General features: G+C 41.5%; 3 protein-coding genes across 5 annotated transcripts; 2 read left to right on the forward strand and 1 right to left on the reverse strand.

Moving 5' to 3' along the window:
• Positions 1–13,928: 13,928 nt before the first annotated feature.
• Positions 13,929–57,674, reverse strand: Wdhd1 (WD repeat and HMG-box DNA binding protein 1). Of its 2 annotated transcripts, none has more exons than XM_027386542.2 (25): positions 57,383–57,674; positions 53,928–54,039; positions 52,334–52,485; positions 51,472–51,583; positions 51,256–51,306; positions 50,264–50,359; positions 47,467–47,559; positions 45,762–45,868; positions 44,980–45,121; positions 38,243–38,453; positions 37,109–37,290; positions 33,392–33,576; positions 32,048–32,289; positions 29,075–29,212; positions 27,096–27,252; positions 22,530–22,644; positions 21,805–21,936; positions 19,412–19,629; positions 19,193–19,308; positions 18,718–18,771; positions 17,221–17,264; positions 16,759–16,929; positions 16,472–16,599; positions 15,347–15,485; positions 13,929–14,780 (listed from the first exon to the last, which is right to left on the reverse strand). In XM_027386542.2, the coding sequence occupies exons 1-25, from the start codon at positions 57,457–57,459 to the stop codon at positions 14,589–14,591; spliced, it is 3,366 nt and encodes a 1,121-aa protein (XP_027242343.1). In that variant the 5' UTR covers positions 57,460–57,674; the 3' UTR covers positions 13,929–14,588. The 2 variants fall into 2 exon arrangements, with proteins under 2 accessions (XP_027242343.1, XP_027242342.1); XM_027386541.2 differs by having other exon boundaries at positions 19,193–19,314; positions 57,383–57,672.
• Positions 57,675–57,944: 270 nt separating this feature from the next.
• Positions 57,945–72,050, forward strand: Socs4 (suppressor of cytokine signaling 4). Its single transcript, XM_027386543.2, has 2 exons — positions 57,945–58,083; positions 68,586–72,050. Exon 2 carries the CDS (start codon positions 68,679–68,681, stop codon positions 69,984–69,986), a length of 1,308 nt encoding a protein of 435 aa, XP_027242344.1. The 5' UTR covers positions 57,945–58,083; positions 68,586–68,678; the 3' UTR covers positions 69,987–72,050.
• A 15,095-nt stretch (positions 72,051–87,145) lies between these two features.
• Mapk1ip1l (mitogen-activated protein kinase 1 interacting protein 1 like) lies at positions 87,146–109,651 on the forward strand. 2 transcript variants are annotated; one of them, XM_027386544.2, is made up of 4 exons: positions 87,146–87,296; positions 95,901–95,922; positions 97,211–97,903; positions 100,966–102,914. In XM_027386544.2, the coding sequence occupies exons 2-4, from the start codon at positions 95,905–95,907 to the stop codon at positions 101,248–101,250; spliced, it is 996 nt and encodes a 331-aa protein (XP_027242345.1). In that variant the 5' UTR covers positions 87,146–87,296; positions 95,901–95,904; the 3' UTR covers positions 101,251–102,914. The 2 variants fall into 2 exon arrangements, with proteins under 2 accessions (XP_027242345.1, XP_027242346.1); XM_027386545.2 differs by lacking the exon at positions 100,966–102,914 and adding an exon at positions 105,274–109,651 and having other exon boundaries at positions 87,149–87,296.
• The last annotated feature ends 34,528 nt before the right edge of the window (positions 109,652–144,179 follow it).

Raw genomic sequence — 144,179 nt, forward strand, 5'->3', positions numbered from 1 at the left:
GAAAAAAAGAAAAAAAAGAAAGAACAGTGTTATGAGAAAGAACATACTTCTGTAAAAATTACCATGCTAGCCGGGCATTGGTGGCGTATGCCTTTAATCCCAGCACTCGGGAGGCAGAGGCAGGCGGATCTCTGAGAGTTTGAGGCCAGCCTGGTCTCCAGAGAGAGTGCCAGGATAGGCTCCAAAATTACACAAAGAAACCCTGTCTGGAAAAAAAAATTACCAAGCTATACAATAACTAAGGGCTGAAAACAAAACAAACAAACAGAAGAGAAACATCTCTCTGAGAAAAATGAATCCTACTCTATTAGAACACGAAACTGTGTTGAGGGGGAAAAGCCCAGTTTTGTGTTAAAGATGACAGTGTTTCTCAAGCAGGCATATGAAGCCTGGGACAGAGCCACAGACTGACATAACCTGAGAATGGCTTAGGAAAGCTGAAAAATGATTTTCAAATGGAACAGAATTTGTGAAAGATTTCAACTGTAATCAAGTTGATGAAATTATTTACAGATTTTTCCCACTGGAATTTGATCCCCTGTGCTTAAATGGCAGTGTTCACCAAGGAGCCCTGATCTGCTCTATATAGGAACTTGTGAGTTTCCTTTTAGTCCATTTGTCTGAAAAACAAAGAGCCTGTCTTTCTTGTGCTTGTGTCTAAAGTGTGTGTGTGTGTATGTGTTTGGAAAGATGGCCCAGCCATTAAAAGCACTGGCTGCTCTTCCAGAGGACCCTGGTTCAATTCCTTGTACCCACCAGGCTATTGACAACCATCTATAACTCCAGTCCCAGGGATCCAATTCCCCCTTCTGGCCTCTGAAGGTACTACATGCACGTGTTGCACTGACACACAAAACTAGCAAAATGCCCATACATATAAAATAAAAATAAAGGTCAAAAAAATTTTTTAAAGATACAAGTCTTTGTAAAGATACAACCACAATATACAATTTCCTAAAGGAAGGGAGGGAGGGAGGGAGGGAAGGAGGGAGGGAGAGAAGGAGGGAACTGCAGCTATAAGATACATACACATTTATATAGCTATTTTATAAATTGTAGTGTCAACTTTTTAAACCCTTTTTGTTTTGTTTTGAGACAGGGTCTTATTTTATAGTTCTGGCTGTCCTGGAACTCACTCTGTAGATCAGACTGGCCTCAGACTCATAGACACCCAGCAATGTCAACATTTTCAAATGTTATCTATTCAAAAGTGGTGGGGAGCTGGGTGGTGGTGGCACATGCCTTTAATCCCAGCACTAGGGAAGCAGAGGCAGCCAGATCTCTGTGAGTTCGAGGCCAGCCTGGTCTATAAAGCTACACAGAGAAGCCCTGTCTCAAAAAAATTTTAAAAAAGAAAAATGGTGGCGAGTCTTGTCCTTAGGGTGTGTACTTTAAAGTCCAGTTGCCTTTTCCCTAACTGGACTGCATTTGTTTTCACAGTCGTAAGATGCTAGGCTTGTACAAAAGCCCTGTCTCAACCACACATAACGTTGACGTAAATTAGGAACTCATGTTAATTAAAAAAAAAAAAAAAGAACTTACGTAAGATCAAAACAATGTGACAGTGAAATGATTAGCAAAACATGAGTTACAATCATTTAGACACTCAAGACCAATATTCCTCACAACTAACCACTTGGCATGAGGCTGTAGCTGTGAAACTGGAAGAAAATGGATTATTGTGAGTACTTTAGCAACCAAGAGGTCATGGTGCAGTAGTCCTAGCAGGAGATAGGGACAGGAGGTTCAGCTTCATGGTGAGTGAGAGGCCAGCCTAGGTGACAAGAGACTGTGCCTCTCAAAACAAGAAACAAGCAAACAAACACATGGCTACAGACACAGGTAGAAGTGTCTTGTCAGGTTAATTACAGGGCATGATGACACACAAAGGATTCTCAGTTGGTTTGGCTGCCTATTTCCCTCATCTGCTACCTTTTTTCCCTTTAGGGAAGAACTGACAACTTGAGGGAATCAGTTCTCTTTCGGCTGTGGATGTGGGGGTCAGAGTGCATTCAAAGCACTTTTACCCACGGAGCCATCTCACTGGCCCTGTTTTATTACTGTTGGTTTGGGTGGGTTTTTTTAGGCAATCATTCTTGTTGTGTAAACAAGCTGCCAATCCTCCTAGTTTCATTGTTCTGAGTACTGGAATTCCCAGTATGCACCACAATGGCTGTTTGAAGCTATGTTCCCTATCTGCCATAATAGTCTAGTCATGTGTGGTGTGTGCATGTTGTAACAGATGTGAAGAGCAGACAAAAAGAAACAGAAACAGCTGGCTAGTAACATTACCATGATGCAGGGACACCTTCACTGATGGTTTCAACAACTATTTCTCCCCTAAAGACTACTCTCCCACCTATTTCACTTCATCTTTACCATCTTTCCAGGCTTCCCGGGGCAGAAAACATTTGACCCTCAAACATACATAGTGTGGTGCGTGGCTGGCAGTAGGAACTGTGACCTGAAATTCTCTATAGACAAGCCGTGTCTATATAAATGCTCTCACGAAGGGCTTGACTTCGACTAGACTATCACAACTGGAAAGAGATGGAATGTTATAGGTCAGAAGCCTAAATTAACTCAGGCAATTTTAGGTCCCTTAACAACCATTTATTTTTATTTTTACAATTGATCTAAAGGTCTCATAACCAATAGATCAGTTTCTTGGAACATATCATTAATTTTCAGAGACCTCTAGCCTCCACAAACTAAAGGTATAAATATAACAATATCTAACACCTATAGAAGAGATTCTTCTCCCTTGCTGTAACATGCTTGCCTGATGCTTTCACCAAGGTAGTTGATCTGTGGTTTGCTTTGAGGTGGGGCGTATAATTCAGGGCAAATCTGAATCCATCTTCCTCTACCATTGTCACTCCTGCTTAATTCAAAACAAACTATGAATTAATCAACTGATTTTTATTTAGTTTTTGACACAGGATGTCACTGTGTAATTTTGACTGGTCTGAAACTCACTAAGTAAACCAGACTAGCCTCAAACTCAGAAATGTACTTGCCTCTCCCTCCTGAGAGCTGTTATTAAAGATGTGTGCCACCAAGTCTGCCCTCCCTGCAAAAAACAGAAAGTTATTTTTGAGAAAGCAGGGTAAACCGTAGAGGATGGAGTTAACTCCATCCTAAGAAAAAGCCACCTTGAGAAATTCCCTGCATGACACAAGGCTAACTCAGCTCCAGCCAAGGAGCCAGAAACAGTTCCAAGAAAAAAAAAAAACACAAATTGTGTGGGCCCTGGTCCAAAATGTCAAAACAATGACTAATTCTGTTAAACAACATCTACTCACCACTGATGTCCTTATGGGCAACTGTTAGTAACAACTTTGAAATTCCCCGAGACCCCAGTCAATGAATCCAAAGGTCACCTACTCTTACTCAATACTGAAACGCCAATGCATGGATCACCCTGCTTTCAGTTTTTCCCTTTATAAACCCCTTGTAATTGAGGCCAAGCACCCTTTTCCTGCAGCTGTTGCACCAGTTTGCTGGACAGGGTCCCTGCCTAGGCTTGTAGCTTAACAATAAACCTTGTGTATCTGCATCGGTGAGTCTGCTCCTTGGTTATCTCGTACTGGGCATAACAATTTTATGTTAGTTGTCGATGCCTCTATTTTTTAATACACTACTGGCTTGCCTGGAGCCATATTTTTTAAAGATTTGTTTATTTATTATGTATTCAGTGTTCTACATGCATGTACGGCTGCACACCAGAAGAGAGCACCAGGTCTCATTATAGATGGTTGTGACCCACCATGTGGTTGGTGGAAATTGAACTCAGGACCTATGGATGGGCAGCCAGTGCTCTTAAACAATGAGTCATCTCTCCAGACCCCTGATGCCACTATTGAAATATTCATAGTTTCTTTATCTGAGGGCTGGAGAGGTGACTCAGTGTTAGGAGTATACATTGCTACTCTTTCAGAAGACCCAAATTGAAAATACCCAGAATCCACATTGCATGGCTCACAACAGTCTGCTACTCCAGTTCCAGAGCATCCAATGCAAAGCCTCTGGCCTCTGCATGAGTGTGTGTGTGTGTGTGTGTGTGTGTGTGTGTGTGTGTGTGTGTTTTATTTAAAAAATAAAATAAATCTTTTTTGTAAAGACAGGTCTTTCTTTGAAGACTTGGCTATCTTGGAACTCTCTCTCTCTGTAAACCAGGTTGGCCTTGAACTCTGAGATCTGCCTACTTCTGCCTCCCAAGTGTTGAGGTTAAGGGTGTGCACCACCACCACCTGGCTTAAGTAAAAAAAAAAGATTTATTTACTTTGTGTGTATGAGTATTATGTGCACCACATTAATACCTGGTGTCCATGGAGTTCACAAAAGCAGTCCCCTGAAGCTTGAGCTGTGGCTGGTTAAAAAAAATAATCTTGCCGGGCGTTGGTGGCAAATGCCTTTAATCCCAGCACTCGGGAGGCAGAGGCAGGTGGATCTCATGAGTTCAAGACCAGTCTGGTCTACAAGAGCTAGTTCCAGGACAGCCTCCAAAGCCACAGAGAAACTCTGTCTTGAAAAAAAATAATCTTTTAAAAATAATCTTTTTTTTAAAAGAAGAGAAAATGGAAAAGGGAAAGTGTCTACATTTTCATAGCTGTAACCATTTCATCACTGCTAGGATCCATTCTCCACAGGGCCAGTACTGTGATCCTGAGTTGTTCTGGAGAGTGTTTCCCAGGTGTCTTAGTGACTGTTCTATTGCTATGAAGAGACCCCAAGACCAAGGCAACTCTTACAAAGAAAACATTTATTTGGGGGCTTGCTTACATTTTCAGAGGGTTAGTCCATGATCATCATGGTGGAAGTGTTGGAGCAGTAGCTGAGAGCTTTATATCCTGATCCACAGGCAGCAGAGAGAGACAGAGACACCGACAGACAGGCAGGCAGGCAGGAACATATGCACGCATATATGCATGCGAGTGCGCTCAAGAGCGCACACACACACACACACACACACACACAGAGAGAGAGAGAGAGAGAGAGAGAGAGAGAGAGAGAGAGAGAGAGACTGGGTCTGATGATGTGGGCTTTTGAAACCTCAAAGCCCACTTCCCAGTGATACTCATACTCCAACAAGGCCACACCTCCTAATCCTTCCCAAACTGTTCCATTAACTGGGGACCAAGTCTTCAAACATGAGCCTACGGGGGCCACTGTCATTCAAACCACCACACCGGGTGAATTGTTCATCATCAAAGAAAGTGAGGATAGGAAATCAAACAGGGCAGAAACCTGGAGCAGGAGCTGATTCAGAGGCCATGGAGGGGAGCTGCTTACTGGCTTGCTCCTCATTTTTTCTTCCCTTCCTGCCTTCATTCTTTTCCTTCCTTCCTTCCTCCCTCCTTCCCTTCCTCTGTTCCTCCCTCCCTCCCTCCCTTCCTTCCTTCCTCCCCCCCCCAAAAAAAAAAAACAGGGTTTCTCAGTGTAGCAACCCTGACTGTCCTGGAACTCTCTCTGTAGACCACCTGGCCTTGAACTCAGAGATCCACCTGCCTCTGCCACCCAAGTACTGGGTTTAAAGTGTGCACCACCATGACCAGCTCAACCTGTTTCCTTATAGAACCCAGGACCACCAGTCCAGGGAAATCACCACCCACAAATGGGCTGGGCACTCCCCCAGCAGTCACTAATCAAGAAAATGCCTACAGGCTTTCTGCAGCCCCACCTTATGGAGGCATTTTCTTAATTGAGGCTCCCTCCTCTCAGATGACTCCAGATTCTGTCAAGTTGACAGAAAACTAGCCTTGGTCAAATCCTCATAGTTTTTCAAATTCCCCATACAAACTGGGCATTTGGCACCCTGGTACCCTGGCAAGATGCTTCACCTCAGCTCACTGCCTCCTGTTCAATGCTGTAAGCAGACAGCAACCCCAGGAGTGGCAGAATGTGCAACTCTGGTCCTCCCTACAAAAATATGCTTGTCTTTAACATAGAAGCCTTCCATCTGCTGCCAAACATAAGACAGGGTGGCTCACCGAAATTCTAGATTTTTTTTAAAACTAAAATCAGGAAACCCTGAATCTGTTCTCTACAGAGCAGACTGGCTGCAGCTTTGTGGCCTCCATGGCTCCAGACCCCACCCCTCCACCTCCCCATCCCCCACCACCTCCTCTCAGCCTGAGGTCCCTCTCAGGTTCCAGGAGCAGATCCTGCTTTCGCCCAGCTGACCAGAACAATTTTGGTGGTGTCACCTGCAAGAAGTTAGCAATGTAGGCTCTCATGCCCTACCCTAGACTGGCTCAGCTCCAATCTGCACTTTTGCACCAACACTGGCAACCATTCCAGGCTGCTAGCCTCCCCAGGCCTTGCTCACTGACCTCTTTTTTGTTTGTTTGTTTGTTTATTGAATTCTAGACATGGACATCTTACCACTCCTCCCTGCTTTACACTTCATCATTAATTCTGCGGGTTTACTTTTAAATCTGTATTTGTTTCCCATTGCTTAATGAAACTCCTAGAAGGGCCAAAGGAAAAGTTGTGTGTAGGCAGCAGCTCAGCAAGAGATTCATTTTCAGAGTCAAGTCTTAAACACTGGAGTAATCAACAGTTCTTTTTTTTTTTTTTTTTTTTTTCCGAGACAGGGATTCTCTGTGGCTTTGGAGGCTGTCCTGGAACTAGCTCTTGTAGACCAGGCTGGTCTCGAACTCACAGAGATCCGCCTGCCTCTGCCTCCCGAGTGCTGGGATTAAAGGCATGCGCCGCCACCACCCCGCTAACTTTTTTTTTTTTCTTTTGGTGATCAACAGTTCTTATACTTGTTTGTTGGCTTTGGTTGGTTGGTTTTTTGAGACAGGGTCTTTACATAGCCCTGGCTGTCTGGGAATTCACTATGTAGACCAGGCTGGCCTCATCGAACTCACAGAGATCCACTTGCCTTCTGAGTGTTGGGATTAAAGATGTGTGCCACCACTGCCCACTTCTAATTCTGAGGGTTTTGTCTGCTTGCTTCTTTGTTGTTTGCAGTGATCCTCTAAGTGCAGACGTGAAAACCATGACAGATGTTTCTGAAGCTAACGGAACAGATCCTCATGCCAGCATTTCTTGGTCCCTTTGGTTGGTTGCTCAACTCTTGGAAAGTCCGGACAGACATGCTGCTGCCTCTGAGCCCGAGGACCACCATCCTACCAGAAACAATGCCATCGACAACGCAAATGAGAAGATCTAGTAAGGCAGAGGAGCAAACTGTGTATTTGTGTTATTCTGGCTGGATCTATTTTTAGCATTGCAACTTCACTGTACATTTGTCTCAGTCAGTCATCCAAGAATTTGTGGAAATGAATGTCAATGTTATGAAAGTTTCACAGATGGCTTTAACCAAAGCTGATGGAAAAATGAACAACCTCTGATCTTTTCAGTACTCAGGGGTCCTACGTTCTCTCTCACTTAAAATAGAATCAATGTGTTCAGTAAGATGTTATCCCAGGTAATTTTTTTTCCTGCTAGAAACTGGCTATCTACTAAAATCGGTGTAAGTCAGTGGTTCTCATAGCTAGATGCACAATAGAACCCCTGGAAAACTGCCTCCATTCAGAGATCTGATTCCATTTGTGGGAGGCTGGTGCTCTCCAAGGCTGAGTGTTAATGGCTTGAACCACGTAGACACCCCAAGCCTAGAAGTGGTGGTGTAAGCATGGCTTGGGCACTCAGTATGTTGTCAAAGATTCCACCTCTTAGCAAATTTGTCCATTCTCAGACTTGCCAGTGTCTCCACTCTCGCTCAGATGACTGCTGTAATTCAAGGGATAAAAAAAAAATCAAATACAATGAAGAAAGTGAAATCAAAATCACTTCTCTGTTAGTCAGCAAAATGGCTCAGTGGTAAAGGTGCTCACTGCTAAGCTCTATGACCTGAGTTTGATCTCCATATGGTAGCAAGGAGACAACCAGTGTTGTCTTTCCTAAACACGCCCCATGCCACATATAAACACACACACACACACACACACACACACACACACACACACGTGCACACACACACAAGAATAAATAAACTAATTAATGTAGGGACAGGAGAGGTGGTTCAGCAGTTGAGAGCACTTGTTGCTCTTGTAGAGGACCTGGGTTCAGTTCCCATCATCCTCACGGTGGCTCACAACCATTCCAATGACCTCTTCTGATCTCTGAGGACACCAAACATTCAAGTGGTGCACATAGATACAAGCAGGCAAAACACTCATACAAATAAAATAAATCTATGAAAATTAAAAATTGTGGTTGTTTTTTTTTTTTGAGCTTCTCTTTGTAACAGTTTTGGCTGCCCTAGAACCTGCTTTGTAGTCCAGCTGGCCTTGAACTCACAGAGATCCACAAGCCTCTGCCTCCCAAGTGCTGGGACTAAAGGCATAGTTTGTTGTTGTTGTTTAAAGAATCTAACTTTTCTTCCCTAGGCTAAAAGTGCCACATTAGGGCTCCTTAACACCAGATGTGGGACATGCCCAGCTATTCTCCCCTACCAGCCTTCCTCAGCATTAATCTTGCACAACTATAGCACAATATCAAAAGCAAGAAAGGAACAGTTACAAACCATTGAACTTCCATTTTACCAGTGTAGACTCATTTGTCTGTGTAGGGTTGCAATTCTGCAACATGTGCAGCCTCTTGAAGCCACCCTCATGATCAAAATAACTCAACTCTGCGATTGCTGTGGTTTGAAGGGGATGTTACTCGTGTGTCAGTGTGTGAGCTGATGGTACTACTTTGTGGTTTTAAAAAAGTATTGCTTAGATTTATTTATAGGTATGAATGTTTTGCCTGCATGTAGGTACACGCATCATATTTGTGCCTCATGTCCTTTGGAAATGAAGTTCCAGCTGGTTGTAAGTTGTCATATGGGTGCTGGAAACCCAACTAGGGTCCTCTGAGAGGACAATAATTAGTCTAAACTGCTGAGCCACCTCTCCAGCCCCTATTTGGTGATGGGTTTTGGGAGGTGAGGTCTAGGTGGAAGACAGGAGCCACTAGGGACTTGACCTTGGGGCTGTATCTTATCCCATGGTCCTCTCTGCTTCCTGTTCACAAATGTTCATCATGACTGATATTTCTGTCCAAGTACGTGGGGCAAAGAAAGTTTGAATTGAGCCCTTGGAAACCATGAGCAAAATAAATCTTTTCTCTAAGTAGCTTTGGTTATTTGGGTCCATGCTACTCAATAGAAACTAACACAGCATCGTCACAGGGTCCCTCTTGTCGCTCCTTCACCACATCCTTCTTCTCAACTTAACTCTTTAACCATTAAGTTCTCTATCTCTGTGCCTGTGTTATTTCTATATTTGCATCCATGTAAACATAAGACACATGTGCAGATACCCACAGTATCCAGGAGATATGGGGTATGGGGTCTCCTCAAGATGGAGTTACAGGCAATACAGGCAGTTGTGAGTTGCCCTACATGAACTCAAGACCTCTGAGAGAGCAGTAAGGGTTCTTAACTACTGAGTCATCTCTGTTGGGCCCTCTGTTCTTTCTTTCTTTCTTTCTTTCTTTCTTTCTTTCTTTCTTTCTTTTTTGAGACAGGTTTTCTCTGTCCTGAAACTCTCTTTGAAGACCAGGCTGGCCTCTTCCACCAGGCCCTGTGTTATTTCTTGATTGTTATATTGTAGTATATCCTTTGAGACTGGATTTTCACACAATGAAATATTCTTGTGGTTAATATATCAACTGTGAAGAGTTTTGTTGTAGTTGCACAATATCCTATTGCATGTAAATACCATCATCTGTTCAGTCACCTAGTGAGTGAGTGATGTTTGGATAGTGCCCTAATTTGCTGTTACTGTGATAAAACACTGGCTAGAAGCAACTTGGTGGAGGAATGGGTCTGTGTGGCTTACAGGTTACTGTCTACCACGAGGAGAAGCCAAGGGAGGAACTCATGGCAGAAAACTGGAAGCAGGAACTGAAGCAAAGACCATAGAGAAAAGCTACTTAATGGTCTCCTTCTCTGATTTGCTCAGAGTTACTTTTCTTATATAGCTGTGGTTTGAATGAGAATGGCTCCCATAGGCTCATATGATTGAATATTTGGTCCCAAGTTGATGGAACTGTTTGGAAAGGATTAGGGGGTGTGTCTTTACTGGAGGAGGTGTGTCACTGGGGGTGGTCTTTGAACTTTCCAAAGACTCCCAGTTAGCTCTTTCTGCCTAGTGCTTGTGGATCAAGATGTAAGCTCTCAACCACTGCCCCAGCACCACGCTTGCCTGCCCGCTTTCATGATGCTCAAGGATTCTAATTCTCTGAAACTGTAAGCCCCTAATAAACTGGTTCCTCCATTAAGTTGCTTTGGTCATGGTGTCTCTTTATAGCAACAGAAAAGTAACTAACACAATAGCCAAGACTCACCTGCCTAGGGATGGCACTGCAGACAGTGAGCTGGGCCCTACTATATCAACAAGCAGGAAAATGTTCCACAGATATGTCCACAGGTCAATATGGGGTAGTAATCAATTCACAATTGAGGTACCCTCATCTCAAGTGACTAGTTGTGTCAAGAAACATGGGTAGTTTACAGGTTTGGGGCTATTACAATTTACAAATTAAAATTCATTTCTCTGGGAAAAATACAGAAGATGGTGTTACATGGCAACTCATTTTAATGAGGTTCTTTATCGTTTTATATTTGTTTGTGTTTTGACACAAAGTCTCATGGAGCCCAGGCTGTCCTCAAAATTGCTATGTAGCCAAGTGCTGGATTATAGGTGTGCACCACACCTGTTTTTATGTGGTGCTGGCTATTGAACCCAGGGCTTTGTCCATGCTAGGCATACACTCTACCAACACCCCCAGTTGTTTGTTTTTGAGACAAGGTCTCATATAGGCCAATCTAGTTTCAGACTGCAATGTAGCTAAGGCTAACCTACCTAGAACTTCTGCTCTTGTGTCTACCTTCCAAATGCTGGTGGTTTTGTTGTTGTTTGTTTGTTTTTGTTTTTTTGACATAGGGTTTCTCTGTGGCTTTGGAGGCTGTCCTGGAACTGGCTGTTATAGACCAGGCTGGTCTCGAACTCACAGAGATCCCACTGCCTCTGCCTCCCAAGTGTTGGAATTAAAGGCATGCACCACCATCACCCAGTCTGGTGTACTAATTTTGAAAGAAACTGCCAGACTGTACTATAGACTGAGTGAAGTTTTATATTCCTACTACCAAAATGTGCACAATTAGTTTTCCTGCATCTTCAGTAGTATCTCTTGTAACCAGTATTTTTCATTTTGGCTACTCTAACAGACATGTAGTGATACCTTATTGTAATTTTAATTTGTATCCTGTTACTGAAGTTTTTCTCACTGTACATTTACTGTCTGTGCATTTTGTTCATTTGCTCGTTGGATTGTATATTTGTGGGTTTTGTTTTCCAATGTAGAGTTTGAAGGTTTTTTTGTTTTGTTTTGTTTTTTGTTTTTGTCTAAGTACACCCAGCTACAATTTTTTTTTTGATGATAAGTAGGTATTTATTATGGAAGCACGTACACAGATAAGAGTAAATAACCGCCTCGGTCTTCCTGCTCCAGAAGATGTAGTCTCTGTCCTTCCAGTGCTGTCTGCAACCCAAGAGAGCTCAAGCCATCCCCTCTTCTACCTTATCATGGGTCATGTCTGCACCTAGTTCCAGGTCAATCAGCGGCGGCGGAATGGAAGCCCCAGCTACAATTTTTATCAGTTACTGTAACATTTTGTTTTAGAGGGAAATGTCATAGAGTCCCTATCTTACTGTGCCACATTAATATCCTCCCTTTAGAAAAACTATCAGTTTTCAAGTCAGCTGCCTTCAGAGGAACACTCTTTGAAGGTGACCATTTACAACCCTGGGGAAAACATTTTTGTTTGTTTGTTTGATAGTTTTCAAGAGGGTCTTTCTACATATCCCTGGCTGGTAACTATATAGACCAGGCTAGCCTTGAACTCACAGAGATCCACCTACCTCTGCCTCCCGAGATCAAAATCTGGGATCAAAAATGTGTGCCACCACTGCATAGCTGGTCATTGTCTAACTGGGAAGAAAGTGTCTTCCAACTATAGTAAACAGTCTGTCTTTCAACCACCAGTATACAGCATATAATAGATTTAAATATACTAAGGTAAGAAAGGTTGTTTAACAAACACAAAGCCCTACCTCTGAAATCACCTTCTTCCATACACCGGAAGGTTGGTAATGATACATAGTAAGTATAAAAGAGATGGGGATGAATCTACTGTAAAGAATTGGTTCATGTGCGTATTGGTTGCAGCACAGGTGTGAAATCCTGAGTCCACAGGGCAGGTCTTCCAGTAGAGTGGGCTGGAAATAGTGGACCTGAGATGATGATGTCCAATTGTAATTCCTTCTTCCTCAGTGACCTAACAAGCCCCTTCCCATTTTCTAGAATAGTCTCCCTTACTTACTGCAGTCTCTTAATTCTTGACTTTAAACATGCTCCATAAAGTACCTTCACAACAGATTGTGCCATTTGCTGCTAATACTTTCCTTTTCACCCAGAGATCATTTATTTATATTTTTCCTTTTCTATTTTTGTCATTCTCACCAGAGATTTTCTAAATTACTGGTTTTGCTGGCTGTTTTATACTGTTGTTTACTTTCTGTCTATGTTTTTTCACAGAAGAATATCAACACAAATTAGGGAGAATTACATGGGCCACACCTTCTGCCTTCTGTGGCACAAAGACACACTTTGAATTCTAGGCTTGTGTTGTTTTAAAATGGCTAGGGTTTTTCTTTTTTGTCATTTCCTATATGGAACATGAATTTACACTAAACACTGTATGAAGGCTAGTTAGTTTCTTACTGCAGGATCATATATACCTAAGAATAGAGTTCCCCTGAAGCTAAAGAGACGGCTTAGCAGTTAAGAGCACTGACTGCTCTTCCAGAGGATCCAGGTTTAATTCCCAGCACCCACATGGTAGCTCACGATTGTCTGTAACTCCTGTTCCAGGGGATCCAACGCCCTCATACAGACATACCTGCAGGCAAAACACCAATGTACATAAAATAGAAATAATAAAAAAGAACAGATTCCCCCAATTATGTTTGAGATCAAGTTGTTCACAAAGTTTGTGTGGGGGAGAGGGAGGCAGAGGACCGGGAAAACAGCAGTTTGGATTTGATTTTTGTCTTGTTCTTGTTTCTCTGTGGGTTTTTGTTTGAGACAGTATCTTAGAATGTAGCACTGGCATTTTTTTTTTTTTTTTTTTTTTGAGATAGGGTCTCACTATATAGCCCTGAATGGCCTCAAACTGATCCCCCAGGCTCCTTGTCCTTTCAACCTATGAACTATCCCTAGTTGTGAGCCACCCCACTTACTACTGCATCCACACTTTGGGATGTGTTTGGTTTTTATTCATCTCTGCTTACAATAGACAAATGTGGGGCTGAAGAGATAGCTGTGAGTACAACACTCATTACTCATTACACAGTCCCTGGAACCCACAAGAAGCTGAGCACCAAATATACATCTGCAATTCCAAGGCTCCCACAGTGAGATGAGAGGTAGAGATAAGAGAATCCCCAGAAGCACATGGGCCATTGTAGACAACAAAGAGACCCCGCTTCAAACAAAGTGGAGGCTAGGACTGATACCTAAGGTGTGGCATATTAACCTGCACTCATACACCAAACACACACACACACACACACACACACACACACACACACACACACACACCACCCCCCCAGATGCACAAAATAATTAAACTGTGGCTGCTGAAAAGAGCAGTTAGACACTTCCCTTTCCTCTAACTAGTCTTATCAAGCTTTTGAAGACTCACTCAGCAGAACCCTGCTGCTGCTGATAAGGACAAGCATGGATGCTCACACAGCCACAATCTCTAAGTAAGGCCTTTAGCCTTTCTCGACCCCACAAATGATGCGGCAGAATATGGGACATGGAAATTCAATGTTAATACTGCATCAAGACAAATGTACAAATAACAAAGTTTTATTTATTTAAAAGACCCGGTCTGTACAAACATAACAGGAAGCCATAGATATTTTGTATGTTCCCAGACATACAAAATATCTCATTTACAAAATTATTTACACATTGGTGCCCATATTAAAAGCCACAGTCCTTAGATCAAGTTGACAAGAAAGTAATCAATAATAACTCACTCGGGAAGCCAACGACCATGGCACTTCTACTATGAAACATAAACAGAAGGAGGAGGAAACCTTAGAAGGTAAAGAGGTCTTAAGATTGAGACTTCTAATGATTTTTAAAGAAACAGTAAAAACGGAACCCCTGGGGACATGATGGTGTCCCTGGTAGTAACTACAATCATGACACTTCTATCTGGGGAAGGCAAGTCATCTGCACAGACAGCTCTTACGTTGTGTTTCTGATGCAGCAAATTGCTACTTTACTTTCCTGGCTTTTGTGGCAATAAGGATGGACCACAGGGCCTTGTGCATGCTAGGCAAGCCCTCCACCACCGAGCTGCACCCCTGCCCACTACACTGTCTCTATACTGCCCACTATACTGTCACAGGAGTATAGTAATACCCTCTCTGAAGACTAAAACAAGTCTAGGGTTAACCAAAGGCTGGAGCCAAGTTTCAATATTTTCTGACCCTCCCCTTCCTTTATTCTTGCTTAAATGCGAAAGCCGACAGTTTCTGATTGGTGGAAAGAGCTGATGTTTTTTGTTTTTTAGACAGATCCATATTCTCCTTTGCTGCTTCTTCCTGGTTTTCTGCCTCACACACCTCATGTTTTCGCTTCTTCACTTCAGGTGTATCACTGGCAATCTCTCCCTTGGCCTTGTTGGTCCATGCCTTTGTAAAACAGTGGGGTAAAGAGATTTTTATGCACGAAGGAAAAAATATGATAAAAATGGTCTACTTACTTCCATGGGTAATGTTTTTGTACACAAAACAGTAATTAGCACTTGAGTTTTTAAGTTTATCGTTAAAGGTTCTAATTGTTGACATATTTAGATTTCTTTTCTTTGAAAGGAAATATTTGCAAACTAATTGTCTGAGCAAGGGATGGATATCCGTAACATTTAAGCAGCATTGAAAACTCAATAGCAAAACCCCAAACAATCAAGTTAAAAATACACAATAGATTCTAAGCAGATATTCTTTTGTTTTCAGTTCATAACTAAAATGTCCTTTTGAGGGAGTAGTTTACACAGGTAGAGTACACATTTACACAGGTAGAGTAACCATAGTACTCAGTAACAACCACAGGTCTACTTGTCAAAATTCATCCACATCTAATTTCCTCTTCACTGAGACTTTTTGATGTATTTAATTTTCCAACTAAAACGGCATTTTTATAAGAACTTTTTAAACCTGGGAAATCCACTGAGATCTCATTTCGGCACAGCAATCCTTACCTTCCTTTCTTCAGCGGACAATACTCTAAATCGAACCATCCCTTCTTTTATTATGTCTGCTTCATCTGAAAAGTCAGGATTGTCAGACAAAATATGACTTCTATTTTCTTCCAGCCACATCTGGAACCCAGTCTTCGGCCTAAAGTAATAATTATGTGAAAAAAAACTAAGTGTCACATGGCCTTTGAAATTAGTAACTAACCATTAGCCTTTCAAGACTCATATGAAGTAAGGGAGATACAACTATACTAGTTAATAATATCCATATTACTTTCAAAAGCCTGCACACTGCAAGATCAGTGAGCTGGAGAATCCTCTGCAGGATCAATTCAGAAGGATCACTTTCCTTTACATCTGTCAGTGCAGAAACACAAACTCTGCATTTTCAGTTCTTGTGTGTTTATAGGTTCAAGACCTCCAACTTCTCTGAGCCCATCTGGCCTGAGAATTCCCCCAGCTGTCATTCACAGGCTCGCCATTTAGCAAAGCAGCTATCTGAACAAAATCTGCTGACTTCTCAGCCCTTACACCACCTCACCCCACTGACCACTGACCTGGGTTCTTCCTGCACCATCATTAGGGAGAGCATGGGACAAAGCACATTTGTAAATTTGATGGGATTCTATTATACCTTCTGCACAAACTGTTAAGGTCATCAGAAGATTTAATGGAAATACTTAAGTTTCTCAGCACTTGCTGCCACACATCCTAAACGCTTTATGTGTATTACCTAATAGAAAAACCCTATGATATGGAAATAATTAATATCTCAATGGATTAACCAGGCAACTGAGGCTCAGATAGATCACAGAGTAAGTAGGACTGCACAGTTAAGCAGTTTGACACCGGAATCCCCATGTTTAGTCCACCCGCTAGCTGTACAGCCTCTCGATATGCTGAACTGAATAAATCCTAACTGATTAGCCTGAATGACAAAGGTATTTACAATTAAAATGCTATTTTTAATTAATTAATTTTGAAACACAGTCTCACTATTAGCTCTGGCTGTCCTGGAACTCACTTTGTAGACCTGACTGGCCTCTGCCTCCCAAATGCTAGGATTAAAGGGATAAGTCACCATACCTGGCTGGGACACTGCATCTTCAAACTTCTCTACATACTGACCTTTGGTTTTCAGAGTTTTGAAGGCACATAGCTGGAGTTTCAGGTGATGGATTTTTAGGATTTTCTTTTACTTCCTCAGTCTTATCAGCCTGTGAAGTTCTTTTCTGGAAATAGGATGCTGCAGATGCCTATGCAAACAAACAGATGTGTGAGTCTGGGCAAACATACACATTTAAGAGGGGATTCTGGGGCTGATCCTGGCCTGAATACACTCCCTAGCCACACTGTGGTAAACCACTGGCACCTCATCTACCCATGCAGAGTGCACAAGGCCACCAAAGCAGTACCTGCTTAGACTTTGGCTTGGGGACAAGAGGCTTTATGACCGGGGATTTTTCATTATTTGCTGCTCGATTAAGAGGGGTGGACTTCCTGGATGATTTGTTCATATTGTCTAAAATATTAGTTGAGCGTGTGGAACTCATCGATACAGCTGGTTCTTTGGAATTGACTAGCACCTGAAGAGAAAAGAGCACACTGTATGAAGAAGAAAACAACCCTGCTGTAGCATCCTTTTTGGAAATGAATTCATGGAAATACAACCTAAATTGAGACTGAAGCATATTCTCTCAAATACCACACCCCACAGACAAACATGAGCACTGAGTACTCAGAGCGAAGGAGGAACGCTTAGATGGGAACGACTGCAGTCATCTGCCTATAGTCCCCCACCCCCGCCCCCAGTCTAAGGAGGCCATCTGGAGATACCTTTAAATGATATTATCCAAACAGAAAACATCATTGGTTACCTTGAAGGGGTTTACCCGTCCTTGGCTGCTAGAGAAGACTGCACCTATTAACAAGGAGAAAACTCTCAATAGTGTTTTTTGTTTTTTTTTTAAGATAACTTCTGAGTTTCACAATACTAAATAGAATATTTTAATTTGTATTATGAGAACAAAGGTACTTAGTAACTTTTTTTTGTTGTTGGAGATAAGAGTCTCACTAAGTCAGCGTGACTGGCCTCAAACTTATAGCGTTCCCCTCCTGCTTCTCTAGTGCTAGTATTAAAGGTGAGCACTGCCACGTGACTTTAATACAATTAACAAATACAGATGACCTCTTTCCTTCTTCCAAGACAAAGCAATATTAGATGGGAACTATTTCAATTTGCTGCTGAGAAACATACTGTGACCATGCAACATGGTGCTAAGGTTAGTAATCCCTTGAATGTGGACACCCACGCCCACCTATCAAGGAAACAACCTAGTGATGCCTCTTTCCGCATCTTCTGACATTTTCCCCCTTTCATTTGCCTCTCTCAAAAACAAAACAAAGCAAACTCTTTACACTTCCAACTACCATCCTCTCTTACAACTCCTACCAAATTTTTCAAAAGCCACTGACATTACTACAATCACTTCCTCCTTGCCCATACATCTCTCTATACAATGGTATAGTCCAGCCCACCTACACCACAGCTAAAACCCCTAACCAAATGTGATGGTTATTCTCTGCTCCTTTATTTGACCTCTCAATGGTTTTTCATATACTGGATTCTTCCTTCAATATTTTCTCCTCTCTGGACCAGTGGCTCTCTCCCTCTCTCTACTGTATTAGATGTTTAAATGCTGGAAATTCCCTCAACTGAGGCTGTTTCTTCTTGCTTTACAATACATAATACATGCTCACCTGTGCATATAAACTGCTCTACTTATGCCAATGGTTTCAGATTTATTTCAAGAGTTTTTGAAGCAAATGCCTAACTATGTGACCTACTTAGCTAATGGTAACACATCAGCTTCCCCTATAAACCTGTTTGCTTTTCTCTAGTGTTTCTGATGCTATCCTGTTCTTCACTATGAACCATCTTCCACCTTAGGAACACTCACTACTCTATCCCAAGCCAAACTATTCGGTCTCACTTGGACTGCTCCAGTAGTCTTATGTCTATCCCTCCTCAGTATTATGTGTGATGGTTATGTTCTGCTTAGAACCTACGGCAGCCTCCCAGGGACCTTAAAATGAAGATTTCGATTCTCAATAGTCTAAAAACATCTTCAACATTTGCCTGCTGCCTATCCCTCCAAGGTCCTACCAAACTGCTCTTTTTGCCTCAGACAGCCGTCTGCAGTCTTCACACATACTGTTTCCTCTGCCCCTGCGCCTGTCCACTGCTCCCCTGCTGGCTAATTCATCTCTAGTGTCTGCTGTCAGAACTCCATGAGGACATCCTCTGGTACCTATCCTCTTCTGACTGGATTACAGCCATTGTTATATGCTTCAAGCTTACATTTATTTCTCACCTGATTTAAGAGCTGGCATATCAGGGGAATTTGCACTTTGGAATAAGTTCTGCCCTATAATTAAAACAACACAATGGGTAAGTGAGGAAAATGAAGTCTTCCTTGATATTCAACACCTAGACAGCAGAGATACCTTGAAAAAGTATGGGAATTCAATTTCCCTCAGCCAACCAAAATGGGAAAAGCAATGCCCACGATAGCTCTCTCTCTCTCTCTCTCTCTCTCTCTCTCTCTCTTTTTCTTTTCCTTCCTTCCTTTCTCTCTTTCTCTCTCCCCCCATCCATCCATCCATCCACCTAATTTATCATTGTTGGGGGGATGGCACTTTGTGCACACGGAGATCAGAGGACAACTTTGTAGAGTCGGCTCTCTACTTCTTGGTGTGCTCTGGAGGTGGCACTCAGGTTGCCAGCATGGCATGGCAAGTGCTATCACTGGGCTTCCTTATCTTTCAGTACTTGAAAACGTGTCTCACCGTGGTTGTGTGGCTCTGGTTGTTCTTTTTCTTCTTGAACAGTCTCTTCTCTGTCCTCAGTGTCTTCTTCAATTTGACTTCTGGCCCGTGGCTGACTCCATTCTGTAGTGGTATGACTGTAACTGATGGATAATAGTATTATTCCATAAGGAACAAATGCAAGGCCAATTTCATATTCAGGACAGTAAAGTAAAATTCAAATAGCTGTTGTTCTTTTACCCAGCATTCAGTTTTATTCTGAAATCCTCTTCTTTCTCTTCTTCTGTCTGGGCTTCTGCCAATTCAGCTGCCTTTTCTGCAGCGAGGTCACTAAGTTTTTGAGCCAATATTAATTTCCGAGAGCGAGAAGCATATTTAATGGCTAAGTTCACAGCATTCTGAGTCATTAGATTGGCAAGTTCCACACAGCGAAATTCTCGCTCCAGTTTACAAGAAAGCTAATCAAGGGGGGAAATCAAAATCAAATCATGGTAAGTCAAACTTAAAAAAACAAAAAAGTCTCTGGGTGAACTATCTCACTGCTTCTAAAATGCACATTTTTACATGACAAAACTGAAAAGTATCTTATATTAATGGTGGGTTGGCTTGACTGGCAGTATTTCTTAGTGGCCTAAATACATCAAATAGTGGTACATTTACAAATAGTAGCTTAGATTCAGTGAGACATGACATATTTCAGATGTTAACTACATGAACAGACAACTGTTCAAAATTGAAATGCATTCTCCTAAATTTTTTTCCAGCTACCACCGAATCACAATAGGGCAGGGAATTTTAAAAAGTGAATTAAAACAACAACTAGTTATTACTTTGTTCAGAACTGACAAAACAAATGCCACAAAGGGAATTTGGATGGGAGAAGTAAACATCCTTAAAATTTCATGTCTGTCTATGATCTTCAACTACCAGAATTAGCTAGACAACTTTGTAAATAAACATTGCACAACTTTTTTATGCCTACCATATAAAAAGAAGGGTGTTCTGGGGCAAGAGGGATGGCTCAGTGGTGCAAATGAAGGGCTCCAGTAGGCAAACATGGCTCTGTCAGGCCTTGCCCTTTCTTTCCCCTTCCCTCCTCATAGCTAAACCACAGATTATGTTCCTAAAGCTAGCCACCAAGGTCTACTCCCTTATTTGGCCACTTCCTCCTCCTGAGGCTGACTACACCAAGGTCCAGCTATCAAAATACTGAAGTCCAGAAATCAAAAGCCCCCTTTTGGCTACCCTAATTAACATGCCCAATCAGAACAAACCAACACATCCTAACACTGTTTCCCCTTTTCTCTTTATAAACTGCCATTTGACTATGGGTCACAACTGTTCTTCTATCCAGAGGCAGTCCTCTGGATAGGACAAGTATCCCTTCTCCCTCATCCTGTCTCCTGTCTTTGTCGCTTATTCCTTGCCCTTTGACCCTTTTGGGCAAATAAATCTCCTAGGTGATGAGAACTTGGCCTTGTAGTGTCCTGTGTTGATTCCAGTCCTTTCAAATGCTCTTAAAGAGGGCTTGGGTTATATTCCTGACACCCACAGGGGCCCCTAACTCTCTGGAACTCTAGAGAACTTAATACCATCTTCTGGCCTTTGTGACCATCAGGTACTCACATGGTACACATACACACATACAGGCAAATATACTCATACACATAAGTAAAAACAAATATTAGAAAGGAGGAAGAGGAGGAAGAACAACATTCTTTTACTACGTCTTAGGGAATACTGGTTCTTCTTTTAGGTTTGAATTCTGAAAACTCGGCACATGGCAACTCAAAATGTGTCCTGTCACTGAAGGAACCAGGGCACTGAGAACTCAGGGTGCAGGAGCATTTTGTGAGTTACACACCTGACCTATGAGCATGAAGCTCTACATATTCACCTGAGCCTCCTTGGACTGCTGGTATGGTAAGTCCAGAGTAGCACTTCTAATCAAGGTGGAACTCTGACTCAAGAGGGCAGTGGCTAGAATGAACTAATGGTCACTCCCCTCAAAAGGTCAACAGTGGAAAAGATATGGATGGGATCACATTCCTTAAAAAAAAAAAAAAAAAAAAAAAAAAAGGCAAACAAACATGAATCGAGGACAACAAACCTTAAGAGACCCTGCCAAAAATAAAGTAGTGAAGAACCCAAGACACCAAACCTGGCCACTGGTGAGGACAAAAGGCTCGGAAACCCAAACGCCAAGGACATCTTAAAATTGTCCAACCCTAGAACAGTCTACACCTAATTTTATGGTGTAGACAAGCAGGAGTCACAACAATGGCTCTCAGACATGCAAGTCACCTAGAGTACCTACTGGAGCACAGCACCAGGAAGGCCAACTCTAACTACAGGGAAATATTTCAAATATTTTAACTGTGTCATCAAGTGGGAGAAACTTGAAGGGAAAAGGTACAATCTATGAATCCTAGATGATAGAATTTAGCATTTATTTACAGATCTTTTAAGAAATTCCACCTAGAGCTATTGGCTCCCTCAGTCTGAAGCCAGACTGGTCTATAGAGCAAGTTCCAGGACAGCCAGGGCTATATAGAGAGACCCCATTTTAAAGAAAAAAGATTTCAACCTAAGAAAATAATTAAACACTAATTTTTTCAGCACATTTTACTCACCGCAAGCATTTTCATCAAAAGTTCTTGCTGCTCTTTTACTGCCTGATTTTTAATGTTCTCCTCATAATCATAACCATTTTTAGCCAAGTAATCAAGGTAGTTGTGAAACAGGACCGAATGCCAAAATTGTTCCTGCAAAAATGGATCAAAGTTCATAAAACTAACATCCCCTTAGCACCCCACAAGTATGAGGTACATCTGAAGATACCAGCTTTAAAATATTTTCTGAAACCCTTTCATAGAAGCTTATTTTACAACTCTCAATGTGATATTATAGTTTAGCTTTATGTTCTAGTCTTTGAAAAAAGGTGTCTATGTGTATATGTGAATATTTTTATCTCCTATATTAGGCCTCAGAGAACTCGCTAAACTATTCTGTAGATGACTTATTTCCTAACTAGAATAACTAACTGCAAGGTTTCAAATGTCTTTTACGACAGCGGGGCTAGGTCTAGAGTAGGATGAGTTCACAGTCAGAGGGCAGCAGGTTTACCTGACCCTAGCAGGGCGGGTCCATCCCTGGTAAGGCCCTCCCAGTCATTAGTAGTGAGCCTTGGAAGCTGTGACAGCAACCACATCAGGTGGCCTTGGGATCACAAGCAGTGCCCTACTGCATTATTTAATCACAGTGTAGTATTACTCAACACTGGCCACTGTGATGACGTAAAACCTTCTGTGTCACAGGTACTTACTATCAAATTCAGAGTATTAAGACATCCACATACCTCCATTTGGCCTTTCTCTGTCGAAGTCTGACAATAAGGAAGCTTAAAGGATAGTATGGCCACGGCAGGACGTGGAAGGGTGGGAGGGAACCGAGAACCTTTACAAGGGATGCACCTGTCCATGAAAAAAGTCCCACCTTAAATACTTTGTATAGTGTCATAAAAACCACTAAAATAAAAAATCTTCACGACTTAGGAACTATGAAGAGTAATACGACTCTGACAGGCATGTGAGTTTCAAATGTGTTATAACCAATCCTAGTATTAAATGCCCACCAGAGAAACTAAGAAGCAGCCATACTTACAAATGCTGCTCATTCACATGGTATATGCCTCCTTGTCACAAGATTCGAACCTCTCCTTTATTGTGTAACAATACAATAAAAACACAAATATTAGCTGGGCAGTGGTGACACACGCCTTTAATCCTAGCATTCAGGAGTCAGGCAGGCGGACCTTTGAGTTCGAGGCCAGCCTGATCCACAAATCGAGTTCCAGGACAGCCAGACCTGCAACATTGAGAAACCCTGTCTCAAAAACAAAAACTAAATAAAGAAAAAAAAAAATCCACAAATGTGGTTTTAAAGTTCTAGTTATTTTACAGCATACACTCTTATTTTCTTTTTTCTCTTTTATGGTTTTATAGAGACCATGACACAGAGCATGAGGCAGGAGCATGCTGCTAACATACATGCCACTAACATGCAGAAAGAACATTCTATCAGCAAAGGACCAGTCTTTTGTTTAACCTTTCCCAACTCAAATACTTTATTGATTTTACCATAAAGAAAAAACATACGATTAGGATTTTATCAAAAGTCACTTTCTAAGCCATTGTACATCACAGTAGGACACTAATCATATTTTTTTATTTTTTAGCTTTAAAGGTTTGAACTAAAGACTTTTTCCTCATGGAGAAATTGAGGCAGAGTGTGAGGGTTCCAATACATTTTAGTTGCTAGTTTAGTAGAATTTGTCTATTATGAACATGTTTCTTTAAACCACGTTTAAATTATTTGGAATAAGAAAGTGAAAAGGTGAGCCATGTTCTAAGGAGACAAAGCCATTTCAATTGCCTTTCAAACTGATCACAGAATCTGTTGTTATTATATTAAAGGAAGAATTGAAAAAATGTCAAGCTGTAGAACCCTGAGGCCAGTGTGCAGATTAAACTTCTGCAGTAGCCAAGCTTCACTTCATCTTCTGAATTGTGGCCAGACTCTATTCTGTGCTTCAGGGGTCTTTGTTCACACCTCCTTTAAAGCACACGCTCAATAACATGATTGTACAAGCCTACCTCTTCTGGGCAGCACTTTATTTGTGTAGTATATAGTATATGGGCCAGTACTATAACAAATGTTTGTTAAATGAACAAATGAATCTCTGCCAACAAGATGGCTTGGTGGGTAAAAGTGTTTGTTGATAAGATTCATGGCCTGAGTTCTGTGCCCTTAGAAACCAAGGGGGAAGGAGATAAAACACTCCCACAAACTGTCCTCTTACCTGTTTGTGTGCCACACAGCATTCACACACATACAATAAAAAAGAAAAACAAATTTACTTTCAGGTTCATTAAAGAATTGTTTTTTAAAAGCAAAAGAGCAGGCTGGGCGGTGGTGGTGCATGCCTTTAATCCTAGCACTTGGAGACTGAGGCAGTCGGATCTCTGTGAGTTCAAGGCAGTCTGGTGTACAAAGTGAGTTCCAGGGCAGTTAGAACTATACAGTGACAACTACACTGTCTCAAAGGGGAAAAAATTACTAATTTTTATCAGCTAACATTCAATGGACACTCATTTGGTGACATGGACTGTTTCATGTACACTGTACTTATAAAATCATTTTATCTTTCCAGCAATTCTGAGATGGGCACTTTCTGTCCAGGCATTGAGGAAAAGGCACAAAGTCTAAACAGTATGACCTGGCTACTTAGCAGGCAGCATGACTCAGAGACTGAGCTGTGGACCTGGACACCACACTGCCTTTCCAGAGTGAGAAAGCCCAAGCTATCTTTACCACAAACACCAAGAGCAAACCAAAGTCTTGGGAAGTTTTAATGAACTTTCCTGTTAGCGAGGGTGGGTAAGTTTCATTAAACACAGCAGCAGACTACTGAAGAAAGTTGTAGGGTTTCTTCCCTGGTCTTCAGTTATCTCTCGCTACACAAAGGAAAACAATCATCTCTAAATGAGTGTAAACAGACAGGCAGGCATGGTGGCACACAGCTATCCTCTCATCACTTGGGAGACTGAGGCATGAAGATCATGAGTTTGAAGCCAGTCAGGCTCAAATCCTTAAGAAGCTCTCAAAAAAAGAAGAAGAGAAGGGGGAGGAGGAAGAGAGAAGGAGGAAGCAGCAGCAGCAACGACTGAGTAGCAGTTTCCGACCTCTGAACAAAAGTATCTTTGTTTTATTAGAATAAAACCAAGGAAAGTATGAAAATACCCTCTCCTAGTGCACAAAACTAAATACAATTTCATTTCCTTCTTTCCTTTCTGCTTTTGAGCCACAGTCACGATACATAGCCTAAGCTGGCCCTGAAGTCCCAATTCTCCTCCAATCCACGACACCTGGTAGAAATACATTTTTCACAAGCAGTCTTTTAATTGCTGGGATTAAACACATGTACCGCTGCCACCACCTGGCTTAACTGTTTGTTTTTTAAAGATGCATTTATTTTGTAAGTAAGAGTATTATAAGCACCACATTCATACCCAGTGCCCATGGAGTTCAGAAGAGGGGTCCCCTGGAACTGGAGTTATGGATGGTTGTGAGCCACCATATGAGTGAGTGGTGGGAATTGAATCCAGGTTCTCTGTAAGAGCAACAAGTGCTCTCAATTTCGGGTCCCCTGTCTCCCCCTTCCCCCCCCTGTAAGTAGACTTCTTAGCATGTCAGTGTTTCAAATGTGTGTAAGGCTATCCTAAATATGGTAGCACAGATCTGCAATTCTAGCACCCAGGGCAGTGAAAGTCAGGAGTTCAAGGCTATTTGTGATTACATGGTGAATTGAGCCCAGTTTGGGCTACATGAGATTCAATTTCAAGAAAACCAAAATAATTTCTAAATTAAAAATTTTTATTCTTAATTAGAAATATACCTGAATGTGGATTTGGGCAAGTATGTAAAGTGTTCAAGGAGGCTAGAAGACTGTATTGGATCCCCTGGAGCTAGAATTACAGTTGTGAACAGCACATCTTTAATCTTAGCACTTCAGAGGCAAAACAGGTGGCTCTCTGGGTTCTAGGCCAGCCTGGTCTACATATTAGACACTGCCTCAAATAATAGATGAAACATCAACAACAAAATGAGTCATCTTAACTTTAGCAAGCACTAGAGGAGCTACCAAAAATTATGGATTCAAACCATAACCTTCTATTAAGACGTAATATGAGTTCTTTAATATTTCTAGAAATGGAAATAACAAGAAATTCCTGAGGACAACCATACATCCTAACACCAATTAAAAAGTTAACTACTGTAGTCTCAAAAACAAAACAAAACAAAACAAAACAAAACACAGGGTCTCATTATGTAACCCTGGCTGACCTGTAACTTGCTTTAAAGACCAAATTGACCTCAAACTTGGAGATCCAGCAGCTTCTGCCTCCTGAGTGCTATGCCACCATGCCCAGATTTTTCTTTAAAATATAAAAATAGTGTTTTTCCCTGTACTGAGGATGAAACTCAGGGCCTCCAGCATGTTAAACAAGCATTACCACTAAGTCATATCCCCAGCCAACTAAAATAATTTATAATACTAAATATTATCAACAATGGGATTCTGCAAATTCTAGGCAAACATGGAAAATAAGCATTAAAACCTTTATGGTGTTCTATTGAATTCATTTGCATTGTCTAAAAAGACTATTTTCTCTTCTCAAATCCCCATAGGAGACTACTACCTCCCCAAACACTCCTGCTCTTGTTTCTCAGTCTGCCTGGAGATGCCAGGAACAGACTACAGGGATTCCTGTTATCTTATCCTATCTCTAGAGATACCCCTATGCTGGATTTTTTTTTTTTTTTTTGGTTTTTCGAGACAGGATTTCTCTGTGTAGCTTTGGAGCCTATCCTGGCACTTGTTCTGGAGACTAGGCTGGACTTGAACTCACAAAGATCCTCCTGCCTCTTCCTCCCGAGTGCTGGGATTAAAGATGTGCGCCACCAATGCCCGGCCGTGCTGGATGTTTTTATAAATGGAATCAAATAATATATAGTCCTTTAGGATCTAATTTCTTTTACTTAGCATAATATTTTCAATGTTCATTTACATTATAAGTATGTATCAGTAATTTACAACTTTCTACAGCTCAATAATACAGATAGACCACATTTTAATTTCTCCATCAGTTGGCAGAAGATGAAAAGCAAATAAATATACTTATGGAGTCTCAACAAAGAGGAAGTTGGAGCCAAGCATAACGGTACAAATGTAAATTCCAACACTCAGGAGAGCATGATGGAGGACTGTTGGAGTTAGAGGCCAGACTCAGTGGTGCAGCAAGATCCTGTCTCAACCTCTCCCCCTACATCAATCAACTGTCTACACTTTGCGATGGCTCACCTTAGCTGCTGGGGATTTTCATGGACACCAACCACCCAGTAGTGATCAGATTTTCCCTTGCAGTGTTCTCTTATGTTACATACAGGAGTCCATGTATTCCCAAGCCCTCTGTTAAGCATTCGAACACAGCCTTCAGAATCCACATAACAGGGAGTACCTAAATAACCAATGACAAAGAAATCACTTGAAAATACAGCTGTGTACAATTTAATAAACCTTCAGAAACACATACTAAGGATTCCACTTTTATTTCAAAAGCAAAAGGTAGGGGGAAGATAATTCAGGGTTGCTTTCTGGAAAATTTCATTACCACACAGACCCAACTGAAGAAGTAAAAAAAAAATCCCAAATCTGACTAAAATTTATTTTAAAAAACAAAAACAACAAAACAGTTTCAGTGAAAACTATGCCCTCTGCTGGAATATAGCAGTAATTATTTTAAAGTCAATTCAACTTTTTAAAAAGTTTAAACATCTATCTTAAGTCTTCTGGTTAAGAAAGATGATACAATGACCAGCACTTCCTCTAAGGTAATGCTTTGGTACTGTTTTTATGCCTCTTTTCTTCAATGGTCTTATTACTGTTCTCTCAAAAGCTCCCAGGCAAGCAATTCTTAGGAAAATAGTGAACACCACTGTTGCCCACCTACTGTTCCTCCTCAGAAGGTATGAATTACCCCTTTTGTTATCTGCTACCATTTTCCACTGGTGCTAGACCTGGTTGGCACTTGAAAAAAGAAAAAGCTATAGAAAGGGAGGCTACTCACAGCAGTATTATTCAGGCATAAATAACCAACAACATTCCAACAGAAATGGCTGACATGTTAAAAGATGAACTAAGGTTTTCAAGTAAACCAAGCAGTCAATGAAGGACATACATCCCTAGTAAGCTATATTTAAGCCCTCAAGAGAGTTAGCAGATGCACAAATAAGGCACTGTTCAAAGTGCCTATCATAAATCACTGTAAGCAGGTCAGTAATAAGACAGTCCAAGAGAAAGAGCAAGTGATTCACAAATGTAACTTTTAATCCTACTGCAGTACTTTTTTTGCACATTTAATTCCAGTTTACACAATCTAATTGGGCCTTTTAATTTTTTTTCTTTCTTTTGCCATTTTTTTTTAAATTGAGCTATACATTTTTTCCCCACTCCCCTCTCCCCTTCTGCCTTCCCTCCTGTCCCCCATGCTCCCAATTTACTCAGGTGGATCTTGTCTTTTTCCCCTTCCATGTATGTCTCTCTTAGGGTCCTCTTTGTTACCTAGGTTCGCTGGGGTTTATTGTAGTACTTTTAAACAAGAAATTCTAGCATTTAATCCAATATGGCCAAAATATTATGACTTAACATATATGTAGTCAATGTAAATGAATTTCTGAAATTTTTTTTTAATATTCCTTTTTTACTTATGAATGGCATATCTCAATTCAGACTGGCCACATTTCAAGTGTTCAAGAGCCACACATAGATGAAACACAATCTTAGAAACTCCTTAACTTATGTATAGAATTTACTAGAAAAGACATAATTCTATCGAAGATCTGTATTTTCTATTTGTTATATAACAAATAAATACTAGAAAAATATTGTTTTCCAGAGCTGGAGAAATGGCTGAGTGGTTAAAAGCACTTGCTACTCTTACAGAGGACTACAGTTTGGTTCCCAGAACACACAAAGGTGGCTCACAATCACCTATAACTATAGCTCCAGGGACCTCAATGTCCTCTTCTGGGCTCCATGGGCATGAACATATACATAATTAAATTAAAACAATAATACAAATATAACTTCCTTCGTAGGTCTCTCACCAGGATTCTCACAAGGGTAACAGTCACTATTCTGCATAACAACTGAAGTTTCCATGTCACGCTAAAATGTAAAAATGTAAACATAAGCACTATTTTTAAATAAATTAAGACTAAAATAATACAATTATTTTCTTCTTGAAATGTCTTTATTATAAAGAAAGAAAATTATATTACCTTCAGCAGAAAACCCCAGCCATGTAAGGTAGGATTTCCTTGTAAGAGGAAGAGGGTCGCCATGCAAAACTTGTTTTTTCTTTTGCCCCAACTCTAGCAATTGAACTCCAAGGCACTGATCTCCATCAAACCCTGTACCTAGAAAAATGCACATATGTATCAGGCACCAGAGGCTATTCAGTACTTTATCATAGTAACAGGAAAAGAAGCTAAAACAGGGTCATTCAAAAATGGCTGGCCTCAACTCACAGAGATCCATCTGCCTCTGCCTCCTGAGATCCGGGATTAAAGGTGTGTACCACCACTGCTGGCTTCATTCACCATTTTTTTTTCTTCATACAAATATTTTACAGTTTTATTTTTAAATCATTTACACATATGCATACAAAGGAAAATAAATTTCAGGATGGAACCTTGGGATCATGGCAGTTTAAAAAAAAACACATCTCTGATCATTAGCTCCTGAAGATAAGCCAAGAGGCTTAGCAGTCAGTTGTGGGGACGTGTGTGTCTCCCCACACAGAGGACAGTGAAGAAGAATCCAGCTGCTCCCTCAGCGTCCCCTAATCTTCACCTTATGGAGATAATATGGGGGGAGGGGTATTCACCGTTTTTTTATGAGACTAAAATAACAAGTTTTTATAACCAAGCATCCCTTGACACAGCCCAATCCAAAGATACTTATTTGAGGAATGATGGTAAAAAAAATACCTTTGTTTCCAATAATTAAAGAATAGAAAACTTCCCATGTACAATAGACACACTGCTCATAATATATACATTTTAGGCAAGGTGCTTCAGGTGGTGTTCTCTGGTGCCCAGGGGTGGGATGGCACACACAGTTCCAAGTGTACATATGGTGCATTCAGAGCCCAGTGAAGTCACACCAACAAACACAAGCCTTGTCCAACCCCAGAAACTCATTGCACACTTCACTCTCAACTGATTTATGATTGCATCTAGAAGCCTTTTACCACTGCTAAACTTTTTTGTGTATGTCATTCTGTTATATAACCTCATGTGGGCTCATATTTAAAAAATGGATGCAGTGACACAGGAGCGGGAAAGGTCCTATGACAAACATAAGAATAAAGAGTTCATGGGACATAGTGGCCAGCATGACCACAACATGGCCTGAAAGACAACAGAAGGCATGAGGCTGAAGAAACAGATGAAGTTCAGATCATGCAGGACCAATAAAACACCTTGTGTGGCAAGTAGTTTGGTTGCTATTATAAAAATGAAAGGAAGTTAGAGAAATTTAATCAGAAAAGGGAGGTGATCTATGCTTTTAAAAGATCATCCAAGCAGCTATGCAGCAAACAGACTGTAGCACACAAGCGTTAAGAGCTTAAAGACTTGTGGAGACCAGCGATACAGTATGACATATAGCTGGGGTGTTAGTTTATGAAATGACATGAGGCAGACTTGGAATGAGCTACTCCACAGAACAAAACACATTCTGACCATACTGAAGGAGTTTTTGTGACTTGTAGTTGTGTGGCTTGAGCATTTGTTAATATGAACTGTTAATAGACTAATTACTGAAGTGACCAAACTGTTCAAGCAGAAAGTTCGGAAGAAAAAACAAAAATGTTAAGGTTTCACTTATATGGCCAAGATGAGTTCTAAAGGCCAGTTAAAACACAGCACATGAATTCTCAAATGAGCAACTGAATTTGGAAGTCCAGAGACAAGGTATGAGACAGGGCTAATATACCAATTTAGAAGACAGGGTCGCACATATTTAAAACCATATTTTAACATCCCCTAAAGTAGTTTCTCAAAATGTTTTGGGGGTAGCTTTTTGTTTGTTTGGAGACAGGGTCTCTGTGTGTATATATACACAGACATGCACTTCTGATTGATCTAGAACTCTTATGTAGACCAGGATGGCCTTGAAAGTAGGAAATCTATCTGCCTCTACCTCCCAGGTGCTGGGATTAAAGGTTTACACCACCACACCTGGCTTTCAAAATGACAGGAGTCATGGTATCAATTTGGAGTTCCAAATAACTTTTAAAAGGTGAAATCAAAGGGTAAATATTGTTCACGAAACCTTCATTTCAGTTACACTTGCAGATAGATACAAAATGGAGAATCTGTTTATTTTTCGAGACTGGGTCTCTGTGAAGCCTTGGCAGTCCTAGAACTAACGCTCTCTGAAGACCAGAATGGCCTCGAACTCAGAGAGGAGCTACCTGCCTCTGCCTCCCAAGTGCTAGGATTAAAGGCGTGCAACACGCCTGGAGAGAATCTATTTTTTATTGCAGGTACGATGTCAACAGACTGCAAGGTTCTGACTTTAGAGAGGACCATGGAAGATGAAGTTAACTATGGCAAAAAGTCAGCACAACAGGAGGAGCCAAAAGGAGAAAGAGGGGTCAGTGAAGAGAGGAGTTAGAAAAGGATGTCACAGGAGCCAGAAAGACAGTATTTTCACCAGAGTGTTTAAAACAAAACAAACTAAGAACCTTAATCACTAATCTCAATGAGGTCTCTGTTAACACAGGGGCAGGGAAGGGAATAAAGACAAAAATCAAGGAAAAGGAGGGTCCAACTTCTGAAAAGCCACACTCACTGTTGTTTTGGTCCTTCACACTAGCAGTTATAGGTTATTTTTGAGGTATTTATACTGAACAACATTGCTGCCAAAAGATAAACTTTATACATGTAAAAACCAGATTTTACCTTGGAATTCCCTCTGTAACAATAGTCTATAAATGAAGCATCCTCACTTTCCTTGCTTAGTGATACAGCAGCATTTTCTAAATTGTAAGACTATAGTGATGAAAATACTAAGTAAATATTAAAGGAGGTATACAATCCGAAACAAAAGGACATCATAACAACAAAAAAGCTCAAGTAGGGGCTGGAGAGATGGCTCAGCCGTTAGGGCTCACAACCAAAGAAGTTCAAGTAGTTCCCATTTTACTCAAGGTATAGTATTATATAAGACAGGGAAAAACCTACCTCTATGGTAAACAATGCAAAGCTGTTCTCCGTGTCCCGTCATTGACACCACTGGTCCAGGAAGGGAGAAGACTTCTTTCTGAACACCTCCAATAGTAAACAAGCGGAGGAGCAGGGCAGTGGTCGCAGCAGCAGCCCATCCTTGACCTAGACAAATGGCTTCAATATCTTCATTCTGAGGCATATCCACTATCCACTCTTTGCTTGAATCCCATGAACTGAAGTGCAGGCAATGAAGCTTGCTAAAATAAATTAAAAAACAAGAAAAACTGAATTTTTATATGTGATTTTTTTTCCCTCTGAGACAGGATTTCATGATTATTTCTTTAAAATCAATTGTAGTGATAAAATAGAAAATAAACTTTGGCATCATGATTAGTTATATATGAAAATATCGCATATAGCTGTATGTCTTTAATCCCAGCTCTCAGGAGGGAGAGGCAGGTGGATCTCTGTGAGTCCAAAGCCAGCCTGGTCTACAGAGCTAGTTCCAAACCCCTCCACCCCTAAAAAGAAAAAGCAATCAGATATCATCAGTAAAACTATTAACACTGCTAAAAGTTGATGCTTTTCCAGCCTTTTCTCCATGCATTTGGAATGCAGGTAGCATCTGAATTTGGTATCAGAAGAAATACTGACTCTGACTACTAATTTTAAAATGAAAAGGAAATATACAGAGCTGTGGTATATGTCTAAGGAGAACAAAAGGATATCTGCATACCCATCAAACCATGTAAACTATCCACTAAGAAAAAAAAAACTTGGTAAATGTTATATTTGGATGTAAAAACTCATTTTTCAAAGAAAGATTTCAAATCTAATCTATGGCAAAACAAACAAACAAAAATACTGAGGCCAGGAGTTATCCAAGACTAGGACTGACTTAATTATAAGAAATACGAAATTTTTTTCAGATAATACAAAAGTATTCACTCACAGTATATACAAATCTGTCAATTCATCAACCTGAAGTATGATTACTTATATATAAATTATACCACAATAAACTAAATTTTAAAAAGAGGGTTCATATAAAAATGTCAAGAATACATATCATATTATTAATTCTGGGGGAATTCTAAAGGGAATTTTCAAGGGAATGAAAGAATCTTTCATTTTGAATGTTCTATGAATGCTACAGTAATAACAGTAACAACATAAAATATAATCTCATCTCTATTGCATTATAAATTAAATCCTATCATTTTCATATGCAGAAGATGCAGTGAGGAGACAACTAGAGCAAAACATATTCTGAGCTGTACTGGCATTTACACCCAATTCTAGTTCCTGGGAGATACAATTTAACCAACTGTTCAATGATGCCAGATTCCTGCTAAGTACCTTGCTAATTCATCAGTGCTTTCACACGCCAACAAAACAGCTTCATGGGAAAGAGTTCCCATTGTGTAATTGAAAGTGTTAGATAGGTGCGTTGCATGATGTATGGAGGTGTCGTGGAACTCCACATCTATGGCGCTGTCTTGATCATCATTATAGCAGCGAATAATCCCAACAGAGTTCCACACCTACAAGTATGTAAGATCAAGTAAGAAAAACAGAAACTCCCAATATTATATACTACAAGAGCACTGACAACACTGTAACTCAATCTGTACCTAGAGTTACCATATTTTATCTAATTCAGCAGTTTCAGAATGCTGTGGTAATATCAGAACTACAATGACTAGTTATTCTCCTTTATAAAAAGTCACATAATCAATTAATAAATGAAGTGTTTAACATTTTAGGAATTATATAAGTAATTTGCATAAAAACAGACAGATGAACCAATGCAATTGAACCGAAAACACTGATATCAACCCAAACACCTATGAACACCTAATTTTTGACAAAGAAGCTAAAAATATAAAATGGTAAAAAGAAAACACATTCAACAAATGGTGCTGGTATAACTGGCTGTGGGCATGTAGAAGAATGCAAATAGATCCATATCTATCGCCATGCAAAAAACTCAAGTCCAAATGGATCAAAGACCTCAATATAAATCCAACCACACTGAACCTCATAGAAGAAAAAGTGGGAAATACACGTGAACACATAGACAAAGGAGACCACTTCCTAAAAAGAATACCAGTAGCACAGACACTGAGAGCAGCAATTAATAAATGGGATCTCCTGAAACTGAGAAGCTTCTGTAAAGCAAAGAACATGGTCAACAAGAAAAAAATGTCTCCCTACAGAATGAGAAAAGATCTTCACCAACCCTACATCTGACAGAGGACTGATCTCCAAAATATACCAAGAACTCAAGAAACTAGACATCAAACTACCAAACAATCCAATTTTAAAATGGGGTACAGATCTAAACAGAGACTTCTCAACAGAACAATCTCAAGTGGTAGAAAGACACTTAAGGAAATGCTCAACATCCTTAATCATCAGGGAAATGCAAATCAAAACCACTGAAATTCTATCTTATTCTGATCAAAATGGCTAAAATCAAAAACACCAAGGACAGCTTAAGTTGGAGAGGATGTGGAGTAAGGGGAGCACTCCTCTATTGCTGGTGGGAGTACAAACTTATACAGCCTCTGTGGAAATCAGTATGTCGATTTCTCAGAACATTTGGAATAAACCTACCTCAAGATCCTGCAAGACCCAAAGGAGGCACACTCACACAAGGACATCTGCTCAACTCTATTCATAGCAACATTATTCATAATAGCCAGAACTTGAAAACAACTTAGATGCCCCTCAACTAAAGAATGGATACAGAAAATGTGATATATATACCCAGTGGAGTACTAGTCAGTGGTAAGAAACAATGACATCCTAAAATTTGCAGGCAAATAGACAGAACTAGAAATAAACATCCTGAGTAAAGTAACCAAAACCCAGAAAGACAAATATAGTATGTACTCACTCATAAGTGGATATCAGACATAAAGCAACAATTCACAACCCCAGAGAAGCTAAAACCTTCTTCCAGAAACAGATGAAAGCAGATGCAGAATTTCATAACTAACCAATGGGCCAAGCTCCTGGAGTACAATCGAAGTGATGGAGAGGCAATAATATGAACAAAGGAATCAAGACCATGATGGGGAAACCCACAGAATCAGCTGACCAGAGCTAGTGAGAGATCACTGACTGTGGTCTGACAAATGGGGAACCTGCCTAAGACCGAACTAGACTCCCTGAATATAGGTGACAATGGTGCAGCTGGGACAATATATGAGGCAGTGGATCCAAGATCTTTCTCTAATACACAAACTGACTTAGTGGAGCCCATTCTATATGGAGAGATACCTTGCTCAGCCTAGACATGGGGCAGGAGGGTGCTTTGGTCATGCCTCAACGAGATGATAGGACAGACTTAGTAGACTTCCAAGGGAAGGTCTTATCCTCTCTGAGGAACAGATGGGAGGTGGGGTGGGGGAAGTGGAGGGAGCAGGAGGAGAAGAGAGAGGGGGAACTGGGATTGCAATGTAAAAAATAAACTAATAAATTAAAAATATATTAAAAACAACAACAAAGAATTACATAATACAACTGAAAGAGCACTTAACCAAACCATTAAATTCTTCAAAACAAATACCTCAGACTTTGAGTTTCTACACAAATAAAGATGTAAATGCAACAGATTTATTTTTCTGCTCAAATAACTAGTTTGTTATAGGATTAAATATATAAAGTATGTGTGTATGCATGCATATATATGCATCATGTGCATGTCTGGTGCCACCAAGGCCGTAGAACATAATGTTAACATAGCTATAAATAAAATACTGAACACTAAGATGTATTACTTAGTGAGATTTTCTTTTTTTCCAAACATGGTTTCTCTGTGTAACATCCCCAGCTGTTCCAGAACTCTGTAGACCAAACTGGCTTCAAACTCACAGAGATCCGTCTGCCTCTGCCTCTGCCTCTGCCTCCCGAGTGCTGAGATTAAAGTCGTGCACTACCACCAACTGGCTTGATGAGAATTCTTAATAACAATAAAGTTTTATTATTAAACACCACTCTTTGTATTTACCCAAAAATTTATGCCAAGACTATGTCTTCAATAAAAACATTTGCAGCAAGGAAAACATCAAATAAATAATAAATAACATCCTGAACTTTTGGAAGCTTTCAAACTTGAAGCAAAAGTTAATATTTTCATTCATCAATTCAAGAAACATACTTAATACCTACTGTGTTGTACCTTGTTTTAAATACTAAGATATGAGGTTTTCTTTTTTAGTTTTTAAAAATTTAAAGTTTTATGTGTGTGGGTATTTTATCTGCATGTGATGTCTACGTACCATTATGGGGGCCAGAAGAGGATATTCGATTCACTGGGACTGGAATTACAGACTGTTGTGAGCTGCCACATGGGTGTGAGGAATTGAACCTAGCCAGTACTCATCACTACTGAGCCCCTAAGATACTAGTTTTAAAAGAGAACAAGCTCACCAGGCGTTGGTGGTGCATACCTTTAACCCCAGCACACAGGAGGCAGAAGTAGGCGGATCTCTGTGAGTATGAGACCAGCCTGGTCTACAGAGTGAGTTCCAGGACAGCCAGGACTGTTACACAAAGAAACTCAAAAAACCAAGAAGAAAAAAAGTTGTCTTATAAAAACATCTTCCAACAAGTGTTTTATAATACAAATAATATTTTATATAAAGTATGTAACCAGGCATGATGGTACACACCCATAATCCTAGTACTCAGAAAGCTAAATATGGGAGGCTGTCACAAATTTGAGGTCAACCTGATCTACATAGTGAACTCTAGGCTACTCAGTGAGATTCTGAGAAATACGGTTTGGAAATATCCCAACAAGTAATATAAGATATATAGTCATATTTTTATATATTTATTTCATTTTGCAAAACTAAATTAACAAAATGCTCATCAGTAATATTGAAAAAAGATTAAAATTTCTAGTTAACCATGAAATAAACCTATCATAAAATTTTATCAATCAAAATGCTCTAGCCCACTTAAGCAAGGTTTTTAAAATTATTTTTTAATCTATCAAATAAACTCTAGGGAGAAAACAACGCTGAAGAATTACTTAAAAGTTAGGTGTAAATGTGGACTCACCATAAATCTGTGAGAGAGATGCAAGGGTGTAGAACTTGACTGGAAAGGCTTTTGTCGGGGTGTTGGCATGGGCCCATCGTAGAATGGCCTTTGGGATTTTGTAAGGGGGAGGCTGTGAATACTGCCTGCCTGGTCATCTTCCCCTTCCTCTTTGTGAAGATCAGATTTTAGCATTGGAGCATCTACAGTACAAAGAAATATAAGACAACCATAAAATTAACAACCTGGAAAAACAAAAACAAAAGCAGTAAGCAAGAGTAGAGTGATGTCCCTACATTTCTTAGCAACCGCTGACACACTACTTGCCTCTTCCAGAATGTTAAAGAAATGTGTGCTGATGAGAAAGTCCTGGGAGAGAGAGAGAGCACATGGTGCCTTATGTCAATCTAGGTAACGACAAACTTTAATAGTCACCTCGAACTGTTAGCTACCACCCACCTACAGTAAAAACACTTGTTTGTACTGTAAGAATTCTTGTTAAGAACTCTTGATTTCTAGAAATCAATTTCTGTTTACTTTTTAAAAAAGTTCTGGGTGGACCAGTGAAATGACACACATACAAATCATAATTTTCTTGAAAGTTCTGGGGCTGTAGAGATGGCTCGGCGGTAAAAGTGCTCCCCGAGTACTTGTGAATCCCACAGACTGAACCCAGGTTGTCAGCCTTAAAAGGCAGGTACTTTTATCTGATGGAAGAGCCATCTTACTAGCCCAGTTTTTGCTTCTTTAGTTTTGTGCGTCTTTGAGTGCAGATGCGCACATGCCATGGCCCATGTGTGGGGGTCAGAGGATGACACTGGGAAGTGAGTTTTCTTTTGTCACCTTGTGCGATCAGGGAATCAAACTCAAGTGACAAGGCTGGTCATAAGTGCGTGCCTCTATCCTCTGAGCCAGGCCTCTCTCTAACTTTTCTATTATCAATTTCATTGAGTTAATCTCTATTATTTCCTTTTTTGGGAGTATAACTTATTTTACAGTTTGTTAGAAAGGCTTAGATGGTTGATTTGACATTTTTTAAGCATGGGATTTAGAATGTAGCTCTAAACACTAATCAAGGCATCTGACAGTTTTAATAACATTTGAAAAACTAATCAGCAAGGGGATTATCACATACACACAAAGTCAAATTCATACCAACTGAGTTTTCATCATCTCCCAAGATGTGACTTCGCCGTCTAAGACGATCCCCAGTCAGCATGAGGTCATCATCATCATCGTCATCATTTATAATTCCTTTTGAAAAAGAAGGGATCTCAACTGCATTGTCATTTAGAAAATCGCCAGCACTATTTGTGTCATCTCCATCAAAAAGATCATTGTAATCCTTTTCCACTCTACTAGACACCTTGAAAAATTAAATGAGAAATATTAGTAAATGATTTAGAAAACACATCAGGTAAAAGGCTGCTCTTTTTCTTTTGCTGTTAATGTGGTGCCGGGGATAAACCCAGTTCCTTGCACATAAATGCACAGTCTTGATTCCCAAAGGCAACCATTTATGGTTTGTTTTTTGGAAACACTGTATCATATATTCCTGTTGGCCTCATACTCACTATGCCACTGAGACTGACCTGAAACCTCTGATCCTGCTGCCTCTACCTGGCAAAGTGCTAGGACTACAGACAGCCACCAACATACCTGGCTCCTAGACATGTATAAACTGCCGAGCGCATACCTATGATTTAAAAGTGACTAGCAAAAGCATTTATTTTAAATGTCTTGTACTCTGGGGACAGGCCAGGTTTACAGAGATAGACGTTAAGCAAATACTACACACAGGCAGCCACTTAAAGTGCTATCATCATGCAGCTCTGCTAAGTCTGCCTGCTCTTTTGATTAAAAAATAATAATAATAATCACCTCCTTTCCAGATACTGCTAAAGAACTAGGCGCCCTTTCCCTGACACCCTGGCTCTCTCGGCTGCTCTCAAGACACCCTCACAACTCCCCCTTACAGCTTTCCATAACTGCTTGCTGACCCCCATGCCTGACTTAAAGACTCTTCTTCATCGCCCTCGAGGCTCTCAGCAACTGCTGGGAATTTCCGCTGGCCTACTATAGTACTCCTTTCTAACTCTAATAAAACAGTCCTCAAGCTTCTTCCTAAGCCCATTTTAAATTATTTTATCAATAAAACTAAGAACCCACAACAGGGAACCCCAATTTCCTCAATAACATGTAGTGACCATGTAGGCACACTAAAGAAACCCCTATACTATCATGGTACCCACCAAAAACCTTGTGGTAAAGGGGATTAGAGGGGGAAGAAAAGGAGCAAGTTTTGAAGTTCACCCTTGACTGCACCCATTCTGTAGAGGACAGAACCATGGATACTGTCAGTGTCAAGCAGTTCCTCTAGGGGAGAATCAGAGTGAAGGGGAAAGCTGGGAATCTGATAGAAGCACTGTGACTATTGGAAGGAGCAAGAGTGAAATCACTGTAACTTCCAAGATGCCTTTTTCCAAAATTCACATATACAGTACAGTACACTTTGTGTAAGTCTTCTGGAAGTTCTCTCAAGGTATAACATTTTTAATGCAAAACAAATCTCTAAACAGGGTCCACATGTGATTCCAGTAGGGGCTTGAATTTTAAACTGTGTTGTTCATTGAATGCTCTTGTAGCACTCTTTGTAAGTACTACTTAGTTCAAATTACAGAATGTAAAGATTATTAGAAGTATGTTCAAAATATCATAATTTTGAAAACTCTCGAAAACATCTGGGAATGATGATTTACTGTCTCTGAATCTCAGAGTAACATATCAAGGAGTTGAAAACACTAAGAAATATGTTTTGCTGTTACTGTATGTTACAATTCTAAATTGTACCATGTTGATGAATAAATATATTGTTTAATATTTTAACTGAAAAAAATTTTTAAGGATTAAAAAAATTCTTTGACTGGTTAGACACTAATAGTAAAGAGTCATAAATCACATTCCTTCTCAATTAACTAGAGTGAAAAAGGAGAGGAGGAATGCATTGATCAGGAATATTTTATATTAATTCATAAATAGAATTTTGGAACCCTAAAAGAAGCTCCTTCAGAGAACAGAGCAGGTGCTACATTCACAATGTGATTCTAGCCTAAAAGCAAATCCTGGGTTCGCCACTCTTGAATCAAGCCTTGGAGCCAGAAGAAACCCCCTAGGAGGATCCCAGATACAGTTGGATACTCTGCTGAGCCCTATCAAAAAATTAATATTCCTTTTCAAAGAAGGAAACAGAACAATGTGCCAAAATACAAGCCAGAGCTTCCTTCTCAAAAGCTATTCTCCAGAATATAAGTCACCATGACTACTATGATAAAGTTACTGCAAAATCTCTCAACTGCATTGTGAAACATACTCTCTTTTGTTGGGGTGGAGGGTTGACACAGGGCTTCACTATGTAGCCCATGCTGGCCTACAGCTTTTTTTTTTTTTTGGTTTTTCGAGACAGGGTTTCTCTGTGTAGCTTCGGAGCCTATCTTGGCACTCACTCTGGAGACCAGGCTGGCCTCGAACTCACAGAGATCCACCTTCCTCTGCCTCCCCAGTGCTGGGATTAAAGGCGTGCGCCACCAACGCCTGGCTGGCCTGCAGCTTTTAATTCTCCTCCCTCAGAATCTCTAAGTGCTGGGGTTACAGGGATGCCACAACTCTGCCTGACTTCTCATTTACTTAATTAAAAAAAAAACAAAAACAAAAACAAAAAAAAAAGGTATTAGTTAGGTAAAGCACATTTACTTTGAACCAACTCTCTAAAAGCTTTTGGTTTTCTTTTATTATTATTAAAGATTTATTTATTTATTATGTATACAGTGTTCTGTCTGCATGTATGCCTGCTGGCCAGAAGAGGGCACCATATCTCATTACAGATGGGTGTGAGCCACCATGTATGTGGTTGTTGGGAATTGAACTCAGGTCCTCTGGAAGAGCAGGCAGTGCTCTTAACCTCTGAACCATCTCTCCAGCCCCAAGCTTCTGGTTTTTATATGCTTATAGAAATAACATAATGAAACCAAGAGAAACACAAATGGTGGGTAAAGAAAACAGATTTAACCAGTACTTCCCAGGAATGTGAACACGCTTGAGGAGTCAGGTGTCTTTACTAACAAGTTTTCAGATCACTACAAGGTCAAACAGTGAACAGATGCACTGCAGAGACTATAAGTTATTCCTACAGGCCATCGAAGCCATAAAATGTCAACACACATCCATGCTTGGGTACCACCAGATTCTAATCAAAACATCGTTAAGTGATTAAAAACCCATATATCTCAAATCTTTTAGATGGAAGTAAATGTAATTATGGCTTGGAAACTAGTGTTTAACAAAGAGAATGAAAAAAGGTATCAAATTCATATATTTAAATATGTGATTTAATGAGTAATTAAGTTGATAACTAGATGCTATATGGTATCGTTTTAACTAATCCAGTGATAGTCCTAAGTTTTATGAACAGAAGTTAGCCAAGAACATCTTGGGATTTTCTTACTGAGAAAAAAATTAATTTTTGCCTTGCATTTATAGTAAAGTTGATAAACAATAACTAATGCTAAAGAAGAAATATGTACTATGCCTCCTAAACCAAACTGGAAAGAACATTCAATTATGAATAGAATTAAAGATTCCTAAGAGTACTTTGAACAGACATTTCTTCATTATTGTTTCGAGACCAGGTTTCACTGAATTGCCCAGACTGGCTTGAATTTGCTGGACCTAGGCAGCGCTCTAAACTGTGACACTTCTGCATCAGCATACTGAAGAGCTTGGCCTACATATCATAAAACTGAAAACAACCTTCTACACAGACATCAACTCCCTTCTCTGCAGAGTATGTCTTTCCTTTCTTCAGCTCTTTCTGTTGAGACAGCAGCTCACTTTGTATCCCAGGCTGGCCTGAAATTCAGAGATCTGTCTGCCTGTTTTCCAAGCACTGGGATTAAAGGTAGGAGCCACCACTACAGGCCTCTGGTTTTTTTCTTGAGTATTTTCTTACATGCTAGTAAGCAATATTCAAGTGCTATTTTTAAAGTTTTTCCACTTTTATCCATGTGTTTACCATATCCTATTAACTTCCTTGATGGAAGATGAGAATTTGGTGACTATTTACAACCACCCCTACTCCATGCACACACTCACACTGTTCACCAATCCCAATCCTCTCAATGCAAATCCTTACTTTGATTTAATCAATGCACAACATTTAGGCTACTAACATCATGTAAGCTATTTTATGACTGAATAAAAATCGTAATAGCCAAAACATAAAAAGTGCCGTGCCACACTTAGCAACACATAATTCACTTAGTCCTTACAATAACCTTAAGTCATGGGCACAATTTCTATATTTTAATGGTATATTTTATTGCATCACTTTTCTTTTCGTGTACAACTTGTTCCTAGAGTTAAGATTTTCTTCACCTCAATTCTTTTCTGTTGGAAAGATACCTGATAAGAATATACAAGGAGGTAATTATAGATGAAGGTTTCTGTCCTGCCCAGTCCTGCAGCCCTTTAGTCCCAAATAAACACAGAGGGGCTTATATTAATTATAAACTATTTGGCTGATGGCTCAAGCTTCTTACTGGCTAGCTCTCTCTTAATTATTAACCTATTTCTATTAATCTGCATGTCTCCTTGTGGTCTTGGCTTACCAGAAAATGCCCAGGCATCCTACCTTCCCGTTCACAACATGCTATCTTCCTGGTGACTCACTTTCTCCCTTCCTCTTACCAGCATTCTCCTAGTCTGGTAGCCCTGCCTATACTTCATCAACCAATAAGAGAAACACATATTCACAGCATACAGAAGGACCTCCCCAATCAGATAATCTTTAGGAGCCACATACAAGTGAAATGGGAATTAAAACATTCAAGCATCGCTTTCACGTAAACCCATTTTCAGTACAGTATTTCCAAACCCTCCCTCATCTAATGCTACTTAATTGTCTCCAGAATTCCTAGACCAAGTACCTTCTCAATTTCGCCTTTCTAGAGAACAAATTTCCAACATCTGCTAAAACAGACATGAGGATTTGAGGAGAAGGGTTACCTATCTGTATATACTGACACTGAGACTGGAGGATTGATTTGCTCATTAAATCAAATCTATTGTTTTCAGCCCCACTTCAGGGAAATGCTTAATGCTACTAAATTCTGAATCTTTAGGGATCCAGTCATGCAAGCTGGGTTGTACCTCAGTTCTCCACCACAGTAGTATTAAGATCCAACTTCCCAAAAACCTAATTTAAAATGATGTTTCTGCATTTTTACTCTGCAAAATTTTATTTCTACCATTATTTCAATTGTCTTCTTCACCCTATGTGACTCTTTACTTTAAAAAGTTTAGTTTTAATAGGGTTTTCAGGAGGAGCATTATTCTGCAACCTTCAAATGGAAGTCTACACTAAGACTCAAAAGAGCAGCAAGGAGATATAAAACAAGGTTAGATGACCAAGCAGAGGAGGTAGCCAGGCAGCTTTAGGAGTGGAGCCTAATTCAGAGCAGAGAAGGTTTATAAGCCATCTGAGATCTCTTTCAGCTATTAAATTTTAAGGATTATCTCTAAAACATTTATCTAACAATCCTCATACAAAATGCAAAAAATAACATTTTAAAAAGAAAATTACAAAGAAATAAAAAAAAGGTAGAAGCTGTATCCTGCTGAACTCTGTACTCAGTACCTCACATTTACCTGCAGTGTCCTGAAATCATCAGACTCTACAAGACTGTTAAAGAAATCTCTGAATGCTTAATGGTGCTGTTTAGTTACCCGAGATTGAAGACCTCAGAGCCTGGCTGTGATCACATTGATCCGGCCTCTGGTGTTACACCCCCAAATCTACTTTAAAGATCAGTTTGTTAAGGAATCTGACTGTGCCAGCATGAGAACTTCTTCTATACCAGTCACCTTTAGTGATAAATGAGACCAGGCACCCCTGGATGAATGGATAGCAACCCAAGCTCCACAACTGCCTGTAACAGAATTAGCTTTCAAGCAGCATTGATGAATTCTTCTCTTACGGTTACTTTCACAGGCCAGCAAAGCAACTTGTCAGATGTTAAATCCTTTAGCCAAAGTCAAAATCTAAAGGCTGGCTTAAAACACATTCCCAATAATGCCAGAGGCTGACCTTATTGATTTGGTGGTCTTCAAAATGTCCCAAACATTTAGACAATTAAAGATTGTTCAACCAAGCACAAAATGACACCTACCCTGCCTGTTTTTCCTCCCCACATAAGCATCTCAAATAGTTCAATTATTCTTTGTTGTTGTTGTTTTGAGACAGGTTTTCTCTGTGTAACAGCCCTAGCTGTCCCAGAACTAACTCTGTAGACCAGGCTGGCCTCCAACTCAGATATCTGCCTACCTTTGCCTCCAGAGTGCTGGGACTGAAAAGGTGTGTGCCACCATCCCCCAGCTGGTTCAAGTTTTTTTTTTTTTTTTTGGTTCAATTATTCTTATGAGTTGTTTTTTAAAAAATCTTTCCCATCCTTGCCTTCTGTTAGGTAAAGAATCAAAAATAAAGACTAATGAGGTCTCATCAGGCTAGACATAGATCAAGGATCACACCCCTGGGGCTCTACAACCCATGTTTCTGTGATATAATAAAAATGTATTTAATTTCAAAAAAAAAAGGAATAAAAAAAGGCAAGAAAATCACTTAGAAAGGGTTCAGTGGAGGAAACAAAGCTTCCTCGTGAAATTTATTTGAGAAACGCTAGGTTGAACAAATTTAAACAGCTTTATTACAAATGACTACTAGATGTCTAAGATAGAAACACAAATTGTAATTTCACAAGAAAATGAGGCGGTTTATGTTCTCTAAATCCACACAACTGCAGAAACAGTGGGAAAACGTCTTCTAGCACACTACACATTACCTTATGGCTTGACACCTTTTCACTGAGGTCACAAACATTTTCCAGGATCCCAAGGTTGCCTTCCACATCAGTATAACATATTCGACCATAAGTAGGATGCCAGGCCAGGCCACAAATGGCATAGCCTTTCTCGTGTTTTACCCTAAAAATGAAAGAGTGGGCTCTTTTAAAGATAGTCAACTGGACTAGAGAATGTGATTCAGTGGTAGAGTACTTGTCTAGCATGCATTCAACCTTCAGCACTATCCAAAAACAAATAAAAACTACATTTCTTTACTTTATAGGTAAATTTCAACATGAAAACATTACATGGTACTATAGATGGTTCAGTGCATAAGGATGCTTGCTGCTAAGCTGAGTCTGAGTTCTAGAGCCCTCATGATTCAAAAGCTGACTCAAGCAATGTCTTCTTTTTTTTTTTAAGATTTAGTTATTTATTATGTATACAGTCTTCTGCCTGCAGGCCAGCAGAGGGCACCAGATCTCATTCAAGGTAGTTGTGAGCCACCATGTGGTTGCTGGGAATTAAACTCAGGACCTCTGAAAGATCAGTCAGTAGTGCTCTTAACTGCTGAGCCATCTCTCCAGCCCAAGCAATGTCTTCTGATCTCTACAGTATACTGGGTATGCATGCTCTCTCCAGTGTGTACATACATACAATGAATAAGTAAATAAATATTAGAAAACTAAATGGTTTTCATAATCTAAGAGTTATTTCCATTTTGATTAACATTCAAAATGTGCAAATGTTTCCTCTAATAAAACAAAACAATAAATTGTACCTTTCCATGCAGTCTTTGGTTTCCACATTCCAAACTACAATTAAGCCATTAGTAGTACCTGCAGCCAAATACTGCCCACAGGGAGACCAGGTAACTATATTGAGTGTCTACAAAGAAACAGTTAATAAAAATGTTGTACATTTTGAAACTAGCCACTTTATCACCCCCAAATAGTTTTAAATCTCGAGTTTATATTATTCTAATTACATTTTAAATGGCAATGAAGTATATTTATTTTTAACCTTTCTAAGTAGTATTCAGCTATTTGCATATGTTGTTTTGTTAGCCAAGAGAAAATTAGTACCTGCCTAATTTTAACAATGAAATATAATATAAAACAATGTTATCATTCTGAAAATATAACATTCAAATGAGGACAGTGAATGAGGCAAACCTTAGTAAGTCACTGTTGCTACCCTGAACCTTTAAATGCAAAAACATACATAACTATAGAGTGAATGAATATAGACCTAAAATTTGAGAAATAAGGAAATGAAAGAGACAGAATAAGAAAAATGACAAGGTGATGGAGAGGTGACTCAGTGGTTAGGCGTACTGGCTGCTTTTGCAGAAGACCAGGGTTCATTTCTTAGCACTCACATGCCAGCTTACAACCATCTAGAACTCCAGTTCCAGGGATTCAGAGCCCTCTTCTGGCCTCCTCAGACACCAGGTACATACACAGTCCACTTATACAAAAGCAAAAACACAAAAAAAAAAAAAAAAAAAAAAAACCACACATACACTTAAAAAAGAATAAATTTAGCCAGGCATGGTGGCACACACTTTTAATCCCAGTGAGGCTGAGGTGGGTAGATCTCTATGAGTTCAATGCCAGCCTGGCCATGGAGAACTCTAGGACAGACAGGGCTATGTGGTGAGATCCTGTGATGGTTTGAAAGAAATGGCCCCCAAAGGGAGAGGCACTATTAGGTGTGGTCTTGTTGTAGGGTAGAGGTGGGCTTTGAGGTCTCATATATGCTCAAGCCATGCCCAGTGAGTAAGACCACTTCCTTTGAGGCAAGATATAGGACTGTGGGCTGCTTTTCTTGCACCGTGTCTGTCTGTGTGCCACCAGGTTGTACCATGATGATAATAGACTTAACCTCTGAAAATGTAAGCTATCCCAATTCACTGTTCTTTCTTTGTAACAGTGGCAGGGGCCATAGTGTCTCTTCACAGCAATAGAAACCCTAAGACAGGCCCTGCCTAAAAATAAATATTTAAAAAAGAAAATACGAAAGAAAAAAAAAAATCCTAACAATCTTACTTCTGCTAAAGTTCTGGAGACTAGAATCACAAGTCTTACTGAAACTCACAGTAAAAATTCAAGAATAATTTACTCTACTATCAAGCTAAGGGTAATTTTACCTCCTATTAATTTATTTTTGTTGTTTACATATCCATTTATTTATTTTTATGTGTATAGGTATTTTGCCTTAATGTATGCCTGTATACCATCTGCATGCATTGTATGGAGGCCAGAAGAGGGCATCAAATCCCCAAAATTGCAGTTATAGATGGTTGTGAGCCACCATGTGAGTGCTGAGAATCAAACCTGGGTTCTCTGGAAGAGCAGCCAGTGCTCTGAACCACTGAATCATCTCTCCGGCCCACATTCTTCCTATTTGACAACTGTTTTTAGTGAAGTACGCATTAAATCCTCTCTGCAGTTACTACTCCAAGTGTCACTTAGGAAACCTACCTGAGTGATAGAACTATCTGAAAGATCAAATGGATTACTCCAAGTTTCTCTTCTGTACAGCTTAACAGATTTTTCCACAGGAACTGCTAATAACTATTGGGAAAGACAAAGTTACATAAATTCAATTTGTAGAGGAAAAAGAGTATAAAGTTAATCTAGGTAATTACAAGACATAAGAGCAAAAAACTCAAATGACCATCACTCTATTACTTTCAATGAAAAACAAAGCAATAGTATAGTAGCTAAGGCATAATAAATACCATGTTACATGTGAAAGAGCAAGCATGCCTCGGTGCACAGACAGGTCAGAGGACAATGTGTAGGAGTCTTCTCTCTTTCCACCTTGTTAGGTTCTGTGGCAAACACTCAGGTTGTCAGGCTTGGCAGCAAGTGCCTTTATCCACAGAGACAGTCCACTGGCCCTTTACTATATTTTAAACTATTTCTAAAGAATAGCTTTCTTGTATTTATTTTTAAGATGTATTTATTTTTATTTTATGTGTGTGTGCTTGTATGTCTGCACGCCTTGCATGCCTGGTGTCCAAGGAGGCCAGAGATGAGTACTGGACACTATGGAACTGGAGTTACAGATGTCTGTTAACCACTATATGGTTTCTAGGAATTGAAGCTGGGTCCTCAAGAGAGCAGCAGGTGCTCTAAACTGCTGAGCCATCTCTCCAGCCTCAGAATCTAGCCTTCTTACATGTAAAACTCCACCCCCTTTGACGCTAGGAACGTCAGTCCTTGATTTTAATTTTTAAAGCTACATTTATTAATTCATTTCTTATGGGGCATGTGCAGCAGTCGGTTCTCTCCTCCCAGGTGTGTCTAGCGAATCAAACTCAGGTAGTCAGCACTTTACCTGCTGAACATCTCACTGGCTGCATGATACTTTTAATGTCTTAAGAGGAAAAAAGAAATCAACTTCTTGTTTAGTATATTCTTCCAAGAAGCAGGTTAAGTAGAAAAAACAAAACTGTGGAAGGGCTGGGAGACATCTCAGTGGAAGAATATATGCTTTAACTACACAAGGTCCAGGATTAGGAAGAAAAACAGCAACAAAAGCAGGACTACTAAAACACAAAACAAAACATACATTTTTCCATATTTAAAAAACCCAACAGGAGGTAGAGGCAGGCAGATCTATGTGAATTCGAAGCCAGCCTAATTTACAGAGTGAGTTCCAGGACTGCCAAAATTACGCAGAGAAACCCTATCTCCAAAAAACCCCCAAAATTAAAAAATAAAAATAAATAAGTAAAGTGGGGCTGAAGAGATAGTGAAGCAGTTAAGGGTATTATTGGCTGCTCTTCCAAAGCCTGGATTTGATTCCTAGCACCTACACAGCAGCTCATAACAGTCTGTAACTCCAGTCCCAGGCGATCCAATGCCCTCTTCCAGCCCTCAGGCACTAGGCATGCCCATGAGGTACAGACATTCATGCAAGCAAAACATAAAAACACATAAAAATTAATTAATTAAAATCTAATAATGTAAAAAAATCTAATAATGTAATTTATTTTTAAATAGAATTATGGAATTTTGAAAAAATATAGAATGCTTCATGAATTTGCATGCCATAGGAAAATTCTCTTTATCATCCCAATTTTAGTAAATATGCTACTAAAGTAAATCTACACTCTTAAATGCTCACTCAACTTATGGACGCTGAGTGTGGTTATTCATGCTCATAACCCCACCATTCAGGAAGAAGCAGGAGAACTGTGACTTCTGGGCTGCATAGCCAGTTCCCATGTCAAAGAAAAAATATTCTCAAGATCCAAAAGAAAGGGTCTGTCCTGAATGTCTCTCCAAATCAGAACCAGTTCTACTCATAAGGGCAAATGTAAGCAGACTGCAAAAGTATGAATGTGAGCGGGGTCCATGTGAGCCTGTATTCCGAGCACTCAGAGGCAGAGGCATGAGTTTAAGGTCTTTCCTAGCTACATAGCAAGCTCGATCATGAGCTCCTTCTTAAAATAAAACAACAAAGAATGCATATGTATATGTGCGTGTAAATGTATTTAAATATTCATATATCACAATGTCTTTATTAATAAGCATCAACATTCTATCTATACCTACTACTTTATAGCTTGATAGTTTGTACTTAATATATGTTAAAGTCTACTTTAAAAGAATATGAAAGATATTCTTCATTCTAACCATTAGAGACAATCTAACTTTCAGGACTACCAACATTTATTTAACCAGTTCCCTATAAATGAATACCTAAGACATTTGCAATCTCATAGAATGGTATATTTATTATACTGTAGTGCATATGTATAAATATACTTATAGAATATTCCTAGAAGTAGCACTGAGTCATTTATTCTGAGAAAGACTTCCATTTCTTCAACACTACATATAATCCTGTTTTCAGAATTGTTTTATTAAGTATTAATACAAAGAAAAATATAAAAATAATTCATGTAAAACATACAATTTGAAAAGATCTATCTTTTCACTTTTATGAGAGTCCAAAGGGGCAAGTGTTATTGCCCCCATAGAGCCATCTTGCCAGCCCCACACCTCGACTTTTTATAGGTTCTACTTAAGATGTCCACTTTCCTCTCTACAAGCATGGCATGGCATGCATGCATAGACCCAAACATCACATTCATACACACAATAAAATTTTTTAAAGTTTCAGTATTAATTATTTGGCTTGGAGTTCCAGAATATATAATACAAATAAAATTACAATAAAAAAAGCAAATTTCTCACATTAAAAATTAACAAGGAGTAAAAGAAGTAACTTAAGGGTTGAGAACTGAGCGTCAGTGTCACTTACTTTCCCAGTTCCGGGCTGCCACGCAAGTCTGCAGATGGATTTTGCATTCACCACATCGTTGCACTTTTGTAGTACTGGCCAACTAACAGCACATGCCTGTTTTTTAAAACAGAAAATTTACTCCTCTTTATCAAAATTTCTCTCAAAATAGATGCAAAACAGACTTATCAGGTGGTTTCTTCCATTTGTTATGTCTTTGGAAAAAGCCACTTGATAGATTTTAACTATCACAACTAATTAGCCTATTTATTCTGTTTTAAGTCCTTCAGAAACATGAAGAGCACAAACTTTACACAAGAGCATTTTCTGTGCACATTAAGAAAACAAGATTTTCACTAACCAAAAAGACCAGAAAAGACCTTCAATAAATTAAACATGTTGACAAAAATAAATAAATATTGAAAGGCCTGCCATAAAATGGTAAGGCATCAAAGTTATCAAAGTCAGAGCTACTTCCATCAAGACTTCTGGAAGGAACTGTGGCCACTAAGGCCTATCTGTGAAGGATATTTTCCTTATCAGCCACAGAATCTATATGATGACAAACCTACTGACCAGATGGTTCCCTCTGCCCATCTGGAGAGCTATTTAAAAAACCCGTACCAGGCTTTGTTAACAGAAGTTTAAGTTCTATTTCACTCTCCAAATCAAGTGTGGCCTTTGTCTTATTTATTTCTGTATCAGCAACATCTAACACAAGGCCTCAGGCAGGGTAGTTATCTTCAAAATATATAATGTTTAACTTGCCCCCTTTAATTTATCAAGCTTAAAAGTTTTATTTACAGTTCCTCCTATGAGCTGGTATAAAAGCAACTATTGTTCAATATATTTATGTTTATATCAGATTATTCTGGAATAAAGAAAGCAATGCTTAATGGTATTCAAAGAAACAGATTACAAAGATAAATAACTATTTGGGTCAATAATATACTACAACACCCAAAATATCATAGAAATGGGAAAAACTTTTAAATTAAAATTTACTAATTTACCTGATCAGAAATATTCCACACTCTGACAGTTCCATCACAACTAGATGACGCCTGCAGAAATAAACAACATATTTCTCTATAATTACAGCTATAATACCACATAGAATTGGGTCATCTGATTAAAACAAGTCTTTTACCAATAGGGTAAATTCTCCTACCAACTCTCCCATAGTTTTAAACATAATGAAGAAAACAAAAAAGGAATGAAAGAATTACCAGAAAGATATCCTTAGGATCAAAAGACAGACTTAAAACAGGGGCGTCATGTCCTCTAAATGTTTGCTGCTGGCTGTTATCCATCACGTCCACAACTTTGACCAAAAAATCACTACGAACAGTTAAGAGGAATCACATGAGTAAATGCCAATACAAAAGTCTCTTCTAAAACATGGATTTCAAAACCAAGAGTGAATGCTATATTTCTTTTATAACAACTTGCAAACTGACACCCAAATTTAATAACATGTTGTTTCATTTTTGTTCAATAAAAATGCTGAAAATACAAGTCAAAACTTCTTACCTTGTTAAAATATAAGCACTGCCTAAATGGCCTCTCTTGATACTTCTAAGCTCTTATTGCTAATTTGATTAACAGTTACAACCATTTTAGAAAGTACTATCACACCCCACCTCAGCAATTCAACAAGGGTTTTTTTGTGCGTTTGGTTTTTGTTTTGTTTTGTTTCCTATAAGGAGGATTAAAAGATTCTGCAGAAGTCAGGTGTGGTGGTACCTGCCTTCAAAGCCAGCAGAGGCCAGCCTGGTCTATACAGGGAACTAAAGAGCTAACAGGGCTACAACAGAGAAACCCTGACTAAAAAACAAAACAATACAAAAAAGAAAGAGATTCTACAGAAATCTGGACTTTGGTTCTACCTAAAACCATTTTTTTTTTAAATTTCTAACAATTTATAACCTTTATCTGATCTTTTCAGCACTAAAAACAATGTACTTCATTTGTTTTTTAATCCACAAGTTTGTCCTCAAAACCCTTTATTAAAGAGTTGGCAACAATAATAAAGGTATACAGTGTCCTAAAACTATCAGCCTTCTAACACTGTGTGGGAGGGGTGCTCACCTTGACCCAGCAGCAATTTTAGTACCGTCTCCATTGAAGACCACATGGTTTGCATTTGTGGTGAAGCGTGTTAATATGCCATCAGGAACTCCCTCAGGGAATGTATAGACTTGGACGGTGTTATTAGAAACTGCAGTGACCAATTTTCCATTCTTAAAAAAAAACCAAAAAACCGTCAGACATGCTGGCATAACAAATCCAAATCAGTTAATAGTATCTCCATAGTGAAAAATCCTATAAAAACCTCAAAGTCTTAGAACTGTAGTTCATGCCGAGAGAGAACTTATCAGTATACAATTTACCTAAAGTAAACACTAGTAAGAAAAATCTCCTAGCTTATTGAAGAAAAAAAAAGAAAAGTGCTCTGAGCAAAAAGAGCTTTCTACTCTATTAACATTCAAAGGTTGTCATTTTAACTTTTTTCTAAACCCATGCAAATACATTTGTATTTTTAAAACCTTTAACAAAGATCACACTAAACAGATATTTCTACAACTTTTTAATTTTTTTTGTTTATTATAAACATCTTTTCTGATTCAGATTAACAAAAGCTACCCTGTTTAGTAGTTTCATGTCTATTCCATGGTTCTAGCAAAGTTATAAAACAAATTCTCTGAGAATCCCCTCAATTGCTTCCAACTTTTGCTATTACAGTGATCCTAGGCTGTAATGTATGTCAGTTGGTTGAGTGTTCTCCTAACATGCATGAAGCCCAGGGTTTGATTCCTAAGACTACATAAACCCAGAATGATGGTGCATGCCTATAATCATGCCACTTGGTAGATGGAAGCAGTTCAGGTTCCAGAGTACCATGAGTCCAAGGTCTCCCCTGGCTATAGCCTTGGTGGCAGAAGACCTTCTCTCAAGAAACAAAAAGCAACAAAAAACACAGGGGAGGGGTGTAAAGAAAGACACACACAGTATATTCAAAGCTTCTATAAGAAACATTTTCACTCTTGGATTCAGCAATTAAGAGCACTTACTGCTCTTCCAAAGGACCTGAATGTTCCAGGGTTCCCAGCATGCAAGATGGCTCACAACTGCCTGTAACTTTAGCCCCAAGGGACCTGATGCCCTCTGCTGGATTCGATGTACAACTGCAAACACACACATTATTATTATTGTTGTTTTGTTGGTTTTGAGACAGGGTTTCCCTATGGCTTTGGTGCCTGTCCTGGAACCCGCTCTGTAGACCAGGCTGCACTCAAACTCACAGAGGTCCACCTGTCTCTGCCTCCTGAGTGCTGGGATTAAATGTGTGTGCCACCACTGCCTAGTCCACACACGTAATTAAAAATATGGTACAGAGCAAGGGAAATGAAGCAAAGAGAAACTTACATTTTTACATAACTTTTCACCCAAGTATAAAAGTAACATGCTTGGGGATGGAGAGATGGCTTAGCAGTTAAAGAGCACTGGCTGCTCTTCCAGAGGACCGGGGTTCAATTCCCAGAACAGACACGGAGCTCACAACTGTCTGTAACTCCAGCTCCAGGGGATCTGACACCCTCATACCAATGCACATGAAATAAATTTAAATAAATTTTTAAAAAGTAACATGTCAGCACTACTTCACATCAAATGAGCTAAGTACCTTCAAAGCACATGAAAATGCCTTTTCTCCAACATTAATGGACTTAGGATCATCATCGTCCAGATCTTCCCACATCCTCACATCACCGTCACTTCCACAAGTCACAATGAAACTGTGAAGAACACAGACATATTAAAGTGTCACTCAGTTTCAGGGATAAATACTCTTTATGGAATGCTACCTTATGCTGAAACAAAATCAAGACATTAGTGAACATTTTTCTCATTTTTTGCAAGTAAACACCAATAACAGACTGCTAGCTTCTCATTCTATAAAATGAAGATGAGTTTAATGTTAGCCATGGTTCTTCCTTGACATAAAATTATTTCTTGTAATAATGTAAAAGAAAATGAGCCCCTAATTTCTGCAACAGCATATACTATTTCTGTCTCTATCACCATTATATCCCCAGTACCAAGCAACATATGACACACAGAACCTATAGCAAATGTTTGCTGAATAAATACATGAGCTCAATTACCCAAGAATAATTATTAAAAATAGCTACATGCATCTGTTACAACTTGTTTTTCAAAATTCTCATCTCCCAAGTACTTTTGTTTATTTTTTCTAATGTCCTACCTGGATACATAAAAAGCTGCAAATTAGCCTGGTGGTGGCTCACAACTTTAATCCCAGCACTGGGGAGGTGGATCTCTGTGAGCACAGCCAAGGCTACACAAAGAAACCCTGTCTCAAGAAAAAAACAAAAACAAAAAGCCCTGCAAATTAAAAAAAAAAAAAAAAAAAAAAAAAGAGGAAGGGAGGGAGGGAAGGAAGAAAGAAGTATGAATAAAATGAATGTTTAGAAGGAAAAAATGATTAACTCCCAAATGGGAAAACCAGAAAGGGTCATAAGAAAGTGTTTAGCCAGGGGTGGTAGTGCTGACTATAATCTCAGTGTTTGGAGGACAGAGTCGGTCTCAGCTACATATTAAGCTTGAGACCAGCCTGTGCTATATGAGACCCTGCCTCTAGGATACCAGCTTCTAGACAAGATACGTCCACTTGTGTGGGCATTTTCCACAAAGGGGAACCCATTCCTGGTACTGTAAACCCTTCCAGAAGTCCATAGCAGGGGAGGTCACAGACCCTAGTGGGTACTTAATACTATTGCTTAGCTAAACTGAACAGCCTTAAACTGCCTTCTAAATATTTATGTACTTGACAAATGCTACTTTCAGCCTTTATTAGAGAAGCCTCTATTTGCAGTGAGTGGAAGTCAATGCAGAGACTCATGAATGCACAAGATGGATAAGTAACTTCTCAGTGTCAAGCCCTAAACAAGGCATTTACATATGTTCTCTAACACTCAGGGAACACTGTGGAAGAGGAAGCTGCAAAATCCCATTTTCTGGGCAAGAGAGACATTGCAAATTACAACTGCTGATGCTTACACTGGGTCTGCAAAAGAAAAGACCAGTCAATAGCCAGGCATGGATGACCTAAGAGGGCCCCCAACTTTTAAAGAGATATGTGTATTTCTACCCTAGCTCACATCGTTCTGATTTAAAAATGTTTTCTTTACATTTCTAATTGAACAACTCAAAGACATCCTATACTAACCTTGTCCAAAAGCAAACTCATAATCTCTGCTCCTTCCTCCCCTCTAAACCATGCTCTTCTTCAAGTGTCAAGTATTTCCAGACCTACAAATGACAGTATTATTTCCTCAACTATAACATCCAGATATGCAGGTGTTATCAGACATCTTTCTCTCTATCATTAACAACTGAATTATCCCATTGATTACCTGTTTTCTCCATACTAACCTCCACTCTAATGCTCATTTCTGCCATTCAACTAATCAAAGCACCTCCTACCAACTCGTCCTCTATGCATCTTCTCTATGAATAACTGTACTCTCTTTCAAACCTTCCATACCTTCCCACTGTTAGGACAAAATCAAGATTCTTCCTTGTGTACATGCAAGCATATATGTATGTTGCCTGCATGCCTGTGTTTATGTGTGTGTTCCTACGTCTGTGGGTGCATGTGCATGTGTGGGCACAAGCATGTGAAGGCCAGAGGTTAATGTCACATGTTTTCCTCTATAGCTCTCACATATTGAGGGAGGGTCTGTCTTGAACCCAGAATTCATGAATCCAGCTAGTCCAGCTAGCCTGTGTGCTCTGGGAATTCCCTGCCTCCACCTCCTAACCGTTGGTATGACAGGCCCATCTCAACTCAGGTTGGCCACCTCCCCATCCCCTCCACACAAGTTTAAAAGCAGAAAGCCTTGCATAGGACACCCCCTGTTTACCCTCACATATCCATCTCATGAATCTCAACATCACTTTACATTCTAGTATGGATACCTTTTCATTTTAAGCAAGCAGGGCCCCTGGCTCCACTGGTCTTTTGAACATACTCAGAATGCCAACATCGCCACCTTACTGCCAGGCCCCCAACTCTTTGTATTTTTTTCTTTCTTTTTCACGAGGCTGGAGAATGCAGTACCACTAAAGCTACATCCCTGGACCACCTTTATTTCTTAATACTACTTAATACCTATTCAATCTTCAGTTCTCATTTCAAGACACTCCCTTAGAGACACTTTCTGTCCTTTAACTTACATCACCTTCTCTGCCCATATGCTTGTCACTTAGTAGTTCTAAGTATATTTCAAAAACATACATCCATTTTGTAATTAACTTGTGCCTGATGCCTATTAATCCAAAAAGACCTTAACTTCAATAAAGGAAATGGTAACGGCTTGTTGTCATTATATCTAGCCCAGAAAAGTGGACTCACAAATATTTGTGTATGGATCATTGAACAGAGAGGTGTGGCATTGGAGCCATACCTTACCAGTACTTGACAGGAATAGCATTTAGAAAGATAAAAGGGAAGAATAGGGGGTTGTAGAGATGTTTACGAGCACTTACTGCTCTTTCAGAGGCCCTGGGCTCGGTTCCCAGCACCCACACAGCAGTTCAAATATACTCAACCCCACACACACAGAGACATAAAACAAAATAAATATATCTTTTTTTTTTCTAAGAGAAGGGAATCGCCTCAGTAAAATAACAGGTTAGGAATGAAACAGAACAAAGGCGGTTCGAAGTCAGCAAGTTAAAAAGGAAAGGAAAGTGAGAACAAAGAGAAATATAACATTACTAAAGCCAAAGGAGGCTACCAGTCCCGACGGGATGAGGGATTTGACAAGCAGTGTGCAGTGAGCGAGGTCATAAAATGAACTTGACACCGAATGAAACTGTGAGTGGCGAGAAGACGCTCCTCTGGGAAAAGGATTTTAACTTTCCTGAGATCCTAGAACTACCACGACGGTGGAAAGCAAGCAAGTCTCAGGAAATAGACGTTCCTGTTTCTCTCTCCCTGTCTCGCTCCGCATCGGTCTTCTTCGGCTGACTGTACGTGCAGTGAGAGACCGCCAGCATTCACACCTGAGTAGTTCTCTCTCTCTTTTTTGTTTAATTTCCAAAGACGCTTACCTTCCAGAATCATCAAAACAGACGTCGGTGTGTCCTTCCGTATGCCCATACCTCATGGGCTTCTGTGTGGCCGGCATGTTTCCCTTTGCCTACCTGAACCGTTTTCTAAGAACTAGTATTTTCAGGAGGCGGGGGATCGTCCTCTGCGCGCTATGCAGTCCTGTTTCCCTCACCCGAGGAGCAACAGCAACAGTCTTGTCACTCCACACGCCGAGGAGGTGACAAGCTTTTCCCCTGCAGGCTCGGGAAACACGAACAGACAGCAGCAGGATGCAACAGCCAGCCTCAGATGTGTCTGTACCGAGCAGTTTCCCGCGCTCTGGCGCGCTCGCCCTGTGCGCAGGCGCGGCCCGCCGCCGCCCAGCGCAGGTCCGGACTCGGGTCGCCGGGTGCTGGCGTCAGCGGCGCGCCGCCGCGAAGCCCGGAGCCGGCGGCTGGGGAGGTTCTGAGAGAAAAGGTGGGAGCTGAACCCGGAAGTGGTGACGGTCCCTGGAGAGCAGGCGGAGACAGCGGCCGGTCTGACACTGGACTGACTGAGCGGGGGCGGAAGCTGAGAGAGAGAGGCACCCGCCTCGCGGGAGCTCCACGAGGAGCGGGAGTGGCCGGGCCTCCCTTCCGCACTTGAGCGAGCTCCGAGTGATGGCGGTGGTGGTGATGGCGGCAGTTGCTCGGACAGCCCCACTTAAGCGGCGCTCAGAGAGGTGAGAGGGGGAAGGGTAGCCGTGAGGGCTGGGGTTTTGCGCCTCTCCTTCCAGGCTCTCCTCCCAGGCAACCATATCCGGCTCCTGAACCGATCGAGCTCCTCGGGACAGACCTCGTTAAGCCTTTATTCTTGACATCCTTCGTGCCCTCACTTTGTCATTTCTGTAGTGATAAAGGATGGATTGATTCTTGTTCCTTGCAACTCGAGCTAAATAATGCTTAAGAGAGTTAAATAGGGTTTTCCTATCTAGTTTCCAGCCAAAGTTTACTGAAGTGCATTTAGATCTGGAAGAAGTTTTAATCTGTATTGTTGAATGCTTCCTTTCATCCACGCAGCCCATGACACATCCTGTGCTAAGTAAGGTCTTGCTTTTCTTGTTTCTTCACGTTCTCCATATTAGTACATTGGTCTCTGTTGAAAACTGTTGATTTTTTTTTTGTTAGTAATTACCTTATGGAATTTCTCAAGAGTTTTTGTGGTGCCGACCATACGGTTTTTATCACCCGAGACATATTTCCGTTGTAGAGGTGTATTTCCCTGTTCTTCCGTCTCGATTCATTCTAAAAAAGTTGTCAAGCTTAGTTACTCAAACCGTGGTATTCTTGCTCTGGTGGCACTTTGTCAGAAGTAGAGCTCCAAATAGACATAGATTTGTATATGCATAAAAAGAGTGGTTGGCTCAAAAAGAACCTGAGATTCTTTTAAAATACCCAATTGTTAATTTCCCACAAGAATGAAGGTACCTGGGATCATGATTCCTGAGTAACTTATGTTTTATTTTGAAATTATTCAGTTTTTAGATGGACCAATTTATAATTCTTTGCCCAAGTCACTGGGCAATAAAAATTATTAGATACAGTGTGAGGTTCAAGTTGAGATGATACTCATTTATATATTGAATATATCGTAGTGGGATTTCAGAGTAATGCTTTTCAGAGCTCACCATTCAGAAACCTGCAAACAGGAACAAGTTATAGCAGCAAATACTTTAGACATAGTATCTGTTAGACCATTTGATTTTAAAACTATTAACGGTGTCAGCACACTTCCCCATTCTCTCTGCTTAGCAACCAAGCCATTATTCACAGGTTAAGATAATATTTCCTTTGCTGATTTCACGGGTATGAATAAGCTTAAGGCTGAGGATTAAACAGTTCTAGTTTTTAATTTTGACTTTAACCTATTGTATGACCTTGAACGTGAGTGTGTCTTTAGTTTCCAAAATGGAGATGATACATAGTTCTACCAAATATTGAAGTACATAGAAGATACTCACAGATGTCTGAAACTGTTAAGGCCTCATGCTGTTTATTAGTTAGGCACTTAAGGTATTTAGTGATTTTGTTTAAAGTGGGGATTAGCCTGTAAAACCTTCAAATGCCAGATGCCTCCAAAACTGTGAATGCTACCCTCAGCAAGCATATGGGCCTATTGAGAGCAATAGATTTTCAAGCAGGATGAAAAAGCAGTAATGAAATTTGCATAACTAAAGTACTGTATTGCAAAATTGTTAGGTTATCTAAAATAACATAACTTTTTTGTTTTGTTTTGTTTTCCCCCGAGACGGGGTGTCTCTGTGTAGCTTTGGAGCCTATCCTGGCACTTGCTCTGGAGACCAGGATGGCCTTGAACTCACAGAGATCCGCCTGCCTCTGCTTCCCGAGTGCTGGGATTAAAAGCCTTCGCCACCAACACCCAGCTTAAAATAACATAACTTTTAAAAAAGTGTACCTATAATTCTGATGTGAGTACCAAAATTTCCCAAATAAATTATTTATTACCAGTGCATATCTCATTTGAGTATCTGAATGAACTCACTGAAAAGAATGCCAAGATCGGAAATTCAGTTTCACTGAAGGTTAGTTTGCCCTACTGTGACCACTTTAGTACCCTGAGGTTCACAAATAGTGTTGGTCTCAAGGGCAATAGGTTGAGAAAACATAGATATATTAGCATTCTATCAACGGTAATATTATCTATATAAATAATGTCATATGAGCTTACTCAGTTGTCCAAGAGACTATAACAGTATTGCCTACAAGAGGTTTTTTAAGATTTTATTTTTAATTATAAAAATGTAGGGGGAGGAGGGTGTATTATATGAGAGAGAGAGAAAGAGAGAGAGAGAGAGAGAGAGAGGAGAGAGAGAGAGAGAGAGAGAGAGAGAGAGAGAAAGAACCTGCAGAGGCCAGAAGAGGACATCAAGTCCCCTGGAGAGTTACAGGCAATTGTGAGCTGCAAGATACAGGTTCTGGGAGCTGAATTTCAATCCTTTGCAAGCACAGCAAGTATTCATAACTACTGAGCCATCTCTCCAGTCCAGACCCTAAAATTTCTTTTTAATAGAATCTATACTTGATGTAAAAATCATCATTATGATGAAAGATGAGACTGGAAGAGAGGATGACAATAACTGAGGAGAACCAAATATTGAAAAAAAAAACATTGATTTTTTTTTAATCTATGAATGTATTATGAATGAATGTTAATAGCATTTATTCTGGGAGTAAATACTTGTAGAAACTCAATATGATATAAAAGAGAATATAGTAAAAGTTCCTCTGCTCTTAACTACCTACTTCTTCTAGCTGAAAACACCAGGTATTTGATTCTTGTATTACCTTGGCAGTACTAGGTTGACTTTTCTCATAGCAAGATGAATAGTATCAATTTGTTTATTTATTTTGGATTTTTGAGACGGGGTTTCTCTGTATAGCTCTGGAACCTGTCCTGAAACTCACTCTGTAGACCAGGCTGGCCTTGAACTCACAGCAATCCTCCTGTCTCTGCCTCCCAAGTGTTGGGATTAAAGGCATGCACCACCACTGGCCAGCATCAATTTTTAATACAATTTTATTCTTTGAGAACTTCACACACTGTATTTTGATCATATTCACCACCACCTCACTGTTCCCTCTAACTCCTCCCAGATCTACCCCTACCTCCCCACTGTCTTTCAGCTTGATGCCCTCTACTCACCTTAATAACCTACCATTGTCTGATTTGTGTTACCCATACACTTATTATGAGTATAGCGCCATCCATTGGAACATGGTTGCCATACCCTTAAAGAAAACTGACTCTTCCTTCCCTAGAAGTCGTCAACTGTCAGCAGTTTTCTCAGTTAAGAGTGGGAGTCTCATAAGTACCTCCCATGCTAGAATGTTAACTGACTTGGTCTTTGTACTGGCAGCCACAGCCTCTAGGAGTTCATGAATTGAATGGTTCTGTCATGTCCAGAAGATACTATTTTATCCCAGTTCTCCCTGACCTCTGGCTCTTAAAATTCTCTCTTTACCTTCCACAGTGTTCTATTAGTCTTGGGGGTGTATGATGTGGATGTCCCATGTGTGACTGAATACTACATTGACACTTTTTTTCCCCTGTGTGTTTTATTTTTTTTTTATTTGAATTAGAAGCAAGATTGTTTTACATGTCAATCCCAGGTCCCTCTCCCTCCCCGCCTCACCTACAATCCCTCCCCCCAACTAAAACCCTACCTATCACATATCCTTTCTGCTCCCCCTGGAGGGTGAGGCCTTCCATAGGGTGTCATCAGAGTCTGTCATGTCCTTTGGGATAGGGCCTAGGCCCACCCCCGTGTGTCTTGGCTCAGGGAGTATTCCTCTGTATGGAATGGGCTCCGAAAGTCTACGTCTATGTTAGGGTTAAGTACTGAACTACTACAGGAGGTCCCGTAGATTTCCGAGGTTTCCTCACTGAAACCCATGCTCCTGGGGTCTGAATCAGTCCCATGCGGTATTCCAGCTATCAGTCTGGGGACCAAGAGCTCCCCAATGTTCAGGTCAGCTGTTTCTGTGGATTTCACCAGACTGGTCTGGACCCCTTTGCTCATCACTTGTCCTTCTCTGCAACTGGATTCCAGTTCAGTTCAGTGAGTAGTTGTGGGTGTCTGCTTCTACTTCCACCAGCTGTTGGATGAGGGCTATCATGTGGCATATATGTCAGTCATCATACATTGACACTGATTCCCTGTATTTTGATCAATCACCACCATCCACTGCACCAAGAAACTTCTCTGATAGGGTCTGAGAAATATGCTAAGCTATTGATACAGAGATAAGAATCTAGAAGGCAGTTTCATATTATACCCATTTAACAGAATAATGATAGTAGTTTACTCTTGGAGCCCTTTAAGCTCCCTGACCGTATTTAGTGGTTTTGTTTTTGTTTTGTTGAAACAATCTCATTGTGACTCTGGCTGGCCACTAGGTAGACCAGGCTGGCCTTAGGTTCACAGAGATCAGAGCCCCCTGCTTCCCAGGTGCTAGGATTAAAGGCATGCTCAACCATACCTGACAATATTCAATGTGTTATAGGTAGAAAAACTAAAACTCAGAAATGTTCTGATTTCAACAAAGTCACATACCTCCCAGTGTCAGACTTCAGTTCTTTTACTATCCAAGGTAGGCTGCCATACAACCTATAAATCAAGCTGCTGCCATAAAAGTCAGAATTTAATAAAAAACGGTTATGACAGGTATTGGTCTCAGACTTGCTGTGTAGTCCCAGCTGACCTCAAACTAGAGAGTCTATTTCATTCCTCCTAAGTCCTGGAATTATAGGTTTGTGCTACCACACATAGCTTTTAAAATTAAAACATTAAAAAATTTAAGTCTAGATTCACATTTTACTAGTATTTGGGTGAAGTGTGTTACCTACCTTAACTGTAATCATATGTAATTATTATAAAGAAGTAAAAAAATTTATCTATAGTATGTTTTTTAAAAAAGAAGGCCTGGCCTGGTGGCCTGCACCTTTAATTTCAGCACCCAGGAGGCAGACACAGGTGGCTATCTTTGAGTTTGAGGTCATCCTGATCTACATAGTGAGTTCTAGGACACACAGGGCTATGTAGAGGGCTTTCCCCCCCAACAAATAAAAAGCCCTTTCCTAGTATTCCTATAAGTTAGCTTGTAAGGAATTTTAGAACTTTTGCTTATTGGAATATAGATTAAAGAATCTGGCATGACCAAGCCAGGACTGGAAAGGAAAGTGGAAGAAGTGGGGCAAAGGGCAAATGGGAGTAATAGTATTCAGCTAATGTTTTGTTTGGATTTTTGTTCCTTTTGTTTGTTTTTTTGAATTATCATTCAGTTCAGCCTGTGAGCTCTGGCTAACTCTTTAAAGGATATATATACTTTTAATACTTAAATAGAAAATGAATGTAAATTTAAAATTTTTTGCTAGAAAATAAAATAATTAGGGAAAGGATAGAGAATGAAAACTATTTTTCATCTCAAATATTTTTTCCTCATGTACAATCTGTTTTCATTTTTTTTGATGTAATATTCCAAGGAATTACTCTGCTGTCTGCACAAAAATTCTGTTTGTGAAGCCTAAATGTTTATTCAACATCCAACTTAAATATCAAGTTATAATCTGACTGCTTTGGTGGAAATTAAACCAGGTAGTTGCAGGTAAACTTGGAGTTACAAATTCCATAGGAAAGGTCACAGGACTGAGTTGCTATCACAATAATAATATATTTGTGACTTGTTTACTATATTGAATTATTCTTTAGATCACTAAATTTATTTTGGGTTAGTATTAGAAATTAGAATTCTAGTCTTAAATGTATATCAGCATTGTAGGCATAAGTAGTCCAATGAATAATTTATATCCACACTTATAAAATATGCTATATTATCCAGCAATATAGAGAATTCAATTAGTTTCCCAGATATTTAACTCTTTCATTATTAACTTTTCTTTTATAACATTTTTTTATTTTTTGTTGTTTTTATTAGAAAGAAAATTATTTTACATGCCTAACTTTTATTTTCTATAAAACACTTGGGTTGAAGTTACCTTCCTAGCTTTACTCAGTAGAATATTAGTTACATCTTTTGTTAGTGAAATTAGCATGTGAACATTGATTTTTTTTTCATCATTGTCATGCCAATTGAATCTGGAAACTTACTTTCTTTTTTTGATTATTGTTTATAATTTACTCAATATTAGGTGTTGTGGTATAAAGAATATATTGCCATCAACAGTGCAATTGTTTCATTTTAGAAAGGATAACAATATGCTGTTATTCAAACTTATAACAGTAAGTTTGATAAAAATCACCCCACTTTTAAGAACTCCTTGAAACACAGTTTTCAGAATTTTGTATCTGAAAACAGGGCTGTTCCTGAGAAATGTCAGCTAGTAGTTTGTTTGTTTGTTTGTTTTTTCCATACCACATGTAATGAAGGAAACTTACTTTCTTGAAGTGACTCCTATGTAAACTTGCTTTTTAAACATTTGCCTCTTGCTCATTAAGAAATAATGGCTTCTTTTTTTCAATGTCACTGTTCATTCCCCAGGGCTGTGTGTAACATGGCTCCCTTCATAAAAAATTAATATTGAATCAGGAGGCAAAGCAGCTTCTCCCAAAGGAGTCATTGCTCTTCTTTTAAAAAGAAAGAGGAAGGGGAGTTTCTCTACAGCTGCTAATGCTCTTCGGTGTGTTTACATCTATTGCAGCCCTGTCTGATTTTGTACTGCACCAAAACTGGTCATAGAGCTACCCAACCATTCTGTCTGTAGCTCCTCTTCCTGTATACAAAGTTTGGTTTAAAGTCTAAGAATCAGCTTGAGGTAGAGCACTTACCCAGCATGCATGAAGCCTGGATTCTAATCCTAGCCTTATAGAGCAATAATGATGACAGTAGAAGAAATTTTTAAGAACTAATTACTGCCTATTTGTTAGTCAGTGTTCTTCTGTTGCTGTGAAGAGACGCCATGACCACAGCAACTCTTAAAAAAGAAAGCTTTTAATTGGGACTGGCTTACAGTTCAGAGGTTTAGTCCATTATCATCATGGCAGGAAGCATGGTGGCATGCAGATAGATATGGTGCTGGAGAGGTAGCTGAGAGTTCTACATCTGGATCTGCTGGCAGCAGAAACAGAGACACTGTGACCTGGCTTGGACTTTTGAACCCTCAAAGTCTGCCCCCAGTGTCACACTTCCTCCTAATCCTTTTAAATAATGCCACTCTCTGTTGACTTAGCATTTAAATATATGAGCCCATGGGGGCCAGTCTTATTCAAACCACCACAGGAGCCATGTTAGTTTTATTGCGAACAGTATGATTAAATTTTTATATTTTTAAGAATTTGGAGCCAGGCATAGTAATGCACAAATTTAATTCCAGTACTTGGGAGGCAAAGGCAGGCAGATCTCTGTGAGTTCAAGACTAACCTGATCTACACAGTGAGTTCCAGGCTAGCCAGAGCTATATAGTGAGACCATGTCTCAAAAGTAATTAATTTTTATTTTGAATATGTATGTGTGAGAAAGAGAGACAGATGCTAGAAGAGGGCATCAGATCTGGAGCTGGAGGTATGGCAGCTACCTGATGTGGGTACTGCCTAATTCTTGTTCTTTGGAAGAACAGCAAGTGCCCTTAACCATTGAGCCATCAACTCCAGCCCCCAAAGCTCAACTAATTTAAATACTGTATCTTGAGATCACTTGCAACCAACAAAATTTTGAAAGTCATATCTCAATATAACCTATTATAAGGATTCTTTAACTTAAAATATTACAGTCCAAAAAATTTATCCCCTCATCATACAGACATGTGCAGTACATTAAGTGACTAGACACGAAGCAGGCTGGCCTGACTCAAGCATGTTAGGAGCATCAGGCAGTTTACCAGACGACAGTGAGTTAGAAAAGCATCATCAACCATATAATCATTAGGAAACCAAAAAATGCAAGATAAATTTTCTTTCCACCTTGAAAACTGTAACAGTTGTATGATGCTCTGGACCATACATTGATATAGCAAAAATCACTTTATAAAAAGAGGATTCCTTAGTCTGTCATGATACCTTCCTATAATCTTAGCATTCAGGAGGCAGGGGCATTAGAGGTGGATCCCATCTGGGCTACATAGTAAAAAAGCTGGGGGTGTGGTTCAGTGGTAAAGAGCTTTCCTATAAGGAACAAGGCCCTGAGTTCAACTCCTCAGAGTTGTCATCTAATCTCTCTTCAATTTGCTCTATCATTCTTTCAGTGACCTTTCCAAATGTTGATCTTTGACCTTGGCATCAGCTGTCTTGTGTGTCAGGAGACATCCTTCTCTCTGTTCCCCAGAGCCCTGTCTCCTGGCTGCATATCTTCTGGGTTAGACTTTACATTCCACTTTTCGAGAACATCCTATTCATACTTAAGTGAAATTGTCGATAAATATGAAGTTTTATTTTCTCCCTGTTTGATACTTTGGCTGGTTTTCCGTCCAAGAACGAACTCCCCTTTGGCCTCCAGCGTTGTTGAGAGCCATTTTTGGCTGTAGTTCTTTATAATGCTTTCCTTTGCAGGGTTACTTCCGTCTCCCATATCTGGTATTCTTGAGGCCAGAGTGTTTTTAAATATTGTTTGCTTGTTTTCCCAGATTTTAGGATATATATATATATATATATATATATATATATATCTTGTGAATGATCCCAATTCTAAAATATTCTTTCATGATTTATATATATCTTATAAACATAACCTGATGGTTATGTTTACACATTATTTTTAATGTGCCTGTGTTTTACCTGCAGCCAACCACTGCAGAAGGTCAGGTATACAACCTTCTGCTGGTGACAATATGCTGGCATGTTAAAAGTTTGATATTTTTGAAGCATTTCAGATTTTACATTAGGGAATCCTTAAACTATCTTCATTATTTTTAGGATTCTAAGTTTTTAGAATGATGTACTATTATTTAGCAGGGTCTTTGACTATGGAAACTTAATGTCCCTTTGTTCTGAGGGAGGAAAAATACTGTTGAAGAAAAAGGCAGTACTAAGTGATAGTATTGCTTGAAAAATTGGGTAAATTTAGGATTTTATTTCAAAATGTATTAATCTCTAACCACATCACTTGACTGTTGAGGTTTTTAATGTTCTGAAATTAAGAAACTTAATAAAAATTAGCGTGTTTAGTGACTGATTTTTCTGATACAAAATTCAGCTTTCATTTGCAAAATATTTGGAATTATACAACCCTGCTTCTCAATTCCTGGCTTAAATTTTGCTTCACTTAAAAATACTTAAGTAGGTCTGGAGAGATGGCTCAGAAGTTAAGGGAATTTACCGTTTTTTTTTTTTTTTTTTTTGCAGAGGACCTAGGTTTGGTTCCTAGTACCTACATCAGGAGGCTCACAACCACCTCTGACTACAGTTTCAGGGGACCTGATACCCTCTAGCTTCCTCAGGCACCTGCATGCACATGGGACACATAAACATACAGGCACACAAGCACAGAATTTAAAATGACTAAAAATAGGCTTTAGAAATATTTACATAAATTCATTATCAATTCTAGTATGTGTAGCCAAGGAATGCCCTGTAGAAATTTACCTGCTTGTTTCCAAGTGACCAAGAACATAAGAATATTAATTATGGCCGGGTAGGTATTGGTGGCACACACCTTTAATCCCAGCACTCGGGAGGCAGAGGCAGGTGGATCTCTGTGAGTTCAAGACCAGCCTGGTCTACAAGAGCTAGTTCCAGGACAGCCTCCAAAGCCACAGAGAAACCCTGTCTCGAGGGGAAAAAAAAGAGTATTAATTATGTGAGTAGACTATTCTAAAAGCTTCGAAGACTGATAACCATGTAACTAGTTATTGGAATTAATTGGCAAAACTCTTTTAGGAATATTTACTTGGCATTCCTATTGTTCAGTGGTAATTATTTACTTAATAGATTCTGAAAACTTTACAACTTAAAATTGTTGATATTTTAATCAATAGAAATAGAAACAAGAGAAGAAACAGTACGGTGTATTAGTGCTAAGCACTAACTCATAGATTTGTAACTGTCTCTTAGAAAGAATTCACTGGCCTGTTGTGAAATAAGAAAAATAAAGTGAAAGTCAGATACAATGACACATGATTATAATTCTAGCATAGAGTTGGGGGCAGAAGAAAAGTTGCAAGAGAAAGGCCAGCCTGGGCCACATGGAGATTTCCAGATTGGCCAAGGCTGCATTGTAAGACTCTGTCTCAGGAAACCAATAAAAGAAAAATAAGGGGCCAGGCGGTAGTGATGCATGCCTTTGATCCCAGCACTCCAGGCAGATCTCAGTAAGTTCAAGGCCAGCCTGGTCTCCCAAGCTAGTTCCCATACAGGGTTCAAAACTACAGAGAAACCCTGTCTCAACCCTCCCCCCCAAAAAAAAGAAAAAAAAAGGAAGAATAAATAGACATAAGGTATACTGCAAAACTAGGAATTATTCCTATCCAGGTATGTATTATGACTGAGAGAGAAGCCATACTGAAATTTAGCTGTGCGAAAGGAACCCATTATCTTGCCTCCATGGTATGAGGTAATATTATACCACTATGGAAGAACAGTGCATGAATGTGGGCACAGGAGACCTGGGGTTGTCTGACAGCAGGGCCGTGCTCCGTCATGAACTGATTTTGCTTTTCATCTTGAATCCAATAGGTAAACAGATTGCTAATGACTTCCTTTTTTCTTTTTCTTAGATTCATCCAGAAAGTGTCCAGAAGAAACTTCCTGTCAGAAAAGCTGAAAATGCAGTATTTATAACACTGGGATTTGTACATAATTTGTCTAAAATGGCCGAAAACAATAGTAAAAACGTAGATGTACGGCCTAAAACAGGCCGGAGTAGAAGTGCTGACAGAAAGGATGGCTATGTGTGGAGTGGAAGGAAGTTGTCGTGGTCCAGAAAGAGGGAAAGCTGTTCCGAGTCTGAAACTGTAGGTCCTGGAGAGAAAGCTGAAGCTTCTCGAAGGAGCCAAGAAAGAGAGCATGGCTGCTCGTCCATTCAGTTGGACTTAGACCATTCCTGTGGACATAGATTTCTAGGCCGATCCCTTAAACAGAAACTGCAAGATGCTGTGGGGCAGTGTTTTCCTATCAGGAATTGTGGTCGGCACTCTTCAGGGCTTCCATCTAAAAGAAAAATTCATATCAGTGAACTCATGCTAGATAAGTGCCCTTTCTCACCTCCATCTGATTTAGCCTTTAGGTGGCATTTTATTAAACGGCATACTGTTCCTGTAAGTCCAAAATCAGATGAATGGGTGAGCACAGACTTATCTGAGAGTAAATTGAGGGACAGTCAGCTAAAACGAAGAAGCATGGAAGAAGACATACCCTGTTTCTCACATACCAGTGTTCAGCCTTGTGTCACAACTACCACCAGTGCTTCTTGTAGAGGTGGCCACATAACTGGCTCTATGATGAACTTGGTCACAAATAACAGCATAGAAGATAGTGATATGGATTCAGAGGATGAAATTATAACACTGTGTACAAGCTCCAGAAAAAGAAACAAGCCCAGGTGGGAAATGGATGATGAAATCCTCCAGTTGGAGGCACCTCCCAAGCACCACACCCAGATTGATTATGTGCACTGCCTTGTCCCAGACCTCCTTCAGATCAGTAACAATCCATGCTACTGGGGTGTTATGGATAAGTACGCAGCCGAAGCTCTGCTAGAAGGAAAGCCAGAGGGCACCTTTTTACTTCGAGACTCAGCACAGGAAGATTATTTATTCTCCGTTAGTTTTAGACGCTATAGTCGTTCTCTTCACGCCAGAATTGAACAGTGGAATCACAACTTTAGCTTTGATGCCCATGATCCATGTGTCTTCCATTCTCCTGACATTACTGGGCTCCTAGAACATTATAAGGACCCAAGTGCCTGTATGTTCTTTGAACCACTTTTATCCACTCCATTAATCCGGACTTTCCCCTTTTCCTTGCAGCATATTTGCAGAACAGTTATTTGTAATTGTACAACTTACGATGGCATCGATGCCCTTCCAATTCCTTCTCCTATGAAATTGTATCTGAAGGAATACCATTATAAATCAAAAGTTAGGTTACTCAGGATTGATGTGCCAGAGCAACAATGATGGAGAAAGGTTAAGAATGTGGACTTGCATACATATTTTCATTTAATATCTTATTTTTCTTGTGCCTCTTTGAATTTTTCTACAAAGGCAGTTAGAATCTAAAATAAAACTGCTCTAAATTTTAATTCCAGATCAATTTATTTTTCTTATGATACACTTGTTATATATTTTTAAGCAGGTGTTTGGTTTTGGTTTTTACCATGTAAGTTGTATGCTTTCCCCTTAATTTACATATGGCCCAGGCATATTTGAAATTTCAAGGCATTGCAAATACATTTGAATATTCTGTATTTTTTTTAAATAATCTTCTGCTCTTTGCTACATGTAAAATATTTTGCTAATCTACACTATCAGTATTCTTGTATGGCAGAATAGTTATTGTTCCATTTTCATTTTAAAATTCTTCGGTAAAGATGAGTGTGATAATCCATCCATGATAATGTAATTAACTTTTTAATCGCTACTAGAAATGTTAGGCAACAAAATGGTTTAAAATGAAATTTAAAGTGTTTTCATTTTAAATATTAACTAAAATGAGTTTGATTGTTTTTTAATATGGCCAGTGGAAAAATAGAATGTTATGTTCTAGAGGTACATTTGTTCTGCAGTAAGGCAGGATCATCAATAAACCCAAATGCAGCAGCCCCTCAACCTGGGGGGGGGAATAGTTTCATAATGTAAGTTGTGTTCTTTTCTTACTGGAAGCTTTACAAATAAAATAGCAGTATTAGAAGCTTGCAGTTGCTAAGGCAACTAGAGCTTTTCTATATTAATTATGGACTGTTGCATCTACTTAGCTCTTTCCTAGGAACTCTGGTTCCCAAGGGAAAATTCACAATTTCTAAACAGCTCCCATATCCACCAGTAACAAAGAATCCTGAATAGTTTCTCATTATTTTAAACTGAACTTAAGATGCAAGCAAAACACATGGTTCAAAATTTAGGAAGCTTAATGTTGCTTTTGGTCTTCACAACCTAGATAATTATTTCTGTCTTCAAAGCTAACATATTTTATGTGGCTTCAAAAAAGAAGACATGGCAATAGGTTCATGACATGACATTACAGGACAGGACGACAAAATAATATTTAATATTTCACATTTACTATCTTAAGGGCAGCACAGCATTATAGGACCATCACTGGCCTGAAGTAACCAGTAAGAAAGACAAGTGGATTGGTGCCGTATTTCTCTCCTCAGTGACTGACCGATACAGGTTTCCCAGTTTTCCTTGTGGTAGGCTATCTGCCCCTTTTAAATGTTGTAGTAATTCTTATTTATTTGTTTGTGTGTGTGTGAGAGAGAGAGAGCAAGAGAGAAAGAGAATCTCTCCGTGAAGCCTGAGTTTCAAGATTACAGGTTTCTTTCTCTTGCTTTTCTTTCTTTTCCTTTTTTTTTTTTGTTGTTGTTGTTTAGTTGGTTGGATTGTTTGTTTGTTTGTTTGTTTGTTTGTTTGTTTGTTTGAAACAGGGTCTCTCTGTGTAGCTATGGCTGACCTGTAGCTTGCAGTGTATACCACTCTGTCCTCAAACTCACAGAGATCCTCCTGCCTCTGGCTCCCAAGCACTGGGATTAAAGGCATGCACCACCATGCCTGGCTAGTAATTGATTTCTTGATGCTTATTCAGCTGTTTTAGAAAACTTGCTTCACCCTCGATTGAATGAACATTGACTCCTAAGTTTCCACATGAGAGCAAATGTTTCTTGCTGGTATGGTGGTGCACACCTATAATCCCAGCACTTGACAACCAGAGGGATGAAGACTGCTGCAAGTGTAAGCCAGGCTGAGCTGTGTGGTGAGAATTTGTCTCAAAAAAAATTTTTTTTTCCTTAATTCTTGTTGCATATATGTTAAAGTAGCCTTTTTCCTGTCTTGGGGGGTGGGGCTGTTAACATAAAGAAAACATTCTTCAGCAATAGCTTTTACTGATCATGGTAGTTCATGCTTGTATTCCCAGAACTTGGGAGACTGAGGCAAAAGAACTGCTGTGAGTTCTGGAACAACCTAGGCTATAGAGTGAGACTGTCTCTGTATCAATACCGACCCCCCCCCAAAAAAAAAAAACCAAACTAGTAGCTTTAAATTTTTCAACAATTACAAAACTAAAATGGATAAAATCTGTTACCATTCTCTTCTAGAATTTTTTTTTTCTTAGTGTTCTAAAGATTATCTTGATCTCTGTGAGAGGTAGCCACTCAAGATGTGCCTCTTATAGATGTAATTAGGCTCAGGCTGTGAACACATCGGGATAACTACAAACCCTCAAAAGATGATGCTGACCCTTCTCAAAGTGGAGTCTCTGACTACCTCATTTTTGCTGCGGCACTTTTGTAGTTGCTGAGATGCTCATCTTACTAACCAGTGTGACATTTCTAAGTCTCCATCTTTGGTGGCAACATTTATAGTGTGGTAAGACTCTACTCATAATTACAGCTTTTTATCAGAATTTGATAAAACCTTCTGTTTCTGTGAAACAATTATTTTTAATATTTTTCTTTTAAAAGTAACTTTTTATCAGTACAGAACTATCTAAGGGATAACTAGCTTGTGTATATTCTGTTAAAAGGTAGTTTTATAAAGAAAAGTAAAATATAATCATGTCTTTTATAGTGGCAAAATTAGTGTTTGTATGACTGTCAAGATCTGACTAGCTTTTAATATACTTCAGACTGATTGCTTATATTTTCTCTGGCTTTTTTATTCTTTTCAATTTCAAGGCATAACAACTGTTAATATTTTCAAAATACTGCCTTATGTGTAGCTTTGGAATGTGTGCTAACTGAGGACAGGAGAGACTCATTCACTCTGAAATGTTTTGTGTCTTTCCTTTGGTACTTACTACAATGAAAAGAAATTGGAAAGTAAGAGATACATAAAGACTTGAGAAGAGAACTATTTGTTATGAAGGAAAGAGAAACCAAAAAGTTAGGGAATTGGAATTTAGAGAAATTATCTACTTTCCCTGTGTTTCTGTGAAGCACATCAATATTCAAAAACCCAACTCATGAAAAAGTTTCAAATGTACTTACTGATTTCAATTGCTAAAAATGAATAAGCTTTATGAAGTATGCAAAGAAGTCTGAATTAAATGGAAATATTGTTAACTCAAGTTGAAATTTGAAACATTTGAATAGTGTCAATTCCAGTTGAAAAAGTGTCCTGTGCAGGACTTGATGCGCTCATTTTTGATCCCAACACCAGGGAGACTAGCAAGTGGGTCTCTGAGAGCTGAAACCCAACCTGGTCTACATCATGAGTCCAGGCCAGCCAGTGAGACCGTCTCAAAACAAAAGCAAAAAGAAATGCAATCAGTATGTCGGAAATGTATAGAGTTTATTTGTGAGAGCGGATGGAGCTAAAAGAAACAGGATAAAATATTAAAATTAAAAATTTAGGCATTACCTCAGGGAAAAGCCTTGCAGTGAAGGGAATTACTTTATTGCTAATAGCTAGTCTGGACCAGACGCTGACAGCTTTAGGAACCATCTTGCACAGTCAGGAAATGGACTTGACTTTTCCATTTCTCTTGAGGCTTTCCAGGACAAACCCTTCTGGGCTTTGTTAAGCCTACATCTTGAGAGTGTGATGGTCCCTGAAATAGGCCATCTTTTTAGTTGAGTATTTTTCTATGAAGAGTTACATGTGATCTTTATGACACATAACCATGTCATTGGCCTAAATAATTATATGGAGAGAATATGTTAATTTAAAGGAGACCTGATAGGAATATTAAAGGAAGCTTTTAGTCAGCTTGTGGCTAAATTTATTGATTTGGTGAACAAACCTGTATTCTTTGCTGACTTTCAGCTAATGGCTAACTGTGGTCAAAGAATGGCTTTCACTTAATGTTTTGACTTATTATAAGTAGGATAAAGAATGTTTTAGTAATTAGAAATCCTTTAAAACATAGAACAAATGTACAAATAAGACTCATCATCTTTTTATAAGAAAACACATAAGCCTTTATCATTTATTCATGAGCTAAAGCCATTAAGATAAATCAAATTATCAACTTCCTGTCTGTGAAGTTTGGGTCATTTTTATAGATCCATGTAATAGAGCACTTCTTTCCTGTGAGACAGATGTTTTGTGATCTTTTACCCTCTCTCATTAAAAGTATTTGTCACTTTTTCATTATAATGAGAATCCAGTAGCCAAGCATATCTTCATTTTGGCAGGGCAAATTTCACAGACTATAGACTTAATTTTTTATTTTATTTTTTTATTATGCATGCAGCATTCTGCTTCCATGTACATCTGCACACCAGAAGAGGGCGCCAGATCTCACAAGGGATGGTTGTGAGCCACCATGTGGTTGCTGGGAATTGAACTCAGGACCTCTGGAAGAGCAGTCAGTGCTCTTAACCTCTGAGCCATCTCTCCAGCCCCTATAGACTTAATTATAAGACAAAATGTTTAAAATAGCCAGGTGTGATGGCACACTCCTTTAGTTCCACCACTTGGGAGACAGAGAGGCATGTGGATCTTTGTTAATTCTAGGCTAGGGCTACATAGTGAGAGCCTGTCTCAAAAAAGAAAAAAGAAAAGAAAAGAAAAGAGGGGGAAAAAAACATAAAGTAATGGTTATCCAGTGGAAAAGGCTTTGGGACAAAGCTAACTCCAGGATAGTGTTTCTAATTTGTAATTTTGAAGAGATTACTCTATGCTAAATCCTCTTTTGTCTTAACTTTCCTGTGAAATGTAAGTAATGGTACTGTCCCATGGTTTCCTGAAAGTTCATTCAGTAAAAGGTATTCCTTGGAGCATAGTTGAAAATAATTGCTGTAGCTGTTCAGTACTAATCGAGAACGATCAGTTTTCAAAATAGCACCACTATGGAGCATACAAAATCACATTCACTTAGTCTGTAATATGCCTTCTTGACTTGATCTGACCATGGAGAGAACAGAACAATTTGGGTCTACAAACTCTACAATTAGTTGATTGCAGTTTTCTTCCTGCCTTTTATAAGATCTATGTAAACTGATGTTTGCCTTATTTGCAAAGCTGATTACATTTGCAGGAAATAAAGATAACTTTTGCCATTGTTATAAATCAAATCTAAGCTTTCAGACTTTTGAGAGCCATGGTATAAAACTCAAGGAAATCTATTTAAATTCTGCAGGCTTTGCTAGATTTGGATCAATTTTGTATTAGCCAGTATGAACTATATATGCTTGAATATACAAAGCCTAATGATTTCATAAAGCTATGGTGTCAATCATGGTGTGTGACCCATACTATCTCCACTTTCTAATCTTAACAAACATTTGTGTGTGGGTTTAAAAAATTTGATCTAAATAAAATTTCATTTAATTAAATCTTCATATATGAAAGACAAAAGCATTGTTGTTTTTAAAAAAATGTGTGTCGTGTGTTAAAATCAGGAGCATACCTTGATTCACTTTGGAAAGTCAGAGGACAACTTTTTGAGGGCTGGTTCTCTTGTGGTTTGACTTTGAGGCAGGGTCTCTTCTTGTTTGCATCCAGCCTCACCATGGGAGTGCTGGAATTACAACTGCTGGCCACAGCATCTAGATTTTCACACAGGTTTAAATGATCAAACTAAAATGATCAGGATTTTTTGGTAAGCACCTTTACCTGCTAATCCAATCCTTGCGGTTTTGTTTTTCAGTTCTTTATTATTATTTCGGGCTGGGAGTGGGTAAGAGGGTGTATCATGTGGCAGGTGAGGAGGTCAAAGTCAAAGGACAATTTGTGGAATTACTTATCTCTACCTTTACCTTCCTGCCAGAGGTTAAACTCGATTGGCAAGCTTGTAAAGCAAGCACTTTAACCAGCTGAGCCACGTTTCTGGCCAGTGTTTTTGTTTAAAAAGCATTCCTATCTTTGAATGAAAATGAGTACATTAATGTGTGAAATTACCAATACGGAGCCAGGTAAAAATACAAGGGAATTTAATAGGGAAAAGCCTTACTTACAGAGTGACCTAGCCAGCCGGCGGGGCAGCAGTAAGTACAGCAAGCCGAAGATGAAAGCAAAAAGCAGGAGCCACCGCGTGAGTGTTCTTCACTCTTAACCCTTCCCTACATCACCCTGATCATGGCGTGGTCAGGCACACCAGTAGCCAGCCCCGAGAAAGTGTGGCTACAGCAGCCCTACAATTCCCCTTTTAATCTAAAAGAGGATTAAAACTTAACAGTATAAAGTATCCAAAATTAACAATCATAAAGGTGAAATAAGCTACAACAATATGCTTATGTCACATCCTAACTATTTTAACTAAACCCTAAAGTCATCTGAAAGAGGTGTCCAAGCCTGAACACCTCCTTCCAATCCCAACCATAAACAATAGGAAGCTATCCCTAACTAGGTACATACACTATCATAAGTGACAAAAGTGGGGGAGAGGGGGTGTGGCATCCTCCAAGTTACTTCCTGCTGAAATGGGATGGCGATAGCCTTGTGGGGTCCTGTAGGAAGAAAATGTTAGTGTAGTGAAAGTCTTGAATGGATTGTATCCAGTCCATGTTAGATGGGATTTGCTTGGAGATCTGGCTTGAAATCCTCAACTTGATTGAAGTCAGTACCTGAAGCTCTGGCCGGAGTGTCAATTGAAACAGAGCAAGTTGGATCCAGTGCAGTCGAGGAGGTGTGGCCCATTTTCTTTCCGGGGTGTCCAGGGATTGCTGTCAGGCGGGTCTTCATTAGTCGTGTGGGACTCAAACATAAATATTAGCAGAGAAATGTTTGCTTGTGTAAGTATGCATACTGGAAAAGGCAACCATGGGAGAATAACAATTATGAGAGGGTGTACACCTTGAAAGAAAGGGCCAAGAAAAGACAAAGACAGTCCCCAAATTCTTCTCTTATTCTGTATTACATCAATTGGCTTCTTGATACAATACACATACTCTAAAGTTTAAACAACATGCTTGGATTTTAGAGGAGGAAAGCCAAATCCATCTCTAAAATCCAGCATTGGTTTAATTGAATAGGGACTAGGAAATAAAGAGAAATAGAGTTCTCTGAGAGACAGCTGTAAAGTTTACCTTATGGCACGTTCCTTTTGTTTGATGGTTATTGCTACCTTCTCTTCTTAAGTATCTACCCATGCAGTGTCCTTTGCCTTCTGAAGATGAGTTTTCCTGTGAAGATGAAAGCAAAACACTTCCCTTTCCTTTGGGAGGTTTCTATTTAGTTTATGAGATATACCTTATTAGAATACCTGTCATTTCTCCTTGGTTGAGAGGGTTTTTTTTTTTTTTCAACTCGAATCTTGATCAAGTTTGATGCTATCCAAAGTTTTCTTCTCCTGTGGAAACCAATGTAAAACCCCTACCCTATTGTAACACATGTCCTGGTTTCCATACAGAGGTTAGTACATCTTTGATGTATACCAGATAATTCAAGATAATCAGAATATAGTCTAAATCAAGGTTTATCCAATCTACATGTGCATCCAATATTCTGTTTTCTACCCATTGTAATTCTTTTTCTGCCTCAATGGATAATATTCTCAGACTGTTTAGGCCCTTATCACCTTTAAGGGCCATTTTTAAATGCTTTAAGTCATATCCTTCTACCCCAATAATCGTGTGTACTTCAGAAATTTCCCCTAATAATTTCTGAAGAGAATTAAGAGTTTGATAATGATCTCTCCTAATTTGTACCTTTTGTGGCCTGATTCTTTGTAAACCTATCTTGTAACCTAAATAGTTAATAGAATCTCCTCTTTGTATCTTTTCTGGGGCTATCTGCAACCCCCAATGAGGCAGAACTTCCTTCACCATTTCAAACATACGTTCCAAAGTTTCCTTATTAGAATCTGATAAAAGAATGTCATCCATGTAATGATAAACAAGAGATTGTGAAAATTTCTTACGAATTATTTCCAAAGTTGCTGTACAAAGTGCTGACACGAAATAGGACTATTTAGCATTCCTTGTGGCAAAACTCTCCACTGATATCTCCTAACTGGCTGTGAATTATTAAGAGTTGGTACAGTAAATGCAAATTTTTCTCTATCATTTCCTGTAACAGTATTGTGAAAAAACAGTCTTTTAGATCGATGACTATAATAGGCCATCTGTTAGGTATCAAGGAAGGTAACGGCATTCCAGGTTGCAGAGAGCCCATTGGTTGAATTACCTTATTTATACTCTCAGGTCAGCATTCTCCATTTACCTGACTTCTTTTTGATAACAAATACAGGAGAATTCCAAGGTCTGGTAGAGTCCTCTATGTGTCCAACCTCTAGCTGTTCCTGTACTAACTTTTCTAAAGCCTCTAGCTTCTCAGAGGTCATAGGCCATTGTCCTACCCAAACAGGTTCATCTGTAAGCAGTCTCCCTTGGAAGCGTGGGTTCATATCCCACTTCTGACACCAGATAATGTGTGAAATTACCAATACAGAGCTAAGTAAAAATACAAGGGAATTTAATAGGGAAAAGTCTTACTTGCAGAGCTACTTAGCCAGCCTGTGGGGCGGCAGTAAGTACAGCAAGCCGAAGATGAAAGTGAAAGGGGCCACCCTGTGGAAGTCCCTCACTCTTAACCCTTCCCTATGTCACTCTGACCACGACCTCGAAGGTGTGGTCAGGCACACCTGTAGCCAGCTCCTAGAAGGCATTGATACAGCATCCCTACAGCATGACCATTCCTAGGAATAGTTGAGAAGAGGGGTTTTGTTGTGGATATGAGGAGAGAACTTCCAGAAGCATCTGGAAAGGTCCAGACTTGCACAGGCTTTCTTGAACCACCAGCCCCCAAATCATGATACAGAGACCTATTATTTATTATGAAAGCTTGGTCTTAGCTTAGGTTTGTTTCTAACTAGCTCTTATAACTTAAATGAACCAATTTCTATTAATCTACATTTTGCCACATGGCTCGGCTTTTACGTCTCCTCCTGCATATCCTGCTTCCTCTCCCCCGCCTACATTGATCTCTTGTTTTCTCTCTGTCTGGAAGTCCTGCCTAACCTCTTCCTGCCTAGCTGTTGGTCATTCAGCTCTTTATTAAACCAATCAGAAGGCACCATGGCAAGTCACATCTTTACAGTGTACAAAATGATTATTCTACAACACAAACTAAACCAGACCAAGGGAAGAGGACTAAGAAGAACAGAGGACCAAGAGGCCAAAAGCAGGCCAGGAAACCAAGAGAGAGCACTTGGTCAAGATTGTTGGAGTTATATAAGTATGAGAGGCTAGCTGAAGAGAAGCACAGCCTCTGGGATAAAGAGGCTTAGGGTAGGAGGCATGGTGAGGCGTGCTGGGAGGAACCACAGGTCCTGAGTGAGATTTGTCCAGGGCTTCCTTGGCACTTGATACACCTCATATATTCAAGTCAAAAGTCTGGAAAGGAAAAACTGAAAAATGTATAGATATACTTACTTTTTGCTTTTTGGTATATCAGTTTTTGAGTCCACAAGAAAAATAAGCTAGTCCCCCAAACCACAGCTCTCATCTTAAACAGTGGCTCTCAACCTTCCTAATACTTTAATACAGTTCCTTATGTTGTAACTGACCCCCCCACATACACACCATACAATTATTACATTGCTACTTCATAACTAATTTTGCTACTGTTACAAATTGTAAATATCTGATATTCGACCCCTGTGAAAAGGTACTGCAACCCTCAAAGGGGTTGCAACTCACAGATTAGGAACCAATGTTCTCAATTTAAAACTTAAAGGGAGTAAGAGATAACTCATTCTAGAGCCATTTTTGAGTGGTGATGGTGCCAAAACACAAATTTAGTTACCTCAAATTCCATGTTCTAACATGGAACCAGAATCATGAAGTTTTTATAGTTTTACAGAACAGGGGAAATCATAGATCAAAGCAAGTTTAAAATACACTGGTGGGTACATCAGAAAGACAGGTATATCAAGATAGAGGAAACTTTCCTATAGGTCTAAGATACTATCTGATGGCATTCTTAGCTTTTGGATTGGTAGAAGCTAGTTGCTTGTTAATTCATTCTGAAAGGTTTTTATCTGTTGCCACAAGATGTTAAGTTTCAACAGAAGTAGGCAAGTGTTAGTATTCAGGAATTTACACTATTACATGGTGCAGTAACTATTACATTGATGCCATATAGGAAAGAATGTTAATGCTTTCTGTAGGGTCTTAGCCCAACCACAGAAGGCTGAGCTGGGTCCAAGGAAGGGTAACTGCTCGCCCATTCCCCAACCTCCCAGAATCCCGGAGACAATCAGACGCATCAGGGAGTCTAGTCAAGCAGGAACTCATTGATTGCCCCACAGCAAGCATCTTTTAAAGCAAAAAACCCACAGAGTGGGAAAATAGCCAGCCAATGGTTTTAAAGGTCAGCCTATCAGGCACCTAACTGTCCTATGCTTTACCTAGTGAACAAGAGCCGTTCATGCAGTGACCTCATCTGGTTTGATCTTGGCAACCAACCACCCTCTTTTGTAAACATCTCAGGATTCGCCCATCTGACTTCCCCTCAGCACCATCTTTGACTGGCATGTGTGCCCTTCAGATTCCCCCTTTTTGTTTGACTATGGCCCACCTCATTTCCAACTATGGACCTCTCGCCACCTCCGCAGAGGTTCACCTCTTATAGCACCTTTTGTCAAGGTTCACTTTAAAGGGACATATCCTCAGGGCTGAGCCTGTCACAGGAGTCAGCAGTTGGCTCTCTTGAATCTTTGTTCTGATTAGGAAAGGCAAGGCCCAAAGACAAAAGTTAAGGTTATTACTATAAAGGAACCCAAGGTCACAGAGGTTCAAGAAGAGCCTGGGTCACCAGGTCTGGGGGACTGCCTCATTCGTAGTGTTGCTGAGGACATCTCCATTGGCAACATTGATCACCATCCATGTTACCTTTTGGGGATGATGAGGGTTCTGCTGGATGGTCACTGGAGCAGTCAGCATCAGCAGCAGGAGTGTTAGAGTGGCCAGGATGCGGGACATCATCTGTAATTTTTAAAGAGCCCAAGAGCTTCTCAAGGGTCCAGGGTCCTTGGACATGGTTAGGTAGCATTGTATTGGCCCTCTTATTTTGCAAGTTGAGCCTTGACCACCATTGTCGCTTCTCTCCTTGTTGGTCAATCTGTTCTTGGCCATCCTCTTGCATTGTGGGAACAGGAAGGAATTTTAGATTTCTGGTCAGAAGCCAGATGGACACTTCCTCCCCTATGGGGAAGATACATCCAAATCTTCTTCCATTGTAATTAATGGGTCTGGGCCCCTCCATTGGGATGTTAGAGGGTCTTTCCATTTGATCTTAACTTGGGGTTTGGGGTTTAGGTGGACACAATGTTTTTGGAACTTAAATTTGGTTGCTCCCTTAGAAAAAGTTTAAATATTAATGTAAATAAAGACATTCCTAGTTGCAAATGGGGGCTGATTCCCCCTTTTTGTTTTAAAAGTTGCTTGTTAAGACATTGATGGCTTCTTTCTACAACTACTTGTCCCTGGGGGCTATAAGGGATTCCTGTAGTATGTCTGATGTGCCATCTATTGAAAAATTCTGTCATGGAATTACTGGCAAAGCAAGGGCCATTATCAGTCTTAACCTGTGTGGGTAATCCTAGGGTTTCCAAACATTGGAGGTGAGCTTGAGCATGTTTGGTCTTTTCCCCTGTATGTGCAGTGACCCAACAGGACCCTGAATAAGTGTCTAGGAAGACAAAAACATCTGTCTGCCAAAAGCTGGAAATGAGTAACATCGGTTTGCCAAAGGGTATTGGGCCACAGGTCTCTAGAATTAACTCCTTGCAGCTGTAAAGGGGGGATCTCTTAGATATGGTTGGTATGATTTGCAGGTGTGAACTATCTTTTTTAATTCTTTTATAGGAATCATTGGGAATCTATTATATAGTCCCCTCCAATTGACATGGGTCATATCATGCAATTGGGTGGCTTCCTGTAGGGTTAGTGCCTCTGGGGCTGTCATCAGTCTATCCACCCATTCATTGCTCTTAGTCAGAAACCCTGGGAAGCCAGAGTGCCCTCGAAGGTGTTGAAGGTAAATTGGTGCCTCTTGACCCTCTAAAAGGGCCTCAAGAGCAACGATATAGGGCTATTATCTAACTGGATGTGTGCTTGTGGGATATGGGGAAGTAAGTTAACCACATAGAGACTGTCTGAAGAAAGATTGCAGGGCTCAGAGATGTCCTCTAATGTCAGCGCCACAACCAGCATTTCCTTATATTGGTCAGAACCCTGGCAGGGTTGAAATCTTTGGTGGCTTGGTGTCATTTGGTATCCCCTAAAGGCAATGTAGGCAGAGTCCGTTCAGCCCTCATCAGTGAAGATGTAAATGGCTTCTGAGATAGGCTTGGATGGAAATAAGGAAGGCATTTTAAGGGGGAGTCTTTGTAAAAGAGGAGCCCATTTGGTCAGCCCATAGTGGCAATCAATACTCCCCATAAATCCTTCTAAGTCGAGAGCAAGGTGGGTGTTAGCCCAAGCAAGCCATTCAACATCCGCCTCCCAGACGAGGAAAAGAATGGTATGGGGGTCTAGCTCATAGTGTCATTGGGCTTGGGTCTTGCCCTTTATGATGGTGTCAGCAAGCTGATCTGCTTGAGAGTAGACCCAGGGTATTCCTCCAAAGACGAATGGATCCATTCCAATGGCTCCCAATCCTGGCTTAGAACCGCTATAATCAGGGAGGCTCCAGCAAACAGCCAGAGAGACAAGGGCCTAGTCACCGAATACCTCCTTAGCATTTGTCCAAGGCCTTGTGAAAGACAAGGAGCATCTCGCAGTGTTCCTTTGTCATAGTTATTTTATCATGAGACGCCTTGTCCTTTAGCAGGGCGTACAGGGGTACCAGGTCTTCTGTGGGGATTGACACGCAGGGTCTCAGCCAATTAGTCTCCCCAGTAAGCACTGGAGCTGGGTCAGGGTCATAGATTCAGGTACCTCCAGAACAGGCTTAAAGCGGGCTAGCCTGTGTCAGTGCGAGGCATAACCCAAGTACTTTGAAGGGGGGCACCTTTTGGACCTTCTTTTGGGCAACAGCAGAGCCCCCCCCTTTTTTTAACAAGATTTATTTATTGTGTATACAGTATTCTGTCTGCATGTATGCTTTCAGGCCAGAAGAGGGTGCCAGATCTCATTAAAGATGGTTGTGAGCCACCATATGGTTGCTGGGAATTGAACTCAGGATCTCTGGAAGAGCAGCCAGTGCTCTTAACCTCTGAGCTAACTCTCCAGCCCCCAAAGCCCCCTTTTTTAAGCAATTGGAGCACCTGTATCCCAAAGCTCTCCAGATATGCTGGACCCTGATGTCCCAAAATTAAATCATCCATATAAGCATATATTATTGAATCCTTTGACTTTAGCATAGGCCTTAAGAGAGGAGCAAGATACTGTTAACAGAAAGCTGGGCTATTAGCCATTCCCTGTTGTAGCACTACCCATTCAAATGTTGATCAGGTTTGGAATAATTTAGTGAAGGAACAGAGAAGGTAAATTTATTACAATCCTCTGGATGTAGCAGAATAGAAAAGAAGCAATCTTTAATATCAATTACATAAATGTATATTCTGTGGGAACAGCAGGAGTCCAGGGCATGCCCTTTAAGGGGGTGCCCACTAGTTACAGCTTCTCATTTATCATGTGTAAATCTTTGAGCATGCGCCAAGCCCTGGACGCCTTTTTTTTGCTTGTTTTTTCGAGACAGGGTTTCTTTGTATTGTTTTGGAGCCTGTCCTGGAACTCGCTGGGTAGACCAGGCTGGCTTTGAACTCACAGAGATCCACCTGCCTCTGCTTTCCGAGTGCTGGGATAAAAGGCGTGCACCACCAATGCCCGGCCCCTGGACGCTTTTTGAATTACTAACACTGGGGTGTTCCATGGGCTCATAGAAGGGTGGATATGTCCAGCCTCAATTGTTCATCCAGTAGCTGAAGCAGTGTAAGCAGCTTAGGTTTAGTCAGCGGCCACTGCTCCAGCCATATGGGTGTTTTCAGTGCCCATCTGATAGGGGCAGTGGCCCTTATGATTGAGGGTACACCCAGATAGACCTCTCAAGTTCCCCCCTGTAGTTGTGGAGGTTGAAAAAAATCCTTCTCTGTGACCCCTTAGGTCCTTTCCCACCCTTTGTGCCCCTTCCTTTTCCTCATAAAAAACCGATGATCTGTGGTCACAACAGCGTCCATTTGACCTAGCATGCCCTGTCCCAGCAAATTGGCAGTAAGGCCTTTGACCATTAAGGGGTGTATCTTTCCTCGGTCCCCATTTGGGCTGGCCCAGAGCATTAAAGTCATTGTTTCTCTTGATTGGAAGTTACCTCCCACCCCCCAAAACTGAGGGCCCAGGTGCAAGCTCCCAGGTGGAAGGTACTTCCTCCTCCTGGAGTACTGTCCTGTCTGCCCCTGTGTCTACCATCAGTAAAATTTCTTGCCACCTTAGAAATGGTCATTTTTGAACAAAGTCCTTCAATCAAGGGGACAGTCCAGTAGGCTTGTGTTGTTGTGTTGTATGAGACCTTCCTTTAGAGAGGCTTCCTCCCTTTTTTAACGGGGCTGGAGGCTGCCTCTCCTCTAGTTTAAAGGCTTCCCCTCCAGGTCAAATTTTGATCTACAGTCCTTCTTCCAATGGTATCCCTTCCTGCATTGAGGGCATGGGGTAGAGGGGAGCTTAGTCCGTCCTGGCCTTGGGGGGGGGTGTTGAGGACAGTGTCTTTTAAAATGTCCCTCCTGCCCAAGTCTAAAGCATGTCCCTTTTCCCAGCAGCCTCGAGGACCCTTGAACCTGGGTTGCCAGGACCTGGGTGACGGCCTCCATCATGGCAGTGACCTGTGCCTGTTAAGGCCAGGGCCAGAGACTGGGATTGGTGTTGCTGGATACCTACATGTAGGGAAGCTACCATCCATCTGCTCAGGGAACTGTCTTTTAATCCCATGCAGGCTATTCTATGGTCCCCATTTATCCCTTCCCATACCAGCAATCTGATGAACTGTTCTCTGAGGTCTCCAGGTGGCAGCTTGTACCGAACACTCTGTTGGGCCCAGTCTATAAACTCTGGCAAAGGCTCGCTGGGCTTCTGCCTCACCCCAGGTCTGGGGGACTCAGTAGGCCCATCATCCAGTTTAGCCCAGGCATTCAACCCAGCCTGCCTCACCTGATCCAGATATGGCCCAGGGATCCCTGCTTGCTGAACCCCAATGGAGTAACTAACTGCTTCCCATTCTCGACAGCATAGCATAGTTAAGAGGGATTGATGGGGAATGCACTTCTGTGTATGTTCATCTTATTGATTGTTGAATAAAGTACTGTTTGGCCAATGAGGCAGCAAGTTAGACGGGACTAGGAGTCAAAGAGGATTCTGGGAAATGTAGTAAAGAAGTGGTGATCCAGGCAGGAAGTGACATAGCAGGGAGACTCATATTTAAGAAAGGACAAGCAGGAAGTGGCCCCTTTGCCCCTCCACTCTTCCTCCAGATTCAAGATGTGATCCACCAGCCAGGGAGGATGACAATGGAAGGCTTCTGACAAGTCTTATAAAATATATGGATTTATGATAATTAAGACTGAGCTAGCAGATGAGAAATCCTAGTCATTGGCCAAGCAGCATTTGTACATAATAGAAGTCTCTGTGTACTATTTGGGGCCCTCACTCGGTGGGCAGAACTCGGGCAGCTGGTGTAAAGCGCACACATGGCTGTGGGGCTCCGGTGGCTTTTGGTGGAAAGATTTATGGTATCAAGGGAGAGCAAGGTTAGCTTGCCTATTTGCATCAGCTCTGTACCCTACATTCCTCCTTATAAAAGGCACACCGTTTGATAAACTGAGAACTAGGGAGAACTGCCTTAGCCACATCCAGCCAGTCCTTGGGAAAAAAAGATGGTAGGCGATGTCCTGCAACAGGGTCTGTACCCAAGGGGAATTAGGCCATCTTTCACCACGACCTCCCAAGGATACCAGTCTAGAGGCCTGCCTGGCCCAGGGACCAGGCTTGGGGGGGGGGCCTAGTTGCATCCTCCTGCCTCTCCTTGATTGGGTCGGCCTCTGCATAAACCCGGCCCCCAGGTCCCAACCTGCCGTTGTCCAGTCCATCACAGGGGTCCAGGTCCCATGGATTTTCCCAGAGGGTGGTATAGGGGGACCCAGCCTCCTCGTTCTTGGGAGCATAAGATGGGGGTCTGGAGTTATCTGGGGTGGATGGTTTGGCTACCCCCAAGTGGTCGAACCTCAGACTGCTTCAACTAGACCTGCACTTTCCTAGCACAAGACGGTCCCACAGAGCCTGAACCCGCCAGCTATCCCAGGACTTGGCCAGCATCCCAGCTTTCAAAAGATGCTGACACCCCAGAAAGCAGGAATCAGTCTAGAGAACACAATGCCCCCATTCCCACCTCACCAGCTACCCCTTCCTATTTTCTTTTTATAACAAACAAAAAGGAGAAATGTTAATATTCAGGCATTTACACTGGCTTGCTCTCAGGGACCTAACAGGACAGTCATCAGCAGCGGCCAAGATGTGACAGTGTAGCCACTACAGCAACTAAGGAGAACGAGTGCTCTCCCTTTGCACGTGCACTATATTCCCTTATAAAAGGCAAGCCCTTCCCACCCCTCTCTCTCTCTTTCTCTCCTTCTGCTTAGAGGCCACCTCTGCAACTCCCCCTAATAAACCTCCTACATGAGTTCTGTTACATGGTGTGACTTTGTGGTGTCCCTTGGCTCCAACCAGACAAGATTGCCTTCCTTAACTATTACAGCAAGGACCGCTGCTGTTCTGGGGAGCTAGAGCTAGCCCAAGATAAGGTCATTAGCATCTGCACCTGCAACATTCCAATCTTTCATCGGCACTGAAATTCTAATCAGCCACTCACTCTCTGCAAACATAGATTGCTCTCAAGTTTCTATTCATAACACCTGTGGAAAGTCTTCCCCTTCCCTCATCTTTTTACCATCAATTTTGGCTGAACCATGACAGCCAGCTTGGAGCCTGGCTGCAAAGAACGCTGAACACAGCGTGTCCAGAATCTGCTTCTAGTCACGGGCCTGCCTTGAGCATCACCGGCGGGCCAAGAGGTTTTCGTGCTGGTCTTTTCAACTCAGGAAGAGGTGAAGCTTTTCCCGCGCTTTACCTAGAAAAATCAGCCCAAACTCCGGGAGCCAGGTGGCCCTGCCTGCAATCTTGTGGGCGGCCGGCTGGCGGCGCAGGGTGGCTGGGCGGGGCGGACGGAAATAGCGGGCGGCCAGGCCGGCCTCTGCGTTTCCCTTTCCGGTGCCAGGAGGAGCCGTGTCGCTGCTGCCTTCGTCCGTCAGGCCCCCCCGGCCGGTTCTCCGTCGCTTGTCTCTCCTACTTCATCGCCGCCACTGTGCCGCGCCTAGGGCTCGGATCCTGCCGGGTGAGTCCGCTTTGGCGCCCGCGGGGGATGAGGCGCGGGTCTTGCGGGAGACGGCGCGAAGACGCGGGGTCCCCGGGGGCCTGGCGCTCTGAACCTTCGGCCGCTTCGGAGGATCCTCCGGGGACCAGGCGTCCGAGGGTTCTGATGCAGCGCCGGTCGGGTTCGCGGACGACCCACCACGCCATGCCAGACTTGGGGGGTAGGGCGGGAGCGAGCGACCCTCCCCCACACTCCCGCTGGGGGCTGTTTCCCTCCCGTGGATCCCGGATTCCCTTTGTTCGCTTGGCCCTAAAGGGCATCTTGTCTAGCCCCCCTTCCCCCACTACCGGCATCCCAGCCATTGATTTCTAATAAAAACGGCAGTGGAGGAGACCCGAATCCTCCTTTGCAGGAACGTCTGGCGCCTGAGGATTCTGTGTGACAAGGTCCTCGCTGTTCGTAATTACCCATTCGTTAAATGACTACCCGGGACAGACTGTGCCAAGGGCTGAGTAACGTTCTCTTGTAAGATTTAGGCGCAGATACAACGCTTGAACCATTTTCCTCTCTGCCTTGAAAACCGAAAGTAATGTTTTCACGAATCCTAATGTTGAATCAAACCAGACCCCACCGTAGTTACATTACAGCCCACACTACAGGAACACACGTGTACCCCCGGTGTGGTAAAGGCCTGTCTTGAAGCCATACCCTCATTAGCGGGGTCGCCTTCGAAAGTCTTTGTTTAGTGGTGCTCCCCACGTAAGGAGAGTAGTTTTCTTATTCGTGATGTGTAGGAGCCACTCTGTAAAAATTAATTTGCTTCGGAGACTTTAATGCTGTCGCCGAAGTTGGAATGTTCTTTTTGATCACAGAAGGAATCCCGATGTCCATCTTCACTACCTTAACTGAGATTGAGTCTTGAGGCCAGTATTCTTAGGAATTCAGCCATCTTCAGATTCCGTAATTTATAAAGACTTGTTTCAGAAGAGAGGCAACACCCCTAGACTCGGGGGCCGTTAATCCAGTATTAATATTTGTGCAGGCTGGGCCTGTAGTTCAGTAATTGAGCGCTGGCCTGGCCTGCTGGGAGGCCCTAAATGCAATCCTCAGAACTTCAGGGGAAGGTAAAAAAAAAAAAAAAGCAGCAGTTGTGAATATTCGAACTATAATGAAATGGATAAATAGTGTCTTGTCAGCTTTTGCCACCAAGTAAGTTTTGTGCCATACTTAGGAGATTGCATTTTCTAAGCTTTCTGGTTTGAAAACAGACAAAGGTTGTGGTCAAATTGTAGCAGTTGTAAAAGCTAACCTTAGTTCAGTTTTGGTCTGTGCCAGGTAAGTGACTCTGGTTTGTGAGACTTGGTGAACTGGATTTGACCAGAGACCAGGCAGGCAGTCTACCCCGTTACCTTTGTGCAGCATGTTTATATGTGAAAAAGAGACGCTGGTGCTGAAGAGGGGGGGAGAGGGCACTGTTTTTGGAGAGGACCGAAGTTCTGTTCCCCAGCATTCACAGGAGGCAGCTCACAGCTCCAAGTCCAGGGAATCCCGCACCTCTAGCCTACTTGGGAACCTGTACTGAAGTGAACAAAAACCCATATGCACTTTCTTTTTTAAAAAAAAAAATTAAATAGTGGGGAGGAGAATTGAATTGTTGCTTATCTGCTGTTTTCCAAGCACTGCTTTAGTTACTTACTTGGTCAGATGGAGCTCTCCTTTAGTTCCCATGTAGCATTACTGGCCCGTTTTAAATACACAAAGAGATTGAAGTTGAATCAAGTAATAAAGTTACAGTATTTGGAATCCTTGTCTAGAGGCCTCTGCTCAAACTTCTTGTTGCTTTCTTACTGTATTCCAACCAATCTGAACTGCTTCTGCTTTCCCAGGGATTGTCCATTCTCCCTCTCAGATTTATACAAACTGTTCTTACCCTTGGACCTGTCGTTAACTTAATAATCCCTTTTATTCTATACTGCAGGCACACCACGTCTCAAGAATGTCTTTGCAATGCCACTAATCACCCTAAAGCCAATCAGTAACTCACACTTTGATTCCAATAAATATGAATAACTTACAAAAGACACTACAAGGAATTTTGAAGTGTTAGGAAAATTCCATGTTTTTTTAGTTACTCAGTTGTAAAACTGAATACAATCTGATAAATTAGTCAGTACTAAAAGGTAACATAGATTCTAATTCAAAATCTTCATTTGATATAATATATACTGTCTTGCTCGTCCACACTACAATCACAAAAGTCCTGATTTTCCTTGGTTCTATGAATATATATATATATATATAAGAGGTGTGCATGTTTGTGTTTAGATTCTTGGTCGATGAAGTATCCAGGAGTCGCAGCTTTTACAGATGTTAGGAAACTTGCTTTTGGCAAAAAGGATTTGTGTTCATTTTTAAGTGTAGAGTCTTACACTATTTGGTCTTCTGTCACAGTTTGATGGCTTTCTGAAGTATTGCTTGCCAGTTGCCACTAATAACTCAGTGGGTTTTAGCTTTCCTAAACTTGGGATGAGGATGACTGAGAGACCATAGAAACTACTGACATGTTGTGTTTTTCTCTTCTAGTGACTGCCAAAAGACATTTACACTATATAGATTTTGTTTTTACTCCTAAGAAATAAGTATTTTCCAGCCTGGGAAAATGAGACCCTGTCTAAAAAGGGGAGCAAAGTGGAGAAGCAAGGAGAGTGAATCTCACTATCTGCCTATACCTTGTTCTTGGATGAGGTCTGATATTTTGAATAGTAATGGAGAGTTTTTGAAAAGCTTTTAATTGTACAAAAAGAAAAAAAAGTTTTTTGTTTTTTAGTTTGAGCCTAAGATGTATGTGTGGCAGAGTCTATCCTCACGCTCCCAGCCTTCCGGCCTCAGTGCCTCCAGAAGATTACAGGTGTACCCATCTCACCCAACATTAAAAATACTCCTAGTTCTAAACTTAGTTTTTCTTTTGTTTTTATTTATTTATTTCACTTATTTATTTACTTACTTATTTGGTTTGATTTATTTTCCCTCCTGAGACAGGGTTTCTCTGCGTAACCCTGGATATCCTGGAACTCACTCTGGAGACCAGGCTGGCCTCAAACTCAGAGATCTGCCTGCCTCTACCTCCTGAGTGCTGGGATTAAAGGCGTGTGCCACCACTGTTCCACCCTAAACTTTTTTTTCTTTTTTTTTAATGTTCTCAAATTTACAATCACTTCATCTTCATTAGTATAGTTGGGTGTCTTACGTGGTTTTATTTGGGGGGGGGTGTTTTGAGGCAGGGTTTCTCTGTGGCTTTGGAGACTGTACTAGAACTAGCTCTTGTAGACCAGGCTGGTCTTGAACTCACAGAGATCCACCTGCCTCTGCCTCCCAAGTGCTGGGAAACTAACCTTCTGCAACAAAGCTCAAGCCTAATCACTGGTAGCCAACTTAAGTATTGTTTACCTCTCTAGAGTGGTGGCACCTGGAGAATGGAGCCAGTGAGTAAGGTGTACTAAAATCTCATGCAATAACCCACTTTATTCAGAGCATTGGACAATTTATACTCTGGAGGGTTAAAAGGATTCACATGAGTGAAGTTTATAATCATAAGGGCATGCGGGAGAAATACGTTTTCTCGTGGAAGTGCATAAACAAAAATAGCCAGTTGTAATGAATAATCTGAAGTAAATTCACTTCTATCCCATACATTTGGGCGGGGCACAAAAGCACATTCCAAGAACCATTCTGTGTTTTTGAAGAAACTGAGATCACAAGACTCTTGTCTTGTTTTCTTCGATCTGTCTTGCAAGTGTTCAGAAATCATATGTGATTCCATTCTTGCACTGTGTTCTGACATCTTTCCCCGTGTGTGTGTGTGTGTGTGTGTGTGTGTGTGTGTGTGTGTGTTTAAGCACAAGATACCCTGGTGTTTTTGTTTTGAGACATAGATAAATCTAATAGTCATTTGATGTATGAGTATCCCATAAGCAAACAAATTGTGCTAATATTAGAACAGTGAAAGCCTTGTGTATAATACTCTGCCTCCATGAACAGTAATCCAAACTGTTAGTTACATTTTATTGATAAGGAAAATCTAGAGAATAGCTTAAAAGGAGACTTAAGATTCTGTATCTTGTAGAACACAAGCCCATATTTGCTTTAATAGAAAACAAATATTATAGTCCCAAGGAAAAGTTAAATGCACTCCCTTCCTCAGATGAGTGAAGGAGTCTATTATAGTCTCAAGGTCCATTTGTAAACACAGAGTCATTAGTGAAGTAATTTCTCCCTTGGTGCACAGGGCCTGCACTTGGTCCAGGGTGGGCAGACTTGACTTCTGATATGGTTGATACCTCCTTTTGTCCTTTACCTGGAGGTTTGTTCTTTCTGGTGACTTTACTATCTGCTTGACCTCCGCTGCCATTGAATTGATGGCCCAGGGCTGGAGGAGTGGATCCATATGGAATGACAGATGGATACCCTTCCCAACTTTCTTCTGAAAAGTAAAAATAAGGCGGGTCATTGTGTCAGCTTGCTATTTCCTTCTGCAGTAGACCAGGGAGGTTAGTGTGCATGAGTATGAGTAATGAAGACTGTGCCAATTGTAACCTGTAGTAATGGAAGCATGGCAATGTGAAGACAAATTTAAACAGTTTCTATTGATGAAAATGGCCCTGCAACATAAGCACAGTCAGAAACAATATTTAAGGACTTACGAATTAACCATAGAAGTTGAATCAAAACAGCCATTTCCACCTTTTGGGCCATCCATAAAATAAGCATTTGTCTGTGGAATGGGAGACGGTTGGGCAAATTTTAAATCACAAATTCAGTCCATATGAGAAAATCACATAGCTTACCAACTAGAGAATGATTTTGTATCCTTTCATAGTAATCTGCAAATTGAATTTGAAAATCCATAGAGTTCTGTTAACACTCTTTAAAACTGATTGTTAGTTAAGGGTAATATATAATGTAATATCGAAAGGATCAAATCCATGTGATTGTGGACATTGGATCCTCCCCTGGTTAACTAATTGAGCAAGAAGAGTAAGGTAAGCGGCTAGTATTTTATGCCCTTGTGGTGTAAGTGAATCCATTCCAAAGGTTTATCCTTGTGTGCTGTAATACCCATAGAAAACAATTTAGTGGGAAAAATAAGTCTAAAGGCAGTGAAGGTTCCACATTAAACACAAATGCTTCTTTTAGTCTGGATTCAAATAGCTGTACTTCTTTTGTCCAATGCCATCTCTCCTTCTGGAGTTTTAAATAGATTGGTAGCGCATATAAACATTTTGATTTTGGGGCTGGAGAGATGGTTCCATGATTAAGGGGCATTGACTACTCTTTACGAGGTTCAGGTTCAATTCCCAGCACCCACATAGCAGCTCACAATTGTCTGTAATTCCAGTTCTAGGGAACCTGACACCCATGCCAAAACACCAATGCACATAAAAAATAACTATTAAAAAATGGAAAACTTAAATTTTTTGATATTTGAAATTGCATTGGAAATGCCAAGCATCCCCCATTGGAGGCTGGGGAGGCATTGATGGATGAATTCCACTTCCCTGCTGTGCCCTAGCTCGCCTAGGTTGTTAACTCAGCATTTTCATAGTCTCCCCTAAGTACTTATCAGGAAATGCAGGCAATATAAGGTTAGATTGATTATCAGTCTCCTCACCCTGGGCTTCAGATCATGTTCAGGCAGTGGAGGCAGTGTATCTAAAGGAGGTTCCCGTGAGGGAGCTGAGGGAGGCATCACTAGCATAGTAGGGCTGGCACTGTATCTCTTCCTTATGATTAATACTCTCCTTATCTTCCTTAAGTATTTTGATAACAGTCTGAATTAATGCCAAAATTGATCCAAAATTGAACAGAGATCTTTCTCTTTGTTTATATGCCTTATTCAATATTCTTTTGGACTCTGTCCTATACTCCTTCACTTAAAGTTCCTCTTTCTGCAAATCAGGGACACTTGCAAGCAATCTAATGGTTATGATTTTAGTACTTGTGCTCCTGCTTTCTTAAAAAATGATGCGACAAGTTCAACATCAGGCAAAGCCTTTCTTGGTTTCTGTCCTGTTAGTCTCACCTCCTTATCTGAGCACTCTATAGTCTTGTATCGACTTCAAGTGCCTGTTCTGGGTGCCACTTTGTCACTGCACTAGAGGCCATGGGACCTGGGAGGATGGAGCCCATAAATGAGGTGAACTATAGCCAAACATTAGGTAAAACTGGGGTGTCCTGCAGAAGAGGGGGAGGGATTGTAGGAGCCAGAGGGATCAAGGACACCACAAGAACACACCCATGGAATCAATTAACTGGGGCTCATAGGGACTCACCCAGACTAAATCGACAATCAGATAGCATGTATGGGTCTGTCCTAGGTCCTCTGCCATATATGTTGTGGTTATGTAAGAGCAGGGGCTGTCTCTTGACTCTTTTGCCTGCTTTGGGGACCCTTTATCCTCCTACTGGGCTGCCTTGTCCAGTCTTGATATGAGGGTATGTGCCTAGTCTTACTGTAACTGTTATGCCTTGTTCAGTTGATAGCCCTAGGAGGCCTGCTCTTTTCTGAAGGGAAACAGAGAAGTGGATCTGGGAAGAAGGGAGGAGGAGAGGAAGGGAAACTGCGAATGAGGTGTAATATATGAGAAAAGAATAAATAAACATTTGAGGTAGACGAAAGGCTCAATGTGATTAATAGCCCACTTTGTTTCAGAGTCCCCAGACAGTTTATACTCTGAGGGTTAAGAGGATTCACTTGAGTAAAGTGTCCAATCGTAAGAGCAGGCTGCACATGGCAAACAAACTACATGTGGCTTCTTGGAGCGAGTTTGTGTTCCAACACAGTATAAACAAAAACTTCCTTAGTGTGTGTTTTGTTGTTAGAAATTGTTGATCTTTATTTTGGTTTTGGTTTTTGTTTGTTTGTTTTTGTTCCCAAATAAACTAAAAGCAATAATCATGCTTAAACAGCAGAAAACCAAATGGAGACAGATTCATAAAGATGTACCATTTAAGAGAGTCGAGGACCTTTACAGAAAATGGTGTAGGTGGAGTGATGTATTCAATACAAATAACAAGGGGAAAGAAAGAATGCCTGTTGTCTTATTTGAGTCATATGGAGTCAACGACCACCAAAGGAGACTAAAAAGTGACAGCAGGGGTCAGGTGACCAGAAAGGAATGGAAGTGTAGTTCTAGGCTGATGGAAGTGTATTTTGTTTGTAGTGGCCAAAGCTTAAGGTGAACACTTATACTTTGTACTTTGTCCAGTGTTGGTTATGCTTCAACTTGAAAATTGGTAAGGGGTGGGATACTGCATAAACCAGACATCGTGTCAGGGGGATCAGAAATTCAGGGTCATCCTCTGCTAAATATCAAGTTCAAGGCCAGCCTGATATACACAAGATCCTGTGTCAAAAAATAAAAAGATTGGTTGGGGTGCTTGTCCAGCATGGACACTTGTCCCTGGATTCCATGCCTAATACTGTGGTTGTTTAGTGAAGTAATACGAGTGGTCCATCCAGTGATGACAGTATTCACAGGAAATGAATATAATTAGGGCCTTGAGTTTTAAAAGATTGTTAATCTGTCATGATTTAAAACAGGTTATAAAGTTTTAGTAATGCCAAGAGGTGTTTTAGGTTTTGTTTGTTTGTTTGTTTAGTTTAGTTTAAAAGTTAACAGCATAAATTGGCATAGGTTGTACTAGGTAAATTAAGTAAACTTGCATATTTGACTCTAGTCTACTTCTGGTGCTTTTTCCTAATTATACATCGTTAGACTTGAGGAAAGATGAGTGGATGTGGGCTGTGCCAGTGCTTAAAAGAACCTGTGCTGTCACAAAAGTCAGCAGAACGAGTAGCATTACACAGACTGAGCGGGTTATATTTAGGAATCTGTATGTGTATACATACGTATATTTAACAATAGTTGATTTTAAAAAGAGGTCATGAGTTTAAACAGTAAGAAGGGGTATATGGCTGGGCGTTGGTGGCGCATACCTTTAATTCCAGCACTCGGGAGGCAGGTGGATCTCTGAGTTCGAGGCCAGCCTGGTCTACAGAGCCAGTGGGGAAGGAAGTGGGAAGGGGGAAACGATCTAATATAATTTCAAAAATAAAATTTTAAAAAAGCCGAGCAAGCCAGTAGTAATAGCATGTCTGTGGCCTCTCCTTCAGCTTGTAACAATTGGTTCCTGCCTGATTTCCCTTGGCGATGGATTTTGACCTGGGAGTTAGTTGTAAGATAAGATACACCCCACCCTGCTGCAAAAAAAAAGAAAAGAAAAAGAAAAGAAAATGAGAATGTAAATTGTGGGTCGGGCCAAGCTGGAAAGTACCCTTGAGCATGTGAGAGGTTACAGGAGTTTCTACCAAGGGTCTCTTGGCTGTGCAGGATTGCTTGAAACCAGGCGTTTGAGATTAGCCTGGGCAGTGAGAGCCCACTGGTAGATAATATACAGTCCTAACAAGAATGAAGTTGGATGGTTATCTCAATTTCAATGGAAAATTTTCCCTATATAAAAGAAAACATATATGAGAAAGATTCCATGTAAATAAAATGTGTACACAAAAATGTATAAAGATAGAAATACTAATTTTGACATTTTTTTTTCTTTTTTTTTTTTTAGGAAGATGTCAGATGAATTTTCGGTAAGTGAACCTTGCTAAGTTGTTTTTTCGTTGTTGTTTTTTTCTTTTCTTTCCTTTTCTTTTAAGGAAAACATGATCCTGCCAGGGAAGGTGGTATATACTTATAATCTCAGCCATATAGAGGTTGGGGCAGAAAGCTTGTGAGTTTCAAGCAAGCCTGGGCTATGCAGTGAGACCCTGTCTCCTTATAAACGGTGAACAACCTTAAAATAAAACAAAACCACGTGGTTCTAACTGTAAGGCATCTAAGTCTTTTTAACTTAAAAAGATACGTGCTTGGACTTTTTAGGCATACTTTTTTTTTCAGATTTATTTTTATTTATATGTATAATTATATGTCATGGTAACTCCAGTTCCAGGAGTCCAACACTCTTTGGCCTCTGCCAGCACCAGGCATGCACATTATGTATATAAACTCATGAAGGCATGAGTTTGCTTTCATGTTACTGTGATAAAGAGTCTGAGGAAAAGCAACTTGGGAAGGAGAAGCTTGCTCTCGTCTTACAGCGTATAGTCCATCATGAAGGGAAGCCAGGGCAGCAGCTCAAGACAGGAGCCTGGAGGCAGGAACTAGAAAATAAGCCATGGAGGAGCAGTCACATTCAGCTCCTTTGTTATATTTGCCAGGACCACCTTCCCAGGTGTGGTACCTCCCTTGGTGACTATTAATCAAGAAAATGCTTCACAGGTTTGCCTATAGGCCAGTCTGATAGAAGCATTTTCTCAGTTGGAGTTTACTTTTCTCCAATGACTCCAGCTTGTATGAGTTGACAAAATAACCAACTAGCATGCATACATACACATACAGAAAAATAATTTTCGTTAAGTTCAAGGTCTGCCTGGGCTACATGAAACCTGTCTCAACAGTAATATATTTTCTTTCAAACTGTATTTACATTACGTTAATTGCCTCATTTAGTGCTGAATTTAACCCTAAAACGGTTTTGTTTTGTTTTAACTAAAAAAGTAAAGGTCGAGTGTAGAGATCCTATCCTTATTTACCATATTGCATTCTATTTACGATGCTCAGAAATGAAACACAGAATTAGCTATATTTAGAAAAGTTGAGCTTTGGAGAATTTGTACTGTGAAGTTAATGTTCAAAATAACACCTCAGGTTCTTTTTTAAGAAGAGCTTCTCAGATGAGTAGTTCAGTCTTTGAAAGTGCCACTGAAACTTGTAATCCCTGGATATTGTGTATAGTTTGTATGAGATTATCGTCAAGTTTGCTTTGACTTGCCCCTGGATAAGTCAGATAAGATATACCTATTTTATTTTGTATTACAGTTGGCAGATGCACTGCCTGAACCGTCCTCTGCCAAACCGTCTGCTGTGAGCAATGCAAAAGCTGGCCAAACTACTCAAGGCTGGCCCGGCTCCAACCCTTGGAGTAACCCAAGTGCTCCACCTGCTATGCCATCTGGACTCCCACCAAGTGGTGCAGCACCTATCACTGTGCCTTTCGGACCAGCACCAACAGGAATGTATCCCTCTATGCCTCCAACTGGACCACCACCAGGACCCCCAGCACCCTTTCCTCCTTCTGGACCATCATGTCCCCCACCTAGTGGTCCTTATCCAGCCCCTACTGTGCCAGTTCCTGGCCCCACAGGGCCATATGCTACGCCAAATATGCCCCTTCCAGAGCTACCTAGGCCGTATGGTGCACCCACAGATCCAGCTGGTACTTTAGGTCCATGGGGATCCATGTCTTCTGGACCTTGGGCACCAGGAATTGGGGGGCAGCATCCTAATATGCCATATCGATCTCCAGGGCCATATCCCACTGCTCCTCCTCCAGTGTCAGGAGCACCGCCTGTTCCATGGGGCACTGTGCCACCAGGACCCTGGGGACCACCAGCACCATATCCTGGCCCTGCAGGATCATATCCCACGCCAGGACCCCATCCTACTCCGAATAATCCTTACCAAGTGCCTTCAGGACCTTCTGGTGCTCCACCAATGCCTGGTGGCCCCCATGTAAGTGTTCAGCTTGTTGTTGCCTATGTAGTCAGACTCATATTGGTACACTGGAAGATTGTCCTAGGTGGGAGATTAGAGAACTAATACTTAAATAGTTGTGAGTCTATACATTGAGTCAGATGTGAGAACTTGAGGTTCAGGTGCAGCATTGTACAGAGCTGAAGTATTATCCCTGCTATGAACATAGAAAGGAGAGATCTCAGAGTTCCCTAAAGACTTGCACTATGATAAGCAGCGTGCCCCTCAGCACCTTTAGATGACTAAGATGCATGTCGTGGACTGTGGTGTTGGCGGTGGGGGGTTGTTTTACAGTTCTTGGTGCCCTTTTACTGCATCGCACCAAAGTGCAGCTTGAGAAAAAGCTTGTCTGGGTTAATGGAGAGAGTATGGGACAGTGAGTATATAATAGACATTGCCCATCTCACACAGTTCTCCCTGGTGTTTTGTTTGAGACAGGGTTTCTCTGTGTAGCCCTGGCCATCCTGGAACTCACTCTGTAGACCAGGCTGGCCTTGAACTCACAGGTCCTCCTGCCTCTGCCTCCATAGTGCTGGACTTAACGGCATACACCACTACTGCCCAGCCCCCCTCCCTAGTATTTTTGAGCCTTGGCACTATGCCACTATTCTTGTAAAGCAACCTATTAACTCCTAACCTACCAGATAGCCAAGTACATCTCTATGTAGAGTAATTAAATGTCTATCTCAGCTGTGAAGATAAAGAGTCCCCCGAAATTTCACTAGTACAATCTTGGTATATACTCCCCCCAGTTTTTTCTTTTCTTGCAAAGTATGACACAGCAAATAACATGACTTGGTATTTGTATTTATTATATAGTAAGTTTATTTTAAGCCACCATAAAGAGTTAATAACTATACATACTAATTATATGTGGGAGGCATAGAGATCCTTGTGCTCACAGATAAGCACTAGGGAAACCAGGAATGTTAAACACACAGGATTGTCTCTTCTAAGGAGGAGATGTCTAACCTGTTTTCTGCCCAGAAAACTGGGAGCAGATGTGGTTAATAGCCTGGTGACCTTTGTGCTGAGTGGCCCAGACCATGCTGGATCCTCCCACATACCCTTACCATGAACTTGTCAATCTATATCTTTATGTCATGTGTACATAACGGTTTTGATGTAGTCATGTCTTAAGCTTTATTGTGCACACGGGATTGAGTTACTTATCAACAGGAAATTTTTCAGGAAGTTGTGCTGTGCTTGAATGTGCTTAAAATGAACTACTTGGAGTCAGACTCCCAAAGTTGGAACCGACACCGGTACTGAGTCGTGTTGCTTCTGACTTCTTGCCTCCCATGTATCATTACTCATTACTTCCAGAGACCCTCTGCAGCTGGTGCCAATTTTATTAAGTAATGCTGCTACTAAAGTGGGGGCTCAAAATTCATTGCTTACTTTCTTACTAATTACTTATCCTTTCTTCCTCATCACCTACTGGAATTCTGTGTCAACAAAGTAATGGTATAGAAATGTATGCATGACATAATTCTCCACAACATTCTTTGATTACAAGAAATTAGAGGCTTAAATGATGACTGTTAGGACACTTCTTCAATAACTTCCTGGTAAAGAGCCTACAGGATTTTAGTGCCAGTAGATAAAATTCAGGTTATTTGTTCTGTATGATAAAAATCAGCAGGTAGCGTTAGCTTGTTACTTAGGATCTATAGGTAATCATTATCTAAAGATCCACTTTTAAGAGGTTTTGAAGATACCCCAGAGGTATCACCTAAAGTTATGTCTAAAAATCCTGTAGAGATTGCTATTAATGCTTTTACAGATAGCTCTTCAAAGGGACAAGGAGCATATGTTTTATACACTAATTCCACATCCTCCATAAAAAAGATTGCTCCCGCCGGGCTTTGGTGGCGCACGCCTTTAATCCCAGCACTCGGGAGGCAGAAGCAGGCGGATCTCTATGAGTTCGAGGCCTGATCTCCAGAGTGAGTGCCAGGATGGGCTCCAAAGCCACAGAGAAACCCTGTCTCAGGGAAAAAAAAAAAAAAAAAAAGATTGTTCTCTCCCCAGCTCAAGAGTCTGAACTCTCCGTAATCAATCAGCTTTTATTAGTTGTTTCTCAGCCATTGAATATCTTAACATATTCTGCATATCGTACTCAAACTGTTTCTCTTTTAGAAACTGCATGACTTAAACACATGTCCACTGCTAATGTTACTTCACGTTTTATTTCTCTCCCTTCAGACGTCTATATGACAACAAACTCAGAGTCATTTTATAAGTTGTATTCATGCCCATTCTAATTTGCCAGGTCTCTTAACATCCACTAATGCTCAAGCCAATGTGCTGGCTTCCTCCTCATCCATAATTCTTTCTTTTCAGGTCACTCAAAACTCTCATAAACTTCATCAAAATACAAAATCTTTGCAGGTGTAATCCTTTACCTCTTGAGCAAGCTCAACAGATCATCAACACCTATCCTGTTGTTCCTTCACCCCACTCCCATCTGCTAAAGGAATTTCAATTCCCAAGTATTGAAATCTAATGCCTTTTGGCAAACAGATATTACTCCTACCTCAGAACTTGGACATTTAAAATATGTTGATACTTTTTCTAATATGATTGTTGCTTCTCTTCACGGGGCAAAACAGTTACTTATTTATTTATTTATTGCATGCCTTTCCTTTCTAGGACTCCCATTACAACTAAAAACTGATAATGGTCCTCCTCACACTAGCAAATACTTTAAAGAATTTTGGAATTTAAGGAATATTAATAATGTTACTGGAATCGTGTATCCACAGGGAACAAACCATCAGATACTTAAATGGCAAACTTTCCAAGTTAAAAGGGGGTGTAGACGCCCCCTAAACCCCCACACGGAATGCTACCTTTAGCTATGCTACCTTTAAATTCTCCACTTAAAGGATATTGTTTCTTCTGCTCCCCAAAAGCATTTTGCCCGAAAGGAGTCACAGCCCACAGTGTAGGTTCAGTGGAAAGCTCTAGAGACTAATGAGTGGAGGGACCCAGTGTGCATCGAGCATCAGGGCAAGGTTATGCTTGTGTCTTTCTAGACAATGAATGAAGTTCCAGGTGGCTCCCATTCTGATGAATCTGAGCAGGAGAGCACCCCAGAGTCTACTGGGCAAATGAAACTTCTCAAGGTAGACAACAAACCTATCAGGAAGCCACGTCCCAAGAGGAAGAGTAAGCCAATAACTTGGGGAGACATCAAGAATTTAACTCATCAAGCTGAGACCTTGGGGAAACAACAAGGACACAGTACAACCGACCCAAAAATGATGTTGTTAAATTTAATGACTATATTACATGTTAATTCTCAGCATTATCCCAAATGACTTTTCATTGGGGGAGATAAAGGTATTCCTGTAGTAAACAGTATGATGTTGTTTTGCCATTTAAGTATTGTTTTAGTCCTTTGGGACCAGTTGTCTGAACAAAAGATATTGTACAAATATTTAGTCACATGAATGGAGGATATATTAGTTGAACTAATATAATGGATCAGTCCAGACACAGTAATACAGATTTTATCATAACTAAATTCTCTCTAGAAAGCTCTGAGAGTGGAAATTATAGTTGTATGATGATTTTTAAAAAATAATTTCTGTTGTATTGCTTACTAAAGTTGATATTATTGTACCTAGAATAGTGATATCTGTTTCCAGTGGTTCAGAAAATAACTTCTGGCTTCCTTTAGTGCATATCAGTGAACAAGACCAATCTTTGTGCAGAGGAGACCCACCTAATCCTGGGCTATTAAAAAGAAATTTATATGACATAGGAGTTACTCATAAGTATTATTCACAAATAACAGGGGATGATGAAATAGCATCTACCCGTGCCCATATTCATAGGGCTTCCCCTGATGATCCTTTCAGTGGTGGGCTTTTGTTTTTGATTTTTGGGTTTTTTGTTTTATTTGCACATTGTACTTTTATCCCTGCTAATTGCAATTTCATGTCTAATCATACTCTTCCCTCTGGTAAACAACTGCCTTTTTAATAACAAAAATACTACTTATAATGCCCTTCCTATGGGTTGCTATATTACATCCATTTTTCTTTGCAATCAATCAATAGAATAGAGAGCTCTTCTGAAAATTGTGCCCATTCTTTCCATCTATTGCATCCTGTAGTGGTTAAAGTCACTATAGCTTTTTTTTATTGCCAATTCCAGAAATGATTACTGTAATACAAGGAGAGGTCTCAAAGATGGCCTGTATGATTAGTAAAACTGCTAATATTGCAACAAGTATATTAGCAGAAATTAATCAGAGATGGGTGAATTGAGAACCACGGTTTTACAAAATAGAGCTACCATGAGTTATTTGTTGCTCAAACATAATAATCTTAGTTGTCAATAATTTCCTGGTATGTGTTGCTTTAATGTGTCAGATTTTTCTCATACTATCGATGATCAAATTAATGATTTGCATAAAGAGATAAACTCTCATGGGTGATCTTTGAATGACCATCATAGTTAAGATAGCTTTCCCCATTCTTTGGTGCTCTGTTAGCTATTCTTAAAATTCTGTTATGCTTGCCTGTATTAGACTAGCCATACAAATAGTGCATTCAACCTTAGCCACAATGTTCTCTTTAAAGAATAAAAAGGGAGGAGATAAGGGAGCTCTAAGGGAACCAAGAATGTTAAACACACAGGGAATCTCTTCTAAGGAGGAGACGTATAACCTGTTTTCTGCCCAGAAAACTGGGAGCAGATGTGGTTAATAGCCTGGTGACCTTTGTGCTATCTGTGTGGCCAAGACCACACCGGATCCTCCTCCAGACCTTTACTGTGAACTTGTCATTCTACAGGATCTATCTCTATGTAAGATGTCATATGTACTTTACAAAGTGTTTCTGTGTGCTCCTGCCTTAACTGTCATTGTGTGCATGGGATTGAGTTATTTATCACAGGAAAAATTTCAACAAATTGTGCTGTACTTACATATGCCTAAAATAAACTATTCAGGATCAGACTCCTAAAGTTTGAATCAGCTACTGAGTCCTGTTGAACTGAGCTGCCTTGCCTCCTGCATATTGTTACTTGTCACCAATGCATGTAGTGAAGAAACCACGCATGGCAGGCAAGCCACATGTGGCTGATGAATGGCCATATGGCAGACAGTCTAATGTAGGTGAGCTGCATTCGGCAAAAACATGTTTTTCCATAGAGACATGATTAACAACAGCTGAAGTAAATTCACTCCTGTCGACTACAGGAATGAATATGAAAGCATATTCCAAATAGTTCTGTGTTTTTTGAAGAAGCTGAGGTCACAAGGTTACAAGATACCCAGAGTGCTTTTGTTTTGAGATGTTGTAGATAAATTATCATTTGATGCATGAGTATCCTATAAGCAAACAAATTATAAATACAATAATATTAAAACAGTGAAAAGCATTGCATGTAATAATACTCTGCCACCAAGAACAGAGTTCCAAACTGTCTCCAGTACTATTGGTTACATTATATTGATCAGAAAAATCTAAAGAATAGCTTGAAAAGAGACTCATATAATTAGTAATTCTGTTGTCTTATCGAACTTTAAGAGAAACACAAATGATCTGATGTCCTATGCAAATAGAAAGTGATTTCAATCCCTAGGAAAAATTAAATGCAACTCCTTTTTCAGATAAATGAAGGAGTCTTCCAGTCCCATAGTCCGGGCACAAACATGGAGTCATTAGTAAAGATAACAGGAGCTGGTTCTATCCACTCTACAAGTTAAAGCAAAGGAGAATGAGAAAGTAAAGCCAATACAGAGGCAGTCACTGCAGATGCTCAGATCAAAGCAGCTAGGGTCTTCAGATGGCATGGGGCTCTGTGTGTTTTGTAGAATAACTTCTTCCATGGTGCACAGGGCCTTAACTTGGCCCCGGGTGGGCACATTTAACTTCTGATGTATTGGTCGATATCTTTTGCCCTTTAGCTGGAAGCTCTTCACCACCATGATCCCAGGGCTGCAGGAGCCAGAGGATTTCATGTTTTGATGAATCCATTTGCAATGACAGACTCATATCCATTCCCTTTTTTTTTTTTTTTAAGCCAACCAGGCTTCCAAGTCTCAATTTGTGTAAGCCACACAAGTCCATCTAAAGGCAGTTCAGAATGTTCTGTAGAGAAACATTTTTGAACTCTCCTAAACATAACACCTTGAGTCAAAGTTTTAAAAATTAAAAGTAAATAAGGAAAATACAAGACTATCCTTTAATGCTCCCTGTTTTGTTTTGTTTTAAAAATTGTTTTAGTGTTCTGTGTTCTCTTTCAAGTATGCCCTGACCTTGAGGATTAAAAAGAATGCCTGTACTATGATTAATGTTCATTCTTTATAGAAGAAGTTGAGGTTTTTTTTTTGTTTTGTTTTGTTTTGTTTTTTAACTGATGTAGGCTGGTCCATTGTCAATTTAGTAGGTGCTCCCATATCAGGAAAAGTTTGTATAAGAGAAGAGCATACTGCAGAAGCATTCTCTGATGGTTGAAGTACAAACCCGGAGAAATTTAGATTGTATATCAATGCAGATGGCCAGGTAACACATCTGAGGCACAAGAGCAAAGTGAGAGACATACGTTTGCCATAATTCTTTAGTATTTTACCTCTGGGATTGATTTCAGCTATATGACTGTGACAGTATAAGGTAGCACAAATAGAACATTCCTGCACAGTTTGGTCTAAGTGGAGTGTAACAGTATACATACAGTCCGTTAGCATTAGTGTATAGTAAGTGTTAATGGTCTTGTTCTGGAGAAACAATGTAGATTGCCCTTATAACAAAGGAATACTCATAATCACAGAGCTTCTGCTTTATGTCCTAAACATGATAAAGGAAAACATTGGCCTAAGGAATGCCCAATTTGATAATGATAGATTTGATAAGATTAATGGGAACATTAATAACATAAGGCTGTAAGACTAATATTATCCCTTCTGTACTAACACATTTTAATTTTGTACCACTTTGTTTAATCTTGTTGGAGCTCATGGTTCTGAACCCTGTGGGGTTTGAATTTCCCTTCGTAGCAAGCCATTTGTAGGGCCATTCTTCTGTGGGTATAAGAGAGACATCAATCAGCTCCAGAATCAGTTAAACTTGTCAAAGTGATGAATAATATGAAGTAAACTCACTTGTATTCAATGTGTTTGGGAGAGACACAAAAATAATCCAGGAACAATTCCATGTTATTGAAGAAACTGAGGTCTTGATTTCTTGGAGTTTTCTTACAAGCACTCAGGAATCTCACAGGACTCTGTTCTTGAACTGTTCCAACAGTTTTGTTCTGCTGGTTGTTGTGTTCACGGAGACACGCACACACAATTATAGAAGTTGATTTTTCCCCCTTTCTTTCTGTTGCAGTACCATTAAGTTGACAGTGGATGAAGAGATGGCGCATTTCTTTTTGAAGTACATGTACATGCACATGAAGGCATATATATACAAATGGCTATTGGTAAAGGGCGTTCCTGAAAGAACAACTTTCGTACCTCAGAGAGCTCCTGGCCTGCTTCATGTGTTTGGATATGTAGAGCATCATGTGGGTACAATCAGATAAAAATGTAAAAGCAAATTATTCAAGTGTGGTTAATGTGGTTATGTATACTGAATAGCTTTTGATAATAATTGTTTAAAGTATAGCTGTGTCCTCAGACTCTAAGACTACATGGATTATTGTTAGAATCTGTAACTTAATTGGCAAAGTAATTCAAGTATTTTTTTATAATCACCCCCAACCTCATATCACTGAAAACAGTCACGTAATTGGAACATGACTCCTCAACATCTTGAGAGCCTCTTGTGAAATTTTAGCTACATAAATATATTGTGTTGTGTTTACTAAGTTTCATTCAACATTATTCCCTCTTCTGCCAAAATAAGATAATGTTCCTGTCAGAATTGCATTATGATCTCAGGACAGGTTTCTTGCTTTGACAGAGCTCTAGAAAAATGTTGGTGCCAAATGCACTTGAACAGGAGTCGGACTGCCCATGCTCTGAGCCCAGCCTCAGGAAGAGATAGAGGTGGAGGGGCTGAGTAAGGCCACCGCTGCTGGGCAGTCACTGGTGTAGGGCCTCATAGTCCACCCAACTGTCTAAGCCAGCAGGGGGAGCTGGGAGCTTTCCTTTCTGGCCAACAGCAGGCCAACACCAGCATGTCAGATTCCTGCTTGACAATCCAATGTGGAATTCTCAGGTCATTTTCCCTTAAGAGAGTAGATACACAAGGTGGTTCATTTCTAACATATTATTTTCTTATAAGTTAAGTTACTGGCTGGGCTAAGTAAACATTGTGACATTTTTTTTTTTTTAATGGGAAAATTGCTCTGAATTCCAAATGGCATTCTCATAATGACTTGAACCACAACCTGTTTGAGTTGTGGCAGAATTACACACATGTAGTACTTGTTTCTTGGCCTCAGTATACAGGACAACTGAAGGGGAAAACTCCTTGGTTGGCAAAGCCATGGTGAGACCCCTCAATAGACGAGGTGTAGGAAGCAGAGCTTGTGCTTGGTGTGCCAGCGGTGCCATGGCAGTGACTCGTGACCCAAAAATGTCACTCATCTTCCTGCCAGGTGGGTTTAGGCATTGATTCACAAAGATACCTCCTACATTAAGCCTTAAACTTTGTTGAAGTGCATTTGGTGCCAACATTTTTCTAGAGCTCTGGAAGAGCAAGAAACCTGTCTTCAGAGGCGGAATGCAATTTTGAAAGGAGCACGTTGTTATTTTGGCAGAACTGAATATAATGATTAAATTAAGCTTAGTAACCACAAAAAGATAGCTGATTGTTCTAACAGGGGCTTTTTGGGTCCGGATCCCCGAACTGCCAGTCTGAGCATCTGGGCTGGAATATGCCATCACTGCCCTGCCTACCTGTGCAATTTTTAACCAATAAGTATCAGCTGCCAAATTCATCAGCCAGTGTTTTGTTGTTGTTTGTTGGGAGGAGGGTTGTTAGTAGAATCTAATGGCCCCTCCTGCATTGTATACTGTGGGTGACATTTCATTTAAACCCTTGTGTTTTGTACTTCCCAACTGATAATTGTGAGTTATTGCATTTATTATTTAATGTAAGAGTGGAAATCAAAGGGATAGCAGAATTTTCTGTGTTATTTTTTTTTCTCAGAACATTTCTCCTGTTACCCTCAAGGTAGAGTGTTTCTGGGTTCAACCTAAAATCAAGAAAAGCAAAAATAAAATAAAAGATAGCCTAATGAGGAAAAGAATCCAGAGTTTTCTATTTTTGTTTTAACCCAAGAAAAGAATAATACTGTTTTCAGAACAAGCCTTGCTGGGCCAGGACTGGTCTACTAAAAAGACAGCTTGTCAATAAGTGTTTAGTCCAAATTACAGAATTTGTTGACATGGGCAGATAAAAATTTTTAAATATGGCAAAAACAGTTGCGGTGTGTGCAAGAATAGTGTTCCTGGAATTGAAATTTAGGTTTTACAGTGTATGCTTTATTCAAGAATTCCCTCCTTTGTAACATGGAAGGCAACAGACTGTTCCAGGAAACAGTTTTCTTGTGGACTGGAAAGATGGCTCAGAGGTTAAGAGCATTGACTGCTCTTCCAGAGGTCATGAGTTCAAGTCTCAGCAACCACATGGTAGCTCACAACCACCTATAATACTATCTTGTGCCCTGTTCTGGCAGGCAGGCAGGCAGAACATTGTATACATAATAAATAAAATCTTTGTCAAGTGGTAGTAGTTCTCGTCTTTAATGAGTGGCAGAGGCAGGTTTATCTCTGAGTTCAAGGGCAGCCTGGTCTACAAAGCGAGTTCTGGGACAGGCTCCAAAGCTACACAGAGAAACCCTGTTTACACACAAACAAAAAGCAGTTTTCTCATGATGCTCCTCACAAGCACTGTCAGCTTTTAAAACTTGGTGTATATTGGAGATAGATCTGTTCCATTTCTGCTAGAAGGATACCTCATTTTTGTAACAGTTGCCTACACTTCTAAACAACAAGGCCATGTGTTCCTTACCCTCGGTGATTTAGAACTAGCTTTGTCAAATGCCAGGATTCCAAGCTCTGGAAATTAAAGTGTAAGCACAAGCCTTTAATCGTTGCAGTGTTTAGAAAAGTGTAAGCCTACTTGAAGGAGCTGCTGAGAACAGCGAATGCCCTCAGGGAAGACCTATCCTAGGGGAGCAAATGTCACTTTATTTTCAGAATTCTGCCAAGTCAAACAAAAATAGGGATGGGACATAAGATTCCATGCACACTTCTAGCTACACAACCCATCTGAGAACTGGGTCTGTCCCACGTGCATATCTGTGATGGGTCTCTGGTTCTGTGCTAGAGAGTTAGCCATACCGATACCAGCCACCTAGGTAGAAAGTAATTAACAATAGCTGTCAGGATAGCAGTTTTCTCTTGGGGCATTTTAAGTGGCATTGGATTTTGAACTTGATTTTTTTTTTTTTTTTTTTTTTTTTTTTGAGACAGGTTCTCACTATATAAATCTAGCTATCCTGGAGCTGTTAATATGTAGATGAGGAACTCCCGAAAATCTTCCTGCCTCTGCCTCACAAATGCTGGGATTAAAGGCATGTCCCTAGCTTGTTAGCTCTCTCTGTGTGTGTGTGTGTGTGTTTTCAGATACTCATATATGTGTTCGTGTGGTGGTGGCACATACCTTATAAAGCCAGCGTTCAGTGGAAGCAGAGGCAGTCGGATCTCTGAGTTCCAGACAGCCAGGGTTACATAGAGAAACCCTGTCTCCAAAAACAACAACAAAAGCAAAGGAATATTTTTCAAGATCGTAGTGCTGATCAGTGCAACTATTCAAGTGTGCAGAGTAGCAGGGTGCCTTTCCTCTGCTCTTCTGGACAGAGGCGCTCGCACAGCCTGTCACTCATTAACAGACATTGGCTTGTTCCATTAAGTAGATCTGACTTATCTGTGCTCTGTAGAGACTTTTTTGTAATTCTTTTCTTGAAACTGTGATTTTCCACTTAGGAAATAATGGTAAATTCGATGTGTTTTACAGTCTATGTATTTTAACTTAAGTTGCCTGTCATGAGGTTTGAGACATACACCTTTGTACTATGAACTGTAAACAATGGAGGAGACTAGGTTTTATCACCTACGGCTGGATTTGCAAACAAAGAAATGTTGCTTGAAGAAGAAATTCTAATTAGAAGTAGGCTACAGATGTGATGCTTGATATTTTTAAGATAAAGTTGTCTGATTTTGTGTGTAATACCTGAAAGCCTTTTTAAGAAATTTATTTTCGTGGTTTCACCGTTTCTCCATGTATTTCATTCCTGGGACCCAATTCTAGGCTTCCCTAAAAAGTCCAGAGCCCATTTAACTTCTTGTTTGTAGTCCTAAAGAAGACTGCTGTTTGCATGTGACCTGCATTCTCTAAGGAATTCCACCTGGCTGCCTGGAAAGAGCCTTGCTTCCTAAACAACCTTCAGCAACAAGGTGCCAGTACCTATGGTGAGGACTGCCCCCAAGACTAGGCCACTCTAACCAGATTGTCTAATTGAAGTCAGGGAATCATCCCTCTCCACCCCTGCGGCCGCCACCCCCATGCTTACAAACTATAACTCCTTTTGCTCTGTCACACCTGTGGTGGGGGTCACATTAAGCCTAATGAAGTTGATCCTGTCCTGGGAGTTAGCCAGCCATACAGCTCCCCAGTGAGTGGTCTGAGAATGAAAATGTTGGAAAAGATTGTAGTCTTTACCTTTTAAAATAAACTTGAGGGTTGTTTCTGATATTCTGTGTGCCTGAAAGTGCCCGCCTAAAATATAGCTGACAAATAGGGAAATTGAAATATAGGGCTGAAGAGATGGCTCAGCGGTTAAGAGCACTGGCTGCCCTTCCAGAGGACCTGGGTTCAATTCCCAGCAGCCACATGGCAGCTAACAACTGTCTGTAACTCCAAGATCTGACACCCTCACACAGACATACATGCAGGGAAAACACCAATGTTATAAAATAAATAATAAATGCAAAAAAGAAGCTGAAATGTCAGACAGTCCTGGGGTGGGCCCAGTTGATTGGCTGGCTTTCTCAATGTGAAATACAGGACTCTAACAAACACATGCTAAATTTCTTGGCTGGGCAGGTCCTTTTTACCACCATAATAGTACTCTTAGCTCTTTGCCTCTGCAGTGGATGTATAAAACAAGATTGAATCCTAGCATGACTATTATGACATGCAATGCTGGGAGAACTGTGTGAGACATCCTGTGAAGTTTATTTCTGTGGCGTTTACATTGTTTTTAAATGTGTCTGTGTGAATGTATGCCTGTGAAAGCCACAAGAGAGCATCACATATCTGAACTAGAATCACGGGTATCTGTGAGCTACCTGACATGGGTGTTGGAGGTCAAACTCGGGTTCTCTAGAAGAGCAGCAAGTACTTTTCATCACTAAGCTATCTCTCCAGCCCTTGTATATGTTCTCTGAATTGAGTGAATTAAGCCATTTTTCCCCAGTACCATTTTGTGGCACTCTGGAGTCCCAGAGATGTAGTGGAAAGAAGTACCTGCCCATAAGTTGTTTAGAATGGGAGGAAAGTGAAAATGTGCCACTTTAAGGTGTGAAAACTGACATTGTATATTACTACACTGACTCCTGCTTGAGATTTGCCTGAATCCTTATTGCAAGTCCTAGGAATGGTGGGAGAGAATCTTAGAATATCCACGTCTCTGGCCCTGCTGAAGTCTTGACCGTGTATAAGCTGTAAGGACACTAAGGGGTTGAGAATGTGTGTGTGTGTGTGTGTGAGAGGGAGAGGGAGAGGGAGATCGAGAGGAAGAGAGCACACTTACCAAGCATGAGGAGGATCTGGATTGGATTCCCTAGGGCCTATAAAGGCAGTATGGTAATGCATGTTCTGTACTCTCATCGAACCTACTGGATGCAGAAGGATTCCTGGAAACTTGTGGGCCACCCACCCTGGGCCACACAGCAACATGGAGACGCAAGAGACTGAAGGTGGAAGGTAATGGCCTCTGACATCTATGTGTGCATCATGACACACATATGAATGCATGCACATGAAAATAAAACATTCCAAAATTTAAGTTATTAAATGGTTTAAGGTAGTTTTAAAAGGTAGCTTCTTGGGGTTGGAGATGGCTCAGCAATTAAGAGCCCTGACTTCCCATTTGAATGACCTGGTTCAGTTCCCAGCACCCACATAGCAGCTCACAACATGCAGGCAAAATATCCATATGCATAAAAAATAAATAAATGGTTAAAAGAAGGGGGAAGCTGCCCTTTAGAACTAAGAAGCCAAGTTTAAAAGAAGTTAGGTGGCTGGAGAGATGGCTCAGAGGTTAAGAACACTGCTCTTCCAGAGGTCCTGAGTTCAATTCCTAGCAACCACATGGTGGGTCACAACCATTCTTTATGAGATCTGGTACCCTCTTCTGGTTTGCATATATACATGGAAGCAGAATAATAAATAAGTAAAATCTTAAAAATAAAATAAGTTAGGTAAGGCCGCAAGGCTCCCTCATTGATGGAGTCAGCTGTCCTTCCAGTGAGACAGCCTGTCCACTGGGCTATGCCACACTCTGCTATGCACTACACTTTCATATGGTTCCTTCATGGCCAGTCTAACTAGATCTTTGCCTGTCTTGGTTTTGTCCTCTTAGTTTTCCCTGTATAGATACCAAAGCTCTGGGGACACTTTTCTGGGGAAAGGCTCAGCTCCATCATTTTGAGATGAAGCCAGAGTCAGTGGAACTTCCTCCTCTCATACTTCTTGCTCTTGCTTGCCCTCTGTCTGCTGTTCATACCTGTTGTCATCGTAACACCTTGGAAGAGAAATGCCCTCTCTGCAGTTTACTTGCAGGATCCCACTTAGCACCATAGATGAAGACAAAAGTTCTTATTCTCCATTTTATAGATGAGAAAAGTAAGGCTGATCAATGGTAGAGCTCTCATAGACCCTATGTTGTGGGGTCGGGATTAAAGTCCTGCGCATGAGTCTTTAAAGATTGTGTCCTAGAAGGATGTTTTTTCTGAAGAAGAGTTTGTGTTCTGTGGCTGCCTAGTGCTGTCTTCTTGCAGAACTCCCTAGGAAGTCAAGTCCATCTAGTATTTAGTGAATGTTAGGTAGCAAATCTTACACACATTCCTTTTCTGCCTGGTTTTTAAAGTGCATAGTGAGTTACAGTGCTTCAAATGCTGATTTAGAACTAAAATTGTGTTTGCATAGGCAAATAATGCTCAAAGGTATTGCGGTGTTGACCAGCTTATGAAAGGCAAAAGGCGGGACAGACCCACTAGTTCCAATCCAGTCTGTACTCACCAGTTCCTTGTTTTTGTTTTGTTCTTTTTTCTTTTCTTTTTCTTTTTTTTTTTTTTTTTTGAGACAGGGTTTCTCTGTATTGCTTTGGAGGTTGTCCTGGAACTCACTCTGTAGACCAGACTGGCCTCAAACTCCCAAATGCTGGAATTAAAGGCGTGAGCCACCCACACCCAGCATTACCAGTTCTGAGAAGCACAATGGGTATCCAGCTGTGGTAATGGCTAGGCCAAAGGTTACCAAGTGGCTGGACAGAAGAAGGCGTGGCAGCAGCTAGCGGCTGAGTGGGTGGGAACTAGACTGTCGAAGGCAGTTCTGCCATATGGACCTATGGCTTTTCCTTTAAATTTGCCCTTGCAAGACACGCTAATTAAAGATGGATGACACATTGAGTGCTAAATTCAGTCAATACCTGCATTCCTTCTCAGATGTCCCCAGGAGATCTGTACCAGAAGCTAAAATAGGAAAGTTCAAATATATGATCAGTTATCAGGACTTGGACTTTCCTGAAGGGGCCTCAGATGCGGTTTCTTGCCAATGAGGTAGAGACAAATGTCTTCCTCTGGTGCATCTGTAATACAGATTGGACAGGTTCCGGAAGGCAGCTGTTTTTGATTCAGCAAATTGCACAGCTGCTGAGGATGGGCTGAGTATTTCAAGCTTTGAGCTGTGGGGTGATGTGGGGCAGTTGGCCACTTCCTGTGCTCTTTACCGTATTCATAAGACAGTGTCCACGGGACGGAGAAGGAAGAGGTGCAATATCCTTCCCTCAAGCCAGAGATCAACTTGCTGTGTTAGAATAACCAAAGTAATGGATATCTAATATGCTGCATGTCATATTAGATAAAATTAGATTGTGCTTGTTAAAATGTACATACCTAGCAAACATTAAACTTGCACTATTAGGAAGTGATCATACATGTCTGTTAGGAGTAATTAATCATAATTATTAATTCCACCCTCTGCCTCTGCTTTGTGTTCTCAAAAGCATCTTCCTTTGGCTGGGGCTGTAGTTCACATGTGTGAGGCCCTGGCTTCAAGTCTCAGTACTAGGGAGAAAAGTATTCTATTTGGTTTTTGGGGTTTTGGTTGTTTTGGATTTTGTTTTTTGTTTGTTTGTTTGTTTGTTTTTTCATGCTAGGGTCTCACTATGTAGCCCTGGATGTCCTGGAACTCACTTTGTAAACCAGGCTGGCCTCAAACTCACAGAGATCCCCCTGCCTCTGCTTCCTGAGTGCTGGGATTAAAGGACTGTCCCTCTATGTGCAGCGGCAAGTATCCTGGTGTCCTGTTTAAAGAAAAAGAATTAGTTTCAGGATTTTCCTAATTATAGCATGCACACATTCAGTCTTGCATTCTCTCTGTCTCTGCTTCTCTGTTTCTCTCTCTCTCTCTGTTTCTCTCTCTCTCTGTTTCTCTCTCTCTCTCTCTCTCTCTCTCTCTCTCTCTCTCTCTCTCTCCACAACCAATGTAGATTGTTTCATGTTCACCTTGGAAGAAAAAGTGCCCCTCCAACCCAGCACATTTATTAGCGTAAAAACTAAACTTCAGATACTGTTCGTTCTGCCTATAAAACTGAAGAGAAACATCCAAGTCATACTTTGCAGCCACATTCTCAGAAACTCCCCTTGGCAAGTAGAGTATATTCCGGGTCAGAAGCAGAATTGGAAACCATACATGTTATGATAGACAAGCTATATAGAGAAGGGTGGCTTGAAACCAGGGATGGGAGGGAGGTTCTAATTTCACTGGGTGTCTGTCCCTCAAAAGCACCTTGTGTTCTCAGTTGTGTGGCTGTTTCTCACAAGTTAATGCAAATTTTCTTTTCTACATGCAAACTATATCCTGGAACAATGTCCACATTTCTTGGCTCTGGGTGGCTGCTACACACAAATATGGCCCAGCCCTGAGAGTGATTGGAAGAGGAGAGGCACTCCACAGGACCCTGGGTGGCAGGGAAAACACAGCAAGGCCCGTTAAACTGCTTCAGAAATGCCTGCTGGTTGGAGTATTAGATGAGGCATCCTTTTGAACTCCAGAGCCTGCGGAGAATCAGGAAGAATCCAATGTCACACTGTTGTCACACTGGTGTAGTCCTCAGGCTGTCAGAGCTGTATTCCCATCACTGCCACAACCGTCTCACCGTTATGTGGCAATGTGCTTGTACACTGTGGGAAGCAGACTGGCTTTGTTTTAGGCTTACTGTCACAGTTGCTCATAGAACATTCCAGAATGGTTAATTCTTCACACAAACCTCCATGTAATGAATGGCATCTGTTCTCACCATGCAGACTGCACATAGCTGTGATGTTAGAAGCAGCTCAGTGATGTCAGTTTGCATGCAACGTGGCACCTCAAAATCCTCCAAGCTTGGCTACCCATTGGCTGCCAGTGCCTTTCATGAATAGTGCACAGAAACCACACCGATTCATCAGGAAAAGTCCCTTACAGGCTAGCATTAGCAGTGGGAGAAGAAGTTGCAGTTGAGAAGTATTTGGAGGACTTCATAGGCTTTGGTATGATTCGCCATCGAGGGGTCAGGGCTGTGCGTAACCACACATTCAATTCAGTGTGGTGCTCTTATGTGTGTATAGCTGGCACACACGGTTTTAAAAAGCACGTGGAGGGTGCAGAGATGAGGACTCAACAGTTAAAAGCACTTGTCCACTCTTCCAAAGGATCCAAATTGAGTTCCCAGCACATGCCAGGCAACTCACAACCTGTAACGTCAGCTCCGGTGGACCTGATGTCCTCTTCTGGCATCTGCAGGCAGTGGGGTTATGTGGCATATATTCACACCGTCACACCTACACATAAATAATAAATCTAAAGCATATGGAACCTAAACACTTCATTTCAAAAAGAATCTGTGAATATCTGTAATCCCAGCACTTAGGGGGATTGTAAATTCAAAGCCAGCCTGGATTACACAGCCAGGGCCTGTCTCTCAGTCACACCACAAAGCCTCAGTTTCTCTTAAGCTGAGAAAGGCAAACAACTTCAGTGGTGACTGATTGTTGAGCAGGCAGCAGTAGCATGTGGCTGTTCCTAGCATTGTTCTTTTAAGTTAATTGCTTTAGCCAGACAGTGGTGGTGCACACCTGTAGTACCAGAAGAGGCAGGTGGATGTCTGGGAATCAGGCCAGCCTGGTCTACAGAGCAAGTTCCAGAGCAACCAGAGCTACACAGAGAAACCCTGTCTTTAAAAAAAAATAAGTTAATTGCTTTAGAAAACAGTTGATTTTAGCCAGGCGGTGGTGGTGAATGCCTTTAATCCTGGCACTCAGGAGGCAGAGGCAGGCCAATCTCTGTAAATTCTAGGCCAGCCTGGTCTACAGAGTGAGTTCTAGGACAGGCTGCAAACTCTGTTTTGAAAAAAACATAAAACAAAAACAAAAACCCAGTTGATTTTAAGAATATAAGCATACAGGTTCTTCTCCCCAGTGATTCACTTAGCCTGATGTCCACTAACACCCACCAAAACATGTTCTTGAGAAAGAACATAAACGAGTCAGAGACTGGATGTAGCCCCTTGAACACAGGAAACAATGGGATGATATTTTTCATTCTGCTGTTAAGGTAAGTGAAGGAAAACCAGGAATAAAGCCCGGATTCTCCATCTTGTTTTTGTACAAGCCCTGGTCTCCCTGCTAACTAGATAATGACATTGAATGAGTCACTTAGCCCGTTACTACCTTCATTTGTTCTGCTATAAAACGCAGGTTGCAGCAAATACCTAACTACATGGAGTTATGAGTTAGTGAGCCGAATAACCCAGTGAATGGCAGCTTATATGTGAGCTTATCCTGAGGCCTGGAGGATGTTTCTGTCTCAGGCTTGTAGAGTGTTAAGAGTCTAGCCAAGGATATAAGTGAGAACAGAGCCTCTTGCATGTGTGACGCCACTGATACAGGAAACTCACTCAACTTACGAGCCTCGATTGCTCAGCTGCTGTTCATGGCTCTAATGAGTCAAACAGCCTCTGAGATTTTTTAACACGTTCCCATCAAGGCCTCACATGCACAGAAATGAGATTCAGGGTGGACCCTTCAGAAAAACTTGTCTCAGGACGGGAACACCTTAAGCTGTTTAGTCTGTATTTTCTGATTCAAATCCATGCCCTGTTGAATAGAAGGAATAGACAGGAAGCACAGGTTCTCATGTGTGTTTTAGGGAGATGTGATGGGCAGGTAAATGCTCTGTCCAAAGAAGAACCAAGTCTACAGGAGCCACTCTGCCTTGATGGGGGACATTCGGCACAGACCAGAGACTGGCTTGTTGGGTACCGCTCTCCATGAGATATCCCCATAGAGTCAACAACTAACCTGAAAGCGGCCACACTCCCTTCCTGCTGGGTTTAGGAAATACACAGGAACTACTCATCCCACAGTCTCAGGCCAACTAGAGTGCTAACCATCTGAAGCTGGGAAGAGTAGTAGTCCAGTTCTTATCTGTGGGCCAGTACTTCAAAGGCTGAAGCCAAGAGGATTGTGACTTCCAGGACAGGACACAGTGATACCATGACAATAAAGGTGAAAGAAGGGGGGAAGGGCAACAAAAAAGGGAATGTAGTGGCCCAGGCCTGTTGATCCCAGCACTCAGTAGGTGGGGGGGGGGGGGGTCATCCTTTCAAGGCCAGACTGGTCAGCAAGCCAGGGATATGTAGGAAGACTTTTAAGAAAAACAGGAAAAAACAAAAAAAAAAAAAAAACAAAAAGAAAAGAAAAACAGAAAGGCCAGAGGGATACCTTGATAGTTAACAACCAGGACTGTTTTGCATAGGACCTGAATTTGGTTCCCAGCACCCCCTCCCCTGGATTTTCTCACAACCACTGTAATTCTATCTCTAAGACATCTGACACCCACTTGTGGCCTCCCTGATGCACTTGCATGCACAAATTCATACACAAGTACAATTGTGCAGCTAAGCCAGTCTCAGACTAGAACCCCAGATTCTCCTGACTCCATGATTACAGAAACGCTCCAGCACACCCAGAAGGGCAGTCTTTAATAATGTTAAAATGCTAGATGCCTATGGACAAAATAATAATTTTGATCCACACTTGATACTTATTGAGACTAAAACTGGACTACATAACCTAAAAATAAAACATCCAGAAGAAAACAAAAATCTTTAGACCTTAAACTCTAATATCAAAACTACAATGAAAAATATAGTCAGTCTGCCAGATGTGGTGGTACGCCTCTAATCCCAACACTCAGAAAGCAGAAGTGGGCAGATCTACAGAGCAAGATCCAGGACAGCCAGGGATACACAGTGAAACCCTCTCAAAAGAACAAGAAGGTGGAGGCAGGAAAATCAGAAGTTTCAGACCAGCGTAGAAAATATGAAGCCCTGTCTCAAAAAGGAGAGGGAAGAGTGGTGGAGAGATGGCTCAGTGGTTAAGAACACCTGCTGCTCTTACAGAGGACCTGGATTCAGTTCCCAGAATCCAAATAGTGGCTCACAACCAGCTGTAACTCCAGTTTCAGGGGATCCAATGCTCTTTTCTGACTTCTGCAGGCACCAGGCAAACATATGGTGCACAAGCATACATGTAGGCAAAACACTCATACACATAAAATAAAATACTTGTAAAATTTAAAAACTTGGAGGCTGGAAAATGGCTCAATAGTTAGGAACACTTGACTGTTATTCCAGAGGTCCTAAGTTCAATTCCCAGCATCCACATGGTGGTTCACAACCATCTGTAAAGGGATCTGACTCCCTCTTCTGGTGAGTGTGAAGACAGAACACATATACATAAAATACATGAATGAATAAATTTTAAAAAAAAATTAAAAACTGGGGAACTGGAGAGGTGATGGCTCAGCGGTTAAGAGCACTCACTACTCTTCCAGAGAACCTGGGTTCAATTCCCAGCACCCACATGGCAGCTCACTGCTGTCTGTGACTCCAGTTCCAGGGAACTGACACCCATATGCATAAAAAAAAAATTAAAAACTGACAAGAATCAGCTTAAAGAAGGAAGGACTTAAGATGGGTGGTAGTAGGCACACCCCTTTAATCTCAGCACTTAGGAGGCAGAGGCAGGTAGATCTCTGATTTTGACACCAGCCTGGTCTACAGAGCAAATTCTAGGACAGCCAGGGCTACACAGAGAAACCCTGTCTTGGAAAAAGAAGACAGGAGGAGGAAGGAAGGAATGGAGGCAGACAGGAAGGACCTTTTGGCTCACAGTTGGAGGCGACGTGGTCCATCACAATGAAGAAGGCATGGAGGCAGGAAGGTGAGGCATTTTGATCTAATGTCAAGAGGCAGAAATGATAAAGCTGGTCCTCAGCTCCCCTCTCCTTTTCGTGCAGAGCATTACACTAGCATATCCCGGACCATGGAATGGTGGGGCCCACATTTACTGAGGGCCTTCCCGCTTTGGTTAATCTAGTTGAGACAATTCTTTGCAGATATGCTCGACACTTGACTCTTACTATTCTAGATACTGTCAAGTTGACAGTTAATACCGACCATCACTCTGCCCATGGGAAAGACATTCAAAAACAGCTGAACAAGCCAAGCGCACAATTTTAATCCCAGCACTCAGGAGGCAGAGATAGGCAGATCTCTGTGAGTTTGAGGCCAATCAAGGCTATGTACTGAGACACCATCTTTTTTTTTTTTTTTTTCCTTTTGGTTTTTCGAGACAGGGTTTCTCTGTGTAGCTTTGGAGCCTATCCTGGCACTCGCTCTGGAGACCAGGCTGGCCTCGAACTCACAGAGATACATGCCTCTGCCTCCAGAGTGCTGGGATTAAAGGCGTGCACCACCAACGCCTGGTTGGAGACACCGTCTTAAAAAGCCACGTGTATACACACACACACACACACACACACACACACACACACACACACACACACACACACACCAGCAACAGCAACAAAAGCAATTGGACAGCAATTTCAAGTTCTCATTTCCTCTTCTGTAAAATGGAGAAGCTGCACTAGATGTTGAAGGCTTCCTCCTGGGTCTCACGTACTTGAGTTTACAGTTCCCCAAAGGAGAAAAAAAAACCAATGGGTGTCTGTGGGATGCTTCGAAGCAGCTATGCTGACTGCAAGGAAATGTGCCAAGATTATAAAACATCATCGGGTAACTAAAAAGAGAATTATTAACTCTGGATGCTTTTATATTAACAGCTCCTCTATGACTATAAAGTTAATAGATAAAGTTAATTATAGACATCTTAGAAAATACAGACTGTGAGAAAAGAGTTAAGAGCAGATTAGCAGGCTTATACCTTGCTCATGTCTGAGGGATCCATAAGTGAGGCCTTGGCCAAATGCTGACAATGCAGCCACGAGGTGGCTTTTGTTAGTGACTGATGACTATGTTAAAGTAGTTAGTCAGGCTTGATTTCTGAAAACATCAAGGCTCATGATAGACACCTGACCTCATCATGAGAAGCCCAAGCAGATTGCCTATGTAGCACCCTGCTTAACAGCCTTAGACTATGAATGAGACTTTATCAAACTTCCATGGGCAAAAAGACATTCCACACCTGTCTCTGTAGACCACTGCAAGAAAGGATTCCTATGTGACTTGACAGAAAGAGATTTGGAAGCCCATGTTGAATCTGTCTGAACCCAATAGATGTCCATCCCTTTCCTGATATTTTTGCTCAATAGGCAATATATGATAAATTTTAGTAGGGAATATATATTAGGATTTATTGGTCTAGATTTCAGGGAGCATAGAAGTCATGTCCCTCAGTGGGGTTGCCATTGACATAGCACCCTGCTCAAGCAAATAGTCCCAACCCAGGCTTATGCAGGCAACCCTAATTAGATACACAAACACACACACACACACACACAGAGAGAGAGAGAGAGAGAGAGAGAGAGAGAGAGAGAGAGAGAGAGGAGTATTTGGAGAGTTGGCTCAGGGGTTACTTGTTGCTCTAGCAGAGGGCCTGGGATCAGTACACAACCCACATTTATAGTGGGTCCTGTAACTCCTGGCTCCAGGTTCCTGCCTTCCTTGAGTACTATCTTGACTTCTTCTGATGATGAACTGTGATGTGGAAGCATAAGCTAAGTAAACCCTGTCCTCCCCAAGTTGCTTTGGTCATAAGGCTTCATCCCAGCATTAGTAAGCCAAAGACAATTCTGCTTCAGGAAGCCTCAAAAGTCTTTGGGCCTAAAGCCTTCAACTGATTGAATGAGGCCCACCTTCGTTACAGAGGGCAATATGCCAGACTCAAAGTCTATGTACTGACTTAAATGTTGTTCCAAACTCTACCCAAATTCACTGAAGCTGGCTTTCCTGATGGCATTTCAAGGAAGACATCTACAACATACAATCTTTAAGTGACTGTCATGTGTAGACCACTAACATCATGAATCCATGAAATTCTCATTTGATGATCTGAACAAGGCGGATTTAGAGCAAGCATGCTATTTAACATTTTATAAGCCTACCTTGACTTTCAGGAAACTAAATGCAAATAACAGTTATCCTTCTGAAGGTCCATTGGCTGCTCTTCTGAGGCAAGTCTTCTCATTGATGTCATGTTGAAGGTCTGGTCCCTTTCCCCTGATACAAAACCAGATTTAGAAAATCAGATCTGTCTTAGTTACTGTTCTGTTGCTATGACCAAGGCGCATATATATATATATATATAATATATATATATATATATATATATTACATATATTATAAATGCCTTGTAAAAAGGCATTTAATTAGGGCTTGCTAACAGTTTCAAATGCTTAGCCCATTATTGTCATGGCAGGGAACATGGCAGCAGGCAAGTGTGGTGCTGGAGAAGTAGCTAAGAGCTGATCCTAATCGGATGGTAGAGAAAGAGACTGGGCCTGATGTGGGCTTTTGAAACCTCAAAGCCCATCCCCCAGTGACACATTTCCTTCAACAAGCCACACATCCTAATCCTTCTTCAAATTGTGCCATTCTAATGACTAAGGTTCAAATACATGAGCCTATGGAGGCCATTCTTTTATTGTTGCTGTTGTTCATTTGTTTTTTGTTTTTTGGGTACAGGGTCTTGCTGTGTATCCTTGACTGTCCAATCTGTAGACCAGGCTGGCCTTGAACTCACAGATATCCACCTGCCTGTGTCTCCTGAGTGCTGAGATTAAAGGTGTACCACCACTGCCTGGCATGGAGGCCATTCTTATTTAAAGCACCACAAAGTCCAACAGGTTTTAAGGGAGTTGAGGGAAGACACGGAAGTGAATCTGAGTTTTTCCAAACCACAAGGTGTTTGGGCTACTGTGGCTGGCTGCATCATCAGGAAATTCTTTCTGAGAGCTAAGAAGATCTCAAAACTAGCAAGGAAAGTCCCCTTCCCCAACCTCCCAATCCATTTGGGAAACATTGTGTTAGTGGCACCTGCTCCCTCTCCACTAAAAAACTGCAGAAGTGTCCTGGCCTGGTGGCACACACCTTTAATCCCAGCACTCCGGAGGCAGAGGCAGGTGGATCTCTATAAATTCAAGGCCAGCCTGGTCTACATAGGAAATTACAAGACAGCCAACACTAGAACTACGTTAAATAAATACATAAATAAATAATGAATGAATGAATTGATAAATAAATAATACCACCAGGAAGTGTCCTGCATGCTGACAGCATAGCATAGTTTAGGGGAAAAGCAAAATGAAATCTAATTTGAAAAAAAAAAAACTGTATAGGTACCAGAATTATGCACTTACTCAAAATGCACACATTCCGCTTGACATCTGCAGCACCTGCAGTCCTCTGGGCCCAGTCTGTTAGCATCTGCATGTTGGGCAGGGTTACTGCCATCCTTGCCAGCATCAACCTTGCCCTCTTGACCTTGAGACACCTTCCTTCCTTTCTTTGCAGGAGCCTTTTCAGACTCGGACTCTGGCTTTGGAGGGCAGGATTAGCAGACAACCTTGAGGATCACTTGTGTGATCCATCTTTTCTCTCTTCACAGCCTTTAGCATCCCCTCTGGCTTTTCCTTTGTGCTTGGCAGGTAGGGTGTGCAGTGCCCAAGGCTTTGGTCTCTCAGGGGGTGTGATTGTTGCTGTTTGTTTTGTTTTTCACAAAGGACAATTCCATCTTAAAAACTGGGCATGGCAGGGCATGCTTACACTTCCGGTCCTGGGGAGAAGGCGGTAAGAGAACCAGGAGTTCATGGTCATGCTCAGCTATTTGGGACCCTGTGGCAAATAGCAACAAACATCAGTAAAACCACCTTAATGAATGCATTTGTTTCAATTTAAGGTATGTAGCTATAGTTGTAATTTCTTTTTATTTTAAATTTTATTTACTTATATTTTATGTATGGGTACTCTACATGTATACACCTACATGCCAGAAGAAGGCACCAGATTCTATTATAGATAGTTGTGAGCAACCATGTGGGTGCTTGGAATTGAACTCAGGCTCTCTGGAAGATCAGCCAGTATTCTTAACTGCTGGGCCATCTCTCCAGCTCTACAATTCTTTTTTATCATAAGGAAATGGATTGCTTTAGTTTACAATAGGCTGGTATTGTATGAAAGTGAATAATGGAAACCTATCCACGTTGATTCATTAAATTATCCATCAAGGGTTTTCTTTCTTTTTTTTTGCAGGGGGATGCGGGCGTGGGGGGGAGGGTGGTGCGGGCGGGGTGGTTTGGTTTTTCGAGACAGGGTTTCTTTTTTTTTTAAAGATTTTATTTATTCATTATGTACACAACATTCTGCTTCCATGTATATCTGCACATCAGAAGAGGGCACCAGATCTCACAACAGATGGTTGTGAGCCACCATGTGGTTGCTGGGAATTGAACTCAGGACTTCTGGAAGAGCAGTCGGTGCTCTTAACTTCTGAGACATCTTTCCAGCCCCTTGAGACAGGGTTTCTTTGTGTAGCTTTGGAACCTGTCCTGGAATTCACTTTGTAGACCAGGCTCACAGAGATCCGCCTGCCTCTGCCTCGTGATTGCTGGCACTAAAGGCATGCGCCACCACCGTCTGGCTGGGTTTTCTTGTTTAAAGAGGAAAGGGCAGAAGGAAACAAAAAAAAAATTTACTTATTCAAGATTTATGATAACCCAGGATGGGGCTCCCCAAGGGAAAAGCCAATCAGTCCAGTGAGTTGGAGATCCCTGTCACAGCTGTGCAAGTGTGACGCTGGCCAGAAGAGGGTGCTGTCTCCTGCTTGTGCAACTATCCTCCCAGAAGAGTCAATGATACTTTCAGTTAATTACTTTTTACTGCTCTTGATTTAGTGTACCATATAATCTTTGGTATTTCCCTATGGCACCAAAGCAGTGAGATCGGCAATACTGAGTCACTGTGTTAATAGTGCGGTGAAGGCCTGAACCAACCCTGCCCTGTGGCTTTTCCCAGAGAGATATGGTTGGTCCAACCAGGCAGATCCCAGCCAGATGGTTTGTCCAGACTAAGCAAACTCATGCTGGTGCTGGAGGGAAGGAGAAAGCTGGAGTATCTGGCAATTGAAAGAAGAAACTGAGAGAAACCTCCTAGCCAGGACTGGGGGGTATGTTTGGGAATTTCCCCGTGGTGCCTGGCAGTGCCGCTGTGCTTAGCAGAGCTGCCACATCTAATCTGGTTTCTTAATTAGAAATGGAAACCCACATAAGTATAGTAGCCCCTCAGTTTTCATTGATAATTAAAAGCTTCCACTTTAATAACAGCTCACACTTGTGCTCTGTGAGTGTTTGCAGAGGGCTCTCCCATCACAGAGCAAGGGGAGAAGGCATTAATTACTTCCAATTTACAGCTGAGGAAACACAGAGAGTAAGTGGTTTGCTATGGCTTCCTGTGAGCAAAACCTGGGAGGTGACCAAAAATTTGGGGCCTGATGCTAGGTCTGTGTTCTTCCCCTTATCAAGAATAGATTCTCATTCATAGTGGCCATCTCCAATGTCCATTAGCGATGAATGCATGTAGACACTGGGAGCAAGAACTTCTTTTTTTTTTTTTTATTGTGCCCAGCATGCATGCAATGCCAAAGGCAAGCACACTAGCATATCCACAGCAGTGTAATTTGTTTTTGTTTGTTTGGGTTTTGTTTGTTTTGCTGGTTGGTTTTGGTTTTTTGAGACAGGGTTGGTTTCTCTGTGTAAACCTGGCTGTCCTGGTACTTGTACTGTAGACCAGGCTAGCCTCGAACTCTGATCTCTGAGGGATTAGAATTATGGTGGTGGTGCACGCCTTTATTCCCAGCACTCTGGAGGCAGAGGCAGGCAGATCTCTGTGAGTTTAAGACCAGCCTGGTCTACAAGAGCTAGTTCCAGGATAGGCTCCAAAGCAATACAGAGAAACCCTGCCTGGAAAAAACAAACAAACAAACAAACAAACAAAAAAGTGTGCATCACTGTAGGGAAAGGGGGGCCAGCCAAAGAAACACACTTTGGCCTGGCAACCAGAACCAAAGAAATGTACCCCAACCCTGAAACCAGTGCCAAAGAAACACTTTGTCCCTGGAATCAGAGCCAGTGAAAGAAATACACCCTGGCCCTAAAACTAGAGCCAAAAGGCTAAAAAGAACCAGTGAAAGAAACATACTTTGGCCCTAAAACCAGAGCCAAATCTGACCCTAAACCTGTGCGGAAAACTAACCAATCCCTGAGCAGGAGATCTAGCCATCCTAAACTCAAGGATTGAAATCTGACCAATCCCCACCCTGGAAAAACTCCACCCACTAAGAGTCCCTATATAAACTTTGTGTCTGTTCAGCTTGTGGCTGTTCCCACTGCCCAGCTGTCTTCTGCCACCCTGGCAGAGGGCAGCCACTCTCCTGGATTATTCCTTCCCAATAAATCTCTTGAACGAGGTTTGGGTGAGAGCGTCTTTTGCCAGAGCAGAGACGACCCAGAGCAGAGTGGAGCAGGGCTGCAACACTTTTCACCCAAGGAAACCTTCCCCTGGCTAAGAGAAGTTCTTAGACTCAGCTCTCAGCTCTCTGGGGAACTGGAGCCCAACTAAAAACAAAAAATAAATCCTAGTACTTGGGAGGCAGAGGCAGGTAGATCTCTGTGAATTTGAGACCAGCCTGGTCTACAAGAGCTATTTCCAGGACAGCCTCCAAAAGCCACAGAGAAACTCTGTCTCAAAAAACAAAATAAAACAAAACAAACAAACAAAAAATAATACACTGGGGAAGCCTCTCCCTGAAGCAGGGCTGTAAGCTACTATACTTACCATGATCTGTCATATTCCTTGGCTCCTGATTGCCAGAATACCTTTCCATCCAAGCTGTAACACTCAGTATTCTTTGGCTCCTGAGGGCCAGGATCCATCCCTGTCCATCTTATCCCAGCTGTCGAAATGCTTATAATCACCATACCCAGCTATTTTTGGTTTATTGTTTGCCCCCATTTTTGTGTGTTTTTCCTTTCATTTGTTTTCTTACTTTCTTTTTAGCTTTCTTTTATTTATTCTTTGTGTCTTTCACAGCATGTATCTCGAGCCCATTCATCTCCTCTCCCTTCATATCCACCCTCTGCCCTTGCAACCTCCCCCCGACACAAATAAAATAAAATATAAAAGAAAGTTTTTAAAAAGAGAGAGAAAAGAGAAAAGAAAAAGAAAAAAATTCTCACCATGGAAGCTGTGGTATGACACAGTGAGTCACATAGTTTACCTCGTATACCTTTTTTGTTCACACATCTTTACTTGCAAATGTTTGTTGCAAAGAGTCATTGCTCTGGTTCAAGGCCTCTGGTTTCTGCTGCACCGACATTACTGGGCCCTCACTGGGGCTCACCTTGGATATCCTGCTGTTGCCCTGTGTTGTGTAGCCTTGGATCTGTGGGACACATCCCTTCACCTGCTCCAGCAGATCATAGTTGGGGTGGATGTTGGGGTGGGCCAACTCATAGTCCTGTTTCTGGAACTGGGCAGTTGCAGGGTGGGTCAGCCTACCAGCTCTCCCTCATCTCATCACCAAGGTGAGCTCTCTGCCATTCCTCCGGATAGTTCATCCTATGCAGCAATGAGCAAGGGGCAGGGCTGGTTCTGCTGCTTTCATGTCCTCAGGGTCGCTCACCGTGCAGGTCTCTCTACTGCGCTGCCCGGGCAAGGTGTAGGGCCTGCTCTCCCAAGTGTTGCAGCTGCTGAGGGTCAGGGAGAGCTCTCCTGCTCTTAAGACCTCAGGGCCAGTCAGCTCTCCCACCTGCCACGGGTGGGGGGGTGCTTAGTGGGATCTTTCCCTTGCCCATGTCACCATATGGCTGATGAGGGGCAGGGCCAGATCTCCCACACTCACTCTTTCATTTTGAGAATAGACCAGTCTGACCTCAAACTCACAGAAATCCACCTCCCTCTGCCTGAGTGCTGGGATTAAAGGTGTGCACCACCATACCCAGCTAGGTTTGTTTGTTCCCCCCAGTTTTGCTGTTTTTCCTTTAATGGATTTTTTAATGTGTTTGAGTGATTTGTGTGTGTGTGTGTGTGTGTGTGTGTGTGTGTGTGTGTTTGTGTTTGTGTGTGTGTGCACCACTTGCATGCCTGATGCCCAAGGAGGTCAGAAGGCATCACATTCCTTAGGACTGGAGTTAAAGACTTGTGAGCTGCCAAGTGGGTGCTGGGAATTGGACCCAGGTCCTCTGGAAAAGCAGCAAGTGCTCTTAACCACTGAGCTGTCTCTCCAGTCCCTCATCTTTCTTTTTCTTTTTAATTTTTGGTTTCCAATTTCTGATTTAAGTTAGGATCTCTCACTGAGATTGGAGCTCATCAACTGATCAGGCAGACTGGCCAGAGAACTCCAGAGATCCACCAGCCTCCCCTCCCACTCTGGGGTTGCAGGCACAGGCTACCATGGGCAGTTCTTTATGTGGATGCTAACAATAAAAGACCCAAAGGTGCAGATGGAGCCTCCTGACAGGAGGGAGGGTGAAGAGCTGGGAACTGAAGCTGCTCAAAAGTCTACAGCTTGGACCAGTGAGAGGGCTCAGGGGATAAAGGTGCTTGCTGAGCAAACCTGGTGACCTTTGTTCTATCCCCAGAACTCTAGTTGAGGTGGAAGGGGAGAACCAACTTATAAAGTTGTCTTCTGACCTCTACACGCACATCCACTTACACACGCAATTGTAATAATAATTATTATTTTAAGAGTTCATACCTAATCAGGCCTGGTGCAAGCATGTAATCTCAGCTACTCAGGAGATTGAGACATATATTTCAACATCAAGGCCTGCCTGGGTAGCTTAATGAGACCTAGTCTTTGAAAAAAATAAGCCAGAGGTATAACTTGGGGGTACTTACCTAGTATTCGTGAGGTCCTGAGTTCAATTCCCTCTACCAAAAAGGGAAACAGTTGTTCCTAGTGAGCAAAAAACAGACCCAGACTTCTTTTCCCAGTACCTGCTATTCATTAGCAACTGGGACTTCTTGCAGCACCATCCTGGCTGGAAAAGTATTACAGGACAAAAGCATATTATGTTGGATCTAGGGCTGGCCTCCCTAACCAGAGGCCAAAGACCTCAGGTCCAGGGCTGTACACATCACACCAAGAACTAAAAGGAACAGTCCTTCATCCAGTGCACTCTAGTGAAGCTTATCTGACCAGAGAAGAGCTCAGGATCAGGCATGTCCCACAAGCAGAACAAGTTCAGAGGATTCCAACCAATAGCCAGGTCATGCAGCATCCATAGACGGTAGAACTAGGCACAGGAAGGCCTTAACACTGTACAACTTAATCAATGAGTTCTTTAGTGCATTGGCCACTTAGGTGTCTTAATAACCAACAAAAAACCCACTATTGTGATTAAAGTCTAGGTTGGTTGGTTCATTTCAACAACAGGCATCTAGTCCCATAATTTAAAAAAATATGTATTGCCCATCGTGGTGGCACTCACCTTTAATCCCAGCACTTGAGAGGCAGAGGCAGGCAGATCTCTGTGAGTTAAAGGCCAGCCTGGTCTAAAAAGTGAGTTCCAAGACAGCCCAGGGATGTTATTCAGAGAAATGCAGTCTCGAAAAAACCAAGGGATGGGGAGTTATTTCTATTTTGGAGGCAGAATCTCACGTTGTCCAGACTGTCTTTAAACTTGCTATGTACCTGAGGATGACCTTGAAGTTTTGGCCCTCCTGCTTGTAGCTCCCATGTGATGCTCTGTAACTTAGCTTTTATGTGATGCTGGAGACTGAACCCAATGTTTCATTCATGGTAGGGAAACATTTTACCAACTGAGCTACATCTCCAACCTACACAATCAAGACTTATTTTATTATTTAAATTACATGTGTGTGCTCATTAATGCAGGTGCCTTCAGAGGCTGGAGGCCAGAGGCATGGGATCCTCTTGGAGCTCACTGCTGTTACAGACAGTTGTGAACCATCCGATGTGGGTGCTGGGAACCGAATTCAGATCCTCTGGGAGATCAGTAAGTGCTCTTAACCAGTGAGCTACCTCTAGCCCTACACAATTTTTATTTAATAGTTCCATTTTAGATAATGATTCCATGGAGGGATAATGGCCAGAATTTAGGAAATGAACTCTATTCATCATCACCATCATCTTAGATTTCTCTCTCTCTCTCTCTCTCTCTCTCTCTCTCTCTCTCTCTCTCTCTCTCTCCCTCTCTGTTTCTCTTCCTCCATCTGTCTCTCTTTCTCTCTCTCTAGCTCAGGTTTTGTTTGTTTGTTTGTTTTTTGGTTTTGGTGGGGTTGTTGTTGGTTTTTTTTTTTGCTTTTGTCAAACAAGTCTCACCACACAGCCCAGGCTAACCCTGAATCTACAACAATCTTCCTGATTGCTAGGGTCTGGGATTCCATGCCTGTGACAATATGCCCAGCCCTCTCCACCCTTCTCTACAGTCCTGTGCTGTGAAGAAAGAGGGTCACTCCAAGATGAATTTTAGGCTCTCTGGCAGCAGGGACAGACAGTTGTGCAAAAGTGTGTTTATTGATTGTTACACAAAAAAATTGGTTTTTGGGTAAAAACAAGTCCTCATACCAAAGCCCCTAATGTAATCTATATGTTCTCTGAAGGGAAATATCACAAGCTTGTAACTTTAGTCCTTATTGTGTACAGTTTGCAGTAACCAACAATTCAAGATATCCAGGTGTGCCAGGACCATCTTGTAACCAAAGTCATGCAAAGGCTCTAATGCTCCTTCAGTAAAAAGAACTCTATAGATAACAGCAAACAATCACTGTTTTCCACAATGATTTCTTCAAGGTCTAAGTACTTCTAGAAAACAACTGTTCATTCAGATGTTTACCTAGATACAGTGATTCTGTTAATGTTTCCTTTACACAGGTCTGCCCCACCTCCCTCTGAAGCCTTGTTATCCATGCTGTTAGTGTGATGGTCAAATCACAGGCCCATCACCAGCATCAGCTAGATGAGAGCTTACATAAGCCTATGTCGGCAGAAGTGTCTGAGGCGAGCTTGTTATGAAAGACCCCGAAGAGGCACTTTCGTAGAGGGAGACCCACACACCCAGGAATCAGCGAGGCCACGAACTGGATGCAAAAAACAAGAGGCTTTATTGGAGACGCGGGTACCCGGGGCGACTTAGCTTTTCTGAGGCCAAGCGCGCCGAGCCAAGGGAAAGGGGTCCTTATATAGGGAAAAAGGCGCAAGCTAGGAGCAGGGATTCTATTTGATGGTTCAAATGAGGCACAGAGCCATTCCAGATCAGCATATTCTCAAGGTCTGGTGTCTGGTACAACAGACTTGATTCCTCCCTCCGCGCCCAGGTGGCTGACCTTGGGGGCGGAGACCTTGGGACGGAGTGTTTCTCAACGGGGGGGGGCGTGGGGGCGAGGGGTGCCCTTTCCCTGCTCGGCCCCAGCCCCGGCGCGGTGCCAGGGCAGCCCCGCCTGGGTGAACCGGCTTGGGAGGGAAAACGGCAGCCGGGGGAAGTGGAGGCCGGCGGGGGCAGGGACAGCAGGATAAAGGGGAAGCAGGGCGGCTCTGCGGCAGCTCGCCCGCGCTGCACTCTCCAGCCCCTGGCGGTATCCTGGCTCTGCCCTGCTCCAGAGAGAACACCCAGCATCAGCATAGGCGGGGGGAGACAGAGAGGCAGCGGGCCTTTCAGTTACATAGACACAAATATTTTTGCCTCTTCTGCTTTAAAGGACTGCTGTAACTTGCACCTTCCTTTTCCAGTGTACCTCATAAGTAGACAACTACCAAAGCCAAAGCTTCCTTCCATTCTGTGGTCACTGTAATTCCAAATTGTGCATCCATTTTTTTTCCAGGAAAAGTGCAGATTCTATCAATTCTAATTCATGAAGGTAACTGGAATTCCAGAAGCAGAAATCCCAAATCCTAGATGTTGTTAAGTTTGTCTAGCCCAGGTGGACACCACAACCCACCCCAAGAGATCACATGCCTTCTGGATGTGTTGCAGCTGGTCAGGGTCTAGGCTAGTGTTTCCAGGCTCTTGGCCTCTTATACAAGGAAATAAGGACACGTGAAGATTTACAAAAGTAGCAAGATTACTTATTCATAGAGAAGCAATGGCATAGATTAGAAAAGGATACACTGTCAAGATTGACTGAAGCCGTATGACTGAGGGTACTGCAGCCATGAGCACACAGGTGCCTGCTAATTCAGAGCTGCAGCTATGCCTGGATCCTGTTCATACATCTGCGTGAATTACTTTTTTGTTTTTATTTTTCATGTGTATGTATTTTTCATGAAACCAAAGAGGGTTGGATCCCCTAGGACTGGAGTTACAGAGGTTGTGAGCCATCATCTAGGAGCCCTGGAGCCATCTACAGCCCCCAAAGTCTTAAAAAGGAAAACTGCTTAGACCAGTAGAGTTCTCTGAACAAGGCAAAACCAAGGAATTCATGAATCAGACAGCTCCCAGACCAGACAGATTCTTAGAACTCCAACTGACCAGATCAAGTGGGATTTCCAGGGAAACAGAAGGGAGGTAGAGAAAACAACCATGCCAGAGGAAGCTCTCTACTAGCTCTCCTGAGGCCTTGGGTGTGATCCCCAGCAGCACGGTAAGTGAACAAATGAATGAATAATCTCCATAGCTTCAGTTTAGTCAATCAGTTATTTTTAATTTGGAGGAGGAGTTCAAGACAGGGTTTCTCTGTGTAGCCCTTGCTGTCCTGGAGCAAGCTCAGGGAGGTTGGCACTGGAAAGTCCAGCAAAAGGCCCATGTCATCTGTAAGGCTGTAGAGAAGGCCCTGGAGCTGATTGGCTGTGCATATGTGGAAGAAGGGCGAAGTGATCCCTTGATGCCCACTGTTCTATAGCCACAGGAGAGGCACATGAACGGCAGGATACTAACCAGGCCTTGCTTGTAAATGTCCCTCTCCCAAAAGCCCAATGCCTGCCCACTACTCCTCTGCTAACCTAATGCCACTTCCATTGTTAATTGATGCCATCCACGGTTACCCTCTTCCAAATGCAGAATCTGGGAAGGAAGGGCACTTCAGCAAGCAGTGGGATCAGTTCGTCATCTGTTCAGCCTATTTGAGAAGAGCCCCTGTTGTGAGTACTCCACGAGCTAGCTGGATGCACTGGGAAATAAGCCTTCATCGGGGTGGCCAAGAAGATTCAGTTCAAACTCCAAGAACCAACTACACACCTCTGGTCATTGGAACGGGAACTGAGGCAGGAGGATGACAGAAAGACACACAACACTGCCAGCTCCCTGGAGGAGCTGTTAGCTTTGTCGCTGGGAATCCACATACACAGAAGACACAGGCAAAGCAAGGAAGTGTTACTAAGGGTCCCAGAGAAGATCAGAGTTGAGTGTAGTGGTGTCAAAGAGCCTATTCAGATGTTCTCATGGCAGAGTCACACTGACTCTTTCATCCAGGAGCCCGGAGAGTGGGCTGTTACAACCCCACAGTTTTCTAAATATTAACATGGGTGTAACTTCCTGGTTCTTGAGCCCTGCCTTGGTTCCCCCCCTCCAGAGTCCTTTTTAGGCTATGTTAAAGGGAGTCATTCATAAGTGTTTACAGGGTGCTAAGGGGCCCACCCACCTTTTTTGCTTGTTCCCTCCACTCGGGCCTCTTGCCAAGTCCTCGTGGTAGGCTCGGTGGTTTCACATTTACTAAATGCTCCTGTGACAGATCCTGTCTGTCACAGTCAAGCTCACAAGGCACCCTTGTGAGAATGTCACAGTCAGTGGGAAGGGAAGACTATGGCTATCAAGTGGAGACAGTTGTGGTGCTCCTCTGTGTTCCCAGCACTCAGCAGCTGGAGCCAGACAATCAGGAGATTGGAGCCAGAGTTGGCTACCCAGCAAGTTCAAGTTCAAGGTCACTGTGGGCTACATGAGATGCTGTTTCAAAACAAGAAAGGAAAGGGGGAAAAGTTAAAAGAGTTAGGCTTGAGTAATTAGAAAGGCTATCAAGAAGGGTAAAATAGGTGCTGAAGATGGATGGGAGTGGGTGAGAGGACACATGGGGCAGGAAGGATGAAAGAGATTGTCAGGGAAGGGCTGCAAGTAGGGGCAGGTTAAGAGTAGCTGGGGGAGGGGAGAAGAAGGAAGGAGAATCTTTAAGGCAGACGTTGGAAAAAAAGCCATGATGATACCTAATATCTCATATGCTAGCTTTAAATCTTAAAAAGTTCAATACTTTTGAGACTTTATTTATTTCTATTTCATATGTTTGAGCATTTGTCTGAATGTATGTCTGTGTCCAAGGAGGCCAGAAAAAGGCACTCACTGGATGCCTTGGGACTAGAGTTACAGACAGTTGTGAGCTTCCACTTGAGTTGCTGGGAAATGAATCTAGGTCCTTTGGAAGAGTGCTTTGAACCACTGAGACATATCTCTAGCCCCCCCCCCCAACTTTATTTGTTTATTATGGTTTTGGGTTTCTCTGTAGCCCTAGCTGTACTAGAACTTGCTTTATAGAGCAGGCTGGCCTTGATCCCAGAGATCTGCCTGTCTCTGCCTCCTGAGTGCTAGGATTAAATGCACACACCACCACCTGTTTTGTTTGTTTGGTTTCGTTTGGTTTTAGTTTTTGGAGACAGGGTTTCTCTGTGAAACAGCCCTGGCTGTCCTGAGACTTGCTTTGTAGACCAGGCTGCCCTCGAACTCATAGAGACTCCTAATTTTATTTTTAATTATTAAAAGAATTATGCTACGTATAGTGGTACATGCCTTTACTCCCAGCACTAGGGAGACAGAGGCAGGAGGATCTTTGTCAGTTGGAGCCCAGAGAGGGCTGCACAGTGAGATCATATCTTTAAACATAAAAGTTAGGACTGAGAATTCAGCAGAGCCTAAAAGGACAGTGCTGCCCTATCTGAACAGCTGTGCTCTTTAAGGAATGTCTCTGTAAACTGCTTTCTCCTGGAAGCTCATTCCAGGCCAAAGACTTTGGGGAGCTGGATTCAAAGTCTACACAATGTAGATGTGTGGGAATCAACCAGCATCAAGCTTGTGGGGGGTCAATTCCTCATCGAGCCTCATGGTGACACCTGATTGGAAAAAGCATTCAGAACAGAACTGAGAAACAAATTCTGAGAAGCCACCGAAGGAAGCTGAAGGCCAGTCACAGGGGTTGGGGTGGGAGAAGGCACACTGGAAGGCAGGCAGCCAGTTCCTGTTACAGACCAGGCAAGACACTGGCTGTCTCTGTCTGACAAGATAGGATGACTCTAGGCCGAAACATTGAAGGGGCTTTGGAGGGGGCTGACAGGGGGAGGGGACTGAGACCAAGGGCTGGAGAGATGGCTCAGTGGTTAAGAGCACTGGCTGCTTTTCCAGAGACCCTGAGTTCAATTCCCAGCAACCACATGGTGGCTCACATCTATCTACAATGAGATCTGATGGCCTATAGGTGTTACATGCAGGCAGAAAACTGTATACATAATAAATAAATCTTTAGCAAGGACAACAAAAAAAGACTTAGAATAAATGTCCAGGACCTTAGAAGATACAAGTACTACAATGCCGAATCTGTTGCATTGCATATTTGGGATTTGTGTCTTTCACTGTACTTACTCTTTGCCTGTAAGAATTCTAGTCAAGGCCTGCAGAGTTATTGATTCAGAGCACTCGTTGCTCTTCCAGAGGACCAAGTTCCATTCCTAGAACCCACATGAAAGCTCGAGACTGTAACTCCAGTCCCAGGGGACCCAAAGCCCTCTTCTGACCTTGGAGGGCACCAGGCACACACATGGTGCACATGCATATGTGAAGGAAAAATACTCATACGTATAGAAAAATAAATAAATCTTACAAAAAGGACTGCCACCAGACTGAATCCTGTGGTGCTATATTGTTTATGATTTATTAAAGCCACCGGAGATCAAAATAGCAAAGCAGCCCATAGTTAGCCATAGAAATCAGGTACACACCTTTAATCCCAGGACTCAGGATTAAGAGGTAGAAGGATCTCTGTGAGTCCAAGGCCCAGATCTACACAAGGTTGATCCAGTCCTGAAGAGAAACAGCTCGCACAAAGATGATCTCAGCATCTGGGATCACACGCCTTTAATCTCAACATTAGGGAGGTATATAAGACAGGAGCAGGGTCAGTACCGAGCATTCATTCTCCAGCCACATTGAGGATAGGAGGACATTCAGTCTCAGGATTCTCCAGCCAAACTGAGAAGAGGCAGCAGTTTAGGTTTTGTGGAGCCAGGATCGCCTTTCAGTCTGAGGTAGAGGGAGAGCTAGTGCCCAGCTGCTTTGCTTTTCTGACCTTCAGCTTGAAGCTTGAACCCCAATATCTGTCTCTGGGTCTTTTATTTTTCGTGTTACAGATTCCTACTTTGTTTTCCTTTCAGCAGAGCTATAGTTAGCTGTTCTGAAACTCTGTCTTGTAAATTTTGGGGCTTTGATTAATGGAGCTTTGTTCTCACACTGTTAGGAAAAGAAGTCACAAGGATGTGAAAGAGTCTTTGTTACACTGGAGTTAGAATTAGTATAAATTCATGTTTCCTGATATACAGCCATGTCTTGGTTTCTTTTTTGTTGTTTTACTTTTTGCTTTTTGAGACAGGTTCTCTTAATTACATAGCCCTGACTGTCCTGGAACTAGATCTGTAGACCTGGCTGGCCTCAAACTCACAGAGATCCACCTGCTTCTGCCTCCTGAATGCCGGGATTAAAAATCTGAACCACCCTACGTGGTGGATCTCCTTTTCTCTGTATATGTGCACATGTGTGCATGTCTCTGTTTCTGTGTATGTGATGTGCATGAGCACATGTGTGCAGGTCTCTGTTTCTGTGTATGTGATGTGCATGAGCACATGTGTGCAGGTCTCTGTTTCTGTGTATGTGTCATGCATGTGTACATGTGTGCTTGTCTCTGTTTCTGTGTATGTGCATGTACACATGTGTGCATGTCTCTGTTTCAGTGTATGTGCATGAGCACATGTGTGCAGGTCTCTGTTTCTGTGTGTATGTGCATGTGCACATGTGTGCAGGTCTCTGTTTCTGTGTATGTACATGTGCACATGTGTGCAGGTCTCTGTTTCTGTGTATGTGCATGTGCATGTGCACATGTGTGCATGCCTCTGTTTCTGTGTATGTGCATGAGCACATGTGTGCAGGTCTCTGTTTCTGTGTGTATGTGCATGTGCACATGTGTGCAGGTATGCCTGAGGCTCCTAACTCAATGTCAGGGCCTCAAAGCAGAGGTCCCGGTAGAAGTGAGCATAGTTAGTGACCAGGTACCATTTTTTCTCATTTCTTTTAATTGAAAGTAATCTTTTTCAAACAATATATTCTGACTGTGGCTTCTCCTCCCTCATCTCCTCCTTCATCCTCCTCATATCCCCACTCATACAACTTGATGCCTTCTTTTTCTCTCTTTAGAAAACATACAAGCAAATGAAAATAAACCAAACAAGACAGAATTTAAAAAAAAACAAATAAAAAGCATTATAAACACAAACAAAATCCATAAGAACACAGAATTGGAAACCATAATATATATGCAAAAAACCAGTAAGGTGAAAAAAAAAAAAAGACAAAAAATGCCCCCCAAAGCAGTATAAAGCAAAGTACCTCCCAAAATATCATTGAGTTCTCATGTTTGCCATCTACTGCTGGGCATTGGGCCTGCCATTGAAGGGACCAGCTCCCCATTTCGGCAGCTATAACAGCTGAACATGGGCTTGTCTGACCTTGCCTTAGTCACTAAGAGGTTAGATGCCTGCCTCGTGGCAAGGAACCAATCAGAAGTTAGCTGGTGGTGCTATGCTTTACGGCTCTGGGTGTGCTTTACGGACAGGTGCATAGCAATGACACACAGAGCCTAGCAACCACCCTGGGAGGGCCTATGGGCCATAACAACCAGTTGACCATTCAACACAGGGCAAGCCCTCCAAGCCTGGACCCACACCAATCCTGAGCCTGTGCGTACCCCTAGACACTCCCCTTACACCGCCCTATAAGATCTCTATGCAGACGCTTCCAGCTGTCTTTCCTAGCCATCCACCATGGTGGGTAGATGAAAGGCCCGAGCTAACATGGGGTTAGCTCGTTAAACAACTATAATAAAGCCTCGTGCAGTTTGCATCAAGCTTTTGAATCTGCCTGGTGATTGGGGTGACTGCAGTCCTGGGCTGAGATCCTGGAGGCCTGAGTTTCCGGGAGTCTTACACCATTAAGTGTGGTATATATATCTAGTGAGAGATTTCATGTAAAACTAATTTTTCCTTTGCAAGCAACTGTCAATTAGAGATAGCTGCCTGTTTAGGGACAGGAACTCATATCAACTTTCCCCTATCAGCACTGGGATCCCATCTGGCTTGGACCTTTGCAGGCTGTGTATATGTTGCCATGGTCTCTGTGAGTTCATATGTGTATCTGTCCTGTTGAGTCTGGAAGATACTGTTTCTTTGGTGTCTTCCATCCCCGCTGGCTCTTACAATCCTTCTGTCTCCTCTTCTGTAGAGTTCCCTGAATCCTGACGGGAGGGTTTAGATTGAGTGTCAGTCTCTGACTATTGGTCAGCTCTGGGTCTCTGCATTAGTTCCCATCTACTGTGGGAGGAAGCTTCTCTGATGGTGGCTGAGCAAGACTGATCTGAGCCCCAGCCTGGTGTGGGACTAAATAGCATTCCTCACTAAAGAAACAGGGGATCTTTGAGAAATGGCTTGCTGTCAATTTGGGTTAGGATTTGTCTTAGGATTTCTACTGCTGTGAGAAAACACCATGACCAAAAAGCAGGTTGAGGAGGAGAGGGTTTACTTGGCTGACACTTCCACATTGCTGTCCATCATTGAAGGAAGTCAGGACAGGAACTCAAACAGGGCAGGAACCTGGGGGCAGGAGCTGATACAGAGGCCCTAGAGGGGTGCTGCTTGCTGCCTTGCTTCCCCATGGCTTGCTCAGCCTGCTTCCTTTTAGAACCCAGGACCACTGGCCCAGGGATGGTACTACTCATCATGGGCTGGGCCCTCGTCCATTGATCACTAATTGAGAAAATGCCTTGCACCTGGATCTCATGGAGGCATTTCCTCAGTTGAGGCTCCTTCCTCTCTGATGACTCTAGCTTGTGTCAAGTTGAGACACAAACCAGCCATTACCAGAAAGTGAAGTCTGAACCAGAAAGGAAGTCATGCTCAAGGAACTATCATTCCTTGAGGCGGATCTGGAAGACCATGAGTATGGAGGGTTTTGCCACTGGTCACACATGGGACAAGCATGCTGCCTGAATAAGAGTCTTTATTGATTCAGTAATATTCAGTGAACAAATAATTCAGTAAAATACATTAAACCAACAACAACAACAACAACAATAAAATGTCCATAGACACAGATAGTCAGGAACCAAGAACAATTCCATTAGAGAATTTCTCTGGGTCCAAACGGTTCCAGTATCCGGGAGCTCTGGTCTGAATTGTATTGCAGATGCTAGTTGATTTGCTGTTGAATGGCAGGCAAAGCCTCAGTGGAGAATATCCCCTAGTTTTGCATCTCTACAGACCTAAGCATTTGAATTGGCCTGCACCTGAGGGCTAGGTGTACGTGAGGAGTGAAGACAGATGGTTAGGAGGTATCTGCAGAGAGGTCTACAGGAATAGAGACCGTTGAGAGAGATCTGCTGATAGGGTCTAGGGAGATGGAGGAGAAGCAGTCTCAGTGTCAGGGAACACGGTTAGGAAACAGCCAGGAAGATGCTGAAATAAAGGAGAGACTCCAGTCTGCAGCATGGGACTGAGAGTTATCGAAAGATGACCAGATGCCTGTGTCTGGTCTTTATTGCCATTGGGTTGCTAGGAAATTCCAAGTCCATGCTCCCCCACCCAGGCCGGACCTCGTGGCTTCTGTGGTTTGGGACTGAGACATGCCGGGCCACAAGAACAGATGGAGATGAACAGTCAAGAGCAGATGCTGAAACCCATGAAAGTTTGGTAAGAAAGAAGGTGACTGTAGCTGCCCTCTCCATCCCAGAGCCTGTGTCTTTGCATTTAACCAGCTGCAGATCAAAATTATTTCCCTTAATTCTGTCAAAATATGGCATCTGTTTTAAACATAGTTTTCCTTGCATCGTTATGTAAATGATATACTGTAACAGCTATTTATATTAGGTAACAAATCTTTTTTTTTTTTAAGTTTAACTTTATTGATTCTTTGGGAGTTTCACATCATGCACCCCAATTGCATTCACCCCCCCAGCCCCTCCCCATATCCTCCCCTCACCCCTGGAGTGCTCCCCCACAAAACAAAACAAAGTAAGCAAGTAACCAAAACAACAGCAATAAGAACAACAACAAAAGGTAAAAACAACAAAACACCTCTTAGCTTCTCTTTCCTTGCTGCCTCTCCAATGCCTCTTCATTTGTCCTGGTGGCACTGGGGTCCTCAGTATGTTGTACAGTTAGTATAGCCTTTTTTCCTTTACTAGCGAATGTACATTGCAATGAGTCACTGGTCTGGTTCAAGGCCTCTGGTTTCTGGATCCTCAACTGGAATTCTGGAATATCCTGTTGTCACTCCTACCCCACTCTAAATAATGGAGATCCTTCAGGTTTTGTTCCACAAAACCAGTCCTGTTTTTGTTCCACAGGACCAGTCCCTTCACAAGCTCCATCCAGCAGGTCCTAGATAGGGTAGACGCTAGGTGGGCCAACCCAAGGCCTGGCTGTGGGCCTGGGTGGTAGCTGAGCCTGTTAATCTGGGCCACTACATGCATGCCCTCAGGGTAGGTTCACCTTTGCCTGTGGTGAGGGATGGGGCTATCTCTCCCTAATTCAGGGGCCAGATGTCTTGCTGTAGAGTCCAGCGAGAGGCAAGGCCAGCTTTCCCAGAGCCAGCAAAGGGCGGGGCCAGCTCAGCATGGCCCTCGGATTTCATCTTGCTCTGTTCCTAAGGCCTCCTGAGGCGACACAGGCCACAAACAGACCCCAGCTGCAGCTGGACCATGAACCCAGACATCACCCTCGGTAGCCGGTAGCCGCTTGGGCCCGGACGACATGCTTGCTCTGTGTGAAAGCAATGGCCACCGGACTTAGGTAACAAATCTTCAAAGGATTTGAGATACAGGTACATGGAACAGCCACCACAGGGCCACTGCTCTAACACCAGTGTGGACTAGGCTAGGCTCCACTTGCAGAAGAGTTTCTTTAAAGCAGTGTGAATCATTGGGAAAGCACCCAGAACACACTGAGCTACAAACGCAGCTGGGAGAGTGTGCCCTCTACTGGAAAGATGGAGAAACGTCACTGTTACAAGCCAGAGGTCGTGAAACCAGCAAGCTCCTGTGTATGAGACCCTGAGTTTGAACCTCCGCACTTGAAAAAAAGAAAAAAAAAAGCAACCAGAGCCAGGGCATGGCAGCCACATCTGTAATCACCAGCTGTTAGGGACGCAGAGGCAGGAGAGTCAAATGTTCAAGGCTGTCTCAATAGATAAATATAAAGGCCGGAAGCATTGTTCACTGAGAGGCCCTGAATTGGTATTTGCATCCACAAACTCTTTGGTGAGGAGCTTCACAGGAATTCAAGAGAGCTGTACCTTGGAGAGCCCGACTATTGGCCCTTTGCGGGTGAACACTTAGGCCTCCCTGTTTGGCCCTATGCTATCTGTGCCGAACATGATTACAATTATGAAAAAAGCAATGTAGTCTCTGCTATGGGGCTGGGGAGTGCAGTTCATGGTGATTCCCAGACAAACTCAGGTTCTTTGTTAAGTGCAGTATGTGCTCTTACCCACTGAGCTGATGCTCCAGTCTATAATGGCACTTGCATGAGGTCCTGGGGTTGAAGTCAACACAGAAAAAGAAGGGGAGGGGGGACAGACAGGACAGGACCCTGAAAACTTTTTCTTCCTTCTTCCTGTTATCCACAGCCCTGAATTGTTAGGTTATCACCCACCCCCCTCATCGTAAGGTCCCTGAGTGGAAAAACATGAAGGCAGGATGAAATATTGGCTATTTGTCAAGTTTCTTTTGTATGTGCATTTGCAATAGAAATATGGAAAACAAAGCATTAGTGCAACTCCGCATGCTTCCATGAACTTGTTTCAGCTTACAATTAGAAAATGAAGTTGCCAAAAGTTTCCAAACAGTGCCATTTTTAATTATGTGTATGTGTTCATGCATGTGAACACAGAGAATTGCAGTTGGATGTGAGCTGCCTGACATCACTGCTGGGAACTGAACTCAGGTCCTCTGCAAGAGCAGTTTGTGCTCTTAACCACCGAGCTAACAATTCAGTTTGTAACATTTGGGTTTGTCAACGTAAGTAAGTTTCTGTATTGAGAGCAACTAAATGGTGTTGGTGGCATTTTTGTAAGAAAATAGAATTCACCTGGGTGGTGGTGACTCACAACTTCAATCCCAGGCCTTTGGCTGTTACACAGAGAAGTGCTGTCTCGAAAAACCAAAAAAAAATAAAAAACAACCCAACCAACCAAACAAACAAAACAAACCCAAAACAAACAAAAACAAAAAGAAAAGGAAAAAGGAAGGAAGAGTTCATCTACTCAGTATGTTTTTCAGGGTTGTCCTATGTGGAAGTACTTGGTTTTGAGGTGTATGTATATATGTATGTATGTATGATGTCTCTGTGAGTCTGTCTGTGTGCCTCTCTGTGTGTACATGTGTCTATGTCTCAGTATGTGCATGTGTGTTTGTGTGTGTATGTGTGTGTGTGTGTGTTTGTGTATGTGTGTAGAGAAAATCAGGAAGATCTCTTAACAGCTGAGCTACTTTCATACTCCCAGGAAATAATTATTTTTAATATTGTCCATCTTTTGTGCTATTTCTGTAAGTTTGCTATTAAATGCAGAAACTATTTCTGGTTTTTAATTTGTATTTACTTATTTTGATTCTTCAGCTGAGACACCAAGAAACAGGACTTACTGTACACGAGGTATACTTGGCCACAAGTGAGAACAGAACTCACTGGAGGTCCAGGACAGAGGGCCAGTGGGACTAAGGAAGTGGTGCTAAGGAAGGCAGGCAGTCTCTCGGGCAGCCTCTGGGAGCAGATGGTGATGCTCTAGATCCACTGAGACTTATTGTTGACAGTAGCACACAGTCCAATGACCGGTAGGTGAGGGCTCAAGGTCCTGGTATAATGACATGGTATTTATATAGAGCCTGCACACAGCCTTCCGCTGTGTCTCAGCCTTCAGCATCCCTTTTCTGTTCCCGCAGCCTTTGGGGATGCACGGGTAATTTACATGGACCTCTGCCTCACATTTCTTCTCTTTCTTTCAGCCTTCACATTTGCTTCTCCCTTCACTCTCACGTAGCAGGAGTTTCAAGGAAGATGGCAGAAGGCTAAAAGAGCTTCTTTTTATTTCTTAGAGTTTATTTCTTTTTTATGTATATGGGTCTTTTGACTGCATATATGTCTATGTACTACATGTGTGGCTCCATGCCAAAAGGAAGCCAGAAAAGGGTGTCAGATCCTCTAAAACTAGAATTATACACAATTATGAGCTGCCATATGGGTGCTGGAGACTTAACCTGGGTCCTTGGAAGAACAGCCTGTGCTCTTAACCTCTGAGGCATCTGCCAGCCCAAACAATTAAAAAAAATTTTTTTTAAAAAAAGTCAATGAAATTTATAGGTAGAAGTGATGGTGAACATGTGTCCCCAGCACTCTGGAAACTGATGAAGGAGAATCACAAATCCAACGCCAACCTAGGCTCCATAGCAAGATCTTTTCTCCCCACCCCCTACAAAGAAAGGAAGAAAGAAAGAAAGAAAGAAAGAAAGAAGATAGGAAGGAAGGAAGCAAGGAAGGAAGGAAGAAGGAAGGAAGGAAGGAAGGAAAGCCAGGGATATAGCTCAGTTGGTAGAGAACCTGTCTGTTATGTACAAAGCCCCGAGGCAGATACCTACCATCTTATAAGACATGAGTAGTGACACACCTGTAATCTTGGCACTCGGGAGGTGAAAGCAGAAGGACTAGAAATTTATATTCATCCTTGGCTGCATATCAAGTTCAAGGCCATCCGGAAGGCTGTGTGCAGGCTCTATATAAATACCATGTCATTATACCAGGACCTTGAGCCCTCACCTAATTTGCTGCTCACAGCAGGCCTGGAGCTAACAAGGTTTCTCATAGGTAGTAGCCAACAATACTTGATTCGAGTCACCAAATAGCTGTATTTTAGTATAGACTGGTATCTAATATCATATGCTTAGAAAAGAATACAGCATCGTTCCCATGATAGCCCTGCCAAAATGCATGTCTCAAGTCTACTCATGAGGAAACACAAGGCAAGCCCAAATTCGAAGGCATTCTGTGAACAACTGACCTATCTAAAAAAAATATCAGAGACAGGAAACAAAAAGAGAGTCTCACAAACTGTTCCAGAATAAAAGAGCATTAATAGACCTGGCAACAAAATGCTGTGTGGTCTTGGATTTAGTCCTAGACTGGGGAGAAAAAAAAAGTAAGGAGATTGCTGGAGCAATCAAGGAACTAACTAGATGAGGATAATGGATAATTCTGATTGAATTAACTGCACTGTGGTTGTGCAAAGAACACATTTCTTAAAAGGTAGATGTGGTGGTACATATCTAGTGTACATACATTACAGGTTATACATAGGAGCTAGAAACTAAAGGATGAGAAATTCAAGGTCAGCCTTGGCTGCTTTCGATCTGTATCTCAGAAAACAAAAACAAAACAAAATGTCTGACTTAACTTGTCCTTGGAAATTCACACTGAAGTATTTATGGGGAAAGGACAGCATATTCTCTCCTAACTCTTAAAAGATTTGAGAAGTGGTGGGGCCTATAGGAAGTGTTTGGGTCATGGACACTTTTCTCCTGCATGGAGTTCCCATGAGCAGGTATTAGCTGTTACAACTGTGGGTAGCTACAATGTGTCCTGTCTCCCTTTTGCTCCTTTCCTTGATATACAGAATCTGTTTGCACTTCTGCTTTTCTCTGTGACTTCAAGCAGCATAGGGCCCAACCCACTGCTGAACTTCATAAAACTATGACCCAAAGTAAACCTGTTTCTTTATAAGTGAATCAATATCAGGTGATCCATTGTTGCACTAGGAAATGGACTAAGTTAGTGCTGTGGAACAGGAATTATATGAAGGGCTGGGCAGATGACTCAGCAGGCAAGATTGCTTACTGCTCTTGCAAAAAGGACCTGAATTTGGTTTCCAGAACCTATATCAGGTTGCTTACAACTCTGTACCTATGGTTTCAGGGGAGCCAATGCCCTCTGAGTTCTGTGGGCATCTGCACAAATATGGTGCACATAAAACTCACACATAACTATAAATAAATATAATAAATAAATCTTGGGCTGGGTGGAGTTCATGGTGCATGCCTTTAATTCAGGCACCTAGAGGCAGAGGCAGAGGCAGAGGCAGAGGCAGAGGCAGAGGCAGAGGCAGAGGCAGAGGCAGGAAGATCTCTGTGTGAGTTTGAGGCTGGCCAGAACTACACAGTGAGACACATATTTATAAATTCTTTGTATTTCTCTTGCTTGTCATGTTTCTTTTTTCTTTTTTTTTAAAATTTATTCATTTATTTTATGTGCATTGTTTTGTTTTGCCTGCATATATCTCTGAGTGAAAGTGTCAGATTCTCTGGCACTGGAGTTACAGACAGTTGTGAGCTGCCATGTGAGTGCTGGGAA

Source organism: Cricetulus griseus, assembly GCF_003668045.3.
Source record: "Cricetulus griseus strain 17A/GY chromosome 1 unlocalized genomic scaffold, alternate assembly CriGri-PICRH-1.0 chr1_1, whole genome shotgun sequence".
Taxonomy (NCBI): domain Eukaryota; kingdom Metazoa; phylum Chordata; class Mammalia; order Rodentia; family Cricetidae; genus Cricetulus; species Cricetulus griseus.

Coding starts and splice junctions, on each gene's coding strand:
- Wdhd1 (XM_027386541.2), bottom strand. CDS start 57,459: ATGCCGGCCACACAGAAGCCCATGAGGTATGGGCATACGGAAGGACAC. Junction 19,630..21,804: donor TTTTGATGAAAATGCTTGCG/GTGAGTAAAATG, acceptor CCCCTTGATTAG/CTTTCTTGTAAACTGGAGCG. Junction 16,600..16,758: donor CCAAGCCAAAGTCTAAGCAG/GTACTGCTTTGG, acceptor TTGTTTGCATAG/GCATCTGCAGCATCCTATTT.
- Socs4 (XM_027386543.2), top strand. CDS start 68,679: ATGGCCGAAAACAATAGTAAAAACGTAGATGTACGGCCTAAAACAGGC.
- Mapk1ip1l (XM_027386544.2), top strand. Junction 97,904..100,965: donor CAATGCCTGGTGGCCCCCAT/GTAAGTGTTCAG, acceptor GTGTCTTTCTAG/ACAATGAATGAAGTTCCAGG.